The 144,179-nt window shown below is 45.3% G+C and overlaps 1 protein-coding gene and 1 long non-coding RNA gene across 2 annotated transcripts in view; both read left to right on the top strand.

Moving 5' to 3' along the window:
- Positions 1–62,416: 62,416 nt before the first annotated feature.
- Positions 62,417–124,456, top strand: TCAIM (T cell activation inhibitor, mitochondrial). The gene is made up of 11 exons (XM_040433396.1): positions 62,417–62,600; positions 64,598–64,667; positions 66,670–66,805; positions 68,451–68,604; positions 79,536–79,782; positions 82,997–83,119; positions 84,251–84,348; positions 85,294–85,385; positions 87,751–87,983; positions 101,095–101,226; positions 124,097–124,456. The coding sequence occupies exons 2-11, from the start codon at positions 64,609–64,611 to the stop codon at positions 124,320–124,322; spliced, it is 1,500 nt and encodes a 499-aa protein (XP_040289330.1). The 5' UTR covers positions 62,417–62,600; positions 64,598–64,608; the 3' UTR covers positions 124,323–124,456.
- Positions 124,457–126,935: 2,479 nt separating this feature from the next.
- The window catches only part of LOC121002090, a 432,454-nt gene continuing 415,210 nt past the window's right edge, over positions 126,936–144,179 (top strand). The window contains exon 1 of the long non-coding RNA XR_005779216.1: positions 126,936–127,021. This is a non-coding gene — a long non-coding RNA (uncharacterized LOC121002090). The remainder of the gene's footprint in view (positions 127,022–144,179) is intronic.

Below are 144,179 nucleotides of genomic sequence, written 5' to 3'. Positions count from 1 at the left end.
TCCTTCTCAGGCGGAGTTTTTGCACAGCCACTTAATCCTTGGCTACTTCTGTATAGCGCCGGTCTCAGACGGGGAATGGGCTTAGACCTAGCCTTTTCTTCTCCTGTCTTTTCCTCCTCTGGTTCATGATTCATAGCCACCCCGCATGCCTTGGTAGTTCCTACGTTGCTACCTTCCCTCATCTGCATTTGCACGGGGTATTCGTTTGGTGGCCTTCCATTCCAGGCACGATCCGGTCCCGACTGGTGGGCTGTGACGCCCTCCACATCCCTCCTTCTACAGGGACTCTTCCATTGGTCCTGGTGTGCTAACGGTATCTACACGAAAGCTTCCCACCTTTCTCTCCAGAGCCAGAGTTCCGGAAGCATGCGACGTGGATGCCCTGATTTCTCCTTGGTGGGAGTTCTCCCTCCTTTTCTTCCCCTCCTTCCCAGGGTTCTACGGAAACCCAAGCTGGAGGACATTCCGACAAATCCTAGTCGCTCCGAATTGACCCCGTCGCGCGTAGTACGCCGACATCGTTCTCCTTATAGGAGACGTCCCTTGGTCACTGCCGCTCAGGGACGACCTTCACAGGGTCAGGTCCTATATCAGCATTTAGGGTCTTTGATGGCGTGGCTATTGAAACCACCATTTTGACGTGGAGAGGGTTTTCGGCGGATGTCATCTGCACTATGATTCAGGCCATGAAGCCTGCTTCGCCCAGGATCTCTTAGGACCTGGAGGTCCTTCCTGGGCTTCTGTGAAAGGCGGGACATCCCCTCTGGGGCGAAACCAACCTCGCCACTGGGTTTTGGAGAGGCCTGTTTATCAGCCTCTTGCCTCAGGATTATGGCCCATACTAACTTTTAAACCCCTGAACCGATTCAAGTGAATTTTGGATAGGTTTGTCCCCAAGTTAATACTGTTTAAATTGATGTAAGTTATATGTATGGCCAATGTAAACTCACAAAGTTGTAACAATTTATAATAAGTGTAACTTGTCAGCTTGGGAGGAAAATGCTGGGTGTGTTTCTATTGTGCCATTTTCCCATTGTGTGTTTAAATGGTGATGTCTGTCCTGTTGTCTGCACATGTGTATTGGTGACTTCTCTTTGTCTTGAGAGATAATTGGATTACGCCTTGGGTGTCTCCAGGGCAGAGAGGAGGAAACCATGATGCATTGTGGGGATGTATTGTCTCTGTGTATCCTACAGTGCTGCATATCTGTCCTATGTCACAAGTCTTCATTCTGGTCCCCTAGGGGCGTGTACACCAGATGGGCTTGGTTGTTTTATACCTCCCTGTGGGCGGACCTGTAATTGCAACAACTGTAATAAAAACCAGGCTGGGTGTGCCAGCACCTCAGACCACTGCTTGACCCTCAACACGGAGCCTTGTCTCGTTATTGGGGGGATCCGCTGTATGCTGTTAGAGACTGATTGCCAGGAGTGTAAGCTGATTCCTGTTAGTCTGCTAGCAGCTATTCGTGAGGTTCCAGTTTGGAGTGCTACTTTGTATCCAGTTCGGGACATTGGTGTTCTGCAGTAGCTGGGCCTGTCTCTCAGAAAGGGGCACATCGCCTAAACGGATTTTAACCCCTTGTCTGCTGAAACGGTCCGTTACACCCTCACTCCATTTTTTCTCTCCCCGCGATCCTATCCTTTCTACTATCAGGGTTGGACCTGGTTTAGCCCTTAGTCCTTGATGGGTCAGGTGTCGGCGCTTCTATCCTGGGGCGGCTTCCAGTGTACTCCTTCAGGGAGTGGCACATATGGTTCCTCCGTACCGTCCTTACCGCCTTGGGATCCGAATATAGTTTTCTGAGCGTTCCTGTCTTCTCCCTTTGAGCCCTTGCGGGAGATCTCACTCTGGCTCCTGTCCTACAAGGTAGTCTTTTCTTGTGGCTATCACATCCATCAGACGGGCGTCCGAGTTGGGGGCGCTCTCTTGCAGAAAGCCCTTCCTGGTTCTTCACAAGGATAAGGCGGTTCTCCGGCTCATTCCTGGTCCCGAAGGTGGTATCTGACTTCCATATCTATGAAGAAATTGTCCTTCCTTCACTGTTTCTCCCCTTCACACCCCTACGGAAGGTAGTTACATTATTGGATGTTGTCTGAGCTCCGATCATTATTTGGCAGCCTCCAGTCTCTTCCGGCGTACGGACCCCCTTTTTGTCTTCCGAAGGGTCCTCGCTAGGGATTGGCAGCCTCCAAGGTGGCGATTGCACGTTGGATTCGGTCTGCAACTGCTGAAGCATACCCCACCCGGAGCAGGGTTCCGCCCTTCGGTGTCACGGCTCACTCCACAGAGCGGTGGGCGCTTCTTGGGCTCGGAGGAATCGCGCTTCGGCTGCTCAGTTGTGTAAGGCGGCTACTTGGTCCTCCTTATACACGTTCACAAAAATTTACCAGGTGCATACTTATGCATCGGCGGTCGCTGCCTTGGGCGGGCGTGGTCTTGAGGGCGACAATTCTTAGATGCCAGCAGGGATGCTTGCTTCCATGGGTCTGTGGTTTCCATCCCTGTGGACTGCTTTTGGACGTCCCACGGTTCCTGTGTCCCCCAATGAATATGGGCGAGAAAAGGAGATTTTTGTATAACTTACCAGTAAAATCTCTTTCTCGCTCTTCATTGGGGGACACAGCATCCACCCAGTATTGTTGTTCGACCACAGTTATAGCTGTTGCTGGTTAGAACCCCGTTGGGTCTTTTGGCATGGTTGGTGTTCCATGTTTTTTCTTTGGTTTGCTTGCTTCTCCTACTGCTTGTACACAAACTGAAGCTCTCTCTCCAGGCTGGAGGGGGTATAGCTGCCAGGGGAGGAGCTAACAGCTTTTACTAGTGTCAACGCCTCCTAGAGGACATAGCTATACCCACGGTTCCTGTGTCCCCCAATGAAGAGCGAGAAAGAGATTTTACTGGTAAGTTATACAAAAATCTCCTTTTTCTGACTGGATTAAATAATTTTTGCTGTCATTTGTTTATGCTGTGCAATTTTTACTGAATATTTGTGGTGTACTACTACCTATGAGCTGATCAAATAATTAATCTGGTTATACAGTATCTGCTGCTAATTACCGCGACCGGCATCTAAAGGGTGAAAAACCTGGAACTTGCGCTACTGGGCTTCTTACCAGCATCCTCTGTGGCCAATGAGGATGGCGGTAATTGATTTCAATACACTGGAGGAGGCTTAGGGCATTGAAGCTGCAATTCTTATTTTGGCCACCAGGTGGCAGGCCAACATAAGAAATCTCGAGCAATAACTGGATTTTTAAAATCCATAATTGTTCAGAATAAAAAAAAATTGGATTTTGTACGCTAAAATACAAGTTTCAAAGTCATTACAAACATTTTTTTTTTTTTTAAAGTTTAAAAAAATATATAAAAAATGTTAAAAATATAAAAGTTTAAATCTTCCCCCCCCCCCCCTTCCGTATAATAAAAAATATACATACATAAATAACAAAAAAAATATAAACCTCATGGGTAGCACGGAAAAAAGGGTAAAAATGGCCAGTTTGCCATTTTTTCATTGCTTCTCTTACCCCAAAAAAATTGAATAATAGGTGACCAAAAAAACACTCACACTCCAAAATGGTATCAATAAAAACTACAGATTGTCCTGCAAAAAATAAGCCCCCACATAGCTCAGTAGATATTGCTATAAAAAAATAACCAAAAAGCAGACTGGAACTACTGGGACTGCTTTGCATATGCTGTTGTCAGTGCTTGGATCTCTAATCCCACATACGGTACTCTGTGTCTTTAAAAATCCATATACAATGTGTAGTAGAGCATAACACAGCACTCACCCGTGAGTAAAAATCTTCTTGCTTTATTGCTTTCTGTGGATTACATAAACATGGACATGAACATCTAGGCTACGGCCGTTTCGTGCATACCTCCACTTCGTCTGGCCTTCAAGGGTATGCACGAAACGGCCGTCACCTAGATGTTTATGTCCATCTTTATGTAACCCGCAGAAAGCAATAAAGGAAGAAGATTTTTACTCTCGGGTGAGTGCTGTGTTATGCTCTACTACACATATAACTATAAAAAAAAAAGTTATGGGGGTAAGAATGTTTTTTCAAAGTTTTAAATACATTTTTTTACACTATTTAGACATAAAAAAAAAACATAAAATGGTAGAGGATGGGAATGGAAATCTAAAAAAGTTATGGCTCAAGGAATATAGGGAAGAAAAATGAAAATGAAAAAAAACCTCTGGTATCCTAAGGGTTAATACACTTTATTTACCCAAAAATTGTTCCTAAAAAACCTACAACTAATCCTGCAAAATAAAAAAATTAAGTTATGGCTGCTAGAATACAAAGGGGGAAAATATTATTGGTCCTTAAGGCTAAAATTAATTTCGTCACTAAGCGGTTAAAATGCAATAGTGTCCCTTGAGTAGTTCTGCCAAAAAGATTTACTGCAGACACATTAAAAATCTACAATAAAAAAAAACTTTTAGGGAGGGTTTTTCCAATTTTAACGTGACTGTTAAGAGGTTAATGTGACTGGTGAGGCTTACTGTTCATTTTCCATTCATACACACATCTACAGTACATATGCTTGCACTTTGATATATAGAGTCACTTACCCTCATATGTCCCAGTGCCTTACCAAACTTAATGTTTCTCAGACAGAAAAAAAAACATTTTACTGCAACTGATATCTCGCTCTGCAATGCCTTAACTTCTCTCCTGTATTTGCTTTAGAGTCTGACTGGATAATTAACACTTCCATGTGGCCGTGTAACATGATGGATGTTTTGCACCGCCACAACTTGATGTGTTTATTGGTATGTGAAGCGCTGTCTAAGAGCATGTTCACCTTGTGCTTCGATGTTCTCCAAAATCTGCCTGGATTCCAGGAGTCTCAAAGTAATTCTATAATTATTCTAACTGTATTGTATTTACCATGAATTGGTGTAATAAGTAGTCCCACGTACACTCAAGGAATTATTTGATATGCGGAATTGGTGCTTTATTGTACAAAATAAATGTCCATTGGGACAGAAGTGAACTGAATCATTCCAGCCTGCTGTACAAATGGCCAAGACTAGTGGGAATGATAGCTCATATTACCTTATATCCATCAGTTGACTTACATGCGACATTTTCAGACGTTTCGGTTGGACCTGTTTCAATGGATTGCTGTAAGCACAGCACCTCCTAGTTCTTGGAGTGCATTGTCCTTGCCTTGAATATTACCATGAACTGGTGGGCTACAAGGCAACCTGAAATTTCCATGATATGGCACCTATCATCTGCTCTGTGCTTATGCTTTTAAAGGGCATCTGTCAGCAGATTTGTTCCTATGAAACTGGCTGATCTACTACATGTGCGCTTCAGAGCTGAAGGCATTGTGTTCATAAGGGTGTGCAAATGGGGCCTGTAAAAAAATCCGAGGTAAAATGACAGATATATAGATCTCATATTCTCCTAGACTTACAGTATCAATAGCTGATTATATAGCAGTGGCTAATTGATCTATTAAGCAAATGCACATGGTGCCTCTCGATGCCAGTGCGTCTGAAGACTAGGTGAGAAACTCCACATTATCAGGGGAAGCCCCATTTAGCACTGGCCTGCTAATTGAAAACCATTTGGACATCCTAATGAAGACCTGGGAGGGGGGATACTTAAAATGCACAGCCACCCTAGACATGTTGGCTGCTAGTCCAGTGGGTGGTCTAACCCATTCAGTAGATGAATGAAATAATATCAGAAGCCATAACTCCGACCTCATGGCACCCACAGCCTCAGAACCCTAATAGTGTTCAGCCTGAGATGGGCTTCGGGCAGAGTCTATGCGCGCCATACTGGACAGGAGGCATTTCTCGGTATTCGGGATCTGGCCTTCTGGAAATCATAACTCAATCATTTTTGGTGTCTGTATGACCGGGACGAAGCGACTCAGATTATGGGATCATACCTGTACCCGTAGTCCCTGTCATACAGCGAGGAATCGCCATGATTCATATTTCCACCTCAGACAGTCTTCTGGGAAGGTGGGGCAGAAACCTGAATAATATCAGACGTCCCAGAAGGCCGGACTGAAAGGAGGGAGGTTCCCTCACAGCCCACCCCTCGGCTGAGGGGGGATAAAAATGGGTGTTTGGGAACAGGTAGTTGTCAGCCATTTTGGGGATCCACATAGTTTGGAGTGACTGCCCATATCTTCAGCTGTCCCCACAGCCGGAATTTAACTGCTGCATCTCAGTAAGCCAATATTCTGTATTGTATCCCTTTTATTTTCTGTTTCATTGCATTGTTATTGTATGTATATTTTGTTTTATCTTTTCTGACACTTTCCTTTTGTATTGCACTGCACTATTGTGTATTAAATTTAAACATTAATAAGTCCCTTCCTTGTGGTCGTATAGAACTTGCTCTTTCGGAGGGAATAACGTTACCAGTAGTGTTTCAGAGGATTTTAGGTCCCATATAGATAACCTGTGTTACTGTGTTAAATTTGGGTTGAGAGAATATCTGAGTATAGGCCTTATAGTATAGGTGGTGGCAGCTATTGTGATAGAAAATATTGGGGTGTTAGAATCTAGGGGAGTAAGTTAGCATAATTCCGTCATCTAGAATAGGTGGGTGGGAATTTCTGTGGTAACTTGATGAGCTCACTAGTATAATTCACCCCAGTGACGTGACCTATTGAGTAGGGATCGTGGCAGGGCCTAAGACTTCAGTCTTTGAGACGGTGGGGGGGGGGGGGGTTTATTGTTAGTGCAATAAGTGTATCTATACAAGTTTTCTACTTGTTTTTTGCAGATGATGTCAATGTCTCGCAGTATGCTATGCTCTTTAATAAGGTCCTGAATACCTGTGTTGCAAACCGTAGTATTGGCATATCTGAATCCATTGTAGACTTCATGATTGTTAAGAAGATTGCAATAGACTACTTAAATCTCCAGGTATTAATAACCACCCTAGGACGCAGTAGTCTTTGGAATAAGGCTAGGGACTATTATAAAAGTAAGTATTCAGTTGTGTCTTCTCATTGTATGTTGGATGCATTCTTATTATACATGTGTGTAAGGAAATAACATAGAAATATGAAGTGCTGTCCTTTCTGCTACTGGAGTAAAAAAAAATATTGGAGTGAAGCCTAAGATCACTAACATGGTCGCAGTAAGGAGATTAGACGCCATTAGAGTTGAGCGAACACGGGTTCGGGTTCGAGAAGTTCGGCCGAACTTCCCGGAAATGTTCGGGATCCGAACCCGATCCGAACTTCGTCCCGAACCCGAACCCCATTGAAGTCAATGGGGACCCGAACTTTTGGGCACTAAAAAGGCTGTAAAACAGCCCAGGAAAGAGCTAGAGGGCTGCAAAAGGCAGCAACATGTAGGTAAATCCCCTTCAAACAAATGTGGATAGGGAAATGAATTAAAATAAAAATTAAAAAAATAAAAATTAACCAATATCAATTGGACAGAGGTCCCATAGCAGAGAATCTGGCTTCACGTCAGCAGAGAATCAGTCTCTTCATGCCATAGCAAAGAATCTGGCTTCATGTCAGCAGAGAATCAGTCTCTTCATGCCATAGCAGAGAATCTGGCTTCATGTCAGCGCAGAATCAGTCTTCATGTCATAGCAGAGAATCGGGCTTCACGTCACCCACCACTGGAACAGGCCACTGTCACACATTTAGGCCCCGGCACCCAGGCAGAGGAGAGAGGTCCCGTAACAGAGAATCTGGCCTTATGTCAGCGCAGAATCTGTATTCATGTCATAGCAGAGAATCAGGCTTCACGTCACCCACCACTGGAACAGGCCACTGTCACACATTTAGGCCCAGGCACCCAGACAGAGGAGAGCGGTCCCGTAACAGAGAATCTGGCCTTATGTCAGCACAGAATCAGTCTTCATGTCATAGCAGAGAATCAGGCATCACGTCACCCACCACTGGAACAGGCCACTGTCACACATTTAGGCCCAGGCACCCAGGCAGAGGAGAGAGGTCCCGTAACAGAGAATCTGGCCTTATGTCAGCACAGAATCTGTCTTAATGTCATAGCAGAGAATCAGGCTTCACGTCACCCACCACTGGAACAGGCCACTGTCACACCTTTAGGCCCAGGCAGAGGAGAGAGGTCCCGTAACAGAGAATCTGGCCTTATGTCAGCGCAGAATCTGTATTCATGTCATAGCAGAGAATCAGGCTTCACGTCACCCACCACTGGAACAGGCCACTGTCACACATTTAGGCCCAGGCAGAGGAGAGAGGTCCCGTAACAGAGAATCTGGCCTTATGTCAGCGCAGAATCTGTATTCATGTCATAGCAGAGAATCAGGCTTCACGTCACCCACCACTGGAACAGGCCACTGTCACACATTTAGGCCCCGGCACCCAGACAGAGGAGAGGTTCATTCAACTTTGGGTTGCCCCACAATATAATGGTAAAATGAAATTAAAAATAGTATTGAATGAGGAAGTGCCCTGGAGTAGAATAATATATTGTTAAGGGGAGGTAGTTAATATCTAATCTGCACAAGGGATGGACAGGTCCTGTGGGATCCATGCCTGGTTCATTTTTATGAACGTCAGCTTGTCCACATTGGCTGTAGACAGGCGGCTGCGTTTGTCTGTAATGACGCCCCCTGCCGTGCTGAATACACGTTCAGACAAAACGCTGGCCGCCGGGCAGGCCAGCACCTCCAAGGCATAAAAGGCTAGCTCTGGCCACGTGGACAATTTGGAGACCCAGAAGTTGAAAGGGGCCGAACCATCAGTCAGTACGTGGAGGGGTGTGCACAGGTACTGTTCCACCATGTTAGTGAAATGTTGCCTCCTGCTAACACGTTCCGTATCAGGAGGTGGTGCAGTTAGCTGTGGCGTGGTGACAAAACTTTTCCACATCTCTGCCATGCTAACCCTGCCCTCAGAGGAGCTGGCCGTGACACAGCTGCGTTGGCGACCTCTTGCTCCTCCTCTGCCTTCGCCTTGGGCTTCCACTGGTTCCCTTGTGACATTTGGGAATGCTCTCAGTAGCGCGTCTACCAACGTGCGCTTGTACTCGCGCATCTTCCTATCACGCTCCAGTGTAGGAAGTAAGGTGGGCACATTGTCTTTGTACCGGGGATCCAGCAGGGTGGCAACCCAGTAGTCTGCACACGTTAAAATGTGGGCAACTCTGCTGTCGTTGCGCAGGCACTGCAGCATGTAGTCGCTCATGTGTGCCAGGCTGCCCAGAGGTAAGGACAAGCTGTCCTCTGTGGGAGGCGTATCGTCATCGTCCTGTGTTTCCCCCCAGCCACGCACCAGTGATGGGCCCGAGCTGCTTTGGGTGCCACCCCGCTGTGAACATGCTTCATCCTCATCCTCCTCCACCTCCTCCTCATCCTCGTCCTCCAGTAGTGGGCCCTGTCTGGCCACATTTGTACCTGGCCTCTGGTGTTGCAAAAAACCTCCCTCTGAGTCACTTTGAAGAGACTGGCCTGAAAGTGCTAAAAATGACCCCTCTTCCTCCTGGGCCACCTCCTCTTCCATCATCGCCCTAAGTGTTTTCTCAAGGAGACATAGAAGTGGTATTGTAACGCTGATAACGGCGTCATCGCCACTGGCCATGTTGGTGGAGTACTCGAAACAGCGCAACAGGGCACACAGGTCTCGCATGGAGGCCCAGTCATTGGTGGTGAAGTGGTGCTGTTCCGCAGTGCGACTGACCCGTGCGTGCAGCAGCTGAAACTCCACTATGGCCTGCTGCTGCTCGCACAGTCTGTCCAGCATGTGCAAGGTGGAGTTCCACCTGGTGGGCACATCGCATATGAGGCGGTGAGCGGGTAGGCCGAAGTTACGCTGTAGCGCAGACAGGCGTGCAGCAGCAGGGTGTGAACGCCGGAAGCGCGAACAGACCGCCCGCACTTTATGCAGCAGCTCTGACATGTCGGGGTAGTTGCGAATGAACTTCTGCACCACCAAATTCAGCACATGCGCCAGGCAAGGGATGTGCGTCAAACCGGCTAGTCCCAGAGCTGCAACGAGATTTCGCCCATTATCGCACACCACCAGGCCGGGCTTGAGGCTCACCGGCAGCAACCACTCGTCGGTCTGTTGTTCTATACCCCGCCACAACTCCTGTGCGGTGTGGGGCCTGTCCCCCAAACATATGAGTTTCAGAACGGCCTGCTGACGTTTACCCCGGGCTGTGCTGAAGTTGGTGGTGAAGGTGTGTGGCTGACTGGATGAGCAGGTGGAAGAAGAGGAGGAGGAAGCTGAGTAGGAGGAGGAGGAGACAGGAGGCAAAGAATGTTGCCCTGCGATCCTTGGCGGCCGAAGGACGTGCGCCAAATAGCTCTCCGCCTGGGGCCCAGCCGCCACTACATTTACCCAGTGTGCAGTTAGGGAGATATAGCGTCCATGGCCATGCTTACTGGTCCACGTATCTGTGGTTAGGTGGACCTTGCCACAGATGGCGTTGCGCAGTGCACACTTGATTTTATCGGACACTTGTTTGTGCAGGGAAGGCACGGCTCTCTTAGAGAAGTAGTGGCGGCTGGGAACAACATACTGTGGGACAGCAAGTGACATGAGCTGTTTGAAGCTGTGTGTGTCCACCAGCCTAAATGACAGCATTTCATAGGCCAGTAGTTTAGAAATGCTGGCATTCAGGGCCAGGGATCGAGGGTGGCTAGATGGGAATTTACGCTTTCTCTCAAATGTTTGTGAGATGGAGAGCTGAACGCTGCCGTGTGACATGGTTGAGATGCTTGGTGACGCAGGTGGTGGTGTTGGTGGTACATCCCATGTTTGCTGGGCGGCAGGTGCCAACGTTCCTCCAGAGGAAGAGGCCGAGGCGGCAGCAGCAGAAGAGGCCGAGGCGGCGGCAGCAGCAGAAGAGGCCGAGGCGGCAGCAGCAGAAGAGGTAGCAGGGGGAGCCTGAGTGACTTCCTTGTTTTTAAGGTGTTTACTCCACTGCAGTTCATGCTTTGCATGCAGGTGCCTGGTCATGCAGGTTGTGCTAAGGTTCAGAACGTTAATGCCTCGCTTCAGGCTCTGATGGCACAGCGTGCAAACCACTCGGGTCTTGTCGTCAGCACATTGTTTGAAGAAGTGCCATGCCAGGGAACTCCTTGAAGCTGCCTTTGGGGTGCTCGGTCCCAGATGGCGGCGGTCAGTAGCAGGCGGAGTCTCTTGGTGGCGGGTGTTCTGATTTTGCCCACTGCTCCCTCTTTTGCTACGCTGTTGGCTCGGTCTCACCACTGCCTCTTCCTCCGAACTCTGAAAGTCAGTGGCACGACCTTCATTCCATGTGGGGTCTAGGACCACATCGTCCCCTGCATCGTCTTCCACCCAGTCTTGACCCCTGACCTCCTGTTCAGTCTGCACACTGCAGAAAGACGCAGCAGTTGGCACCTGTGTTTCGTCATCATCAGAGACGTGCTGAGGTGGTATTCCCATGTCCTCATCAGGAAAAATAAGTGGTTGTGCGTTAGTGCATTCTATCTCTTCCACCCCTGGGGAAGGGCTAGGTGGATGCCCTTGGGAAACCCTGGCAGCAGAGTCTTCAAACAGCATAAGAGACTGCTGCATAACTTGAGGCTCAGACAGTTTCCCTGATATGCATGGGGGTGATGTGACAGACCGATGGGCTTGGTTTTCATGCGCCATCTGTGCGCTTTCTGCAGAAGACTGGGTGGGAGATAATGTGAACGTGCTGGATCCACTGTCGGCCACCCAATTGACTAATGCCTGTACCTGCTCAGGCCTTACCATCCTTAGAACGGCATTGGGCCCCACCAAATATCGCTGTAAATTCTGCTGGCTACTGGGACCTGAGGTAGTTGGTTCACTAGGACGTGTGGCTGTGGCAGAATGGCCACGTCCTCTCCCAGCACCAGAGGGTCCACTAACACCATGTCCACGTCCGCGTCCCTTATTAGATGTTTTCCTCATTGTTCCCGTTCACCACAATTTTCAGAATGGCAAATTTGGGAATGCTTTTTCAACCCAGAACAAAAAGTCTGCTTTGACGGTCACTACAAATAACTTGACCAGCTAAAACTGTGCAGATTTGGTTGAATAGAGATGTGAGACCTGTTTTTTTTTGCGCTGTGTGACAGTTATAGGTTTAATCACAGAATAACACTTCTATCAGCACGCTAGCGTGTGTCTTAGGTTTTTCTGAATGACACTATCAATACCTTCAATGTAAGATTTTCTTTTTGGGATAGATTTCAAGTAGGCCTGAAATACCAGAAACTAGTTATTTTGAGAATGGCAAATTTGGGAATGCTTTTTCAACCCAGAACAAAAAGTCTGCTTTGACGGTCACTACAAATAACTTGACCAGCTAAAACTGTGCAGATTTGGTTGAATAGAAATGTCAGGTCTATTTTTTAGGCGCTGGGTGACAGGCTCAACTTGCCCCTGATGTAATATATGGCCAAAAAATAACCAGACTGTTGATGGTTAAATGCACTTCGGTGACACAGGCTCAGCCTGCAGCTGATGTAGTATATGGCCAAAAAATAACCAGACTGTTGATGGTTAAATGCACTTCGGTGACACAGGCTCAGCCTGCAGCTGATGTAGGATATAGCACAAAATAACCACACTATCGATGGTTAAATACACTTGGTGATAGCTCGTTCTGGCGCACCACAAGTCACAAAATGGCAGCCGATCACCCCAGAAAAAAAGTGATCTAAAAACGCTCTGGGCAGCCTCAAAAAAGTGAGCAAGTCGATATTATCACTTCAATGATCCACAGCTGCAGATCGATCACAGAATGAAGTCTTTTGGAGGAGTCAATCTGCCTAATCTCGCCCTAACGTCGCAGCTGCAACCTCTCCCTATACTGATCATAGCAGAGTGACGTGCGGCGCTACGTGACTCCAGCTTAAATAGAGGCTGGGTCACATGGTGCACTGGCCAATCACAGCCATGCCAATAGTAGGCAAGGCTGTGATGGCCTCTTGGGGCAAGTAGTATGACGCTTGTTGATTGGCTGCTTTGCAGCCTTTCAAAAAGCGCCAAGAAAGCACCGAACCCGGACTTTTACGAAAATGTTCGGGTCCGTGTCACGGACACCCCAAAATTCGGTACGAACCCGAACTATACAGTTCGGGTTCGCTCATCCCTAGACGCCATACTACATAACAACCATCTACAACCCCACCACACTCCATCCCTGCAATTCCTCTGAACTAAATCCTAATATCTGTTTAGGAGGGCATTTCCCATTTGTTATAGCCATATTCTAGGTGTGCACCATGTAAGGTCTGATTACTCTTGTGGATGACGGGTATATCACCTGATTGGGTCCTTTTATACGCAGCATTATCAGTCTCTTTACAGCCTTTACTACCATGTCTAGATCACGTGACTGAGTTTCCACTCACTATATTAATATTCATAGTCTGGGCTATTTTCCTATTTCTTAGTAATCACGTGATCTTTCTTATGGTGCTGGATTGGACCTTTTTTATTTTAAGGGAGTCTGTCAGCTCCTAAATCACTGGTAAAGTATGCAATACACCTTGTAGGGGACATGCACAGAATCACAAGCATACCTTTCTTTTCAAATCTGCGCTTGAAATCCAGGGAAAATTCACTTATTTTAATATATTAGGATGCCAGTGCACCACACCTCTCAGTATTGCGCCCTAGCACCTCACTTTCATGATTCTGGAGGCAGCATCCCTGCCGGCTCAAAAATGTTGATCATGCACCCACAGATCTAAGTTCAGCACATGGGCAGAACAACCCTTGCTCCAGTCGTGTCTGAAACACATAAGCGGCAGTAAGTACATTTCTGTAGATGTACTATTGGATTATGTGGTTGTTACAGTAAAGCATGGGATTTCCTTTATCCTGAGCACTGGATTAATTGTTGATTAAAGGGGTTGTCCGGCCTTGGGGCCAACAACCTGCATCATCCGGACCTTTGGCCTTAACCATAAAAAAGCAGGCTCACCTGCCTGCGGCCCACACTTCTTTGCCCATGGAACCAGGAGGCGGCTGGGTCACGTGACTGCTGCAGCCAATCACAGGCCTCAGCAATCACATCCATCCACTTGAAGGGTACTTCACAGCTGTGATGTAACGTTCAAGGTGATTTGACCGCTGAGGCCTGTGATTGGCCCCAGCGGTCAGAGGGCTATACCACTTCCTGCTTCTGCAGCAGCAGGACCTTGGACATGTGAGTCTGCTTTTTTATGTTCAGGCGCAAAGGTCCAGATGATAGGGGTGGTCATCTCCAAATCCAGGCAACCCCTTTAATTGCATGTAATTGATTTAGATGGGATTATTCGGGGTATTCAGAGTATTTTAGCTTCAGCAACTTAATGAAAATGTATACAGTTTCCAATATGTGCCTGTACTTTCTGTATCAATTCTTGATGGTTTTCAAGATTCCGTAATAAGGTTCATTGTTTTCTTTCAGTGACTAAAAGTCTGTCCTATCCATACATGAACACCATTAAGTGACCAGGACAGATATTTATGGGCGTAAACAATCTAGGTCCCTATTGAATGCCTGCAAGCAGAGATCTTGAAAACCATGAGGAACTCATACAGGAAATAACTTTTTTCTATACAGAGAATAACACTATTGTATATCATCGTATTTGTATGCAGCATTGGAAACTAAACATGCCAGATCCTGCACCAAAAACCATGTCAATGGTCCTGGATCAATTTTTTTAGGACACAAAAAACTGGATCCGGCGTCCATTGACTTACAATGGTTTTAGTGCCAAACCTGACATGTTCAGTTTCCCATGGTGCTCACAAAAACGCTGCTTGCAGTGGTTTCTTCATTTTCGATAGAATACAACCGGATCCGTTCTGAATGGATGCAGCCGGTTGTATTATAATAACAGAAGCGTTTCGCTGTAGTTTTGAGATCCCATGCCGGATCTTAAAACCAGACAGCAAAAACGCATATGTGAAAGTAGCATTATCCTGTTGTGTACCTACAGTATTTAATTGAGAACTATTGCGAGGACTGTCTGCCCTTAATTGTTTATAGACGCTGCAGAATTGTTCTAACATGCAGGGTGCAAGTAGTTACTAAAACAGACAGAGGTGGCAGCTTCTCTTTAAATATTTCACTGGAATTGTTTCATTTTGTTTAGGTGCCATGACATTGGGATTTTACCCACTTTTTGAAGGAAAAACGAATCCAAATATTCTGTACATTCCCTCCTTTATGTCAGAAGTAGAAATGCTAATGACCATCGAACAGTTTATGGTATTAAATGCTAGCAGCATTCGGTTGCAAGGCGGATGCGACCAAAGTCCTCAGATTGTCCTGAAAAGGTTAGTAGGAATCTTAATTACCAAATTGCTTCATATCTGCTAGACATCACATTACTCCAGATCATATCTTGACTGTTGTAATACTCAAAATTAACTTTTCGTTTTAATGCAGTTACACCAGAAATCTGGCTTGGTTTTATTCATAAATATATCTTTTTGTGTTTTAAATGGGTAACCTTTTTTTTTATTTTCAGTCTCTCCAAGTACCCCATCTATTAAAAAAAAAGCTTATTTTAAGGTCATTGAATTTAACCCCTTAGTGACCACCAATATGCCTTTTCACAGTGGTCACAACAAGGCTTTAGATATAGGTAAAGACCACACTGGCCAACGTTTCGGTCCACCAGGACCTTGTTCACGGCCTTAGTGGTGTGGATTATCTCCAAATCCACACCACTAAGGCCGTGAACAAGGTCCTGGTGGACGGAAGCGTTGACCAGTGTTATAACATTTAATCTTGGGATGGACAATAAAATGAACTCTTTCTGATTACTCAAATACGAGTGCCGTGGTCTTTACCTATATCTATATTAAATATTACCACTGAGCACCGGAATCTATACAAAAAATGGAGTGCCATCCACTATATATTATTACAACAAGGCTTTAGGCTGGGCTGCAGTAAAAAAAAAAAGCTTTCGTGCAGCGGAGGGCAGGGCTGTAACATTAGAGCCGCGCTCCTGCTTGAACAGACCTCAGGAGTGATGATCTGGGCTGTTTAACCCCTGAAATGCCGCTGGCAATAGCATTCGCGGCCTGTAAGCAGTTACAAGAGCCAACTCCTTCTGTCTCCCATCAGCACCCCGCAAATGAGATTGTGGGGTGCCGAAGTCCGTGCAGGCAGGCCAAGGCCTAGTAAAGGCCCCAGGCCTCCCTCTAGTGTATCCCAGCCACGAGCATGTTCAATCTGGGAAACACGCTGCATGTGATGGCTGCATTTCCCAAACTGAACATTATTCCTATAACCCACAGTCACAGCACATAATGCTGTGTGTACAGCACAGTAGACCTTCGGTCAGGAAGGAACTCATGATGCTATGAGTTCAGGTTAGAGGAGCAGTGTTCAGGAAATGCAGCCATCACACAGAGTGTTTCCTGGACTGAACACACTTGTGTGAAATTAGTCTAATGCACTGAATGCTGATATAATACACTGCAATATTACAGTCAGTATTTCTTTGGCAGAGCCTACTCGGCTGCCCTAGATGGTGGGCCTGGAGGCCATGGTTAGGCCTTTGACTGACATAGCAACCCATCTGCACCCTGTGTTTGCGCTGATGGAAAGGGGGGATGTGATAGCGCGGTCAGTCATTCTTGCAAACCACTTAGATGTCATAGCTGCTGTTGACCACACCATGTAAAGGCTTAAACAGTCGGGATCAGCATGGCCTCTGAACTCTGCACTAAGACAATGCATTTGAGTTGTTGTTTTTTTGTACAGTTTACACTAAAATATTATCTGCTATTTAACATACAGCGCTTATTAACCAGAGACACTAACACCATGCATGTCAGCTTGTAAAACTGCCATGAAAACAGGTGTGCTTGGCTAGGGTTTAGAGACATTTAGTGAAAAACCAGAAATAAGGAAGTAACATCTCTCCTCTTCGCAGACGCTGGCAATATGTGATATATACCTTTCTTGCGATAGCCCCTTTAAACATTTTGTACTTTTTTAAAGTCTCAATAGGGTACGTGAACTTCTAAGGCTAACTTCACACGAGCATGTCCAACCCATTAGACATGCCCCATGTGATGGCTCATTTACTGGACTGAATACTGCTCCTCTAGCCCGAAGTCACAGCACACATTGCAGTGTGTACAGCACTGTAGACCTTCAATCAAACAGGAACTTAAGCATCATACGTCACTATGATGCTGTGATTTCCGGTTATTGGCGCAGTGTTTGGCCCAGGAAATGCAACAATCGGACGAAGCGTGTTTCCCATATTGAAAACACTCGTCTGAAATTAATCTAATACATGGATTGCTGATACAATAAACTGTAATTCTTCTGTCAGTACCGTATTTCTCTGGCAGGGCCAGGAGACCCGTACCATTAGCCGTATTTCTCTGACATTGCTCCTCTGACCTGAACCCACATCATTATTATGACTTATAATCACAGCATTATGTGAGTACAGTATAGCAGACCCAAGGTTAGATAGGAACTCACAGCATCATAAGTCATTATGATGGTGTGCGTTCAGGAAATGTGGCTGTCACATGGAGCACGTCTCCAGGACTAAAAACGCTTGTGTGAAATGAACCTAAAGTGCACGACCCGATAGTATGGCTAGCCACATGCGACCAAGCTATGACAGCCATTGGCTACTGCTGGTGGACATGGATTGGTGGCATGCAGGTGGGACTTTTGACTCTGTTCTTGACCAGTTGATTATGGTTATTGGCTCCATGACAAGTCATATGGCTGACTAAAGGTATAAGTGTGGAGCACAGTCAGCTCAGCTTATGAGTGCGAACCTAGTTGCACGTAAGAGTTCAGTAAAATATTTTTATATTGGGCCTGCTTTTTTTCCATTGTAGCAAGGTAGATATTTTTTTTTTTTAATTCTTCCATTTATTTTCTTTATAGAATGGAACAGGACAATCCCAAGAGCAAAGACAGCTATCATGCTTCAGCAGAAAGGTTATTTGAGGCGAGCAGGTTATCGAACCCCAGACTTTTCATAAAGCACATGACAGTCAATAACAAGAACGAAGAAGTATACACTCTCGACAGCAAGTCTGCTCTTAAATGGCTGAATGAAAATATGAAGTGGGCCGGTAGTGTTTGGTATTTTCATTAGTGGCGATCTAGAAGTATGTCGTACTAAAGTATAAATATTATGTGTATATAATTATTTCACAGCAGTTAAATAATCATTGTTAAATAATAAAGGAAATAAAACAAAACCATAGAAAGTTCCTCTTTATATGTTTAATTTGGGTTTTTAGTAGCCTTTTATTTGTTGTGGTTGTGACTGGTTCATACGTTATAAGAGATATCTTAGAAAAAGCCACGTTTGAATAAATCTGAAGATATTTGAAGAATGTTGTTTGTGTTCTGCTTTCTATTCATGGTATATCTTAATAAACAATTATTTGGCAAGTGTGCCAGTATAGATATTAGAGTGTCGTGTATTTCCTGGGGAGATGTATTCACTATTACATTCAGCAGACATACAACTTCCTGGATCATCGACCCTTCTCCAGATAATATTATTACCCTCCAGAAATACATCCAGGCCCTTCTTGAACTCTTTTAGTGAACTCTAATTCTAAATTCTAATCTAAATAACTTTAATTTTGATAATGTTTCTGGGCACTGTAGTCCACCCATCCCAGTTATTACATTAGTTGCCCTCCTCTGAACCCACTCATGCTCTGCAATCTCTTTTATGAAACCGGACTTGAAAAACCAAAAGACCAAAGAAATTAAGTTGCACTATGAAAACTTAACTTTTAATATATCATTGAAAACAATCCTATAGGTAATTAGAGCAACACAGTTCAGAGTACCAGCCGGTACCTCTACACAATACTTTTCTGGGACATTTAGACAGATGGGAGGTAGGGCAATTGGGAAGGGGGGGGTAGAAACTATGTCTGGCTACATTTCACTGCAAAATATTGTGTATAGGTCTGGACTGTGTTGGTCTTACCTATAAAATTGTTTTCTTTATTGATATATTGAAAGTTAAAGGGGTTACCCCGTGACTAATGTAAAAAAATCAAAGACCAGACATCATACAGTACATAACAATCTATTTGTAACAAAGCCAGAACCAGCCCTGTACCTCACATGGATCCAGAGATCTTCCCATTCATTGGTTTGCTAGATTTACACCAAGATGGCAGCTCAAGGGGAGCGTCCTTAATGCTGCAGCTCAGGGGGCGTGACCTATTTGCTGCAGTTCTCGCCCTATCACAGCTCAGGAGGCAGTTGAAGGATGAAACTGAGTATCTGCGGCCATTTTAGCTATTCAGACAGAGATCAAGAAAATAAACAGCAAGTGGTACTATACAGAGACATTTTATCGAATACCTCGGTGGCTCTATTAAATTTAGAATTACATACAATTACAAAAGTATTCAGATCCAGGTGCTGGTTTGAAAACTAAAATATGTTTCATGGGACAAACCCTATAAGGTAAAGTGTTTTTTTTTTTTTTTTTTTTGTAAAATGTCCCTTTAGGAATGCCTTGCTGAGCACAGGTACTGTATACAGATAGTTTTGTGTACCGTACTTATTATGGAACTTATCCATCATTAGTCTTTTTTTTTATTTTTTCCTAGTATAGTTATGAACTATTCTCTTCACTCTCTGAAACTGAGGGGGAGCTTTATTAAGACTGGCATTTCATACACTGGTCTTAATCTAAAGTAATCAGCACAATGCACCAGATTTATTAAGAGGCACAGCTATAGGTTGTCCGTGCACCAGAGAAGCAAATTATGTATGATTACTGCAGCCTAGATGCATAACTTTACGTTTGTCAACATTACAATTCATCTGCTACGTTTTTGCCAATGCTGCCAGCTTATCTAGGTTTTTCTATAATATTTGATAATCAAGCTGGGTTTTAAGTGCCCTATGCAGTTTTGTGTCAACTGCAAAAACTGACACTTTATTCTCAATCCCATCCATAAAATCATTGAGAAAGAGAATTGGTCTAACACTGATCCTTGTGGTACCCCGCTGCTGACTTTAGACCATTTGAGTATTCACCATTTACTACCACTGTTTTCTGCCCGGTAGACAACTGTTTACCCATCTGCATAAATTGTCCACTAGTCCCTGCATTTGTAGCTTCAGCGCAGGGCTCTTATGTGGCCCTGGATCCAATTCTTCTGCAAAATCCAGATATATCACATCTTCCGCATGAACAGCATCCAGGTTAGGTACAACCTGTTTTGCAATTGAACAAAAAAATTGTATAGTTTAAGGAACCATAAGTGTAAGAACATCCATCGTAGCACACATGACATAGCATAGCACATAGAGATCACAAGGTAAAAGTTCTGTGTGAGAAGAAATAAAAAGCTCACCCCCACTGATCAGCTGTTTGAAGCAACCGTAGCGCTTGTAGGAGCGCTGTGTTCTACTTAATGTTTAAATGCTCGCTGTCGAGATCGCAGTGTAACTACAACTCCGCTCTCCCCATTCACTTTAATGGGACGGCTCCTATCTACTCAAGTGAATAGAAAGGATCTGTACCATTGAGGTAAATGGGGAAGGTGGGGTTGTAATTACACCTGCTTGCTGTTGACATCACAGCAGTTAAAGAGAAAACGCAGCTCTCATACCAGCACTGCGTTCTCTTCAAACAGCTGATCGGCAGGGGTGCTGCTAGTCAGCCCCTGCCGATCCGATACTGATGACATAGGATTTTCTGGTTTATAATGCGATCACAGACTGAACTCCGACTGAGAAGTGATCTGAAGAACTACAAGCCTCAAATGGACTTTGGGTGGCGTTTGGTGCCCGGAGAACTATAAGGCAGGGTTCACAAATGACTGAAAATCAAGCGGGGAAAAAAACAGTAAGGCTACTTTCACACCTGCGTTAGGTGCGGATCCGTCTGGTATCTGCACAGACGGATCCGCACCTATAATGCAAACGCTTAGATTCGTTCAGAACGGATCCGTTTGCATTACCATGAACAAAAAAAAAATATATTTTTTTTTTTGTTCATGATAATGCAAACGGATCCGTTTTGACTTTACATTGAAAGTCAATGGGGGACGGATCCGTTTGAAAATTGAGCCATACTGTGTCAACTTCAAACGGATCCGTCCCCATTGACTTACATTGTAAGTCTGGACGGATCCGTTTGCCTCCGCACGGTCAGGCGGACACCCGAACGCTGCAAGCTGCGTTCAGGTGTCCGCCTGCTGAGCGGAGCAGAGGACAAACGGTGCCAGACTGATGCATTCTGAGCGGATCCGCATCCACTCAGAATGCATTAGGGCTGGACGGATCCGTTCGGGGCCGCTTGTGAGAGCCTTCAAACGGAACTCACAAGCGGAGCCCCGAACGCTAGTGTGAAAGTAGCCTAACAAAGCTGCATGTATTACATTTTTATTGATACCATTTTGGGGTATGTATGACTTTTTGATCACTGTTCATAACATTTTTTTCGGGAGGTGAAGTGATGAAAAACCAGTTAATCTTCTGTTTTTTCCATTACGACATTCACTGTAAATAGTTTTTAAACATTCATATTGTTTTAAATTTTTTATATCTTTTAAAAGTTTTTTTAGGCCCCCAAGTGGACCCCAAATTGCATTCATTTGATTGCAGTTTGTATAAAATAATGGAATTTTATCTATTACCGTATACAAAGATATATTACAATTCAGTGCTGCCACATGCTGGCCTGAATTGTAATATACAAGTAATAAGCCTAGAAGCCTAACACAGGCTCTGACTCATTACTTTCATGGAACGCCATCCCCAATCTCCGCCTGGGGAAGGCATTCCTGCTCGGGAAGTGCACGCTTATGGGTTTTCAGCCTCTCAGATGCCTTGGTCACATTGGACCATGGCATCTGAGGGGTTGAATGTTTGCAATCGGCATTACCGCTAATTGCGGACACTAGCCCTGGGTGTTTGCGGTGTATAACATCAGGAACCCAGTTGCTATGGTGCTCGCTTTGCTCCAGAGCGGGTGCGATCTTTAAAGACCTGACATCCGTCGTGCATGTTCAGTGGATGACGGGAAGGGGTTAAAGGGCATCTGTCAGTAGATTTGTACCTATGAAACTGGCTGACCTGTTACATGTGCGCTTGGCAGCTGAAGGCATCTGTGTTGGTCCCATGGTCATATGTGCCCGCATTGCCAAGAAAAATGACGTATTAATATATGCAAATGAGCCTCTAGGCTCACCTTTATGCAACTGCTGCGCCCTTTGCACTTTGATTGACAGGGCCAGGCAGTGAAAACATTATTACACTTGTCCCTGATTTCACCTAAAGTCAATCAAAGTGGATAGGGCGTGGCAGGGAACGGCTGCTGGAGTCTGGGGTACTGCAAATGGAGTGGCCTGCATTTTCTCCAGACCTGAATCCCATTGAAAACCCATGGGATCAGCTGAGGCCCATTGGTTCCTCGTCCAGCATAGATTCTGTATGCAAGATGATGACGCCTGTGCCTGGTGGTGTGGTCAGGTACCCTTGCAGGTCATCTGACATGCAGACCACGCTGATGTAAACAGTTTAAAAGGGTCTGACGTGACACTTGGGTGACTCTCACCTCCCTTAAATGTGCCTGGAGTTGTGTGGCATTCATGATCCGGTTCCGCAGGGCATTGTTCACAATGAAGCTCTCATCAGTGTGGGATGTGGCCAAAGGACGTCCACTTCTATGCCTTTCTGTGACTCTTTCAGTCTCTCTGTTGCAACCTGCTGGTGACACTCTAAGCTCAGTGGCCACTTCCGTCTCAGAACATCCTGCTTGAAGCCTCACAATGGTGAGGTATTGTTGATCAATTGTTAGGTGTCATCTTGGTCTCATGATGTCCTAATATGAACAGCATGATGAAGAGGACTGTTTAAATACCAATTCTAATTTAACCAGGAAATTTATTGGGCGATTCATGGATCAAACACCTGTTGTGAATTTTGCCGTTAAGTTCCTTGTTAGAGAACAGCAACTTGTGAAAAAAGTACTGAAACATAACAGTTGGACGTGTGCATTCAAAAGTTTCTAGAAGTTCACCTGTAAAGCTTAGAGTGCATTTTAGGTTCATCCTGAAAATTCACGCCCAAGCCAAATATCCCTTTTTGTGAGTAGTGTATATACACATATATATTGTGTGTGTATGTATATGTATATATATATATATATATATATACACTCCCCTAAAGAATTATTAGGAACACCATACTAATACGGTGTTGGACCCCCTTTTGCATTCAGAACTGCCTTAATTCTACGTGGCATTGATTCAACAAGGTGCTGATAGCCTTCTTTAGAAATGTTGGCCCATATTGATAGGATAGCATCTTGCAGTTGATGGAGATTTGAGGGATGCACATCCAGGGCACGAAGCTCCCGTTCCACCACATCCCAAAGATGCTCTATTGGGTTGAGATCTGGTGACTGTGGGGGCCATTTTAGTACAGTGAACTCATTGTCATGTTCAAGAAACCAATTTGAAATGATTCGAGCTTTGTGACATGGTGCATTATCCTGCTGGAAGTAGCCATCAGAGGATGGATACATGTTCTCATTCTGTTTACGCCAAATTCGGACTCTACCATTTGAATGTCTCAACAGAAATCGAGACTCATCAGACCAGGCAACATTTTTCCAGTCTTCAACAGTCCAATTTTAGTGAGCTCGTGCAAATTGTAGCCTCTTTTTCCTTTTTGTAGTGGAGATGAGTGGTACCCGGTGGGGTCTTCTGCTGTTGTAGCCCATCCGCCTCAAGGTTGTGCGTGTTGTGGCTTCAAAAATGATTTGCTGCATACCTCGGTTGTAACGAGTGGTTATTTCAGTCAACGTTGCTCTTCTATCAGCTTGAATCAGTCGGTCCATTCTCCTCTGACCTCTAGCATCCACAAGGCATTTTTGCCCACAGGACTGCCGCATACTGGATGTTTTTCCCTTTTCACACCATTCTTTGTAAACCCTAGAAATGGTTGTGCGTGAAAATCCCAGTAACTGAGCAGATTGTGAAATACTCAGACCGGCCCGTCTGGCACCAACAACCATGCCACGCTCAAAATTGCTTAAATCACCTTTCCCATTCTGACATTCAGTTTGGAGTTCAGGAGATTGTCTTGACCAGGACCACCCCCCTAAATGCATTGAAGCAACTGCCATGTGATTGGTTGACTAGATAATTGCATTAATGAGAAATAGAACGGGTGCTCCTAATAATTCTTTAGGTGAGTGTGTATATATGTATATATGTATATATATATATATATATATATATATATATATATATATATATATATAAATGCTCTACCAAAATGTGAACCAAGTCTATGTTGAAGGAGTGCCTAGGAGCCTTCCTAATATCTGTGTGCAGAATGTGTCCTATGGGACTATAGCTTTATGTACCATTTGTGACACTGAACGCAGAGGGGCCCAGACGTGGCTTTCGCATGGGCCTTTGCTGTCAGCGTATGTCCTTTCCTTACTATGTCTAAGTTTTGAATTTTGAGCGTTTAGCACATTTTTTGCTTAGTTTTTACAAAGGCCCATAAAACCTGTGCGCATATAACATCATCTTGGTCAGCACATGATTATGATTTTAAATGTTGTCCTTGACATTAGTGTGCTAAATTCAGTATATTACACAGGCAGTCTTTGTCTTTGATTTGACAGGCAGTATTCAGATTTTTTACTTTCAGTAAGGCAGACATGCAGGGATAGCCCAGATCCTGCACCTCTCCACACATGAGTTCACATACATCAGGGATCCTGGCAGGTGTATCCGCACATCATTGAACATGATGTTGACCTCCGGATAAAGCTTAGAAAGCTTTCTATGACGAGAGTAATTTTTTTTTCTTGCTTATTCACCTTGTCAGAGCTTACTGAAGTCCCTATACAGGACTATGACACTTATTTAACCAATTGTTCTGCCTATCTGGAGAAATTCAGAAAAGAGCAAGAATTGATTAAGCGGCGTAAATGGCTGCGAGATGAGGAGGACTACAAACGGGGAAATGTGTACACATGGCAAGAACAGAGAAATCAGAGACGACAACCTAACTATGGTAACACCACCAATATCAGGAACAACAGCAGTAACTCTACCCAGAGAATGAAAGCAGCTACAGAAGTGGGATCCATGCAAATGGAACAGCGGCGTGATGATCGTTTTTTAGGCCCCACTCCAGATCCAAAAGGACCAGACGTGGGGGACAAAGACAATACAGATGGAGAAAAAGATCAGCGCACAGCAAAGAATCGGCCCACGAGGAAGAGAAATCATCAGTGGTGGTAAATATATCGTCTCAAGTCTTAACAGTTGCACAGACGGAACTTTTGGCTAAGGGCCTATCATACTGTCCTTCAGTTGGTATTGACTGGTTTCAGCTTGAGGTCGACTTACAAAAATTTTTTAGGAATATTAAGTTGAAGGTCTGGTTTTCTGAGAAGCAGTCAATTGTAAATACTGATGCACGAGGTTGTGAACTCTCCCTTCACAGTGTTGGATTACACGTGAAGAGCGACTTCACGCCACAGATTAGAAGTCCAGCTATTGACACGTACATTAATGCAGTGAAGGTGGAGATGGAAGGGTTAAAGGATTCTTTACAAACCAGTGGTCTCAAACACCCGAACATGACATCTGCTGAGATACGGGCCCTGGGTGAGCTGTGCAACGACGGCTCCCTCACAGTGAAACCCGCTGATAAGGGGGGAGCCGTCGTTGTAATGGACACCGCATGGTATATCTCTGAGATACAGAGACAACTGGGTGATGTTCTGGTTTACAAACGGTTGAATCATGACCACAAGTTTGAAGTGATTAAAGTCATCACCAGGGTACTTGATGGAGCCAAACTAGGAGGTCTGATTGATGAGTCTTTGTACAATTTTTTATTGGTTACACATCCCAAGACACCATTAATGTACGTGCTACCAAAGATTCATAAGAGCATGTGTAACCCCCCGGGGAGACCCATAGTTTCCGGGAGGGAGTCTGTACTCTCCAATTTGGCGATCTTTCTGGACAGGATTCTTCGGCGGTTTGCCTGTTCAGCTAGATCGTACATACAGGACACCGGCGATTTCCTAGACAGAATAGCTGGAGTGGAAGTGACACCCATGACTATACTAGCATCTTTTGATGTGGTCAGCCTCTACACCTCTATCAATCATGATAGGGGTGTGGAGGCTGTCAGGAAATGTCTGATCTCAACACATTATACTGATGAATGTAAGGAGTTCATAACTGACCTGCTCGGTGTAGTGCTCAGATACAATTATTTTGCTTTCCAAAATGGCTACTACCTCCAATTACGCGAAACCGCAATGGGGTCAAATATGGCACCAACTTATGCCAACATTTTCATGTCAGACCTGGAGGCCGGGCACGTCTATGTGTCCCACCACTTCAGCCATGTGCTGGGGTGGTGGAGATACATAGATGACGTGTTCGTCATCTGGGAGGGCACTGAGGGTGAATTGACCCAGTTCCATGAATTTTTGAACAACATGGATCCTGAAATCCGGTTCACTCTGACGCACTCCACCGAGCAGGTCCAGTTTCTGGACACTATGGTGAGGAAACAAGACAAGAGGCTGGTAACTGACTTGTACATTAAACCAACGGATTGCAATAAGCTCTTGAGATTTGAGAGCTGCCATCCGCGGCCTATGGTCAAGTCTTTGCCACGGAGCCAGTTCCTCCGTATCCAGCGCATTGTAAAAGATCCTATTGTAAAAAACAAAAGACTGTCTGAGATGGCCGAGAAATTTCTAAATAGAGGGTATCCCAAGAGATTAATACAGAAACATCTGGATGATCTGAAACCTAGGAACCCTAAGAGAGTGACTGAACAAGCCAGAATACCATTCATTTCCACCTACACTGAAGGAAGTGTTCAAGTAGCAAGGGTTATTAGGAAACACTGGCCTATACTGAGTAGCAATTTTGGCCATGTGAAAGAATTCTCTACACCCCCCCTGATGTCTTACAGGAGAGCTGACAGTTTGAGGGACAAATTGGTTAGAGCAGAGGTGGCAGGTGATAAAACCGCAGTTCAGACATACATGGGTCGAAAAAAATTTGGAAGCTATCCATGTTTGAACTGTGTAAACTGCAACTATATGTTGAAGGGAGAAACATTTACACACCCAGTGACCAATGGAGTGTTTGAGATCAGGCATTTCTTGACCTGTGATAGTTCATTCGTGGTCTATTTATTGACATGCCCCTGTGGTCTCCTATATGTTGGGGAGACTACTTGTGATGTGAAGACGCGAATGAACTATCACAGGTACTCCATCCGTCAGAAACGGAGAGATCTCCCGGTGTCCAAACACTTTGTAGAGGCTGGACACAGGGAAAAGGATCTCAAGTTCAGGGTGATAGATTTTATTCCCCCACTTAAAAGGGGAGGTAACAGGGAGAAAAAGTTGAAACAACGTGAGATCATGTGGATACACAAATTGCGTACACTTAGACCTGATGGTCTTAATGCTGAATGCAGATGGGAGTTATGTGGATAGGTAATGTGTTATTTGCTCATCAGATGTGGAGGTGATATTATTCGTTGAGTCGAATGGGGAGGATATACAACAGTGCTATTTGTAATCATTTGTATGATAAATACACTCATATATCTTTGGTTTATTTATAGATGGAAGTTTTGAAGAATACAATGAACCTTTGTCTCATGATTGGACTACTCCGTATATGGACCACCCCGGCGCGCTGACATAATGGTGACCAGTGGCTTATGCTGAGGAGGGGCGCTGATGACAAGTCACGCGTAGCACGTTAGGACAACCCGACCTGCATCAATTTTTACTAGAAGGGTACTAGATGCCAACTTGGACCGGGAATCTATAAGCTAGAAGTTGGCTGTATATATACCAAGTTTTAAGTGCATGGAGATGGGATGGATCCCTCCCATTGCAACTGCACAGATTTTTCACTCTGGATATGCACATTAACCTAAGGGGCGCACTGCGTCAGGTCAGTGTATGGATGCTGTAGTGGCCGCCACTCCTGGGTTCATTTGCACATCAATATGCAGGTTGGCTAGGTAATTATGCGCTCATGACTGCCTCGATGTCCCTCTCTTTTTGTTTTGTATTGATTTCCACTGTGTCACCATGGCTACAGGCACGCCCCCTCGACGCCCCGGCAGTGTGTCCGGTCATGTGTCTTTTCTTTCCCTCCCCCCGCCGCCGCTATGTTCACTGTGCGCTCCACTGGGCGAAGTTGCGTTCCAGGGTGCGTGCGTGATGACGCGACGACGTGGGGAGGTGGACGGAGGGACGCTGATGCCAACGCGCCGGGCTGATCAATGACGGTTAGTCCCAAAAAGTTTTTAAAGTTTAATATGATGCAGCTGCATCGAGTATTTGATTTTAACCCTTAATGGATGGAGCACTTTTTTTACTCACATATGTGTAATTAGAAGCTGTACACGAGGGATATTGATACGGCACATTGGAACACTATTTATGATATATATAGAACCTATTAAGTAGGTACTTAACTATTGAATATGTTACCACTTTTGTATAAAGATTTTTGACATGTAGAATATGTTTACACAAATAGTCATGTGAGATGTGACGTCTTTGGGATCATGTGATTTTATTGTCCACATGTGGTTTCACTAATTGCACCAATTTGTATTGGATTGTGGGTATATGAACCCCACAGTGTAGCACTGTTGTAGCTTGACAAAGGCCTCATTGAGAAGGCAGAAACGTAGCTGGAATAAAGTTTGGGGTCGTCACCCTATCACCTAACAACTGGAAGTGCTGCCTCTTCATTCTTTGAATATATATATATATATATATATATATATATATATAAATGCTCTACCAAAATGTGAACCAAGTCTATGTTGAAGGAGTGCCTAGGAGCCTTCCTAATATCTGTGTGCAGAATGTGTCCTATGGGACTATAGCTTTATGTACCATTTGTGACACTGAACGCAGAGGGGCCCAGACGTGGCTTTCGCATGGGCCTTTGCTGTCAGCGTATGTCCTTTCCTTACTATGTCTAAGTTTTGAATTTTGAGCGTTTAGCACATTTTTTGCTTAGTTTTTACAAAGGCCCATAAAACCTGTGCGCATATAACATCATCTTGGTCAGCACATGATTATGATTTTAACTGTTGTCCTTGACATTAGTGTGCTAAATTCAGTATATTACACAGGCAGTCTTTGTCTTTGATTTGACAGGCAGTATTCAGATTTTTTACTTTCAGTAAGGCAGACATGCAGGGATAGCCCAGATCCTGCACCTCTCCACACATGAGTTCACATACATCAGGGATCCTGGCAGGTGTATCCGCACATCATTGAACATGATGTTGACCTCCGGATAAAGCTTAGAAAGCTTTCTATGACAAGAGTAATTTTTTTTTCTTGCTTATTCACCTTGTCAGAGCTTACTGAAGCCCAAGGCATATTTACCTCTGCTGATTTCAGAATGAAGGCAATCGCTAGAAAAGACGCCTGATCAAAACAGAATTCCAAGTCATCAGTCAAAAATATAAAAAGAAACCAAAGGTTTTGCATAATGCTGAAAGGGGTTCTTGGGATAGGTCATCAATATGAGATCGGCGGGGGTCTGATTCCTGGCACTTAGGAGTGCTGTGGTCTCCTCGCAGCTTACCAAGTATAGCGCCGTCCATTTGTGCATGGTATTGCAGCTCATTCACTTGAATGGGACTGAGGTGTGCCTAGATTATGTGACCAATGAACGTGACGTCACATGGCCTAGGAAGAGGCCAAAGCACTTATGACTCCCGGAGCACAGGCAATATTTAATTCCTTGAATAATGATATCCATTACCTAGATATCCATTTACTGAAGAAAGCCAAAGAAGTCATTATTACAGATTATTCCTGAATCCATTTTCTTGATATCATTAAAGCTTTAGTCCACATTTGTTTGAACATGCACTGTAGACCATACCACAGATTTCCCACTTTCCCCAATTGCCAACCTGCACCCAGGTATCAGCTGTATTATACAGACAACACTTGATGTGTATGGAGCAGGCCCTGCCCATGAACCTGCTCTATACTTCCCTTGTACTCGTTAAGCCGTTTTTTTAAACAGGGATTTAAGAACACCTACACAAGGCATCACATAGTGTTCCAGGTTCTCCTCTATTCCTTGAAACAATTTCATGGTTATAAATTGCATATTATGGGGCACGTTTATTAAGACCAATGTTCTAGACGCCGGTCTCAATAAAGCCCTAAGCTGGCGGTGGTTCTGCCGAAGTTATGAAGAGGCACCGACCTCTTCATAACTTCGGCAGATCCTCTGCCAGTTTTAAGTGTAAGACTGCTTCCTTGCTGTCTTACGTTTAGACCTTTTTCTACGTCTGAAACAGAAAATGGTAAATGAGTCCCCTTCCCCACCCATGCCATACCCACTTATTTAGACCTGGCATGAGCGGGCAAAGTCGCAGACAGCAACTAGCTGTTGCGCCGAAATCTGGGCCTAAAATACGCCTAATATAGGCATATTTCAACTTAATAAATGACCACCTATGTGCCTTATATCTGTGTGTGATTATATCCTTAAAGGGATAAAAACTGTTCTTCTAACCTGTGGAAGAAAGATGGTTTAGGTTATTATGCACCCAAGGGGTGCAGTATACTGCAAACTACAAAGAAAATATATTTCTGTGTAATGTATGCATTTACTCTATTTCCTGTATGCACATGATAATAGCAGGACATATTCATAGCCACCACTACATTGGGCTGTTGCCACCCTCTATATACAGTTGCAAGAAAAAGTATGTGAACCCTTTGGAATGATATGGATTTCTGCACAAATTGGTCATAAAATGTGATCTGATCTTCATCTAAGTCACAACAATACAGGGAGTGCAGAATTATTAGGCAAGTTGTATTTTTGAGGATTAATTTTATTATTGAACAACAACCATGTTCTCAATGAACCCAAAAAACTCATTAATATCAAAGCTGAATATTTTTGGAAGTAGTTTTTAGTTTGTTTTTAGTTTTAGCTATTTTAGGGGGATATCTGTGTGTGCAGGTGACTATTACTGTGCATAATTATTAGGCAACTTAACAAAAACAAATATATACCCATTTCAATTATTTATTTTTACCAGTGAAACCAATATAACATCTCAACATTCACAAATATAAATTTCTGACATTCAAAAACAAAACAAAAACAAATCAGTGACCAATATAGCCACCTTTCTTTGCAAGGACACTCAAAAGCCTGCCATCCATGGATTCTGTCAGTGTTTTGATCTGTTCACCATCAACATTGCGTGCAGCAGCAACCACAGCCTCCCAGACACTGTTCAGAGAGGTGTACTGTTTTCCCTCCTTGTAAATCTCACATTTGATGATGGACCACAGGTTCTCAATGGGGTTCAGACCAGGTGAACAAGGAGGCCATGTCATTAGATTTTCTTCTTTTATACCCTTTCTTGCCAGCCATGCTGTGGAGTACTTGGACACGTGTGATGGAGCATTGTCCTGCATGAAAATCATGTTTTTCTTGAAGGATGCAGACTTCTTCCTGTACCACTGCTTGAAGAAGGTGTCTTCCAGAAACTGGCAGTAGGACTGGGAGTTGAGCTTGACTCCATCCTCAACCCGAAAAGGCCCCACAAGCTCATCTTTGATGATACCAGCCCAAACCAGTACTCCACCTCCACCTTGCTGGCGTCTGAGTCGGACTGGAGCTCTCTGCCCTTTACCAATCCAGCCACGGGCCCATCCATCTGGCCCATCAAGACTCACTCTCATTTCATCAGTCCATAAAATCAGTCTTGAGATATTTCTTGGCCCAGTCTTGACGTTTCAGCTTGTGTGTCTTGTTCAGTGGTGGTCGTCTTTCAGCCTTTCTTACCTTGGCCATGTCTCTGAGTATTGCACACCTTGTGCTTTTGGGCACTCCAGTGATGTTGCAGCTCTGAAATATGGCCAAACTGGTGGCAAGTGGCATCTTGGCAGCTGCACGCTTGAGTTTTCTCAGTTCATGGGCAGTTATTTTGCGCCTTGGTTTTTCCACACGCTTCTTGCGACCCTGTTGACTATTTTGAATGAAACGCTTGATTGTTCGATGATCACGCTTCAGAAGCTTTGCAATTTTAAGAGTGCTGCATCCCTCTGCAAGATATCTCACTATTTTTCGACTTTTCTGAGCCTGTCAAGTCCTTCTTTTGACCCATTTTGCCAAAGGAAAGGAAGTTGCCTAATAATTATGCACACCTAATATAGGGTGTTGATGTCATTAGACCACACCCCTTCTCATTACAGAGATGCACATCACCTAATATGCTTAATTGGTAGTAGGCTTTCGAGCCTATACAGCTTGGAGTAAGACAACATGCATAAAGAGGATGATGTGGTCAAAATACTCATTTGCCTAATAATTCTGCACGCAGTGTAGACAATCACAGTCTGCTTAAACTAATAACACACAAAGAATTAAATGTTACCATGTTTTTATTGAACACACCATGTAAACATTCACAGTGCAGGTGGAAAAAGTATGTGAACCCTTGGATTTAACCTGTTTAGGTTATAGGGCGTACCGGTACGCCCTAATGTCTCGGTCCTTAAGGACACAGGACGTACCGGTACGTCCGATGTATTTCCGATCACCGCCGCTCGCTACTCAAATCATTGAGCAGGCACCTTGGGTAAATACACAGGGGGGACCCGTGACCCAATTCAGACCTGCGGTTTGCGGCTTTTACCTATTGCGGCGGTGCCATCGGGTCCCCATAGTGCTGTAGGGGGGACCCGATGGCATGGAAGGCAGTGCGATGCCTTCCTTAGGCATCTGCGCTGCCTTCCGGTGACGAGCCTGTGAGATCCAGCCCCCTGGAAGCTGTAATATTCACTGTATTAGGCCTCATGCACATGACCGTATTTTTTCACGGTCCGCAAAACGGGGTTCCGTTGGTCCGTGATCCGTGCCCGTTTTTTCGTCCGTGGGTCTTCCTTGATTTTTGGAGGATCCACGGACACGAAAAAAAAGTCGTGCGGAGCCAAACGGATCCGTCCTGAATTACAATGCAAGTCAATGGGGACGGATCCGTTTGACGTTGACACAATGGTGCAATTTCAAACGGATCCGTCCCCCATTGACTTTCAATGTAAAGTCAGGAGTTAATATACCAAAGGATCGGAGTTTTCTCCAATCCAATGGTATATTTTAACTTGAAGCGTCCCCATCACCATGGGAACGCCTCTATGTTAGAATATACCATCGGATTTGAGTTACATCGTGAAACTCAGATCCGACAGTATATTCTAACACAGAGGCGTTCCCATAGTGATAGGGACGCTTCTAGTTAGAATATACTACGAACTGTGTACATGACTGCCCCCTGCTGCCTGGCAGCACCCGATCTTTTACAGGGGGCTGTGATCAGCACAATTAACCCTTCAGGTGCCGCACCTGAAGGGGTTAATTGTGCGTATCATAGCCCGCTGTAAGAGATCAGGGGCTGCCAGGCAGCAGGGGGCAGACCCCCCTCCCTCCCCAGTTTGAATATCATTGGTGGCCAGTGTGTGGCCCCCCCGCCCCCTCCCCTCTATTGTAATATCATTGGTGGCCAGTGTGCGGCCTCCGTGGCCCCCCCCTCCCTCCCTTTATAGTAATATCATTGGTGGCCAGTGTGCGGCCTCCCCCCCCTCCCTCCCCCTCCATCTATTTTAATATCATTGGTGGCCAGTGTGTGGCCCCCCGCCCCCCCCCCCCTCTATTGTAATATCATTGGTGGCCAGTGTGCGGCCTCCGTCCCCCCCCACCCTCTATTGTAATATCATTGGTGGCCAGTGTGCGGCCTTCCCCCCGGCCCCCCCTCTATTGTATTAATATTATTGGTGGCCAGTGTGCGGCCTCCCCTCTCCCCCCCCCCTCCCCCCGATCATTGGTGGCAGCGGAGAGTTCCGATCGGAGTCCCTGTTTAATCGCTGGGGCTCCGATCGGTAACCATGGCAACCAGGACGCTACTGCAGGCCTGGTTGCCATGGTTACTTAGCAATATTACAATATTAGAAGCATCATACTTACCTGCTGCGCTGTCTGTGACCGGCCGGGAGCTCCTCCTACTGGTAAGTGACAGGTCTGTGCGGCGCATTGCTTAATGATCTGTCACTTACCAGTAGGAGGAGCTCCCGGCCGGTCACAGACAGCGCAGCAGGTAAGTATGATGCTTCTATCTCCGCTGCCACCAATGATCGGGGGGGGGGGGGAGAGGGGAGGCCGCACACTGGCCACCAATGATATTAATACAATAGAGGGGGGGCCGGGGGGGTCGCACACTGGCCACCAATGATATTACAATAGAGGGAGGGGGGGCCGCACGCTGGCCACCAATGATATTACAATAAAGGGAGGGAGGGGGGCTGACGGAGGCCGCACACTGGCCACCAATGATATTACAATAGAGGGAGGGGGGGGGGGGGGCGGTGGGGGCCGCACACTGGCCACCAATGATGTTACAATAAAGGGAGGGAGGGGGGGCGGTGGGGGCCGCACACTGGCCACCAATGATATTCAAACTGGGGAGGGAGGGGGGGTCTGCTGCCTGGCAGCCCCTGATCTATTATAGGGGGCTATGATATGCACAATTAACCCCTCAGGTGCAGCACCTGAAGGGTTAATTGTGCTGATCACAGCCCCCTGTAAAAAAATCAGGTGCTGCCAGGCAGCAGGGGGCAGTCATGTACACAGTTCGTAGTATATTCTAACTAGAAGCGTCCCCATCACTATGGGAACGCCTCTGTGTTAGAATATACTGTCGAATATGAGTTTTCACGAAGTGAAAACTCATCTCTGAAAAATCTTTTATGCAGACGGATCTTCGGATCCGTCTGTATGAAAGTAACCTACGGCCACAGATCACGGACGCGGATGACAATCTTGTGTGCATTCGTGTTCTTTAACGGACCCATTGACTTGAATGGGTCCGTGAACCGTTGTCTGTCAAAAAAATAGGACAGGTCATATTTTTTTGACGGACAGGAAACACGGATCACGGATGCGGCTGCAAAACGGTGCATTTTCCGATTTTTCCACAGACCCATTGAAAGTCAATGGGTCCGCGAAAAAAAACGGCACAACGGCCACGGTGGTCGTGTGCATGAGGCCTAATTGTATCTACCTGCAACATTGTTGCTCTGACTGAGCCTGTTTGTGGATACTAGCGTTGCTGGAAGATTGATTGTATTTGACAATCATCAATAAATGCGCAGTACAAGCTTATGTGACATCTATGCAGTCTAGTGTGGGCTCACACTATCAATCATTACCTCCAGCAATGTATTGTGTATCTATTTGCACTATCTTTTTGATAGAGTTTGCAAATAGACACCTAGAGGATTAGTTCACTTTACTGATACATTTACAAGTAGTGTGCAGCACGAAGCTGTGCGACATCTAGGCAGTCACACGTGAATAAGTGTATATTACATATCCACACCTCTAGCTTGACCTACAGCACATTATGATTTTGGCATATACACCCTTTACTATTTTAAATGGAAACAACTAATAAAACTTTTTTGTTTTTCAGTTTTTAACGTCCTTAGACATATTCGTTTGAATAGGACTTCACACTTTTTGGTGTTTTTTTTTTTACTTTATTTTTTTTTTTACTTTTTATTTAACCCCTTAAGGACACAGCCATATTTCACCTTAACCACTTCCCGCAACTGTAACGCCGAAAGGCGTCATTGCGGCGGCTCCCCCAGGCTACGCTAACGCCGATTGGCGTCATCTCACGTGAGCCGAGATTTGTGCGCGGCAGCGGCGATCGTTCGCTGGCAGGCTGGAAATGCGATTTTTTTAACCCCTAACAGGTATATTAGACGCTGTTTTGATAACAGCGTCTAATATACCTGCGACCTGGTCCTCTGGTGGTCCCCTTTGTTTGGATCGACCACCAGAGGACACAGGTAGCTCTGTAAAGTAGCACCAAACACCACTACACTACACTACACCCCCCCCTGTCACTTATTAACCCCTTATGAACCCCTGATCACCCCATATAGACTCCCTGATCACCCCCCTGTCATTGATCACCCCCCTGTCATTGATCACCCCCCTGTAAGGCTCTATTCAGATGTCCATATGATTTTTACGGATCCACTGATGGATCGGATCCGCAAAACGCATACGGACGTCTGAATGGAGCCTTACAGGTGGGTGATCAATGACGGGGGTGATCACCCCATATAGACTCCCTGATCATCCCCCTGTCATTGATCACCCCCCTGTAAGGCTGCATTCAGATGTCCGTATGATTTTTACGGATCCACTGATACATGGATCGGATCCGCAAAACACATACGGACATCTGAATGGAGCCTTACAGGGGGGTGATCACCCCATATAGACTCCCTGATCATCCCCCTGTCATTGATCACCCCCCGGTCATTGATCACCCCCCTGTAAGGCTGCATTCAGATGTCCGTATGATTTTTACGGATCCACTGATACATGGATCGGATCCGCAAAACACATACGGACATCTGAATGGAGCCTTACAGGGGGGTGATCACCCCATATAGACTCCCTGATCATCCCCCTGTCATTGATCACCCCCCTGTCATTGATCACCCCCCTGTAAGGCTGCATTCAGATGTCCGTATGATTTTTACGGATCCACTGATACATGGATCGGATCCGCAAAACACATACGGACATCTGAATAGAGCCTTACAGGGGGGTGATCACCCCATATAGACTCCCTGATCACCCCCCTGTCATTGATCACCCCCCTGTCATTGATCACCCCCCCCCCCCCGTAAGGCTCCATTCAGAAAAAAAATTTGGCCCAAGTTAGCGGAATTTATTTTTTTTTTCTTACAAAGTCTCATATTCCACTAACTTGTGTCAAAAAATAAAATCTCACATTAACTCACCATACCCCTCACGGAATCCAAATGTGTAAAAATTTTTTAGACATTTATATTCCAGACTTCTTCTCACGTTTTAGGGCCCCTAGAATGCCAGGGCACTATAAATACCCCACATGTGACCCCATTTCGGAAAGAAGACACCCCAAGGTATTCCGTGAGGGGCATATTGAGTCCATGAAAGATTGAAATTTTTGTCCCAAGTTAGCAGAAAGGGAGACTTTGTGAGAAAAAAAATATATATATCAATTTCCGCTAACTTGTGCCAAAAAAAAAAAATTCGATGAACTCGCCATGCCCCTCATTGAATACCTTGGGGTGTCTTCTTTCCAAAATGGGGTCACATGTGGGGTATTTATACTGCCCTGGAATTCTAGGGGCCCTAAAGCGTGAGAAGAAGTCTGGGATCCAAATGTCTAAAAATGCCTTCATAAAATTAATGTGGGCCCCTTTGCGCATCTAGGCTGCAAAAAAGTGTCACACATGTGGTATCGACGTACTCAGGAGAAGTTGGGCAATGTGTTTTGGGGTGTCATTTTACATATACCCATGCTGGGTGAGATAAATATCTTGGTCAAATGCCAACTTTGTATAAAAAATGGGAAAAGTTGTCTTTTGCCGAGATATTTCTCTCACCCAGCATGAGTATATGTAAAAAGACACCCCAAAACACATTGTCCAACTTCTCCTGAATACGGAGATACCACATGTGTGACACTTTTTTGCAGCATAGGAGGGCAAAGGGGCCCACATTCCAAAGAGCACCTTTAGGATTTCACAGGTTATTTACCTACTTACCACACATTAGGGCCCCTGGAAAATGCCAGGGCAGTATAACTACCCCACAAGTGACCCCATTTTGGAAAGAAGACACTCCAAGGTATTCCGTGAGGGGCATGGCGAGTTCCTAGAATTTTATATTTTTTGTCACAAGTTAGCAAAAAATGATGATTTTTTTTATTTATTTTTTTCCTTACAAAGTCTCATATTCCACTAACTTGTGACAAAAAATAAAAAATTCCATGAACTCACTATGCCCATCACGAAATACCTTGGGGTGTCTTCTTTCCAAAATGGGGTCACTTGTGGGGTAGTTATACTGCCCTGGCATTTTAGGGGCCGAATGCGTGAGAAGTGGTTTGAAATCAAAATCTGTAAAAAATGGCCGGTGAAATCCGAAAGGTGCTCTTTGGAATGTGGGCCCCTTTGCCCACCTAGGCTGCAAAAAAGTGTCACACATGTGGTATTGCCGTACTCAGGAGAAGTTGGGCAATGTGTTTTGGGGTGTCATTTTACATATACCCATGCTGGGTGAGAGAAATATCTTGGCAAAAGACAACTTTTCCAATTTTTTTATACAAAGTTGGCATTTGACCAAGATATTTATCTCACCCAGCATGGGTATATGTAAAATGACACCCCAAAACACATTGCCCAACTTCTCCTGAGTACGGAGATACCACATGTGTGACACTTTTTTGCAGCCTAGGTGGGCAAAGGGGCCCACATTCCAAAGAGCACCTTTAGGCCCCTTTCACACGAGCGAGTATTCCGCGCGGATGCGATGCGGGAGGTGAACGCATTGCACCCGCACTGAATACTGACCCATTCATTTCTATGGGGCTGTGCACACGAACGGTGATTTTCACGCATCACTTGTGCGTTGTGTGAAAATCGCAGCATGCTCCTCTTTGTGCGTTTTTCAAGCAACGCAGGCCCCATAGAAGTGAATGGGGTTGCGTGAAAATCGCAAGCATCCGCAAGCAAGTGCGGATGCGGTGCGATTTTCACGCATGGTTGCTAGGTGACAGTCTATAAACTGTATTATTTTCCCTTATAACATGGTTATAAGGGAAAATAATAGCATTCTGAATACAGAATGCATAGTAGGTGATCAATTGAGGGTTAAAAAAAATAAAAAAATTAACTCACCTTCTCCTCTTGTTCGCGTAGCTCCCGGTCTATTCTTTACTTCTCAAAAGATGAACTATCGGCTAAAGGACCTTTGATGACGTCACTCCGGTCATCACATGGTACGTCACATGATCTTTTACCATGGTGATTCACCATGGTAAAAGATCATGTGACGTACCATGTGATGACCGGAGTGACATCATCAAAGGTCCTTTACCCAGGTCCTAAAGAAAAGAATACAGAAGCAGATGCCGGCTGCGCTATCAAGTGGACTAAGGTGAGTTAAACTTTTTTTATTTTTTTTTAACCCCTCCAGCGCTGTTTTACTATGCATTCTGTATTCAAAATGCTATTATTTTCCCTTATAACCATGTTATAAGGGAAAATAATATGATCTACAGAACATTGATCCCAAGCCCGAACTTTTGTGAAGAAGTTCGGGTACCAAACATGCGCGATTTTTCTCACGCGCGTGCAAAACGCATTACAATGTTTTGCACACGCGCGGAAAAATCGCGGGTGTTCCCGCAACGCACCCGCACATTTTCCTGCAACGCCCGTGTGAAAGAGGCCTTAGGATTTCACAGGTCATTTACCTACTTACCACACATTAGGGCCCCTGGAAAATGCCAGGGCAGTATAACTACCCCACAAGTGACCCCATTTTGGAAAGAAGACACTCCAAGGTATTCTGTGAGGGGCATGGCGAGTTCCTAGAATTTTATATTTTTTGTCACAAGTTAGCGGAAAATGATGATTTTTTTTTTTTTTTTTTTTTACCTTACAAAGTCTCATATTCCACTAACTTGTGACAAAAAATAAAAACTTCCATGAACTCACTATGGCCATCACGAAATACCTTGGGGTGTCTTCTTTCCAAAATGGGGTCACTTGTGGGCTAGTTATACTGCCCTGGCATTTTAGGGGCCGAATGCGTGAGAAGTGGTTTGAAAATCAAAATCTGTAAAAAATGGCCGGTGAAATCCAAAAAGGTGCTCTTTGGAATGTGGGCCCCTTTGGCCACCTAGGCTGCAAAAAAGTGTCACACATGTGGTATCGCTGTACTCAGGAGAAGTTGGGCAATGTGTTTTGGGGTGTCATTTTACATATACCCATGCTGGGTGAGAGAAATATCTTGGCAAAAGACAACTTTTGCCATTTTTTTATACAAAGTTGGCATTTGACAAAGATATTTATCTCACCCAGCATGGGTATATGTAAAATGACACCCCAAAACACATTGCCCAACTTCTCCTGAGTACGGAGATACCACATGTGTGACACTTTTTTGCAGCCTAGGTGGGCAAAGGGGCCCACATTCCAAAGAGCACCTTCAGGATTTCACAGGGCATTTTTTTACACATTTTGATTTCAAACTACTTACCACACATTTGGGCTCCTAGAATGCCAGGGCAGTATAACTACCCCACAAGGGACCCCATTTTGGAAAGAAGACACCCCAAGGTATTCGCTGATGGGCATAGTGAGTTCATAGAAGTTTTTATTTTTTGTCACAAATTAGTGGAATATGAGACTTTGTAAGAAAAAAAAAAAAAAAAATCATCATTTTCCGCTAACTTGTGACAAAAAATAAAAAGTTCTATGAACTCACTATGCCCATCAGCGAATACCTTAGGGTGTCTACTTTCCGAAATGGGGTCATTTGTGGGGGTTTTGTACTGTCTGGCCATTGTAGAACCTCAGGAAACATGACAGGTACTCAGAAAGTCAGAGCTGCTTCAAAAAGTGGAAATTCACATTTTTGTACCATAATTTGTAAACGCTATAACTTTTACCCAAACCATTTTTTTTTTTACCCAAACATTTTTTTTTATCAAAGACATGTAGAACAATAAATTTTGAGCAAAATTTATATATGGATGTCGTTTTTTTTGCAAAATTTTACAACTGAAAGTGAAAAATGTCATTTTTTTGCAAAAAAATTGTTAAATTTCGATTAATAACAAAAAAAGTAAAAATGTCAGCAGCAATGAAATACCACCAAATGAAAGCTCTATTAGTGAGAAGAAAAGGAGGTAAAATTCATTTGGGTGGTAAATTGCATGACCGAGCAATAAACCGCTAAAGTTGTGAAGTGCCGATTTGTAAAAAAGGGCCTGGTCACTAGGGGGGTATAAACCTGTGGTCCTTAAGTGGTTAAAGAGGACCTTTCACCTGGAAAAACATTGTGAACTAAGTATGCTGACATGGAGAGCGGCGCCCAGGGATCTCACTGCACTTACTATTATCCCTGGGCGCCGCCCAGGCTGTGAGCTGTGCGCTTTTCTCCCAGGCTGTGAGCTGTGTGCTGCGATTGGCCAGCGCTACAGCCTAGGAGAAGGAGACGCCCACAGGACAAGGGCAGACACCGCCTACTATAACTTACTGAGCGAAGATACCGGAGGGCATAACGGGAGAACGGAGCGGCGCCCAGAGATAATAGTAAGTGCAGTGAGATCCCTGGGCGCCGCTCTCGATGTCAGCATACTTAGTTCACAATGTTTTTCCAGGTGAAAGGTCCTCTTTAAGGACCAGGCCATTTTTTGCAAATCTGACCAGTGTCACTTTAAGTGGTGATAACTTTAAAACGCTTTGACTTAGGCTACTTTCACACTAGCGTCGGGGCTCCGCTTGTGAGCTCCATTTGAAGGGGCTCACAAGCGGCCCCGAACTCATCCGTCCAGCCCTAATGCATTCTGAGTGGACGCGGATCCGCTCAGAATGCATCAGTCTGGCAGCGTTCAGCCTCCGCTCCGCTCAGCAGGCGGACACCTGAACGCTGCTTGCAGCGTTCGGGTGTCCGCCTGGCCGTGCGGAGGCAAGCGGATCCGTCCAGACTTACAATGTAAGTCAATGGGGACGGATCCATTTGAAGATGACACAATATGGCTCAATTTTCAAACGGATCCGTCCCCATTGACTTTCAATGTAAAGTCTGGACGGAACCGTCTGAACTACTTTCACACTTAGAATTTTTTTCAAACTATAATGCAGACGGATCCGTTCTGAACGGATACAAACGTCTGCATTATAGGAGCGGATCCGCTCTGAATGCTAGTGTGAAAGTAGCCTTATCCAGGCCATTCTGAGATTGTTTTTTCCTCACATATTGTACTTCATGACACTGGTAAAATGAAGTAAAAAAAAAATCATTTTTATTTATAAAAAAAATACCAAATTTACCCAAAAATTTTTAAAAATTCAGGATTTTCCTAAGTCATGACGTAAAGTCATGATTTTATGAAAGACACGGAGGCGAGTATTTGCTCAACTCTTTCTTTACTGAGAATATTAGCAGCAAAGACAACTGAAGAAAAAAACATCAGTGTAACCATGGTAATAACTCCACCCCCATAGCCCCTATATAAGGCGCATCACTAGACGGACACCTCCTCTTTCTTTGTGGACTTCAACCGTCGAGAACCTGGAACCTGGAACGGTCAACAACAGCCAGAACTTTGGCTGCGGAAAAACAAAACTGGACTGCTGCACGGTGAGCACCTGGAGACAGCTGACAGAAGGCGATCAACCTAAAGGGAAAAACGAGATATCATGGTAATATGGAATTAACAATCTGGATCCGGACAACTATACACGGACCAATCACCTACTTGTTGTCAAAACAATAAATAAATAAATATACAAATAAATAACATCAAAAAAGTTAGAGACAAACGATAGTCAAGTGACACCACAGACCAGTCGGGTGGGCAATTAAAAGCAACGGATGGGAAATACTCGCCTCCGTGTCTTTTATAAAATCATGACTTTTATATCAAGACACGGAGGCTCATATTTGCTAGTTTAAAGGTGAGGAACAGGTCTAAAATAGAATTCCCGAAAGGTAGCGACTCGGGACCAATCCGTCAATTTCAAAACATCCTCCAAACGAGCACCAGCCACGGACATAGAGGTAGCCGCTGCCCCGCGCACCGAATGCGCGGTAAATATGGACGTGTCAATACCAGATAGGAACAAGATCCACTTAACCCAACGGGATAGAGTGACGCTGGTAATCGGAGAAAAGGGGCGACGGAAGGAAATGAACAGCTGAGGAGCATTCCCAGCGCGGAAAGACAGCGTGCGAGCTTCATACTCCCGCAAGCAAGCCACCGGACATAACTGAAGAGACGAAGGAAAAGACGGATAAGAAACATAACCCCCTCTGGAGTAAAATAGCGTGCGTCAATATCCAGAGCCCAGACGTCAGAGACACGTTTGCACGAGATTAAGCAAAGAAGGGTCACTAACTTGGCCGAGAGCTGCCGTAGAGACAACATAGAGTTGGAAGGCCAACCCTCCAGAAATCTGAGAACTGTTGCAACGTCCCAAGTGGAAGAGAAACAAGGTCTTGGAGGACGTGCTAACCGGCAGCCGCGCAACAATCTGCACACTAAAGGATGTTGGCCGGCGGGAGAACCGTCAAAACCCGAATGCCTGGAAGAGATAGCAGAACGGTACACATTCAGAGTACGGTAAGCCTTCCCTGCCTCAAAAAGAGATGTGAGGAACTGAAGGACGTCCGTTACAGGGGCCTGTACGGGATCCAAGTCCCGTGAATCGCACCAACGACCCCAGACGTCCCATGCAGCATGATAGGCTTGTCTAGTGCCTGGAGCCCATGCAGACTCCAATAGCTGTCTAGTCGCTGCCGAAAAACTCGAGGAGTCCCAGGAACCCCTGAAATTCGACATGCGAGAAGATGAAGCGATTCGTCTAGAAGTAGAGGGTGTGGGCGACCATAAGGGTAGGGCACTATCAATACTAACTGTGCCTGTTGGTGACAAACGTGAGCGAGCACCCGCGGGATGAGTGCGAATGGAGGGAAAGCGTAGAGAAGAGAGCCGCCCCAGGGTTGGAGGAAAGCATCCACCGCTTCTGCCTCCGGGTCCGGACGCCAACTGAAGAATCTGGGGAGTTGCGCGTTCAAACGCGACGCGAATAAATCGATGGATAACGGGCCCCAAAGAGATAAAATATCTTGGAAAACCGTCGAATCCAACTTCCAGTCGCTAGAATCTGAAAGACAACGAGAACTCCAGTCAGCCAAAGTGTTGTGGAGTCCTGGTAGGTATTCGGCCACCACCGATATTCCCCTGGATAGGCAAAACTCCCAAAAGTCTTTGGCTAGAGAAGACAGGACCTTGGAACGCGTCCCTCCCAGGCAGTTCACATAACAGACAGCCGAAACATTGTCCATCCGTAAGCGAACACACGCTCGAACCGAGCCCTGTGCAAAGCTGCAGATCGCAAAGGATCCCGCTAAGCGCTCGAGAGCATTGATATGTAGATGCTATTCGTCCGGGGACCACGCTCCTCCCGTGGATACCCCCTGACAATGGGCTCCCCATCCCATGAGGCTGGCATCCGACTCGATGACTAGGTCTGGAAAATGGCTCGGCCGTTCCACACAGCCAAATTGTGGATCCACCACACCAGTTCGTGTCTGGTTTCTGTATCTAAGACTAGAGTGTCCGAGTATGAGGCTCCCGCCCTGAGGTGAGCAATCTTGAGCCTCTGAAGAGCTCAATAGTGGAGAGGAGCTGAGAAAATCGCCTGAATGGACGAAGTGAGAAGTCCGATTAGGCGAGCTAGCTGACGGAGAGAAACCTGTGGGAGGGCGAGAGAGTGACGAATCTCCTTGCGGATCGCCATGACTTTGGCCGCAGGTAAGCTGAGCGTTTGATTCCCAGAATCTATGGTAAGACCTAGGAAATCTATGGAAGTGGCCGGTATGAGGCAAGATTTCTCCAGGTTGAGAATAAATCCTAAGCCTTGAAGAAGGTCTTTGGTCATCTTCAGGTGACCAAGTAAAAGGGGCGGATCCTGGGCCATAATCAGGATGTCGTCCAAATAAATGATCAGACGAATTCCCCTCCCTCTGAGCCAGGCCACCACCGGTTTCATGAGTTTTGTAAAACACCATGGGGCGGATGACAGACCAAACGGGAGGCAGGTAAAGCGTCAGATGTGGTCCCTCCAAAGAAACTGAAGAAGATTTCGGGATGCTGGAGCCACTGGGACTGTGAGATATGCATCCTTCAGATCTAATTTGACGAACCAGTCTCCTGGTTGAAGCATATCCCTTAACAGATGGATGCCCTCCATCTTGAAATGTCTGTAACGAACGAAGACATTCAAGTGTTTGAAGTTTATGACTGGGCGGAATTGGCCACCCTTTTTCTGCACCAGGAAGATACTGCTCAGTATTCCTGTGTGAGGATCGGGGGATAACTCGATCGCCTCTTTCTGGAAGAGGGATGTAAGTTCCGCATCCAAGAGGGTCTGGATCCGGTTTGAGCAAGAAAACCCCGGAATGAGAGGAAGGTCCCTTGGGGTGAACACCAATTCGATGGTGAACCCCTGAACTGTGGAGAGGACCCACTGATCTGAGGTGATCCTTGACCACGCACGGGAAAAGAGACGGAGTCTTCCCCCAACCCGTTGTGAAATCGGATACGACACACAGAGATGACTTACCATACGGGCGTCTAGATCCTGGAGCGCCTCGGAATCCTCTGGAGCGGGAAAAACCTCTGCGTGATGGAAAGAAGGTTGGTTGGTATCTGGGGTCCTGTAGGGACTGGCGATAGTTAAAGGAGCCTCTGCCCGTGCCTCTTGGCTGAAAATTGGAGCGGCCGGACAGTCGGCCCCTGAGACTGCTGGCCCTAGAGGAAAAACGTGGCTGGAAAACACGACGCATAGAGCTCTGCGCCTTATCAAGGGCCGTAAAGGCCCCAACACATTTCCCCAATTCTTTAATGAAAGGATCTCCGAAAAGGAGGCCCTGCGCTTCCTTGCCAGATTCAGATAGGGACAAATTAGCTAACTTGGGCTCTATCTTCATCAATATGGCTTTCCTTCTCTCAATGGCAATGGATGTATTTACATTGCCCACCATACATATGGCCCTTTGGGCCCAGCCACTGAGATCCTCCGGGTCGACCTGCGTGCCAGCCACCCTAGCGGCCTCGGCTAAATCAAAGATTTTTGCAAGCGGGCCGGTCACATCAGGAAGTTTATCTTGGCACGCTTTTAATGCAGAATCAAGCCCCTTGCGTGGGTTGAAACCAGATTTTGCCATGAATTGGACCACCTTAGGATCCACGCTAGGGGTTTCACATATCCTGTTAGGGATAAGGGGACGAGGGCATTCCGCCCGCAGCTTGCTGCGAGCCTCTTTGGACAGAGGCGTGCGGATCCTAGCTTCTAGATACTGAGTCACGTGGGTGGCGGGGAGCCACTCAGAGGACCGTGGGTGATGTAACTGGTCAGGGTTGAAAAGGGGGTCCCCCATGGGGTCTATGATTGCGTCCTTGACATCTACCTGTGGCTCAGAAATGACACCCGTTGTCTGAGACGGGTCTTCCATGGCAGGGTCAACTGCAATATCAATTAAATCATCCCCTGAATGATTGGACCAATTCTCAATAGCCTCCTCAACAGACTCTGCGTCTGAATCAGATACCGGATCCGGTAGTGCCCGGGCGGTTTTCCATGATCGTGCCCTTTCTGCCGGGCACTCTTTTACGCGACTTATTCGCGCAGTCAATGGATGGGCCAGAGCCATCATTCAGGAGTGTTCTGGAGGCAGGAGGGGGCATATCAGAAACAGGGTGAGCCCTAAGGGCCTGTGAGATTGACTGTGTCAGAGAAGCTGACATGGTCCCCATTGCAGCAACAATAGCATCTGAAATAGATTGCTGCAAGTTTGTAGCCTGAACTACAGGAGCAGAAGCCTCATTAACTCTGTGAGGAGTGGTGGGAGCTACCTGACCTGTGTGTCTGTCCTGGACAGAAACGGCCAGAGAAGCAGGAACAGTGGACATGACGAACTTTAATCTGAAGGAGTGAGTCACCCCAACAGAAACCGAATATTGGAGAAGAGGGAGACAGCGGTAAGGAACGTGCGGCGCTGGGGAGATACAGTAGGTAACGGTTGAAGGAAGGCACTGAAAAGACCGGGAACTAGAGGGGGAGTGGCTAGAAACGAGTCTCCACCTCCCTAGTGTGAGGGCCAATGAGCGGTGAGTCAAGATGATGACGTCCGCAAATCCCGCAAGGAGCCGCGAGATCTCGGCGCCAAGAAATACTAAGCAAAGATGGCGCCTGAGAATCTCGTACCGCGCGAAGCCCGGGAATAAGCGGGAAGAAGGTAAGGAGAGCTGGTGCTTATCTGTGTGGAGCAGCAAAGAAAGAGAAGGTGTCCGTCTAGTGATGCGCCTTATATAGGGGCTATGGGGGTGGAGTTATTACCATGGTTAGGGTCCATTCACACGTCCGTTTTTTCTTTCCTGATCTGTTCCGTTTTTTGCTGAACAGATCTGGACCAGATCTGGACCCATTCATTTTCAATGGGTCCTGGAAAAAAACGGACAGCACAATGTGTGCTGTCCGTTTCCGTTGTTCCGTTCCGCATGTCCGTTTAAATATAAAACATGTCCTATTCTTTTCCTGAAAAAACGGATCCTGGTACAATACAAAGTCAATAGATCCGCAAAAAACGGATGACATACGGATGTCATTCCGTATGTCATCCGTTTTATACGGAATCCGTTCCTGGAAATTACATTTTAATTTTTATTTTATTTTTTTTATTTATTTTTTTTAAAGAAATCCAAACAACTTTATTTGCTTATTGAAATTTATACATGTTTCCGTTTTTTGCGGATCCGCAAAAAACGGATGACATACGGAAACATTTTCAGGAACAACGGATCCGCAAAAAACGGACAGAAAATCGGATTATAGAAAAATACTGACGTGTGAATGTAGCCTTAGGCCTCATGCACACGACCGTTGTGTGCATCCGCGGCCGTTGTTCCGTTTTCCGTTTTTTTTCGCGGACCCATTGACTTTCAATGGGTCCGTGGAAAAATCGGAAAATGCACCGTTTGGCTTCCGCGTCCGTGATCCGTTTTTCCAGTCCGTGAAAAAAATATGACCTGTCCTATTTTTTTCACTGACAACGGTTCACGGACCCATTCAAGTCAATGGGTTCGTGAAAAATCACGGATGCACACAAGATAGTCATCCGTGTCCGTGATCCGTGTCCGTGATCCGTGTCCGTTTTTCCTATCATTTTCAATGCAAACTTGACTTAGTTTTTTTTTTCACTTTTCATGTCCGTGGATCCTCTAAAAATCAAGGAAGACCCACGGAAGAAAAAACGGTCACGGATCACGGAACAACGGAAATCCGTTTTGCGGACCGCAAAAAAAACCGGTCGTGTGCATGAGGCCTTACACTGATGTTTTTTTCTTCAGTTGTCTTTGCTGCTAATATTCTCAGTAAAGAAAGAGTTGAGCAAATATGAGCCTCCGTGTCTTGATATAAAATTGCAAATTTCCAAGTTTCAATTTCTCTACTTCTATAATACATAGTAATACCTCCAAAAATAGTTATTACTTTACATTCCCCATATGTATACTTCATGTTTGGATCATTTTGGGAATGATATTTTATTTTTTGGGGATGTTACAAGGCTTAGAAGTTTAGAAGCAAATCTTAAAATTTTCAAAAATCAAGTTTTTAGGGACCAGTTCAGGTCTGAAGTCACTTTGCGAGGCTTACATAATGGAAACCACCCAAAAATAACCCCATTCTAGAAACTACACCCCTCAAGGTATTCAAAACTGATTTTACTAACTTTGTTAACCCTTTAGGTGTTCCACAAGAATTCATGGAAAATAGAGATACAATTTCAAAATTTCACTTTTTTGGCAGATTTTCCATTTTAATAATTTTTTTCCAGTTACAAAGCAAGGGTTAACAGCCAAACCAAACTCAATATTTATGGCCCTGATTCTGTAGTTTACAGAAACACCCCATATGTGGTCGTAAACCGCTGTACGGGCACACGGCAGGGCGCAGAAGGAAAGGAATGCCATACGGTTTTTGGAAGGCAGGTTTTGCTGGACTGTTTTTTTTTACACCATGTCCCATTTGAAGCCCCCCCTGATGCACCCCTAGAGTAGAAACTCCAAAAAAGTGACCCCATTTTAGAAACTACGGGATAGGGTGGCAGTATTGTTGGTACTAGTTTAGGGTACATATGATTTTTGGTTGCTCTATATTACACTTTTTGTGAGGCAAGGTAACAAGAAATAGCTGTTTTGGCACCGTTTTTATTTTTTGTCATTTACAACATTCATCTGACAGGTTAGATCATGTGATATTTTTATAGACCAGGTTGTCACGGATGCGGCGATACCTGATATGTATACTTTTTTTTTTATTTATGTAAGTTTTACACAATGATTTCTTTTTTTAAACAAAAAAAATTATGTTTTAGTGTTTCCATAGTCTGAGAGCCATAATTTTTTCAGTTTTTAGGCAATTACCTTGGGTAATTTTTGATTTTTGGGGATGAGATGACGGTTTTATTGGCACTATTTTGGGGTGCGTGTGACTTTTTGATCGCTTGCTATTACACTTTTTGTGATGTAAGGTGAGGAAAAATGGTTTATTTAGCACAGTTTTTATTTTTTACGGTGTTCATCTGAGGGGTTAGGTCATGTGATATTTTTATAGAGCCGGTCGATACGGACGCGGCGATACCTAATATGTATACTTTTTTTTATTTATGTAAGTTTTACACAATAACAGCTTTTTTAACCACCTCAGCCCCCAGTGCTTAAACACCCTGAAAGACCAGGCCACTTTTTACACTTCTGACCTACCCTACTTTCACCGTTTATTGCTCGGTCATGCAACTTACCACCCAAATGAATTTTACCTCCTTTTCTTCTCACTAATAGAGCTTTCATTTGGTGGTATTTCATTGCTGCTGACATTTTTACTTTTTTTGTTATTAATCGAAATTTAACAATTTTTTTGCAAAAAAATGACATTTTTCACTTTCAGTTGTAAAATTTTGCAAAAAAAACGACATCCATATATAAATTTTTCGCTAAATTTATTGTTCTACATGTCTTTGATTAAAAAAAAATGTTTGGGTAAAAAATAAAAATGGTTTGGGTAAAAGTTATAGCGTTTACAAACTATGGTACAAAAATGTGAATTTCCGCTTTTTGAAGCAGCTCTGACTATCTGAGCACCTGTCATGTTTCCTGAGGTTCTACAATGGCCAGACAGTACAAACACCCCACAAATGACCCCATTTCGGAAAGTAGACACCCTAAGGTATTCACTCATGGGCATAGTGAGTTCATAGAACTTTTTATTTTTTGTCACAAGTTAGTGGAAAATGATGATTTTTTTTTTTTTTCTTACAAAGTCTCATATTCCACTAACTTGTGACAAAAAATAAAAACTTCCATGAACTCACTATGCCCATCAGCGAATACCTTGGGGTGTCTTCTTTCCAAAATGGGGTCACTTGTGGGGTAGTTATACTGCCCTAGCATTCTAGGGGCCCAAATGTGTGGTAAGGAGTTTGAAATCAAATTCTGTAAAAAATGGCTGGTGAAATCCGAAAGGTGCTCTTTGGAATGTGGGCCCCTTTGCCCACCTAGGCTGCAAAAAAGTGTCACACATGTGGTATCTCCGTATTCAGGAGAAGTTGGGGAATGTGTTTTGGAGTGTCATTTTACATATACCCATGCTGGGTGAGAGATATATCTTGGCAAAAGACAACTTTTCCCATTTTTTTATACAAAGTTGGCATTTGACCAAGATATTTCTCTCACCCAGCATGGGTATATGTAAAATGACACCCCAAAACACATTCCCCAACTTCTCCTGAATACGGAGATACCACATGTGTGACACTTTTTTGCAGCCTAGGTGGGCAAAGGGGCCCACATTCCAAAGAGAACCTTTCGGATTTCACAGGCCATTTTTTACAGAATTTGATTTCAAACTCCTTACCACACATTTGGGCCCCTAGAAAGCCAGGGCAGTATAACTACCCCACAAGTGACCCCATTTTGGAAAGAAGACACCCCAAGGTATTCACTGATGGGCATAGTGAGTTCATGGAAGTTTTTATTTTTTGTCACAAGTTAGTGGAATATGAGACTTTGTAAGAAAAAAAAAAAAAAAAAAAAAAAAATCATCATTTTCCACTAACTTGTGACAAAAAAAAAAAAAATTCTAGGAACTCGCTATGCCCATCAGCGAATACCTTGGGGTGTCTTCTTTCCAAAATGGGGTCACTTGTGGGGTAGTTATACTGCCCTGGCATTTTCCAGGGGCCCAAATATGTGGTAAGTAGGTAAATGACCTGTGAAATCCGAAAGGTGCTCTTTGGAATGTGGGCCCCTTTGCCCACCTAGTGTTGCGATCCTACAGGCTCACCTGAGTCAGAGGACAGCTGGCTGGAGGTGGGAGCCCAGTGGCAAGGACCGCAGGCAGGTTGTAGTTGCAAGAAGTCAGGCAGAGGCGTAATCGGTTGGCAGGCGGTGGGTCAGGGCAGGCGGCAGTAAGCGTAGTCAGACAATCCGGATCGGGAACGGTGGTAGCAGTTCAGTTGGTAGGGACAAGCAGAAGAGTAGTCGGGGACAATTCCAAGGTCGGCAGCAGTCAAGTTGGTAGCAGTAGCAACAGAGGAACAGCGGTAGATGCAGCAGGATCAAGTCCAGAAGAACAATAACCAGCAGGGATCTGGTGCAAGAGGCTGGGCTTATAAAGAGGAAGTAGCAGGTGGAAGGAATCACAGAGATTAACAAGGCAAGGCTGGAACAAGGTAGATCAAAGAGTTCAGTAGAAGGAAATGTCCAGAAGGGTTGGTAGTCTAGTGGCTAGAGCTACTGCCTGGGACATGGCTGGTCACTGGTTCGAATCCTGACACCTAGGCTGCAAAAAAGTGTCACACATGTGGTATCTCCGTATTTAGGAGAAGTTGGGGAATGTGTTTTGGGGTGTCATTTTACATATACCCATGCTGGGTGAGAGAAATATCTTGGCAAAAGACAACTTTTCCCATTTTTTTATACAAAGTTGGCATTTGACCAAGATATTTATCTCACCCAGCATGGGTATATGCAAAATGACACCCCAAAACACATTCCCCAACTTCTCCTGAATACGGAGATACCACATGTGTGACACTTTTTTGCAGCCTAGGTGGGCAAAGGGGCCCAAATTCCTTTTAGAAGGGCATTTTTAGACATTTGGATACCAGACTTCTTCTCACGCTTTGGGGCCCCTAAAATGCCAGGGCAGTATAAATACCCCACATGTGACCCCATTTTGGAAAGAAGACACCCCAAGGTATTCAATGAGAGGCATGGCGAGTTCATAGAAAAAAAAAAATTTTGGCACAAGTTAGCGGAAATTGATTTTTTTGATTTTTTTCTCACAAAGTCTCCCTTTCCGCTAACTTGGGACAAAAATTTCAATCTTTCATGGACTCAATATGCCCCTCAGCGAATACCTTGGGGTGTCTTCTTTCCAAAATGGTGTTATTTGTGGGGTGTTTGTACTGCCCTGGCATTTGAGGGTCTCCGCAATCATTACATGTATGCCCAGCATTAGGAGTTTCTGCTATTCTCCTTATATTGAGCATACGGGTAATGAGATTTTTTTTTTCCATTCAGCCTCTGGGCTGAAAGAAAAAAATGAACGGCACAGATTTCTTCATTCGCATCGATCAATGTGGATGAAAAAATCTCTGCCAAAAAAAGAAAAAGGAGGGGAAAGGCGTCTGTCAGGACATAGGAGCTCCGCCCAACATCCATACCCACTTAGCTTGTATGCCCTGGCAAACCAGATTTCTCCATTCACATCAATCGATGTGGATGAATAAATCATTGCCGGGATTTTTTTTTTTATATATATATACAAAGTGTTTGCCAAAGTATTTGAACACCGCCACCTCCTCAGCTCATATGCCTCGGCAAACGTATCTTTTACTGCAGAGGAGAAATCTCGTCTTGCAGCGCCGCATACACCGACTTGCGTGTAATCTGACAGCAGCACAATGCTTCTGTCCGAATGCACATCAGTGCTGCAGCTAGTCGATCGGTTGGTCCACCTGGAAGGTAAAAAAAAAAAAAAAAAAAAACAGGCCGCAACACAATAATTTTATTAACTTTGGAAGAGAACATCTAAACTTTAACTTTTTGAACTGAACATTAACCTTTTTTTGCTTACTGGTGTTTTTTTTTTTTGTTTTTTTTTACCTTTATAGAACCTCTCCTTCCCCATGGGACAATGTGCAAAGCGCAAATCGCCCAAAGATGTGGCGAAGTGCGTTATGCACTTTATCCCAGGTGAAAGGAGAGGTTTGCAGCAGCTGTGAGTGAATGGGCCCTAATAGCCCTGTGTGCCTGTCCTGGTGAGATGTGATCCCTATGCTAGGTGTACCTGTGTGTGGTACTTCCGGAAACACTCTCCATAGCATAGGGCAGGGTGGTCAGGACAGTCAGGACAGAAATAGCGGGTGTCACGCCTTATTCCACTCCTGCTACAGACACGACATTTTTTTCGGGGTGGCGGTTGGGTTGAGGTACCAGCAACGACACTGGGGAAATGTCGCTCGTGTAGACGGCTAACTACACTGGTGGATGGGGCCACGGAACCTCCTGGATAAAGGAGGTTCTCGATGATCTCTTCCTGGAATTTGAGGAAGGATCCTGTTCTCCCAGCCTTACTGTAGAGAACAAAACTATTATATGCAGCCAATTGAATTAAATATACAGACACCTTCTTATACCAGCGTCTGGTTCTGCGGGAAACTAAATAGGGAGCCAACATCTGGTCATTGAAGTCCACCCCTCCCATGAGCGCATTATAGTCGTGGACTGAGAGGGGCTTTTCAATGACACGGGTTGCCCTTTCAATTTGGATTGTCGTGTCTGCGTGAATGGAGGAGAGCATGTAAACGTCACGCTTGTCTCTCCATTTCACCGCGAGCAGTTCTTCGTTACACAAGGCAGCCCTCTCCCCCCTTGCAAGACGGGTGGTTACAAGCCGTTGGGGGAAGCCCACGCAACTAGTTCGCGCGGTGCCACAGGCGCAAATCCGTTCTAGAAACAAATGCCTAAAGAGGGCCACACTTGTGTAAAAATTGTCCACATAAAGATGGTACCCCTTGCCGAATAAGGGTGACACCAAGTCCCAGACTGTCTTCCCACTGCTCCCCAGGTAGTCAGGGCAACCGACCGGCTCCAGGGTCTGATCTTTTCCCTCATAGATCCGAAATTTGTGGGTATAGCCTGTGGCCCTTTCACAGAGCTTATACAATTTGACCCCATACCGGGCACGCTTGCTTGGGATGTATTGTTTGAAGCCAAGGCGCCCGGTAAAATGTATTAGGGACTCGTCTACACAGATGTTTTGCTCGGGGGTATACAAATCTGCAAATTTCTGGTTGAAATGGTCTATGAGGGGCCGAATTTTGTGGAGCCGGTCAAAAGCTGGGTGGCCTCTGGGACGGGAGGTGGTGTTGTCGCTAAAATGCAGGAAACGCAGGATGGTCTCAAATCGTGTCCTGGACATAGCAGCAGAGAACATGGGCATGTGATGAATTGGGTTTGTGGACCAATATGACCGCAATTCATGCTTTTTAGTTAGACCCATGTTGAGGAGAAGGCCCAGAAAAATTTTAAGTTCAGAAACTTGGACTGGTTTCCACCGGAAAGACTGGGCATAAGAGCTTCCCGGGTTGGCGGATATAAATTGTGTGGCATACCGGTTTGTCTCTGCCACGACTAAGTCCAAGAGCTCCGCAGTCAAGAACAGCTCAAAAAATCCCAGGGCCGAACCGATTTGAGCCGTCTCAAACCGAACTCCAGACTGGGCGGTGAAAGGGGGAACTACAGGTGCGGCTGAAGTTGGTGACTGCCAATCAGGGTTTGCCAGCACCTCAGGGATTCTAGGGGCTCTACAGGCCTGTCTGCGCGGTGGCTGCGACGGGGTAGCTACTGCACGTGCCACCGTACCAGCTTCAACTGCCCTTCTGGTGCTCGCCACGTCACCATGTTGTACGGCAGTGCTGGTACTAGGTCCAGGAAGGGCTGCGCTGCTGGTATATGCCTCACCACGTGATCCGGCAGCGACTGCCCCACTCTGCTGCTCTTGAAACGGATCCTGCACAACCTGTGGTCTAGCGACACGGGGCCGGGTACGCCTGGTGCTGCCAGGGACCTCCACCTCCTCGTCCGAACTTTGGGTCAGAGAGCCACTGCTTTCTACAGGTTCATATTCTGACCCGCTAGATTCGTCAGATGAGGGTTCCCATTCCTCATCCGACTGGGTCAGAATCCTGTAGGCCTCTTCAGAAGAATACCCCCTGTTTGCCATTTGGACTACTAAATTTAGGGGTATTCCCTGAGACTACCCAAGAAAAAAAGCAAGTCTGTCTTACAAAGGGGAGGCTAGCGAAGTACCGGAGGCCGCTGCGGTTGATAAAAAATATCAAAACTGATTTTTTTATCGCCGCAGTGCGTGTAAAGTGAATGTGCAGTGATCAAAAAACAAATTTTTTTTTGTCACTGCGGTGGGGCGGGCTTGGGTGAACGCACGTGTGGGCGACCGATCAGGCCTGATCGGGCAAACACTGCGTTTTGGGTGGAGGGCGAACTAAAGTGACACTAATACTATTATAGATCTGACCGTGATCAGTTTTGATCACTTACAGATACTATAAAAGTACAAATGCTGATTAGCGATACGCTAATCAGCGAATAAGTGACTGCGGTGCGGTGGGCTGGGCGCTGACGCTAAACTACCTAACCAAGGGGCCTAAACTATCCCTAAAACCTAACAGCCAATACTAGTGGAAAAAAAAAAGTGACAGTTTACACTGATCACTTTTTGTCTTTCACTAAGTGATTGACAGGGGGCGATCAAGGGGTTAATTAGGATGATGGGGGTGATGGAGGGTGATCTGGGGCTAAGGTGTAGTGTTGGTGGGTACTCACAGTGATCTCTGCTCCTCTGCTGGATCCAACCGACAAAAAGGACCAGCAGAGGAGCAGAGAAGCCATATAACAGATCATATTTACTAATATGATCTGTTATCTGGCTTCTGATTTGATTTTTTGAAAATCGCCAGCCTGCCAGCCAATGATCGTGGCTGGCAGGCTGGTGACAAAATACTTCTTTAACTTTTGCCGGCCCGCGATGCGCATGCGCGGGCCGGCAATGCACGAAATCTCGCGTCTCGCGAGAGGACGCACCGGCGCGTCCACCCAGAACAACAGGACCGCCGCAAAGACGCAATCCTGCGTACGGCGGTCCTGAGGAGGTTAAAACAAAAAAAATGATGTTTTAGTGTCTCCATATTCTAAGCCATAGTTTTTGTTTTTTTTGGGTGATTGTTTTAGGTAGGGGCTCATTTTTTGCGGGATGAGGTGACGGTTACATTGGTACTATTTTGGTGGGCAAACGCCTTTTTGATCACTTGCTGTTGTACTTTTTGTGATGTAAGGTGACAAAAAAAATGGTTTATTTAGCACAGTTTTATTTTTATTTTTTTTACGGTGTTCATCTGAGGGGTTAGGTCATGTGATATGTTTATAGAGCCGGTCGATACGGACGCAGCGATACCTAATATGTAATTTTTTTTACTTTATTTGGGGAAAATGATGTTTTTGTTTATTTTTACTTGAAACTTTATATTTTTTTGGGGGAAAACTTTATTTTTTTTTCCACTATATTTTTTGTCCCACTTTGGGACTTGAACTTTTGGGGGTCTAATCCTTTACAATGCATTCCAATACTTCTGTATTGGAATGCATTGGCTGTAAGAGTAATACAGTGAGTATTACTCATACAGCTTCCGGCCTGTGAGATCCAGGGGGCTGGATCTCACAGGCTCGTCACCAGAAGGCAGCGCGATGCCTTCCTTAGGCATCGCGCTGCCTTCCATGCCATCGGGTCCCCCCCACAGCCGCATGGGGACCCGATGGCACCGCCGATCGCCACCACAATACGCAGGTAAAGCCGCAAACCGCAGGTCTGAATTGACCTGCGGTTTGCGGTGATCGCCGACACGGGGGGGTCACCTTGGCGCATTTAGCCAAGGTGCCTGCTCAAGGGCGGCGGACATCGGAAATACACATGACGTACCGGTACGTCATGTGTCCTTAAGTACCAGGACAACATGCCGTACCGGTACGTCATAAGTCCTTATGAGGTTAATAACTATTCCCCCCTTTGGGGCTAGAACCTGGGATCTTTTCATCCCTTGTCTTATTCACCCTGATAGAGCTCTATTAGGTTGAATAGGACTTCACACTCTCCCTGCTGCCCTGTGCGTAGTACACACCGCAGCAGGGAGCTTACCATGGCAGCCAGGGCTTCAGTAACTTCATGGTAACTGATAAGAGCTTCGCGATTACACTGCTGGGGCTCTGATCAGAACTGCCACTGCACCACCAATGAAGAGGGGGGAGGGGACCCTGTGGCCACTGCCACTAATAAATAAAATACTGGGTGATTGGGGGGGCGCACTGCGCCACCAATGACTTTAATACTGGGGAGAGAAGAGTGCACTGTGCCACCAATGAGTTTAATACTGGGGGGGGGGCGTACTGCGCCACCAATAAAAATAAGTAACGATTAATACAGTTACAGGAGGCAGGTGCCGATGGCAAAATCACATAGCCGGCACCCGACCTCTATGACACCTGAGGGGTTAACTGCCACTGATAGCAGCTCCCTGTCATAGAGGTCGGGTGATGGCTATGTGATTCTGCCGTCGGCACCCACCTCCTGTATCTGTATTAAACGTTAGTTAGAAGTTTTACAAAAAAAAATTAAAGTTTTAAAGGGCTTCTGTCACCCCACTAAACCGTTTTTTTTTTTTTGTTTAATAATAATCCCTACACTGCGATCTCTGCATACATAAGTAAAATAATAATTTTCGTTCAGTAGAATTTGATAAAACGCTATTTTTATAATATGTAAATTACCTTGCTACCAGCAAGTAGGGCGGCTACTTGCTGGTAGCAGCCGCATCCTCCGATCGTAATGACGCCCCCTCCGCATTGTGATTGACAGGGCCAGGGAACGGAATCGTTCTCTGCTGGCCCTGCCTGTTTTCATTCAATATCTGGCGCCTGCGCCACGGCCGTACCTATCTTCAATCTGCACAGGCGCACTGAGAGGCGGCCACTCACTCGGCCGCTCCATCCTCAATGCGCCTGCGCCGATGAAGTCACATCTACACCCGGCGCAGGCGCATTGAGGAGCGAGCGGCCGAGTGAGTGGCCGCCTCTCAGTGCGCCTGCGCAGATTGAAGATTCCGTTCCCTGGCCCTGTCAATCACAATGCGGAGGGGGCGTCATTACGATCGGAGGATGCGGCTGCTACCAGCTGGTAGCAAGGTAATTTACATATTATAAAAATAGCGTTTTATCAAATTCTACTGAACGAAAATTATTATTTTACTTATGTATGCAGAGATCGCAGTGTAGGGATTATTATTAAACAAAAAAAAAAAAAACGGTTTAGTGGGCTGACAGAAGCCCTTTAAGTAAAAAAATAAAGCGTCCTTTTCCCAAAAATAATTTTTTTTATGAAAAATAGGGAAAAAAATAAAAGTATACATATTAGGTATTGTCACATCCGTATCGACCGGCTCTATAAAAATATCACATGAGCTAACACCTCAGGTGAACACCATAAAAATTTATTTTTTTAAAAACTGTGCTTTTTTTGTCACCTTGCATCACTGAAAGTGCAATACCAAGCGATTAAAAAGGCGTATGCCCCCCAAAATAGTACCAATCAAACCGTCACCTCATCCTGCAAAAAATGAGCTCCTACCTAAGACAATCGCCCAAAAAAATAAAAAAAAGCTATGGCTCTCAGACTATGGAGACACTAAAACATGATTTTTTTTTTGTTTCAAAAATGCTTTTATTGTGTTAAATGTAAAAAAATAAAAATAGTATACATATTAGGTATTGCCATGTCCGTAACAATCTGCTCTATAAAAATAACACATGACCTAACCCCTGAGGTGAACACCGTAAAAAAGATAAAATAAAAACGGCGTCAAAACAACAGACGCAAACTAAGACTCAACCACACACTTTACCGTTTCCTTTCCCTTCTTTTGATCCTCTCCTCCCTTCAATATCCTCTTTCTTTACCTTTGTCTTTTTTCTGGAAGCATAGATAAATATTCCAGTTTTTGCTATATGTGGAATGTATAGAATTACTGTTATTGGCTCAACAAGTCATACAAATATGCTATGTGACATCAGACACCAAGAATTTGTTCTTAAGCTTGTACACCAGTTTATTGAAAGCTTTGTTCCTAATTACAATCCTGCTTAATAAAATGAGAGTTAGGCCTCATGCATACGACCGTGCCGTTTTTTGTGGTCCGCAAACCGCGAATCCGCAAAAAAAGGAAGCCGCCCCGTGTGCCTTCCGCAATTTGCGGAACGGGTGGCCCATTGTAGACATGCCTATTCTTGTCCGCAAAAAGGACAGGAATAGGATATGCTATATTTTTGCTATATGCTATACGGAACAGAGCAACGGATGCGGACAGCACACGAAGTGCTGTCCGCATCTTTTGCGGCCCCATTGAAGTGAATGGGTCCGCACCCGAGCCGCAAAAACGGCGGCTCAGATGCGGACCACAAAAATGGTCGTGTGCATGAGGCCTAAACATAACTATTTTAGGAGGTATCACTATCTGTTTTAAAAGCAGAGAAATTGAAATTTTGAAAATTGATAATTTTTCCACATTTTTGGTAAATTTGGTATTTTTTTATAAATAAAAATGAAATATTTTGACTCAAATTTACCACTGTCATGAAGTACAATGTGTGACCAGAAAACATTCTCAAATTGGCCTGGATAAGTAAAAGCGTTTTAAAGTTATCACCACATAAAGTGACACATGTCAGATTTGCTAAAAATGGTCTGGTCCTTAAAGGGAACCTGTCACCTAGAAAATGCATATTAAACCGCCAGCAGTACCTTATTGCGCCTGTAGCATGATTATAAAGGTGTCTGTGTCTTTTCTGTGCAATGCGGCAAAAGCCTGTAAAAAGACTTTTATTCAACTGGCCACGCTATGTAAACGATAGTCTTGAAGTCAAGGGGGCAGCGGCTTTCTTACCTGGTCAAGCGCGCCCCGCCCCTTTTACCTCCCCATAGCGTTTGATTGATAGGATTTCTTTCACTACTGGACGATTAAAGGTAGTCTTGCGCGTGCACTGTGTCCCTGCAATACCGGCACCTGCGCACTGTTCCATTCCACTATGAGGTATTGTTCAAAAGCTCAATGCTCAGGCACTCGCACACGAGAGCCCGCGCATGCGCGAGACCACATTCAAGCAACTGGCAGTGAAGAAATCGGGCATCCTATCAATCAAACGCTATGGGGAGGTAAAGGGGGTGGGGTGCGCTTGACTTTAGGTAAGAAAGCCGCTGCCCCCTTGACTTCAAGACTATCGTTTACATAGCGTGGCCCGTTGAATAAGCCTTTTTACAGGCTTTTGCCACATTGCACAGAAAAGACACAGACACCTTTATAATCATGCTACAGGCTGCAATAAGGTCCTGCTGGCGGTTTAATATGCATTTTCTAGGTGACATGTTCCCTTTAAGGTGAAAACTGGCAGGGTTCTGAACGGGTTAAGCATAAATAATGGTAAATCTGGCCACATCCTCAACACTCTGAAGTGCTGAATGCGGCACAAAATTGCCTGTGCGACAAAATATTGTCAAACAGGCGTTTAAAATGTCGCAAAAACAGCACTTAAGACTTTTTTTATGCCAAAAATAGGCACAGCGGTGTTCATAAATGACCCCTAATGTTTTTGGGGGGCTGATTTTTTAAAATTTTGGTGCTTTTTTTGACGTCCGTGAAAAAAAATCAGTCCGTGTTTCATCTGTAAAGATGTCCGTGAAGGATCCGTGTGTCCGTGTTTTGCCCTCCGCATGTCATCCGTATTCCACAGATACTGTTCTGCTGAAAAATAAGCATTAATAAGGAAGGTGCACTACTGTGGATGCAAACAACCAAATCTGACTAAACCCTCAAACTGGTGTTAAAATTGAGAATTTAGGGTACTTTCACACTTGTGGCAGAGGATTCCGGCAGGCAATCCGGACGCAAATGGATGCATTTGTGAGACAGATCCGTCTCACAAATGCGTTGCAATACCGGTTCCGTCTTTCCGGTTGTCATCTGGAAAAAACGTTTTGCCGGAACACTTGGGGCCAGATCCGGCATTAATGAATTTCAATGGAAATTAATGCCGGATCCGGCAAGTGTTCAGAATTTTTGTCCGAAGAGAAAACTGCAGCATGCTGCGGTATTTTCTCCGGCCAAAAAACGTAAGAGGGACTGAACTGAAGACATCCTGATGCATCCTGAACGGATTGCTCTCCATTCAGAATGCATTAGGATAAAACTGATCAGTTCTTTTCCGGTATTGAGCCCCTATGATGGAACTCAATACCGGAAAAGATAAACGCTAGTGTGAAAGTACCCCTAGCCAATATATCCTTATATTAAAGACATATCTGAGTCCGAGCACCGCACCAATGTATCTCAAGTAGCTCGGGACCTAACGCTAACCTACCTGTGCCATATGGGCAATACCAGGAGCCACTGGGCAAATTACAGGAGCGTATGGTCCGGCTCACAGCAAACTACCAGTTACCTCCAGCATGCAGCCATGCTTGCAATCGGAGGAAGGAGGAGGCTGGGAGATCATCTGATATTAGTGGTCAGTGAAAAAACGGACCAAACATGGATGCAATTCTGTGCCATCCGCGTTGTGTCTGTGTTTTTTCACAGACCCATAGACTATAATGGGCCTGTTTGGTCACATCATGGACCAAAGTAAAAAAAATAAAATAAAATACTGATATGTAAACAGCCACATTAAAATCAATGAGTACGTGTGTTGTCCATGGAAAATGTGGACAGAACACGTCAGTGAAAAACGTCAATGTGAAGGAGGCCTCAGGGGTGCTGTTGATATGGTGTTTTTTCAGGTGTTTTCCCATAGGTCTCACTATAGAACATTTCACTTTAAAAAAAAGACTTCACAAAAACGCATGATAAAAGCTAGTGAAAAACATGCCAAATAAACGCAAAAAAAAAAAGCATAAACTCCTCTAAAAATCTTTCCTACCAGAATTTGCGCCTTCACTAATAAGGCCCCTTTCACGCGAGCGAGTTTTCCCGCGCGGTTGCAATGTGTGAACGTCTATCACCCGCACTGAATCCTGACCCATTCATTTCAATGGGTCTGTGCACATGAGCATCATTTGAGAATGGCAACATGTTCCATATTCACGCAGCCCCAGCCCCATAGAAGTGAATGGGGCTCCAGTGAAAAACGCATTGGGATGGGCGCAATGTGTTTTTCACTGATAGTTGCTAGGAGATGTTGTTTTGTAATTCTTCAGGGTTTTCTTTTTCAAGCGTGTAAAAAAACCGCATCAAAACTTATTTCACCCGCGCGGTAAAAAACGGAAACACTGAACACGACTGCAGACAAAACTGACTGAACTTGCTTGCGAAAGGATGCAAGGTTTGTGTGAAAGAGGACTACTGCTGCATGCCACCCAGCGGCTGAGGGAAGCTGGGTGCAGGCTTCTGGAGGTAGCCTTCCCCTGTGAGGTGACATGTCTGCTACTTTCCTCCTCAGAGAAATAGGACAGGAGAGCCTCTGTGGTGACACAGCTTGTGGGCTGTAACTTGCACTTCCCAAGTGGGTCACTAGGGGGCGCGGTGCAGCGTGCGGCTGACTACAGGCCTGCGCTGTCCGTCACACAGCGCCACCTCCTTGTGTGAAGGGCAGGTTGCGGCCCACCGCGCCTTGCGGTTTTGGGAGCACAAATAACGCTCCTCTGTGGTGCAGAATAAACGCGTCCAATGCGCACCGAGGAGAACCTGTTATGTCTGCCATGCGTGAAGCACGTAAGGTGAGCGCACTCACAGGCTGGAGAGGGAGGGATTTCACTGACAGGGGAGGAGGACCACCAAAGCATACAGCCGTCTGCCCCAGAAACCTAAGGGGGCTCGCATGTGTCCCCTCCCAGCGCGCGGGGACTGACACTGGGTGACTGGGAGAGCACCTAGGTGCAGGCTCTGCACGGGTCACACAGCAGTGCCCTCCAACCTGGGAATCTCCAGCTGTTGCAAAACTACAACTCCCATCATACCCTGACAATCTGTGATGGGATTTGTAGTTTTGCCACAGGTATAGACTGTCACCTACTGTTTATCCAGAAAGACATCAGATTCTCGGAACTGGAGTACTACTGACACTGCGCAATACTGAAGGTGGCCCCCGAGGGCCCCAGTACTGATTACAGGGACTGCACAGGAGGCCACTATTTCTTAGATATAGACTAGGACTATCGCCATCAATGTATGTATTTCACATCGATGAAGAAGAAGTGGGGTACGCTGTGCCCTCATTAATGTGTTCGTCTGGACAGCCCCTGGTCCTACCCCGCATCAGGGCTGGACCATCTCATACACTGGTGGCATATCTATGGATGTGCCACCAATGTCAGATTGGTGCAGGTCCCTCCTATCTCTAGAACGGAGCCCACAAAGTGAACGAAGGCATACCGCACAATCTCCATTCACTTCTATGGGAATGCCGAAAATAACTGAGCATTGGCTCGGCTATTTCCAGAACTCCCATAGCGGCGGCCGCGCTTGCACGGTGAGCTCACTATTCATTTGGGAGTTCTGGAAATAGCCAAGTGCGCTCGCTTTGGTATTTCCCATAGAAGCCAATGGAGGGCATGCCGTGCATGCACAGTGCACTCTCCTTCACCTTCTAGAAATAGGTGCAAGTCCCAGAGGTGGGACCCGCATCTGTCATTGGTGGCATATCCTAGCAATATGCCACCAATATGTAATAGAGGGTAGATCCCCACCCAGTAACCCCCTGTATGATCTGCTGCCAAGGGTGTCTCCCGCTCTAGTATACATCACACAATGTATTTTAGGGTCACTGTGTAGAACAGCCACCCCCCTCCAACTGGTCCCTGCACCTTCCCATAGGAGTAACAGCAGGGTCAGAAAAGCCAGACCAATAGTGATGAGGGGGGTGACCTGATGAAAAATCGATATGCATATTTGTAACATTAAACCATTTAAAGGGGTTCTCCAGAAATACTGAGTTTTTAGCAAGTGCCCACAGCCTGGCTCTCCAAACAGAGTATTGTTACTTACCTGCTCCCCGTTGCTCCAGTCCCCCGCGTGGCCTCCACTGTGTCCATATTCTGGTCCCTGGCTTGTTTTCCTCCGCCACTGCATGGTCACATGCTCTGCTGCAGCCAATGACTGGCTTCAGTGGTGACGTGCTGCTTGAGTCTGAGTGGAGCATGTGACCATGTCCATAAAGTGCCGGAAGAAAACGAGCCAGGGACCAGAACATGGACACAGTGGAGGCAGTGCGGGGGACTGGAGCTGCAGGGAGCAGGTAAATAGGAATCTTCTGTTTAGAGAGCCAGGCTCAGTATTCCCGGAGAACCCCTCTAAGGCTGTGTTCACACATGCATTGAACGTTCCGGTCTTCTGATCTGTCAGAAGGGAAACCTAAAAGATCAATTCTAATCCCTATTTGTTTTAATGGACATGAGATGTGCTCAGTTTGTGTCAGTTCTGTCAGACAGAGCACAAGCGATGCTCATAATAAAGCAGATCGGTCATTTATCATTTTCCTGTTCTTCTGTAGGAGCAGAAGACTGGAAAGCTCAACGCATGTGTGAACACAGCCCTAAATGTAATGTTTAGTTTTTTTTATCCTTCAAAAAGAAGTGAGCCTAAAGGGAGAGGTATACCACAATTTAAAGCTTCATACTTTTATTTTTTTGGATCCTGCCTAATTTTTGCTTTTAGGAATAAAACCTGCATCAAAGTGTGAACTGTGCCTTATAATTTATGTATCTTTCTGTTTTAGGCTCTCATTTGATGTCTACTGGGTTCCACGCCAAGACTGACATGTTTGCCAGCTGCAGCGCTGCAAAGAGGTAGGCTGACCTCAGTCGTTCACATTTCATACAGCCTTGTCACATGAAGTGTCACATGCTGCCCCGAAGGCAACTCCAGGAATCAATAATCACAATCTCAGTATTTGTCAGGATGATTTTTGCCATTGAGGCTTCATCCCGAGTGTTCATCAGAAGTACCATATTTGAAGGGTTAAATGAGCACAGCATGATGCAGTATTTTTCCCATCGAATAGATGGACACCAAGATGGAACATTAAACCATTTAAAGGGGTTCTCTGGAAATACTGAGTTTTTAGCACGTGCCCACAGCCTGCCTCTCTAAGCAGAAGTCTTCCGCACTGCCTCCATTGTGGCATTATAAGTCAGTGGCGGCCGTCGGGTACAGTTGGTGTCCTTCCTAGGATGGATCCAACACTAATTTTAGTGGTTCTGCTTCTATGACAGTGTGAAAAGAGCTTTACTTTTCAGTCTTTGTAAACTTGCACTTAACAGACTGCTTTTATCAAGTACAAGCATTACTAATCATGCCACCAGTAACTGGGATCTTAAAGCGGCTCTGTCACCAAAGCAGCCTTATTAAACCAGGCACATAGCCTGGTAGGGGTGATCCTGCAGTTTAAAGGGGTTATCCAACATTATACAACAGCCCCCCCCCCCCCATGTGCCGGGCACCTCAGAGGGAATATACTTACCCCGTGTCACGGATGTAGTAGGGGAGAACACCAAAAGACAACAAGAAGGAAGGGAAAATACACTAGGCCTCACCACTAGGGAAGAAAAAGGGTCACCACCTATAAAACCCTGCTCCTGGCCCTAACTCCTATCCGTATGGGCACCTCTCGATGGTACAGATGCCCATATACAGGAACCTAGAAAACCCTGGTGGCCCTCGGATGCCCTAATGGTAATCACAGGGCAGAGACAACCCGCTCCTTCCCCGGTGAAGGAACCAGCGTCTCGCTGAGGCCTAGTAAACAACAAAGGTGGGGGGAATACAAAATACAACAAGCGGAACACTTAACTTCTGAGGCTAATGGATGATGGATGAACAGGACTTCAACTAGAACCACACTCCAGCTCTTCTAAAAACCAAATGAAGCTATCCAGAGCAAGGAGTGATGGGTAAAGTCAGACTAAATAGGGGGAGGTAAAGGTCACATGATCCACACCTGAACAGGAGGTGTGGACATACCAGCAACACACAGACAAAGTGAAACCAAAACCAAAAGAGGCTGTCAGATCACTAATGTGCAGATAATCTTTCAGACCTTCTAAAACCTGTCACCGGTGTGACACCCCGCTCCCTGTGCCGCTCCTGGTCCCCGCACCGCCGCTGCGGCTTCTCCCTGTACACGGATGAAGACATCCGGTGTCAGGGGGGAGCAGCCAATGGAAGGCAGGGACGGGGATGAGCCTACCTAGAGTCACCCGCGATGCTAGGGAGGCTCGTCCCCGCCTACCATTGACTGCTCCCCCCGACACCGGACGTTTTCATCTGTGTACAGGGAGAAGCAGTAGCGGTGGTTGATAAAATCGTACTTTTATTCCTGTGCTGGCAGGCAATTTTAAGCACCAGGAGTCGGCTTTTTCAGTACAAGCACCGCTATGCGATGCCTACTGAACCCCCCTTTCATGATTGACAGCGCTAGAGTACGACTTGGGTCTAGTGCTGTCAATCAAGCAGACATCCCCTTTAATAGATCCTAAGAGTTTCCTAAGTTTAATTTGCAAGATAGATTCTTACTGGCTAGTCGTTTTGCTGGCAAAGCCTGCTGAACACTTTAGGGCAGAGCCAGCAGCACCTTCTTGAGAGCCTACAACCTCTGTTCCATACCTCTACTCATAAGGAGCTCCATGGGCTTAATAGTTACTCCTGTGCATTGGCCATAGAGGACTGCTGGTAAATGGTTGCCCGGTCCACTTTTATCCACTTTCCCATCTTTTTTTCTATTTACTGGTGATTTGTGTGTTTATTTTATCTAGCGATTATGTAATCAGTATGTGTTATTCATTTCTGTAGGCTTTGTTGGTGCAAGCTTCTTTATATTCATCTGGTCCAAACCAGGTCCCTGTCTGGGGCTGATGCTGTCAATGCTTTAAGACCATTCTATTTTGCTGTGCACCCTGATTTCTTTGGACAGCACCCAAGAGAGAGAGTAAGTATTATTTTTTCCACACAGTTATAAAGTTTTTGTCTGCCATCTTATCATCTGAAGACCTGCTTTTCCATATGTCTTTTTTTTTAATCTAAAATGTGAATTGAATCTCTGGAAGAGGAAATGTTCAGGGATGTTTCCTTATTTTTAATGCAGATCCTTTAGGCTCCTTTCAGAAGAGCGAGTTCCACACTATGGACTCGCAGCGTGAGTATAAGGCACCTCCCGTCCTGACCTCCCAGCGCTGCCGGGGTCACATAGCATTATATTGATTTATGATGCTATGTTACCCTCACAGTTAACACTAAAAGCATTATGTCACTGTTATCCAATACATTCTGGACCTCTAAAGGCTACATAGCATTAAAATCAGTATAATGCTATGCAACCCAGTAAGTGCTGGGATGTCAGGACAGGAGCTGCTGAATACTCACGCTGAAAGTCCGATGCGTGGAACTCGCTCGTCTGAAAGGAGCCTTAGAGTCATTGGAAAAAGTGTACTTTCTTCAATTCTGTATTAGTTATTAAGGCCTAAATAACAATCCTGTGCTCCTCACCAACTTATATGAAATAAAAAAAAACAGCTTTCAGTATGTAGTAATTGTTTTCAAAAAGTGAACCAATATTCAGAAACCAGATGGAAACAAAACAAGCGCACTCATATTTCATTAACATGAAATATGACAACAGTAACATGAAGTTAAAGGAGTTGTTCAGCCAATAAACCCAATGCTCTTCAAATGTGCCCCATTAAAAAAGAAAAACACTCACCTGCCGTGCCCATGCTTCATTCCCAGCCTCCACGTTTGGTCTTATGACCTCTGCAGTCAATCAACAGCCTCGTGTGGTTGAAGTGCCATTCAAGCATGTGACTGTTGAGGTCCGTGACTGCAGAGGCCTGTAAAAAAACATTTTATTTACATAGAATACTCACATGTAGAATGTTAATATCTTTATTTTTATTTTTTTATGGAAGTGTCCCATTTAGCTTAAGTAATCACACATTGTATCTCAAGAATATTCTGATACAAAGTGAAAGTCATCCTTGTCTCAATGACTGCAAGTTTTGCCTGGTTCTGTTGCTACAAAACAAGCCCAAACCGTCCACCGTCCTGCCCACAGTTGCTGTCTGGTGATACACCGTGTTTGGTTTCCTTGTGTGGTTTTGGTGCAGTGCATGATAACCAAACACCTCCACCTTGGTCTTCAGTCCAAAGAAGCTTTGTCCAGATGCACTTATGCAAACCATAGATGCTCTACCATCATGTTTTTGGAGGTGCCTTCTCCAAGCCACCCTTTCATGGAAGCCTTACATGTTATTTACAGTAGCTCTGTGTAATCCTTTTTCCATACAATGGTTTGCTACAAAACCAAGGCAGTTACCTGTAGATATTGTAAGCAGTGTCATGTCTGTGACTGTCCCATACACCTGAATGGGGATTATAAAAATCCATGGACACACCATTCAGATGCATGGAAAGGATTTCCAGTCATTTCTGGCATGTGTGAACATACCCTGAAATACACCAGCATATTCCAGCTGGAATAAGCTTAGCAAGACCTAAGGTAGCAGGAAAGTACATTACATAAGTGTAGCATAATTCACATATAATGGGACATTTTTCCTCCCATTTATGATTTCTAGGAGATCAATGAAAACTCACTAAAGAGGTTGAATGGATATCTGGAAAATCTTCAAAAACCAGGTCTTAGGAAACACAAACCTGCTCAGCTTACATTTTATGTTCGAGAAACGGTACAGAACTCTGAGAGTGATCACGACTCAACACGGGATCCAGGTAAATGAATTGTCATGGAATATCTGAGGCCGAATGCAGTGTGGTAGTGAACCCTATCAGTGCGGCTAATGATTGACAAACAGTCTTCAGAGCCAGTACCCAGGAGCAAATGTAGCTAAAAACTGGTAATATACCACCCTGCCTGATTTATGTACAGAATATCATTGAAAAGTTAATTTTTTTTGTATCATATAGCTTCATTACACACAGATTGATCTATTTCATGCGTTTATTTATTTTAATGTGGATAATTATGGCTTACAGCTAATGAAAATCCAAAAGTTAATATGTCAGAAAATTAGAATATTATATAAGACCAATCATCTGCATTTTTGGGTCTAGTGTCTCTCCTCATCCTCTTGACAATATCCCATAGATTATCTATGGGGTTTAGGTCAGGCGAGTTTGCTGGCCAATTACACACAGTGACACCGTCGTTATTAAACCAGGTATTGGTATACTTTTGTCAGTGTGGGCAGGAGAGGGAAGCACAAAGCTTGCCAGCAGAAGGAAGTGCTCTAAAATTCCCTGGTAGACGGCTGCGCTGACTTTGACCTTGATATAATACCAAGACCAACACCAGCAGATGACATGGCTATACAAACCATCACTGATGATGGAAACTTAACATTGGGCCTCAAGCAATTTGGATTATGTGCCTCTCCACTCTCCAGACTCTGGGACCTTGATTTCCAAATGAAATGCAAAATTTACTTTCATCTGAAAATAGGACTTTGGACCACTGAGCAACAGTCCAGTCCTTTTCTCATCCGTATCATTGGGGGACACAGGCTTGACCATGGGTATAGCTGTTGCCACTAGGAGGCGGACACTAAGCACAAAGGTGTGAGCTCCTCCCTTCAGCTATACCCTTCCTACAGAGACTAAGCTAAATCAGTTTTAGCTTAGTGTCTGTAGGAGGCAGACCTCCCCGCTTTGCAGGTCTGCAAATTTTTTTTTTCCATATTTTTTTTTTTTCTTTTCTTCTAGCATGATTTCAGGCAGCCATAGCTGCCTGCACTCCTACCCAGGGGACGGGAGACCAGTGGGGTCCCCAAGCCAGCTTCTCCTTCCCGGTATCCAGAAGTCAAAGAGGACCAGAGGTTCCTAAAGCCTCTGCATCCCGCCAGCCTTCGGATCACCACGGCGGCCCACTGCAAGTCCCCTCGGTTTCGGTGTAGCAGCCCTCCCCAAGGGGCCCCACACTGAAGGTGGTGATCCGGCTGGAGCCAGGGGAGCAGAAGACGCTGGACGCATGAGTATTTCTGGCCCCCAGAATGTTCCCCTCCTCCCTCCCCTCCTCAGGATACCTGGAGTGATTTCCCCCACGGAGGCCTTGTCTTCTCTATGCGCCTTTCTCCTGTCGGGCGTAGGTTGGGCTAGAGAAGCCTCCTCTCCTCAGGGCTTTTCCTCCTTCTCGGCATTCCCGGTCCTGTGCTCCGCCGGGCCCGCTACTAATTGTCTTCTCTGCGGCCTACTCCCACATCGGCTTCCCGCGGGTTCTTCTCTCCCGGTCAGCATCTCCGTTCAGCCAGGGCAATAGCAACAGCTCCGTTATCCCGCAAGTGGGGGTGGAGGGGCGGAGACCTCTTTAGCAGGGGCAGCAGAAGGGTCGGGCCTGCACTTCTCCGCGGTTTCCCCGGGGACCGACTCCATTTTGGGGACGGGTCATGAAGTTTTCCCGCTTCCCCTCCTTCAGCTGTATCATGGCGCGAATCTTGGTGTCTTTTCTGCCTCCGCCCACCTCCTGTTTCAAATGCTCCTCGGCGGGACTCTGGCTCAAGGCACCTCCGGACATGTTGCATTGAGGGACACAGCCCGGGTAAGCTCTGTCTCCCCTTCCTACAGAGTTCAACCTACCCCCCTCATCCTCCTACCTGTCACTACAGGGTACTTATTATGTCCGAGCCCAGGCCCCAGGCCCCAAAGCAGGAGGTCATTATGCTTGTGCTTCTTGTCGCTTAAAATTTCCATCCGGTCAGTTAGATCCCCTCTGCTCCACCGCCAAGTGGCTCTGCCCCTGACCCAGTCGCCCCTACTGTCCAGCCTATGGTAGAGCCGGAGTCGGCGCGCTCCCTGTCAAAGATGGTACAGGACGTCTCCCATACCAACAAAGCCATTGTGAAAATACTGGGGTGTTTGTCCACAAGGCCGTCCTCTGACCAGTCTGACTCTGGGGATCCTGGGGCTCATTCCCATCGTGGCCGTCCCACTAAACGGGCCATACCATCCTCCCCCACAAGGGTGTCTGCGTCTCACTCCGACGTGTCCTCTTTGCAAGAGGCATGTTCCGAGGAGAGATTTTCAGATGAGGATTTTGTCTCTTCTGAGGGTCAGTCTTCAAAGCTGTCCTCTATGGTGGACAATCTCATTACAGCCGTTAGAGACTTTATAGGTTAAGGACCCCGCACCCTCATCGGCTGGCTCGTCCAAATGTTTCCCCAACCACCAGGATTTTGATTCCTTTTTTTCCAAGGAGTGGAATTTTCCTGATAGACGTTGTGCCTTGCCAAAACGCTTAGACGTCCTTTATCCATTTTCGGAGGATTTAACTAAGAAGTGCTCATCCTCATCTATAGTTGACCCGCCAGTATCCCGCTTGGCAAAGCATACCACTTTGCCGATGGCGGATGGGGCTTCTTTCTCTGATATCAGGGATAAAAAAATTGGAATCTTTTGCAAAATCTTTCTTGGAAGCAGTGGGCACAGCACTGCGACCGTTTTTTGCCTCTACATGGGTGAGCAAAGCTATGGGTGAGTGGGCAAATAATCTACGTCAGGGTCTCTCCTCGGGGGAACTTTCCGATATTGCCCTGCAGCTCTCCCATGCCAGTGCGTATATTGAGATTGTGAAGCCTCTCTAGACGCAGCCCCCTCGTCAGCCTTTTTGGTGGCTATTTGCTGTACCCTATGGCTCTCCTGCTGGGTGGCAGATAATGCTTCAAAGCGGACCCTGACGGCCCACCCCTTTACCGGCAGCGGACTTTTTGGCAAACGCCTGGACGAGATCATTTCTGATGTTACAGGTGGTAATAGCACTCATTTACCACAGAACAGGGTTCGTTTCAACAAGTCAAAAAAGTGTAAACCTCTTTTTGTCCCTTTCAGAGTTTTTCCAGCCCCAAGCGGCCGACCAACAAGTCTGCCCCAGATCAGAAGCACAAACCTTCCTTCAAACCTCGCCCTTACTGGCGTCCCCGTCAACAGGGCTCCAAGTCCTATAACCCCCAAGACTTCCTCTGCATGACGTGCAGCTTCCAGCGCCCTCCGATCGGGTGGACGGCCGGCTTCATTTGTTTCATCATGTTTGGCTGGCTCACGTCTCGGATGCCTGGGTGAGAGAGGTCATCGCAGAGGGTTACAAGCTGGAATTTAGGTCCTCCCCTCCGTCACTATTTTTTTGGTCGTCTCCTCCGACCTCTTCCTCTGCCGTAAATTCCTTTATTCAGGCTATTCACACACTTCTGCGGCAGCGAGTGATCGTCATGGTTCCTGCGCAAGACCGTTTTCGCGGGTTCTACTCCAATCTCTTTGTGGTCCCCAAAATGGAGGGGACGTTCCGTCCCGTTCTGTTCCTCAAGGCAGTCAACCTCTTCCTTTGGCTCCGCCGCTTCCAGATGGAGTCCCTGAGAATGGTCATTGCGTTCATGGAACCGGGGGACTACCTGTCCTCGATAGACATCAAGGACGCATGTTCCAATCTGCGTCAGTCACCAAAAATTTCTCCGGTTCCCAGTGGGTTCCTTTCACTACCAGTTTGTGGCCCTCCCGTTCGACCTGGCCACAGCTCCCAGAGTCTTTACGAAGGTTCTGGCAGCGGTCAGGGCCCTGCTTCAGGCCAGAGGTATAGTGGCGATCCCTTACTTAGACGATATCCTGATAAAGGGTCCGTCATTCCGGGCAACAACGGACAGCCTGCTCATAGTCCTGGACACCCTGGAACACTTCGGATGGATCCTGAACAGGCAGAAGTCATGTCTTTATCCATCTCAGCAGCTAACCTTTCTGGGCATGTTACTCAACACCTTTCAGGTCAAGGTAATCTTGCCCCCGGAGAAGCTATCCACTCTCCGTCTTCAGATTCTCCCCTTGTTGCGAACCCGTCCTCTTCCTATTCGTCACTGCATGCAGGTTCTGGGTCACATGGTCTCTGCCTTTGAAGCAGTTCCCTTTGCTCAGTTCCATACCAGGACTCTTCAGCGAGCCATTCTAACCAATTAGGACCGTTCCCCAGCCTCCCTGGATCGGCCCATATGTCTCTCTGCCCCGACCCGCCGGGCCTTGAGGTGGTGGTTGGTTTCCCCCATGCTGACGTCGGGCTGCTCTTTTCTTCCTCTCCGTTGGACGGTGCTGACAACGGAAGCAAGCCTCCAGGGTTGGGGGGGGGGGGAGGAGTGTTGGGAAATCTATCCATTCAAGGTGTGTGGTCACGCGAGGAGCACTCCCTACCAATCAACATTTTGGAATTGAGAGCAATTCGTCTCTTTCTGCTTCATTGGACCGACCATCTCCGGGGACATCCGGTTCAAGTTCAGCCCGACAACTCCACGGCTGTGGCGTACCTTAGTCACCAGGGCGGAGCCCGGCAGCCATGGCGAAAACAGTTCTGATTCTCAGCTGGGCAGAGAGCCATGTTCCGGCGCTGTCGGCAGTTCACATCCCCAGTGTTTCGGCGCTGCCGGCAGTTCACATCCCCGGCGTAAACAACTGGATCGCTGACTTCCTCAGCAGAGAGCATCTCGATCCTGGCAAATGGGCTCTTCATCCACAAGTTTTTCTAGCCATCTGCAAGCGATGGGGTCGGCCAGAAGTGGATCTCATGGCCTCCCGCTTCAACCACAACTTTGTTGCGCTTTCCAGGGATCCCATGGCCCTGGCGTACGACTCCCTAGTGATTCTGTGGAGTCAGTTTACGTTTCCTTATGTGTTCCCTCCTCTTCCCCTCATTCCGCGTCTCCTCCGGAAGATCAGGTCTGAGGGTCTGTACGTCATTCTTGTGGCCTCCGATTGGCCACGGCAAGTGTGGCACGCATCTCTAGTCACCCTCCTCACAGACGAACCCTGGCGTCTTCCTTTTCGGGAGGACCTCTTGTCGCAGGGACCGATCTTCCACCCGAATTTAGGGTCTCTACATTTAACGGCATGGCTGTTGAAGCCGCTCCAGACCATGATTCGTGCCAGAAAGCCGTCGTCTTCCCGAATCTACCACCGGACTTGGAAGTCCTACTTTAGTTGGTGTGAGCATCACCAGCTGTCTCCCATTCATTTCTCTTTTGCTGCGACTCTTGTCTTTCCTGCAGTTGGGTATGGACTTAGGGCTGGCTCTCAGCTCCCTCAAAGGGCAAGTTTCGGCTCTTTCCATTCTTTTTCAGCGGAACTTGGCTTCGCTTTCGGCGGTTCAGACCTTTTTGCAGGGAGTTGCGCAAGCTGCGCCCCCTTTCCGCCCTCCGTGGAATCCTTGGGATCTTAATCTAGTGCTCAGCGCTCTCCAGTCTTCACCATTTGAGACTTTGCAGCAGGTGTCGCTTCGCTTCCTGTCCTACAAGGTGGCCTTTTTGGTGGCAATCACTTCCATCTGTAGTGTGTCAGAACTCACGGCCCTTTCCCATCGGTTGCCTTTCCTGATCCTCCATCAGGACAAAGTAGTCCTTCGCCCTGTTCAGTCCTTCCTTCCGAAAGTTGTGTCGGCATTCCATCTCAATGAAGAGATCATTCTTCCTTAATTTTGTCCTGACCCGTCTCATCAGTCGCTCCACACTCTGGATTTGGTACGAGCCGTTCGCATCTATCTGTCCCAGACGTCATCTTTCCGGCGGACAGATTCCCTGTTTGTCAGAGGGGCTGGCTGTGTCAAAAATTTCTATTTCCTGATTAATTTGTTTGGCCATTGTGGAAGCGTACCGCATCAGTGACCGGGCCTCACCCTTCCGGGTTTCTGCTCGGGCAGTGGGGGCCTGTTGGGAAGTGCATCATGGGGCTTCAGCCTTCAGGTATGCAAGGCATCTACCTGGTCATCTTTGCACACCTTTTCCAAATTTTACAGAGTACACACCCTTGCGTCTTCTGACGCTTCTCTGGGGCGTAGAGTTTTGCAGACAGCGGTTCTCTGATTGACCGGAGGGTTCTTGTTTATGCCCACCCTTGGGACTGCTCTGTAAAGTCCCATGGTGAAGCCTGTGTCCCCCACAGAGAAAACTAGATTTTTGTGTGAATTGTAGAATAAATGGAGTGACACTGCACTGACGATGTAAGTCCCTTTGTTTTGGAGAATACGTCACCAGAGTACTTGGCAGAGATATATGCGGCATTTACTGCTAACAGTGGTGCTCAGCCCAACATGTAACAAGTTGTTACTTATTGCGATATATTTGTACAAAAAGAAAACAAGGGCGGCACTCACCGGTATTTGCAGAAGTGGTTTCTTTATTCCATTTCGATATGAGGTAGGGAGCAGACTACATATATGCGTGCATCAGCAGGATAAGGCGACGGCCGTTTCGCACCTCAGTGCTTCATCTGGCCTATAATCAGGTGATAGATTTCACCTGCTTTTAAAAGCCCTGCTGTGACGGGCTTCTCTCTGCGCCGCCCAGGCACGGCGCTCACCTGTGCGTCACAGAGAGAGGATCGCGTCACTGTGTGAAAGATACATTACATTAAAAATAATACAAATCAGTCATGCAAACAATACACTATGAGCAAAGGCACTTACAAAAAGATCCCCATATCGATCTAACATTGAGACCTAACAGACCCATTGCGCCTGCTCGCAAGATCCACTTGCTCTCTCTCCTGAGTAATTCCTTATGCCTATCTCCCCCTTGTGGCAGACTGCGTATGACCTCTATTCCTGCAAAGCTAAGTGTCTGATGGCTTCCTTCATGTTCCTGTCTCATGTGTTCGATCAGGCGTGTGCAGCCCTTGCCAGTAGTGAGTGAGTTGATATGTTCTCTAATCCTTTCTTGAAGGTATCTAATTGTTTTCCCTATGTAGAACCTGCCACATTTACATTTCAGCAAGTACACAACATATTTGCTTTTGCAAGTAATAAGAGTGTTAACCCTATGCTGGATCCCTCCAAAAAACAGGGTATCCCATTGCGGATTTAATTTACAGCATGAGCAATGACCGCATCTGCGGTTGCTCTTGGGGCCCCAGTTTTGGAACCATGTTTTTTTTTTTTTTCCCTGGAATCTACTTCGGACCAATTTGTCCTTCAAGGTATGGCATTTTCTGAAGGCAACAAATGGTGCGATATTTTTTATCCCTGTCAGGGATTCATCTCTTTCAAGTATGTTCCAATTATTTTTAATGACCTTTTTTATATGGGGGGGCCATTGGTCCAAACTTGAAAGAGAAAACAAATGGGTTGGGATTTTGTTTATCCTTTTTTTCTTCTTCCTGACCAGTCAAGGTCACTTTGGGATTTTTTGGGGATCTTGTGAGTGCAGCCTTTCTCATGGCTTCATTGAGTAATTTTAAAGGATAGCCCCTTGCTAAGAGCCTATTTTTTAGGTCCAAAGCTTGTCTGTCATAATCTTCCTCAAGTTTATTAATACGTTTGAGTCTAACAAACTGACCATAAGGTACGGCTCTTTTAACACTGGGGGCATGATAGCTAGAATAGTGCAGCAGTGAGTTGGTGGCCGTGGGTTTACGGTATCCCTCAGTCACCAACTCACCTTGTCTCACAGAGATGTCAACATCTAAAAATTCGAGGTGTAAACCTCCGAACTTGTATGTGAATAGCATATTCATATCATTTGATGTATTCAGGTGTTGTACAAAGTGGCTGAAATCAACTTCTGTGCCTGTCCACACTATGAACACATCATCAATGTATCTTAGATACGTGTGCATAAAAGGTAGGAAGGGATTGGAGAGCGCATGGATAAACTTGTCCTCAAAATTTGTTAGGTACAGATTTGCAAAAGTGCATGCGACCGGTGTGCCCATGGCTGTGCCAAACTTCTGCCTGTACCACGTGTCCCCGAATCTAAAGGCATTGTTTTTGAGGATAAGCTCCAAAGCATCATGAATAAAGTTGGAGAAGGTCATACTTTTGCCGGTGTTGGCCAAGATGTCAGTCACCACCTCAATGCCTCTATCTTGGGGGATACGCGTGTACAGGTTTTCGACATCCAATGACACGAGTTGGAAACCCTCCTGCCACTGTATAGCATTCAGTGCCAACAGGAAATCCGATGTGTCCTTCAGGTAAGAAGGGGCAAACCTGACCATAGGTCTGAGCAACCAGTCTACATAGCGTGACAAGTCACTGATCCAACCCCAGACACTATGGGCCTGCCAGGGGGCTGGGTCAGTGACTTGTATACTTTAGGTACAAAGTACCATGAGGGTTTTGAGGGAAACAATGGCAACAATTTTTCTGCAGTCTTCCGTAACAGAATGTTCAGCTCAAAATATTTATGGAGTAATCTCCGTAACAGGCCCTGTACATAATGTGTAGGGTCCGTCTGTAATATCTCATATACTTCTTTATTGTGAAGTTGTCGATGAGCTTCTGTCACAATTAGGACCACATTGCCTCCCTTGCAGGCGCAATGGGTCCGTTAGGTCACAATGATAAGATCGATATGGGGATATTTTTGTAAGTGCCTTTGCTCATAGTGTATTGTTTGCATGACTGATTTGTATTATTTTTAATGTAATGTATCTTTCACACAGTGACGCGATCCTCTCTCTGTGACGCACAGGTGAGCGCCGTGCCTGGGTGGCTCAGAGAGAAGCCTGTCACAGCAGGGCTTTTAAAAGCAGGTGAAATCTATCACCTGATTATAGGCCAGATGAAGCACTGAGGTGCGAAACGGCCGTCTCCTTATCCTGCTGATGCACGCATATATGTAGTCTGCTCCCTACCTCATATCGAAATGGAATAAAGAAACCACTTCTGCAAATATCGGTGAGTGCCGCCCTTGTTTTCTTTTTGTACAAACTAGATTTTTGTACCTACCGTAAAATCTGTTTCTCTTCCGTTCATTAGGGGACACAACTCCCACCCGTTCTCTCTTTTACGGGCCTCTTCTGGCCTGTGTTGTTCTGGGTTTGCACATTGTTTGGTTTTCCTATTTTTTCTTTCTTCTCCTACTGCTTTTGCACTAACTGATTTAGCTTAGTCCCTGTAGGAAGGGTATAGCTGAAGGGGAACAGCTTACACCTTTGTGCTTAGTGTCCGCCTTCTAGTTGCAACAGCTATACCCATGGTCAAGCCTGTGTCCCCCAATGAACAGAAGAGAAACAGATTTTACTGTAAGTACAAAAATCTAGTTTTTCTCCTTAGCCCAGGTAAGACACTTCTGACGTCTCTGGGTCATGCGTGACACAAGGAATGCAACAGTTGTAGCTCAAGTCCTGAATATGTCTGTATGTGCTGGCTCTTGAAGCACTAACTCCAGTCACAGTCCACTCCTTGTGATTCTCTCCTAAATTCTTGAATGGCCTTTTCTTGACAGTCCTTTTAAGGCTGTGGCTATCCCTGTTGCTTGTGCACCTTTTTCTACCACACTTTTCCTTCCACCCAACTTTCCATTAATATGCTTGGCTACAGCACTCTGTGAGCAGCCAGCTTCTTTAGCAATGACCTTTTGTGGCTTACCCTCTTAGTGGAGGAGGTCAGTGACTGTCTTCTGGACAACTGTCAAGTCAGCAGTCTTCCCCATGATAGTGTAGCCTACTAAACCAGACTGGGGGACCATTTAAAGCCTTAGGAAACCTTTGCAGGTGTTTTGTGTTGATTAGCTGATTAGAGTGTGACACCCTCAGTCTACAATATTGAACTTTTTCACAATATAAATATTTTCTGAGATACTGACTATTGGGTTTTCATTAGCTGTATGCCATAATCATCGACAATAAAATAAATAACCGTTTCACACAACTCTGTGTGTAATGAATCTATAGAATATATGTTTTTCACTTTTTGAATTGAATGACCATATTTTTTTCTTTATAAGATGCACTTTTTTCCCCCCAAAAGTGTGTGTGGGGGGGGGGGAAATGGCCCTGCGTCTTATAAAGTTAATACTAATGAGCGCTTCTATTATGTACCGGAGAATCGGGAAGCGGTGAAGGCTCTGTACTCACCGCTTCCTGGTCCTCGGCTGTCGGCTGTGCTGTGGCTGCGCACAGGGAGAGGGCGCTATGTGACCTGACTCTATGCGCGTTGAGTCACAGCACATCCGCAGCAGGAAGAAGACAGCGCGCTTGAGGTGAGGAGCGGCGACATCCAGGAGCAAGAGAGGTAAGTGTTTTTTATTTTATTTTATTTGATCTGTGGCATAGGGGCTAATAAATGGCACTGGGGGCTCATAATGGGGGCTAAAAATGGCACTTGGGCAAATAAATGGGACTGGGGGCTAATAAATGGCACTGGGGCTGATAAATGGCATGGGAGCTAATAAATGGTACTGGGGCTGACAAATGGCATGGGGGCTCATAATGGAGGCTGATAAATGGCATGGGGGCTGATAAATGGCATGGGGACTAATAAATGGCATGGGGAGGCTGATCTGAGGCATGGGGGCTGATCTGAGGTCTTACTGGGGTCTTATTAACATTGGAGGTCTGATCGAGGGTCTTATTAACATTGGGGTCTGATTGGGGCTGTCAGATGAGGTCTGATTGGGGCTGTGAGCTGAGGTCTGATTAACATTGGGTGTCTGATTGCTGGCCTGATCTAAGGTCTAATGAAAAATAGTTTTTTCTTATTGTCCTCCTCTAAAACCTGGGTGCATCTTATAAAGCGAAAAATACGGTACTAAAATAAATGAAATTTTCGATATTCTAATTTATTCAGATTCGCTAGTATTGTAATGGTTGTACATTATTCATAGAATGTGTTGGCAGATAAGAACCATTTGGCCCATCTAGTCTGCCCAATAATTATTATGGTATCATATTTACATTTACAGGCTTTCGATCAGTTAGCTTTACTTTAGATTCCAGGGACCTTTTGAGCACCGTCCTGGGCATTCTAAATTCCTGCAGCTTGTCCACTGACCATGTACAAAGCTCAGCAGATAGTATGGCCTCTACAAAGACAGCCACATCATCATTCTACAGGCCCATTAAATGGGACAAGACATTTTATTCCTTCACTGGATACAAGAACCCTGAAGAGGAGCTGAAGCAAGCACAGAAAACGGAAATAACCATTATGTAAGTAGCACCCAAATCAGCAGTTTGGTTAGCTGGAAACCTTTTGATGACTCTTCTGTTATATATTAGAATAAGGCCTCTTTCACACTACCGTTTTTTTTTTCCGTTTTGCGGTCCGTTTTTTGCTGTCCGTATACGGTCCGTATACGGAACCATTCATTTCAATGGTTCCGCAAAAAAACGGAATGTGTTCCGTATGCATTCCGTTTCCGTTTTTCCGTTCCATTGAAAGATAGAACATGTCCTATATTTGGCCGCAAATCACGTTCCGTGGCTCCATTAAAGTCAATGGGTCCGCAAAAAAAACGGAACACATACGGAAATGCATCCGTATGTCTTCCGTATCCGTTCCGTTTTTTGCGGAACCATCTATTGAAAATGTTATGCCCAGCCCAATTTTTCCTATGAAATTACTGTATACTGTATATGCCATACAGAAAAACGGAACGGAAAAACGGAACCGAAACGGAAACACAACGGAAACAAAAAACGGAAAAACGGATCCGTGAAAAACGGAACGCAAAACACTGAAATGGACATACTGTAGTGTGAAAGAGGCCTCACAGATATAGATGCTTCTGTTATACTGATTACGTCCTTACCTGAGCAGGAGTAAATGGCTGATATTGGAGACCAGCAGGAGCAGTTTTCAGGTTCTCACTGTCTAATATCCCTCTGGCAATGATGATCTTTGCATCTGTAGTGATCATCTGAATGTCTACCTTTTATTAAGTGATGGCCTATCCTTAGTATAGGCCATCACAACCTGATCTTCACCCCCAGCAATCAGGTGTTTGGCTATAGCCCTGGCGCCAGAAGCAGACAACTACATCTACTCACTGCTCCCATTGACTTCTTAAGGATATCCCATCACTTAATAAAAGGTGGATAATCCTTTTAAGATCAATGCAAATCTGTTACTTCAGTCTGAAAAGATAACCAGTAAGTATTCTGTCATATTTGGGTACATCCACACCCGCTGTGGCAATTCCTGCAGCAAAATTTTCACATTATATCTGCATCATGCTTGCTTTTCCACTACATGTGAATGTGGTTTACAAGACCCCACCCACATGTATTATACTGTTAATTGCTTTCCAGAATCCAGACAGTAAATCTGCCATTATTTCACAATATCTGAACTAAACCTTTCAATCATTAAATAAAATGGAAGCTGAAACACTTTTATACAGTCTCCACTGTCCACTGTAAAGTTCTGTAATAGGACACTTACATTGCACCAAAGAGCATTGTCATAGATTTATGATTATTGGTAAAGCATTGTGATATTGAATTAATATCCAATCTTTATTTTGATAGACAGCAAATCCGTTTCATCCATACTTAAAGAAGCCCTGTCCCCACTAAATGCAGTGGACAGCATGTTATAGAGCAGGAGGAGCCGAGCAGATTTATCCAGTAAAACGTGTAGTTTATACATTTATATCGCTGCTCCTTCTGTTCTCAGTTGTACATGGGGGCTGTCTTATCGGTGACTGATGGCATTCTCAGTGTATATAGCTGTACACCAGGGTGGTCTTAAGTTCAGAAAAAGCAGAGCATTAAATGTATAAATTACATGTTTTAGTGAATCTTTTCCTGCAAAACTATATATCAATCTACTCCGCTCATCCTGCTCTATAACTCCTCATTTTGTGGCGACAGGTTCCCGTTAACTTGGATATCCATTCCATTAGGAATGTGTGCAGTTGTTTTTTTTTTTTTTAAACTAATGCAGTTTGCCATATCGGCTCACAAAAATGACTGCCGACCTAGTAACTATTAAACCTGAAGGCTGCCACTCCATACTAATCCTTCTCAATCTATTCACTGCTTCTGATACTATGGATCGAACGCACTCTATTCCTTCAGATTCTCTCCTTACCAGACATCTAAGGTCCAGCTGTTTCTTGTATCTGTTCCAGTCTGTCTGACATGACATTTAGGGGGTCATTTATTAAGACCTGCGTTTTAGATGCTGGTGGATCCACTGAAGTTATGAAGAGGTGTCTGCCTCTATGTAACGTTGACGTATCCACTGCCGATCTAAATGTAAGAGTGCTTCCTTCTTGGCTTGAATTTAGACCATTTTCTACACCTAAAATAGGCACAGAAAATGAATGAGACGAGCGTGCCAGCCCTTGCCCACTCACGCCATGCCCACCTTTTTAGACCTGGCATGAGCGGGGAAAAGTCGCAGATTATGGCGCAAATAACCTGTGTGCCGAAATATGCCTAATATAGGCGTATTTCTGATAGTAATTTGGGGTCTCCCCATATATGCAACCCACATCGTGCTAATAGTAACCTCTTGTCCACAACTCTAATCACCTCCTCACACTCTTATATATAAGACTTTTCTCATGTCTTCCCTCCCTCATTTTCTGCAACCATCCAAACATTAAAGGGGTTATGCTATAAAGGAATAAAAAAAATCAGACATTATGTACAGTGTCCATATTAGGATGTTCTCAGATGTCATAGTAAAATATCATAGTAATATACTCAGGGGTCAGGGAGAGTATTTTGTCTTATGATACGTCACTCCGACATCTGAGGATGTCCTAATATATCATGTAAAGCGCTATGGAAGTTGATAGCACAATATAAATGAGTAAGGCCTCGTGCACACGACCGTTGTGTGTTTTTCGGTCCGTAAATTGCGGATCCGCAAAACACGGAAGGCGTCCGTGTGCATTCCGCAATTTGCGGAACGGCACGGACAGCCATTGATATAACTGCTTATTCTTGTCCGCAAAACAGACAAGAATATGACAGGTTATATTTATTTTGCGGACCACGAAACGGAGCAACGGATGCGGCAGGAGGGCTGTCCGCATCTTTTGCGGCCCCACTGAAGTGAATGGGTCCGTATCGGCTGGGATGCGGACCAAAACAGCGGTCGTGTGCATGAAGCCTAAGAGTAAGGTTATTATTATTATTATAGCTTGTACATGTCCATTCTACTCTTTCGTCATGCATTCGCTCACCTGCTTGCTGTGCTGAGGACATGTCATCTATTGATGTGTGCAGAGCCTTTTCTCCACTTTCTGACATTTTCTTCCTCTTGTAGTTGGAAGCTCAATTACAGCAGCCATTTGTACTGCTACTGAACTATCCTATTGTCACAGTCACTTACTTGCATAGTTCCCAGTGATGTAAGGCCTGCTATAGAATTGGTTTTCTTAATTGTTTTATATATTTTTTATACTAGTTCCTGGATACTAAGTAACCAAGAAGTGGCGCAGAAAAAGCTGAGCAATAGTATTCCTCTAAGGGAAGAACTGGAACGCTTGAAAACAGAGCTGTCCGACCAGCTTCAACTTTCTGGTATCCGGTAAATTCCCACATAAGGAAGCATGAGCTTAGATCACAATTCTTCATAGGTAGAGGCCTATAAAACCTACTACGCAGAATTTGTGTGACAGTTTAAAAAAAAACTGCTATAGATAGGGTTCAGTTATACCACTGCAAAAAAACCAGTGCTACATTTTCAATTACTTCAATGGAACTGAACTGCAATACCAGACACAACCCATGAACAGCGGTGGTGCTCTTTCTTCTGCTGTGGTTTTATAATCGTATACAGACTTCCTGAGTAAGGCTACTTTCATACCTGCATTTTGCCATTCTCGTTTTGAGATCAGGCAAAGGATCTCAAAACCGGGCCAAAAACGGTTCTGTTTTGGGCCAATTCATTCTGAATGGAGTATGCTCCACGCAGGATGCCTTCCGTTACGTCAGCATTCTGTTTTGTAACCGGACCCAAAACTGCTGCAAGCTGCGAAACAGAACAAACCAGTTACGGCACTAAAAACCACGTAAGTCAATGGTGACAGATCCAGTTTGTTCCCTGAAAAAACTAATCCGTCACCAATGTATTTAGTGACGGGTCCGCTTTGTTCCCTTTTGATTTAACACATCCTAACAGAACGGATGCATACTAATGTGTAAATCAAAACGGAACCTCTGCTGGATCTCAAATCCGGAAACAAAACTGCAGATATGAAACTAGCCTAAGAATTGGCGTAGGGACTGGTAGAGGACTTTATTTTCTCGAGCCAAGTTTTTCAGTAATAAGAACTGTGTTTCACAAATCCTCCCAGAGGGCAAACACTTGCTACACATTCCTAGTCATGTGTGTCTCTGACCTCAAGGGTACAATAAGTAATGCACAGCTAATTTTATGAATGACCATTTCAGGATTTTTAAGTAATTGTTAATATATAACTAAAAAAAAGACCAATGACTAAACTTCAGTTACTCATTTATGTCCTCTTACTTGTATGGCGCCATCATAATCCACAGCACTGTGCAGAGTTATCACTCCCTGACCTAAATCCTAGGTCTAAAACCAGTCTAAATTCCCAGGACCATACACAGAAGCATACACATATACACTAAGGGCAATTTTATAGGATTCCAAATGGACAGGTTTTTAAAAGTCCACTCTTGCCTCATTTTTTAGATGGCAGAGAAGCTGGGGTATAGCTCATCGCTGCGGCCAGCTGCACAGTTTAGGACGTCTTATGAAACATAATTCTGAGTCTCTGAAGATGGCAAAAGGTAAATCCCTCTCCCTTCTGCCTTCTTGTAATATTATCACATTTTCATGCCTTACATATTTTTTCCTACCCATGAAACAATTCTATAAATTCTTCTTTAGACTGTTAATAAAATTCTGGATGTCATAATTCTTTTAATGGGTTTTTGATCTAACGTGTCTAACAACTCCCAGCGCTGTGCAGATAACTAAAACATTTGTTAGAGCATGCCATTTGTTCCCTGGATAGAGGATCGGTGCCACAGATAAAGAAGTTTAAACTGATATGCCATTGAGCGCCAAGTGCACAGTGGGCAGTACCTAGCAGTGGACGTGACTATGCTATCATCTCTAAACTAAGGACTGTTTGTCTCTCTAGCCCATGATTGACATCTTCTTCTGGCGTCTCACAACCCTGCAGTAAAATCTCATGCAGGCTCTGTGTTAACCCCAGACCAGGCATGTGCCATACACTACCTTCTGCCATCCACCATTATCGACCCCTCCCTTCCAGGCTATAGTCCTGCGCCTAACGCCTTTCTAGGTGTACCTCACACGTTGATGGTGCATGTGCAGCACAATGAATTATAGTGGTGGACCCAGAAGGTAATGTACTGTCTGGGGTTTTAGAAGATTTCAGCCTGTAACAAGGGGAAGGAGCAGGGCTTGGTTTAGTGATGATGGCATGGGCACTTGCCATTTTAGGGACTGCCCACTGTGCACTTTGTGATTAATTTGCATACTGCTACAAATTCCTTATTTTGTGGCACTGAACCTCCACCCAGAGAATAAAAGGGTTGCTCTAACAACTGTTTCAATCATCTGCACAGAGCTCAAGAGTAGTCTCTCAAAGGGACAAACACAGGTCTAATACTCCTGTGGTTAAGCACCTATATTTGCTTAAAAAAATAGTCTTCTTTTTATCCTTTAGAAATGTGTTATGTACTAAACTTAGTTTTCCTTCCTAGGACACACAGTCATATTCACAGACCAGACGGGCATGAGTGCAGCTGGACACGTCATGTTGGGGACAATGGACGTTCATCATCACTGGACCAAGGTGATACTGAAAATGATTGCTCCATCTGTTTTGCGACACTTAAAAGAATTGCTGTAGTAAGACTTGTCTGCCTCACAGTAGTATTTACTAGTATAGTGTTAGGCCCCTTTCACACGAGCGAGTATTCCGCGCGGATGCGATGCGGGAGGCTAACGCATTGCACCCGCACTGAATACCGACCCATTCATTTCTATGGGGCTGTGCACACGAGCGGTGATTTTCACGCATCACTTTTGCGTTGCGTGAAAATCGCAGCATGCTCCTCTTTGTGCGTTTTTCACGTAACGCAGGCCCCATAGAAATGAATGGGGTTGCGTGAAAATCGCAAGCAAGTGCGGAAGTGGTGCAATTTTCACGCACGGTTGCTAGGAGACGATCGGGATGGAGACCCGATCATTATTATTTTCCCTTATAACATGGTTATAAGGGAAAATAATAGCATTCTGAATACAGAATGCATAGTAAAACAGCGCTGGAGGGGTTAAAAAAAAATAAAAAATCATTTAACTCACCTTAATCCACTTGAACGCGTAGCCCGGCATCTCCTTCTGTCCCCTTTACTGACTAGGACCTGTGGTGAGCATTAATTATAGTTCAAGGACCTGGGATGACGTCACTCCGGTCATCACATGGTACGTCACATGATCTTTTACCATGGTGATTCACCATGGTAAAAGATCATGTGACGTACCATGTGATGACCGGAGTGACGTCATCACAGGTCCTTGAACTATAGTTAATGCTCACCACCGGTCCTATACAGTAAAAGAGACAGACGGAGATGCCGGGCTACGCGATCAAGTGGATTAAGGTGAGTTAAATGTTTTTGTTTTGTTTTTTAACCCCTCCAGCGCTGTTTTACTATGCATTCTGTATTCAGAATGCTATTATTTTCCCTTATAACCATGTTATAAGGGAAAATAATACTATTTACAGAACACCGATCCCAAGCCCGAACTTCTGTGAAGAAGTTCGGGTTTGGGTACCAAACACGCGCGATTACAATGTTTTGGGTACCAAAAACGCATTACAGTGTTTTGCACTCGCGCGGAAAAATCGCGGGTGTTCCCGCAACGCACCCGCACATTTTCCCGCAACGCCCGTGTGAAAGAGGCCTTAGTCTTACAGCATCATACAAGATCCAAGTTGTATGCCGCATTAATATGGTATAAATAAAAATCTATGGGCCCAATACTAGGTGTTCAAATTTATACAGATGCTTTTTTTCCCATGGATAAAAAAAAAAAAAAAGTTCAATGAAGTGCCATATTACAGAGGTAATGAGGGGAGAATAGAGCCTATGGCACTGGTGTCAGTAAGGAGGCAATAGAGCTGACAGATCCTCTGTAAATAAATCATGTTGAAATGAATGGTCCTGAGCTAGAAAAAGCTGCCACTACATTTCCACCGTACAGTCGGGCAGTGAAAATGATTGCTTTGTCCAAACCTTTTGATCAGACCTGTGCTGCATGCTCCTTGTATTTCTGTGTATGCCAACACTGATCTAAGCAGCCTGACTGCCTCATCCACCCCTGTGTGTTCTGATATAGTCCCCAAATAATCAGTTTAATGGCTCTACCTTCCTGTGCAGGATGAAAGGAAAACTGCTTCACATAGCTTTAGAGAAAATCAGTCTGGCAAGTGGAGAACGGCTGCATGTGATCTGCTGCTGAAATCTTTTAGTGCTTGATTTATAAGCATATTGTGGGCTGGAGCTTAGTTTTATGGCATACAGGAGACTTCAGCAATCAGGTTCCGTCTGTGCTCATACATTTAGTAGTCATGTCTTCCTCTTCTGCGTAGACAGTTATGGTTTCATTTCATGGATGCCTTGGAAAAATAATGTTTGTTCATAAGAAAATTCTTGAAGTGGATTGTTTGCCTGTGTACCTGCTACAGGCACTGCTCATTGGATTCATCGACATAAGTCTCTTCTCTTGGGAAATGATCAATTTGGTTAGATAACTAGAATGACGGTTCCTGAAAGCGTCATAAAAATTGACATCTGTTTCTAAGCAATGTATTGTCTGAAGTTCCTGAACCAGAAGAAGCATCTCATACATTACTGACTTGCACGCGTTTTTATGCGAAGTTCATTTGAATGGGAGCTGAGATGCAGTCCGCAGATACGGCTATTACATGTTAAGTGGAGACTTCTGCTTCCAATTCTGTCCACTGTTTAGTCCCCGGCGCCAACGGCTCCCAAAAACATCTGATCGGTGGGAGTGCCAGATGTTGGACCTCCACCGCCATTATCACAGATTATTACTATTATTATATATTTATATTATTATAAAATGTTTATTACCTTTCACTGTGCAGGATTTTCAAATAACATTTTTTTTTACTTTTTTTTTTTATCAAGCTTTTTGAAAGGTTACCCAGCTTCTGTGTACTTCAAGGAAAGTTGCTGCAGCTACAGGATAGGATAAGCCATCTCCTTGGGGGCATTGAAATAGTGCACATTGAGGAACTGCAGCCATTGTTGACAATGGAGGAGCATTACTCTGTCCTTCATGCATTCTGCAAAAAGCTGCTAAACCGGAGAGTACCCATTCACCCACGCAGTTTACGTGGACTGCAGATGACGCTGGAATAGTAAGTGATGGAGGATGTAATATGTCGTTTATTTTTACATTTATTTTCTCTGTTTCTTGCACGTCTCTGTTACTGATGGGGAAGACAAGCCCCTACCAAACAAACAAGACAGACAACATAATGGGGCCCAATATGAGTCCCCAAAGGATAGGTCACTCGTGCAGAGCTGGCCCACAATAAACACAAAAAATAGATCTTTGGCCAATGCCGTAGATCTTAATTATGCCATACGGCACGATGCAGGATAGATCTTACCGGTATGCCAATCAGGACAGTTATAGTCCAAAAGACAGGAGGTGGAGGAGCTTCTTGTGTTCTGAAGAGCGTCCTCTTGTTGGTGACAACTGGGTTCCAAGGGGCTGCAGGGAAAGTCTATCCCTGTTTATGCCCTACTTGGCCTGTAGATCCCTATGGTGTCAACCTAACACGAGGTCCTGTCCCCGCAAGGGGTGGCCACGTCCGGAACCTAACCCTATTACGTCACCCTAGATAGCCCTAAAGGAGCAATGAGCTGGTCCTGATGGTAATGGGGGTAACCAGGGTGGGAGGGAAGAAATGGGTGTGGATGATATATATATCGGAGTCCCTACGAGTTTCGTTATCTCAGGAATATATCAAAAATATGGAAGATACCTCCACTTTATTAAAGAAGGGAGACCCCTTAACTCTTCAGGGGACAGGGGTCATAAGTGGAGGATATTGTCTCCACTCCTATCACCGTGTAGTCATATGTCTAGATCAAAGGGAGGGGACGGGCCTGTGGGTTATACAGGCCTAACTAGGCCGGTGTGGTCAAGGTCAGCCCAGGTATCTGTGAATTGCAAAGTGACAGAAAAAAATCTGTTCAAGTACTCAGCATGACGAGCATAGTGAATGTATCATACATTTGGTTAGTTTTACTCACAGTTATACTCGTGGAGTGTGTGTAACATGTACCAAAACAAGCAACGCTCCCAGCCCGATTTGATGATCTAGATGGGAAGGAGGGATGACAAAGGAAAACCCTGTGGGTTGCGCAGACCTGATAGGACTAATGAAGTCCAAATAAGCCCAAATACCTATAGTACAAACAATAAATCAATGATTCAATCTGTACTTAGCAGCAACCCTCATAGAGATGGCATAAAGAAGATTAATTTACTTACAGCTTATGAATATGGGGCGCGTGTAGCGAATCCCATACAGAGCGGCAGTCCAGGTTAACTTGCCGCCTGTGTGTCAGCGTCTGGCGGCGTTACTATGGGCGCCAAACAGTTTAAATGGGAGAGGCGGGCTGGCTGTGCGCCTGCGTGCAGAGTGCGGCCGGCGTCATGTGACTATGCGTATGTCAGATGACGCGGCGGTCCGCCTCCACCCCAGCGCATGCGCAGTCGTCAAAGAAGGCAGCCCGGCTGCCGTACGGTTAAAGTGACGCGAGACCAGGCAAAATAGCCTGGGAGCGTCATACAAGCCTGGCGCGGCATAGGCTGTGAGGTAAGGTTTAGCGGCGGTGGGGGGAGTGGCTTAATAGATGCGGCCGGCTCATACCCCTGCGCCTATGCTCATATGGGTGACAGTGAATCACCGAGAGCATGGGACCTCAAGGAGGGGCATTAAGTGGCAGGTAGCCCCCCTGGACAAAGACAAGGTGTGATTGCCCAATGAAAGCAATTACATGATAGTACAATAAATAACAATAACTCATACAGAGCTGTGGAATATGTTGTCATCTAGATCACCAAAATAGCATATGAGTGGGGTAATAAACATATGCCTGGCTAAAGCAACATATGGATGAGCCCAGATGTGATGTGGTGGCCATTGAGACATCAAGACCATGTAAGCCTCCAAATAATTAAAATCATAAGACGACGTGTATGTCCCATGGTAGAGTTGTGCTATTAGCAATGTATAGCATGATCACAGGGCAAGGTGGCCCCTATTATATGAAGTAAGGTCCTAAAGTATACAGAGATGGCCTCAATCACACCTGGAGCAATACACTGCGTGCAGAATTATTAGGCAAATGAGTATTTTGACCACATCATCCTCTTTATGCATGTTGTCTTACTCCAAGCTGTATAGGCTCGAAAGCCTACTACCAATTAAGCATATTAGGTGATGTGCATCTCTGTAATGAGAAGGGGTGTGGTCTAATGACATCAACACCCTATATCAGGTGTGCATAATTATTAGGCAACTTCCTTTCCTTTGGCAAAATGGGTCAAAAGAAGGACTTGACAGGCTCAGAAAAGTCAAAAATAGTGAGATATCTTGCAGAGGGATGCAGCACTCTTAAAATTGCAAAGCTTCTGAAGCGTGATCAACGAACAATCAAGCGTTTTATTCAAAATAGTCAACAGGGTCGCAAGAAGCGTGTGGAAAAACCAAGGCACAAAATAACTGCCCATGAACTGAGAAAAGTCAAGCGTGCAGCTGCCAAGATGCCATTTGCCACCAGTTTGGCCATATTTCAGAGCTGCAACATCACTGGAGTGCCCAAAAGCACAAGGTGTGCAATACTTAGAGACATGGCCAAGGTAAGAAAGGCTGAAAGACGACCACCACTGAACAAGACACACAAGCTGAAACGTCAAGACTGGGCCAAGAAATATCTCAAGACTGATTTTTCTAAGGTTTTATGGACTGATGAAATGAGAGTGAGTCTTGATGGGCCAGATGGATGGGCCCGTGGCTGGATTGGTAAAGGGCAGAGAGCTCCAGTCCGACTCAGACGCCAGCAAGGTGGAGGTGGAGTACTGGTTTGGGCTGGTATCATCAAAGATGAGCTTGTGGGGCCTTTTCGGGTTGAGGATGGAGTCAAGCTCAACTCCCAGTCCTACTGCCAGTTTCTGGAAGACACCTTCTTCAAGCAGTGGTACAGGAAGAAGTCTGCATCCTTCAAGAAAAACATGATTTTCATGCAGGACAATGCTCCATCACACGCGTCCAAGTACTCCACAGCGTGGCTGGCAAGAAAGGGTATAAAAGAAGAAAATCTAATGACATGGCCTCCTTGTTCACCTGATCTGAACCCCATTGAGAACCTGTGGTCCATCATCAAATGTGAGATTTACAAGGAGGGAAAACAGTACACCTCTCTGAACAGTGTCTGGGAGGCTGTGGTTGCTGCTGCACGCAATGTTGATGGTGAACAGATCAAAACACTGACAGAATCCATAGATGGCAGGCTTTTGAGTGTCCTTGCAAAGAAAGGTGGCTATATTGGTCACTGATTTGTTTTTGTTTTGTTTTTGAATGTCAGAAATGTATATTTGTGAATGTTGAGATGTTATATTGGTTTCACTGGTAAAAATAAATAATTAAAATGGGTATATATTTGTTTTTTGTTAAGTTGCCTAATAATTATGCACAGTAATAGTCACCTGCACACACAGATATCCCCCTAAAATAGCTAAAACTAAAAACAAACTAAAAACTACTTCCAAAAATATTCAGCTTTGATATTAATGAGTTTTTTGGGTTCATTGAGAACATGGTTGTTGTTCAATAATAAAATTAATCCTCAAAAATACAACTTGCCTAATAATTCTGCACTCCCTGTATAAAAGTAGTACAGATGGTAGAAGTCAGAAGACACAACGCGGTCCAACATACGTATTACTTGCAAGTGCTGAGTGGACCATTATGTATGAACTGGGGAATTTCTCACAAGAAACAACCGAATTGTAACTGGTCATTAAGACCAAGGGGGTTGGTGGTCTTCAATCGGAAGATCCACCAACACTCCCTCTGGAGAATCCTCTTGTCCCAGTCCCCTCCGCGTGGTGGCTTCCTAACCACCTCCAGTCCCATAAAACTGATCCCTGATGAGCGTCCATCATGGGCAGCATGGATGTGTCTGGCCACTGGGGTGTCTCTTTTATTGCGTATGTCGCCCAGATGCTCGCCCATGCGTACCCGTAGCTCCCTACGGGTCTTGCCGACATATCTAATGCCGCACTCGCAGGTGAGGAGGTAAACCACGCCTGCGGTGCGGCAATTGATGAAATCTCGTATGTGATGGTCGGGATCCGCAGGGCCAACTGCGACAACTTTGCCCTGGGTAACATATTTACAAAAACTGCATCTGCCGCATTTGAAACAGCCATTCACTGGTTGATCCAGCCAAGTCCTCTTTTTTGGAGGATTGTAGTGGCTGTGTACGAATTGATCCCTCAAATTGGTCCCTCTCCTGTAAGTCACTGATGGATAAGGACTTATAACAGTAGTCAGATCTGGATCCATCAGGAGAGTGTCCCAATTACGTGCTAGGATCTCCTTAATCTGTCTAGCCGCCGAATCGAATGTACCAATAATGCGTAATTTATTTGGTTGTGGGCCAGTTTTGGGACCACCCTTGGGATGTAGGAGTGTGGTACGTGTCTCCTGCCTGGCCCTTTGATATGCCTTTCTTAGTGTATTGTCCGGATAACCCCGTGCCAGGAAACGCTGTCTGAGCTCATTTGCCTGCCGTAAAAATTCATTGGGATCCGAACAATTGCGCCTGAGTCTCAGATATTGACCCACAGGGATCCCACGTTTCAATGGGACAGGATGACAACTGTCCCACCGAAGGAGTGAATTTGTGGATGTCTCCTTGCGGAAGATAGTGGTCTGTAGACCTCCCGTGGTGTCTCTTGAGATACAGATGTCCAAAAAGGGCAGGTTATTATGTACAATCACCGAAGTGAATCGGAGATTGATAGTGTTGATGTTAAGCTCATCCACCAACCTCTTGAACTCGTCCTCTGACCCGCTCCACAGGATGAAAATATCATCTATGAAGCGGGCCCAGAGGACGATGTACTCCATATACCAATTAGGTGTGTCACCAAAGACTGTGGTCTCTTCCCACCAGCCCAGGAGAGAGTTAGCGTAAGACGGTGCCCCTGAGCTGGTGGTATATACGACCGTCGAAGAGAAAGCAGTTGCTGGTCAAAACAAAGCTCAAGAGTTGTAGAACCAATTCGTTATGAGCAGCAAACTGAAGTCCCCTCGCTTTCAGGAAGTATGCTGTGGCAGCCAGGCCTTTGTCATGGGGGATTGAGGAGTACAATGCCTCGACGTCAATCGACCCTAGGAACCAATTGGGTTCAAGATTAATATTCTCCAGCTTAATGACCAGTTACAATTCGGTTGTTTCTTGTGAGAAATTCCCCGGTTCATACATAATGGTCCACTCAGCACTTGCAAGTAATACGTATGTTGGACCGCGTTGTGTCTTCTGACTTCTACCATCTGTACTACTTTTATATTGCTCCAGGTGTGATTGAGGCCATCTCTGTATACTTTAGGAACTTACTTCATATAATAGGGGCCACCTTGCCCTGTGATCATGCTATACATTGCTAATAGCACGACTCTACCATGGGACATACACGTCGTCTTATGATTTTAATTATTTGGAGGCTTACATGGTCTTGATGTCTCAATGGCCACCACATCACATCTGGGCTCATCCATATGTTGCTTTAGCCAGGCATATGTTTATTACCCCATTCATATGCTATTTTGGCGACCTAGATGACAACATATTCCACAGCTCTGTATGAGTTATTGTTATTTATTGTACTATCATGTAATTGCTTTCATTGGGCAATCACACCTTGTCTTTGTCCAGGGGGGCTACCTGCCACTTAATGCCCCTCCTTGAGGTCCCATGCTCTCGGTGATTCACTGTCACCCATATGAGCTTAGGCGCAGGGGTATGAGCCGGCCGCATCTATTAAGCCACTCCCCCCACCGCCGCTAAACCTTACCTCACAGCCTATGCCGCGCCAGGCTTGTATGACGCTTCCAGGCTATTTTGCCTGGTCTCGCGTCACTTTAACCGCACGGCGGCCGGGCTGCCTTCTTTGACGACTGCGCATGCGCTGGGGTGGAGGCGGACCGCCGCGTCATCTGACATACGCATAGTCACATGACGCCGGCCGCACTCCGCACGCAGGCGCACAGCCAGCCCGCCTCTCCCATTTAAACTGTTTGGCGCCCATAGTAACGCCGCCAGACGCTGACACACAGGCGGCCTGCTCTGTATGGGATTCGCTACACGCGCCCCATATTCATAAGCTGTAAGTAAATGAATCTTCTTTATGCCATCTCTATGAGGGTTGCTGCTAAGTACAGATTGAATCATTGATTTATTGTTTGTACTATAGGTATTTGGGCTTATTTGGACTTCATTAGTCCTATCAGGTCTGCGCAACCCACAGAATTTTCCTTTGTCATCCCTCCTTCCCATCTAGATCATCAAATCGGGCTGGGAGCGTTGCTTGTTTTGGTACATGTTACACACGCTCCACGAGTATAACTGTGAGTAAAACTAACCAAATGTATGATACATTCACTATGCTCGTCATGCTGAGTACTTGAACAGATTTTTTTCTGTCACTTTGCAATTCACAGATACCTGGGCTGACCTTGACCACACCGGCCTAGTTAGGCCTGTATAACCCACAGGCCCGTCCCCTCCCTTTGATCTAGACATATGACTACACGGTGATAGGAGTGGAGACAATATCCTCCACTTATGACCCCTGTCCCCTGAAGAGTTAAGGGGTCTCCCTTCTTTAATAAAGTGGAGGTATCTTCCATATTTTTGATATATTCCCGAGATAACGAAACGCGTAGGGACTCCGATATATATATCATCCACACCCATTTCTTCCCTCCCACCCTGGTTACCCCCATTACCATCAGGACCAGCTCATTGCTCCTTTAGGGCTATCTAGGGTGACGTAATAGGGTTAGGTTCTGGACGTGGCCACCCCTTGCGGGGACAGGACCTCGTGTTAGGTTGACACCATAGGGATCTACAGGCCAAGTAGGGCATAAACAGGGATAGACTTTCCCTGCAGCCCCTTGGAACCCAGTTGTCACCAACAAGAGGACGCTCTTCAGAACACAAGAAGCTCCTCCACCTCCTGTCTTTTGGACTATAACTGTCCTGATTGGCATACCGGTAAGATCTATCCTGCATCGTGCCGTATGGCATAATTAAGATCTACGGCATTGGCCAAAGATCTATTTTTTGTGTTTATTGTGGGCCAGCTCTGCACGAGTGACCTATCCTTTGGGGACTCATATTGGGCCCCATTATGTTGTCTGTCTTGTTTGTTTGGTAGGGGCTTGTCTTCCCCATCAGGGATCTTAATTAATTCTAATAAACCTTAGTTTTTATATCACGTTACTGCCCCTTTTTTCTCCTTCATATTCTCTGTCTCAGAGCAGTACATTACGGAGAGTGCCCCGGCACTTTCTCCCCCCAGGGACCACTTATTTTTTCGTTACGTCTCTGTTACTGAATGCAGGAAAGAGAGGAGAACAGGACCATAGTAAACTTACTGTTAGAGCTAATCGCTGGCAGTCCTGTTCTCCTCTCACTTCCCTGAATAGAGAAAAAGGCGCAGAACTGCCATCACGGTTCGGTAGCAGTTCTGCTCCCAGTCACATAGGCAGGGAACACAGGCACAGATCATAGTAAGATAAGAGGTAAACTGAGAATGTTCTACGTTCAGTAGATGCTTAAGACGGACTCATCTTAGCAATGCTCAGTTAGTCTTCCTTTACAGCATGTTTCTCGCCCATATTCATTGGGGGACACAGGAACCGTGGGTATAGCTATGTTCTCTAGGAGGCGTTGACACTAGATAAAGCTGTTAGCTCCTCCCCTGGCAGCTATACCCCCTCCAGCCTGGAGAGAGAGCTTCCGTTTTTTCTAGTGTCAATAGGAGGCAAGACCTCCCTTTTTTCCTCTTTTTCAGGTGGCAAACAGTGGTCGCCTAGCCTCCCTGTTCTCCCGGGGGAGCACGCCAGCGTTGGCCCGCCACGCTGCCTCCTCCCCCACAAGAAGACAAGGGGACCAGGGCAGCCTTGCTCCCCTGCATCCCGCCAGCTGAAAGGTCACCCATCCAAGTCTCTCTTCCAGCTTCCTGCCACTATGGTGCCAGTAGTTGAAGGGGTGACCCTGCTGGAGAAGAGGAAGGGTTAAGATGGCGGCTGGACAGATAAGTGATGCCTGCTCCAGGCCGTCGTGTCGTTTCCAAGGCTTGGGATCATCCAGACATGCGTTTTTCCGCCCCAAAATAGCTGGTCATCCTAAATTCTTTCACAGCGGATTGCGTTTCCACATGTACATCCCCTCCTAAGGTGGACCCACCAGTGACACGGCTAGCCAAAAATACGGCTATTCCTTTAGCCGATGGATCCTCCCTTCAGTCCGCAGAAGTTCGTCGGATGGAATCTTTGACGAAGTCCCTCTTTGCAGCTACGGGGTCAGCCCTTAGGCCCGTGTTCGCCTCCGCGTGGGTGGCAAAGGCGATCTCTGAGTGGGGCAGTCAGCTGGACCTGGACTTGGTATCCGAGGTCCCTGCTCAGGATCTCCGATCCTTGGCGCAGCTTATCATCCAGGCGGGGAAGTTCCTCTGCGAGGCGTCCTTGGACGCTGGCGCCCTCATCACGCACTCTTCGGCGCTTGCGGTCACCTTACACCGCGAGCTTTGGCTGAAGGTGTGGGCAGCGGAAGCGACTTCCAAGCGTTCTTTAGTCGGACTCCCCTTTGCCGACACCCGTCTCTTTGGTTGTCGGCTAAGCAGTCCTCAGCCTGAAGGTGTGCCCCCACCCAACAGGGTGGGGGGCCGCCTCCTCCTCTTCCAGGACGTCTAGCGGGCCCACGTTGTATCCTCGGGATACGTGATCGAGTTCCTGTCTCTTGCCCCAGACAGTTTTTTTCAATCCCCTCCTCCACAGGACCCCGAGGGGACGGCCACCTTCTCCCAGGCCATTCAATCTCTCCTGGACCAGGGAATCCCCTCCCCTGTTCCCCCAGCAGAGAGTTTCAAGGAATTCTATTCGAACCTTTTCGTGGTCCCCAAAAAGGAGGGCTCTGTGCGCCCAATCCTGGACCTCAAACTACTGAACAAGTTCCTCCGTCTCCAGCGGTTTCGGATGGAATCCCTTCGTTCCGTAATTGCTTCTCTGGAGCAGGGGGAATTCCTTTCGGCCGTAGATATCCAGGACGCATACCTCCACGTTCCCATCACGCGGAGTCACCAGCGCTTCCTGAGGTTTGCATAAGGAGACTATCATTACCAGTTTGTCGCTCTCCCGTTCGGGCTGGCTTCCTTATGCCTTATCTGGACGAGATCCTCATCAACGCTCCCTCTTTTGCTCAGGCGTTGAGCATCGTACGGATCACGCTGGAAGCCCTTGCACGTTTCGGGTGGCTGGTCAATCTGCAGAAGTCATCTCTGACCCCCTCCAGACAACAGGTCTTTCTGGGTATGCTTCTGGACACGGAAGCGGCACAGGTTCGCCTTCCCCCGGACAAGCGATTGGCCTTACACCGCTCGGTGAGGGTTCTTCTCGACTGCAGACTTCCGTCCATTCGACTCACTCTGCATGAGGACATTAGGGAAGGCGATCCCTTTTGCCCAGTTCCACTCTCGCACGTTCCAGAGAGCAATCCTGTCCTCCTGGGACAAATCTTCCGAGAGCCTGGACTATCCCATCCACATCTCTCCTTAGATGAGGTCGTCCCTTTGTTGGTGGCTGTCGGTTCCAGTTCTGGGAAGGTTTTTCCTTCTGATATCCTGGACGGTTGTTACCACCCACGCCATTCTGCTGGGTTGGGGAGGAGTGTTCCCTCCCAGGACAGTCTGAGGCACATGGTCTCGGTCGGAGTCCAAGCTCCCAATCAATGTCCTGGAGCTCAGGGCGATTCTTCTATCCCTCCGGCATTGGACCCACCTCCTGAAGGGTCGCCCCGTCAGAGTCCAGTCGGACAACGCCGCGGTGGTGGCGTACATCAACCGCCAGTGGGCAACACGCAGCCTCACGGCGATGCAGGAATCTGCCAAGATCTTGCGGTGGGCGGAGGCCCGTGTACTGGCAATTTCAGCAATCTAAATCCCGGGTGTGGAGAACTGGACTGCGGACTTCCTCAGCAGGACCACGATAGATCCGGGCGAGTGGTCCCTCCACCCGGAGGTATTCGAGGCGATCTGTCTACGTTGGGGTCGCCCCCACGTGGACTTGATGGCCTAAAGACTTTATCGGAAACTTCCCACCTTCCTCTCCTGAGCAAGGGATCCGTAAGCTTGCGGCGTGGACGCCCTGATCTCCCCTTGGCAAGGGTTCTCCCTCCTTTACGTGTTTCCCCCCTTCCCCCTTATACCCAGGGTTCTACGGAAAATCAGGATGGAGGGCATTCCGACGATCCTAGTCGCCCCAGATTGGCCCCGTCGCGCGTGGTACGCTGACCTCGTTCTCCTTCTAGGAGACGTTCCTTGGTCACTACCTCTCCCTTCTTTCGCAGGGACCGGTCTTCCATCAGCATTTATGGTCTCTTCGATGACGGGTGGCCATTTGAAACCGCCATTCTAACGCACAGAGGGTATTCGTCGGATGTCATCCGCACTATGATTCAGGCCAGGAAGCCTGCGTCGTCCAGGATCTATTACAGGACCTGGAGGTCCTTCCTGGGTTTCTGTGAAAGCTGAAATATTCCACCACTTTGTTTTTCTCTCCCCACGGTCCTGTCCTTTCTTCAATCAGGGTTGGACCTTGGTCTAGCCCTTAGTTCTCTGAAGGGTCAGGTGTCGGCGCTTTCTATCCTTTTCCAGCGCCCTCTGGCCCCCCTGGGGCCTGGAAGGACCTTTCTTCAGGGAGTGGCACATACGGTTCCTCCATACCGTCCTCCTTTACCATCTTGGGATCTGAATTTAGTCCTCTCAGCGCTCCAGACTTCCCCCTTTGAGCCCTTGCGGGAGACTTCTCTACGGCTCCTGTCTTGGAAGGTAGTTTTCCTTGTAGCTATCACTTCCATCAGACGGGTGTCCGAGTTGGTGGCGCTCTCCTGCAGAGAACCCTTCCTGGTTATTCATAAGGACAAAGTGGTTCTCCGGCCCGTCCCTTCCTTTCTTCCGAAGGTGGTCTCTGACTTCCATATTAACGAGGAAATTGTCGTTTCCTCACTGTGTACATCTCCTTCACACCCTAAGTAAAAGGAGTTACACCATTTGGACGTTGTTAGAGCTCTGAAGATCTATTTAGCAGCCTCCGGTCCCTTCCGCTGTACGGACTCCCTTTTTGTCATTCCAGAGGGTCCTCGCAAGGGATTGGCGGCCTCCAAGGTGGCACGTTGGATTCGGGCTGCAATTGTGGAGGCTTACCTCGCCCGGGGCAGGGTTCCTCCCTTAGGTGTCACGGCTCCCTCCACCACAGCGGTGGGCGCATCTTTGGCTCGGAGGAATTGCACTTCGGCTGCACGGTTGTGTAAATCGGCTACTTGGTCCTCCTTACACACACTCACCAAATTTTACCAGGTGCACACTTATGCATCGGCGGACACTGCCTTGGGCCGCATGGTCTTGCAGGCGGCAGTTTCTTAGATGCCTGCAGGGACACTTGCTTCCATGGGTCTGTGGTTTTTTACCTCCCTGTGGACTGCTTTTGGACGTCCCACGGTTCCTGTGTCCCCCAATGAATATGGGCGAGAAAAGGAGATTTTTGTATAACTTACCAGTAAAATCTCTTTCTCGCACTTCATTGGGGGACACGGCACCCACCTAGTATTGTTATTCAACCACAGTTGTGGCAGTTGCTGCTTTGAACCCCGTTGGGTCTTTTGGCATGTTGGTGTTCCATGTTTTTCCTTTGGTTAGCTTGCTTCTCCTACTGCTTGTGCACAAACTGAAGCTCTCTCTCCAGGCTGGAGGGGGTATAGCTGCCAGGGGAGGAGCTAACAGCTTTATCTAGTGTCAACGCCTTCTAAAGGACATAAAATATTGAATTCTGCAGCACTTCCGAGAAAAAACGTGAGTTTATTCACCAAAGATACAGCAACGTTTCAATCCTCTCAATGGGATCTTTCTCAAGCAATAGTGAGGGACTAGAGGACATAGCTATACCCACGGTTCCTGTGTCCCTTAATGAAGAGCGAGAAAGAGATTTTACTGGTAAGTTATACAAAAATCTCCTTTTTTTCTAGTAAAAATAAACACTTTCCTTAATAAAGTATATTACAAAAATGGTTAAGATCCCTGTCCCTACACAATATTAAAGGGGTTGTGTCACAAAGCATATTCTACAGTTTTTTTTTTCAAACCAGCACCTGGATCTGAACACCTTTATAATTGCATGTCATTAGAATTTTAGTATAGCCAGTGAGCTATTCAATAAAATGTATCTGTATAGCGCCACCTGCTGCTTGTTCTTTTCCTTATTTTTCTGTCTGTCTCACAAAATTGATGAGAGATAACAGTGCATGAACCTGGCCCTGTCAATCAAGAAGAAATTGGAGGGGCTGGCAAAGGAAGCAGGAGGCAAGGGTGCACAGAGTGGCTCGAGCCTGCCCTTAGTGTACTTAACTGCTCATTTACATGTAGATTAAAAGTACTTTTTCTCCAGAATGAAGTAACCGATTACATTTCCAGCTGCTAAATTACAATGTCAGAAGCACATGACTAGTGAAGAAAATCAGGAAATCTAAATGGACAGTACTTCTAGTACTCAAGATGTGAGGGTGTGTGCCCCTAAGACTCCATTCAGACGTCCGTAGTGCATTGCGGATCCGCAATACACGTGGCCGGCACCCCCATAGAAATGCCTATTCTTGTCCGCAATTACAGACAAGAATAGGATATGCTTTTTTTTTTCCAGAGTTGTGGCCAGGAACATTGGGGGCGCGCGTTCCGGAAATGCGGATGCGGACCGCACACTGTGTGCGTGCTGTCCGCATCTCTTCCGGCCCTATAGAGAATGAATTGGTCCGCACACGTTCCGCATAATTGCGGAACAGATGCGGACCGATTCTACGGACGTGTGAATGGACCCTCAACTCACCCCTAAACTCACTCCAACTCACCCCTAAAGATGGAAAATCGAAAACAAAGTATAGAGGCGGCACTCCAAATATCTTGTATAAGGTGGTTCTCCTTTAATCCAGATGCAATGTTTCGGTTGTCATTGTCTTTATCAAGCTTGATATAGGCTATGTCAGCTAAAACGTTTCATCTAGAATAAAGGAGAATCACTTTATACAAGATATTTGGAGCACCGCCTTACTTAGTAGTGAAGACGTTCTGGATGCTGTTCTAAAACATATTCTTTTTACTTTCCATAAAAACAGTGATCATTTTGTGCCACGTTTACATGAGATGGGACATTTCATCATACCAACCGTGTGTGACCCTCCATCTCTACAGTGGTTTCTTCTGGCTCATACTCAACAAGCAAGAGAAAAGTTAAAAAGGAAAGAAGAGTAAGTTATGATATTTTATATATAAGTGATTGTTTTTCTTTAACCCCTTCTACCACAGGCCTGTTTTCACCTTCCTGCCCAGGCCATTTTTTGCAAATCTGTGGTAATAACTTTGAACCGCTTTTACTTATTCAAACCATTCTGAGATTGTTTTCTCGTGACACATTGTACTTCATGACAGTGGTAAATTTGAGTAGATATACCGTGTTTTTCACTTTATAAGACACATTTTTTTCTCCCCAAAAGTGGGGGGGAAATTGCAGTGCGTCTTATAAAGCGATGGTGTCATTTTTACATGGCTGACACTGATGTATCGCGGGCCGGTATGCTGCACAAAGCGGCCGGCGATACATCAGTTACAGTTATGCGGGGTGGGAGGAGGGGCTGGAGGCTGGCAACTCGCGGCGGGGCCCGGTGCAGTCACTGGATTACACCAGGCCCCACGCACAGCAGTCTCTTTGTATGTAAAGTCTATTTCTTTAATGCTGAAGCAATCGCTCTCCTTTGATAAACTAGCCAAATCGCCTGAAACAGTACTCACTCTATGAATGCAGCGGTCCGGCCGGCGCGTGACGTCAGTCAGTCGCGCTCCTGCTTCATTAATTGGGAGGAGCGTGACTGACTGAGTGATGTCACGCGCCGGCCGGACCGCTGCATTTATAGTGAATACTGTTTCAGACGATTAGGCTAGTTTATCAAAGGAAAGCGATTGCTTCAGCAGAGTGTAATGGGACACATATTAATAAAGTAATGCTATGAAACATAGGGCCTTGAGGGGGACCAGCATAAGATGCTATATGTGTGTCATACACACATATAGCATCTTATGGTGGTCCCCCTTATGGCCCTATGTGTCACAGCACACATCCCCCATAACAGTGCATCATCCACAGATCCCCATAACAGTGTGTCATCCACAGATCCCCATAACAGTGTGTTAGCCACAGATCCCCATACCAGTGTGTCATCCACAGGTCCCCCATAACAGTGCGTCAGCCACAGGTCCCCCATAACAGTGCGTCAGCCACAGGTCCCCCATAACAGTGCGTCAGCCACAGGTCCCCCATAACCGTGCGTCAGCCACAGGTCCCCCATAACAGTGCGTCAGCCACAGGTCCCCCATAACAGTACTTCAGCCATAGGTCCCCCATAACAGTGCGTCAGCCACAGATCCCCCATAACATTGTCATCCCCAGACCACCATTACTTCAAAATCCACCAAAAGCACACCTTTTGGTTCAAAATATTTTTTTTCTTATTTTACTCCTCAAAAACCTAAGTGCGTCTTATAATCAGGTGCATCTTATAAAGCGAAAAATACGGTATTTCATCTTTATTTATTTAAAAAATCCCAAATTTACCCAAATTTTTCTAAATTTGAATTTATCTACTTTTAAGACAGATAGTAATCTAGAATAATAAAATCCCTGTGTCCGTGTGTGTATCACCAGTTTTGCACTGGGCATGCGTGGTGTCCAATCAGGACACAGCGCTCCACACAACTTTCCCCGCCGTCTGCTCCTCTTTCGACTTAGGAGATGCAGAACGCGCAGCAACCCCCCCCCCCCCCCATCCCCTTTCAGGATGGCAGAGTGTTAGCTATAATGTCCAGCTAACACTCTGCTTGAAACGGCCGTTTAACCCCTCCCATGCCATGGTCCTTAGGGACCGCTGTATGGAGGGGCTAACCATCGGGCTGCTGCTCTGCCCTGGCTAATGCCCCCCCCCCCCCCTTCAAGATGGCAGAGCGCGCAGCACCCTTTCCCCCACACACACACACACACCCTTTCAGGATGGCAGAGCGGCAACGGGCGGAGTGTTAGCTGTAATGTAAGGCTACTTTCAAACTCGCGTTTGGTGCGGATCCATCTTGTATCTGCACAGACGGATCCGCACCAATAATGTAAACGCTTGTAACCGTTCATAACGGATCCGTCTTGACTTACATTGAAAGTCAATAGGGGACGGATCTGTTTTCAATTGCACCATATTGTGTCAGTGAAAAATGGATCTGTCCCCATTGACTTACATTGTAAGTCAAGACGGATCCGTTTGGCTCCGCATCGTCAGGCGGACACCTAAACGCTTCAAGCTGAATTTTAGTGACCGTCTAAAAAAACGGAGACCAAACGCAGCCAAACTGATGCATTCTGAACGGATGCTTATCCATTCAGAATGCATTGGAGCTTAACTGATCCGTTTTGGGACGCTTGTGAGAGCCCTGAAACGGATCTCACAAGCAGACCCAGAAACGCCAGTGTGAAAGTAGCTTAACACTCTGCTTGAAACGGTTTAACCCCTTCCATGCAGTGGTCCCTCCCACCCCCATCGGGCTGCTGCACTGTGGCAGCGTGCCGGTGGTTTCCATGGCAACCGGACGCCTTAACAGGCATCCGGCTTGCCGTGGTATATCTAAGCCTGATCAGGCTTAGTGTGAGTTAAATACACTATGTAGTGTACTGCAGTGTATTGTAAGCCATCAGACCCCCTGGATCTTCAAGAACCAAGTGGGTCTGGGTCCAAAAAATGTAAAAAAAAAAAAGTGAAAAATGTAAAAAATAAATAAATAAATAAAATAAAACCTTCCTATATCTACACATAATTGGTTAAAAATTTAAAAAATAAAAAACACTAAACATGTTTGGTATCGCCGCGTCCGTAAGGACCTGATCTATAAAAGGATCATGTTACTTTTACCGCATGGTGAACACCATAAAAAAAAAGAAAAGAAAAACTATGATGGAATTGCAATTTTGCCCACCGCACTTCCCAAAAAATTGTATAAAAAGTGATCAAAAAGTCATATGTATCCAAAATTAGCACCAATTAAACCGTGAGCTCATCCCACAAAAAATAAGCCCCTACATAAGCCAATCGTCCAAAAAAAATAAAAAATATGGCTTTCAGAAAATGAAGACACAAAAACGATTTTTTTTCAAACATGATTTTATTAAATAAAATAAAGTTAACAAAAATGCACATATTAGGTATCATCATGTCCATAATGACCTGCTCTATAAAAATAGCATGTGATCCAACCCATCTGGTGAACACCATAAAAAAATAAAAATAAAAAATGTGCCAAAAAATCTATTTTTTATCACCTTACATCACAAAAAGTGTAATACCAAGCAATCAAAAAGTCACATGTGCCCCATAATGGTACCAATCAAATCGTCATCTCATCCTGCAAAAAATTAGACCCTACCTAAGACAATCGACCCCAAAAAAATAATCTAAAATACTTTTATTGTGTAAACTAGTATTAAAAAATGCACATATTAGGCATCGCTATGTCCGTAACAATCTGCTCTATAAAAATAGTATGTGATCCAACCCTACTGGTGAACGCCATAAAAAAATAAAATAAAAAATGTGCCAAAAATGCCTTTTTTTTTTTATCACCTTACATCACAAAAAGTGTAATATCAAGGCCAGCAGTCTCAGCCACAGCCACCAGTCAGTGCCAGCAGTCTCAGCCACAGACACCAGTCAGTACCAGCAGTCTCAGCCACAGCCGCCAGTCTCGGCCACCAGTCAGTGTGGTCAAGTTCCCTTGCCATTTATTATAGACTGTTGCTACTAATGTTTATGCACTACTGCTGTAGCGCCCGTTATAGTAACGGGCTTAATGTCTAGTACCTCATAAAATAGTTGTCAACATTCCCCATATGTCTACTTTATGTTCGCATCATTTTGTAAATGTCATCTTATTTTTTTAGGACGTTAGAAGGCTTAAAATTTTAGAAGCAATTTCTCACATTTTCAAGAAAATTTCAAGAACCATTTTTTTAAACACAAGTTCAGTTATAAAGTGATTTTGAGGGGCTTTCGTAATATAAACCACCCATAAATCCATAAATGACCCCAGTTTAGAAACTAAAAACCTCAAATTATTCAAAACTGATGTTACAAACTTTGTTAACCCTTGAGGTGTTCCACCAGAATTAACCCCTTCTACCCCAGGCCAGTTTTCACCTTCCTCCCAAGGCCATTTTTTGCAAATCTGACATGTGTCACTTTATGTGGTAATAACTTTGGAATGCTTTTACTTATCCAAGCCATTCTGAGAATGTTTTCTCGTGACACATTGTACTTCATGACAGTCATAAATTTGAGTCAATATAGTTCACCTTTATTTATGAAAAAATCCCAAATTTACCAAAAATGTTGAAAAATTTGCAATTTTAAAAATTTGTATTTCTCTGCTTTTAAAACAGAAAGTGATACCTCATAAAATATCTATTACTTAACATTCCCCATATGTCTACTTTGTGTTTGCATCATTTAATTTTTGTAAATGTCATTTTATTTTTTGGGGACGTTAGAAGGCTTAGAATTTTAGAAGCAATTCTAAAAGAATTTAAGAAAATTTCCAAAACCCACTTTTTAAGGACCAGTTCACGTCTGAACCCCCCATAAATGACCCCATTGTAGAAACAACACCCCTCAAGTTACTCAAAACTGATTTTACAAACTTTGTTAGGCTACTTTCACACTACCGTTCAGAGCTGGTCCATCTGATGTCTGCTCAGACGGATCCGCTCCTATAATGCAGACGTTTGGATCCGTTCAGAACGGATCCGTCTGCATTATAGTTGAAAAAAAATTCTAAGTGTGAAAGTAGCCTGAACGGATCTGTCCAGACTTTACATTGAAAGTCAATGGGGGACGGATCCGTTTGAAGATTGAGCCATATGGTGTCATCTTCAAACGGATCCATCCCCATTGACTTACATTGTAAGTCTGGACGGATCCGCTTGCCTCCGCACGGCCAGGCGGACACCCGAACGCTGCAAGCAGCATTCAGGTGTCCGCTTGCTGAGCGGAGGCTGAACGCTGCCAGACTGATGCATTCTGAGCGGATCTGCGTCCACTGAGAATGCATTAAGGCAGTACGGATGCGTTCGGGGCCGCTTGTGAGCCCCTTCAAACGGAGCTCACAAGCGGAGCCCCGAACGCTAGTGTGAAAGTAGCCTTAACCCTTTAGGTGTTCCAGAAGAATTAAAGGAAAATGGAGATAAAATGTCTAAATTTCACTTTTTGGGCAGATTTTCCATTTTAATAAAAAAAATTCTCTAACACATCAAGGGTTAACAGCCAAACAAAACTCAACATTTATTACCCTGATTCTGAGGTTTACAGAAACACCCCACATGTGGTCGTAAACTGATGTAAGAGCACATGGCAGGGCGCAGAAGGACTGCCGAATGGTTTTTGGAAGGCAGATTTTGCTGGACTGGTTTTAAGACACCATGTCCCATTTGAAGCCCCCCTGATGCACCCCTACAGTAGAAACTCCCAAAAGTGACCCCATTTTAGAAACTAGGGGATAAGGTGACAGTTTTATTCGTACTATTTTGGGGTACATATGATTTTTAATCGCTCTATATTACGTTTTTTTTGTGAGACAAGGTAACCCAAAAATGGCTGTTTTGGCACTGTTTTTATTTTTTACAACATTCATCTGACAGGTTAGATCACGCGCTATTTTTATAGAGCAGGTTGTTACGGATACGGTGATTGTTTGTTTGTTTCAGTTTTACGTAATAAAGCATTTTTGAAAATAAAATGTTTTCATGTCCCCATTTTCTGAATGCCATTTTATTTTTATTTTAATGCCAATCGTCTTGTGCAGGGGCTCATTTTTTGCAGGAAGAGTTGACGTTTTTATTGGTACCATTTTTGGGTACATATGATTTTTTGATCATTCATTATTACACTTTATGAGGCAAGGTGACCAAAAAAATTGGTTGTTTTGGCACAATTTTTATTTATTTATTTTTACAGCGTTCACCTGGGAGGTTAGGTCATGTGATATTTTTTTTTTTTACTCTTTCAAGTTTTATTAAATTTTTCCATATCATACAAAGTAAATCCAGCAATCATTAAAGATGTCACGTACATAAGTCGATATCAGATATAGCGGTTAACACAGACATCAGTATTAGAAAATTAGGTTATACATAAACACAACAGTAATATAGTAAGTTCACTAGAACCAAAACTTAGCGTAGGTCATCTGCACTATCCAAATGCAAAATATAAGCAGTAATCTAACGTCAATGTACAGATATGTCATGTCAGGGATATCGCTGCATGTTCACCACCTCCCTTGTTGCCAATGAAAATATCTATTACTCACTATAAGGCTTCTGAAAGAATTGTAGAGGCGTACCCAGAGGAGACCCAAATCTCCCATCTCTTAAGCATTTGTAGCCGCTCTATATAGTACTCCGCGTAAATACATTCATGCTGCATATATTGATTCACTAGGGGAATCAGGTCTGCTATCTTAGGTGTAATCGGCTGTTTCCACAGGGTAGCAATTAGTTTCCTGGCTGCTGTTAAAATCCCCATTATGACCGATCTGTGACTGCACGGTAGTTCCCCTATTCCAATGGATAGCACAGCTAAGGCAGGGTTAAGGGGGATCTGAAAACCTGCTTCTGAAGAAAGAAGATTAAAGACTTCCTCCCAAAACGGGTGGATAGTAGTACATGCCCACCACATATGCAATAAGGTACCCTTTATCCCACATGCCCTCCAACAATTCGGGTTGTAAGTAGGGTCTGTATGAGCTATGCAGGCTGGGGGTAAGGTACCACCTAAGCTGGATTTTCCTATTTTGTTCAATGTGGTTAATACATTTGGAGGTAGCTATCATCCAGTGGAAAGCATCCTTCCAATCTTCAATTGTCCAGGAGAGCCCCATCTCCTCCTCCCATTTTTCCATAAAATTCAATTTAGTATCAGAAACTGGACCTAGAGCCTGGTATGAAATCGAGAGTCCTTTCCCCTGACACTTGTGAGTAGTAAAATAATTACTAAAGGGGGTGCGACTGGGCCAATGTGGACTCTGATTTCTTCAACATGTGTCTAATTTGGAGATATTGGTAGAAGCAGGAATTAGATATATCATAAGTCTGGTGTAGGTTTTCAAATGTTTTAATGCTAGAACTGTCATACAATTGTTCTAGATACAGTATGCCAGCCTGTTCCCATTTGCTCAATGAGAGGTCCGGAATTCCGTAGGAGAGTGACACCAGCAGGATCTCAGACCTCACAGGAGAAAATAGTTTCCCTGCCATTAAACAATAACGCCAGGCCCACACTGCGGCTCGCATTGTTAAGAGGGGAGGGGAAAGTCGAGGCGTGCCCAGAGAAAAAGCAGCCAGATATCCTGGCAGAGATCCCCTTTTTCGCAAAGGTGGATTCTAACTCAGTCCATCTCTGCGGTTATACTGGGGCCCACCATTCTTTAATTTGCTCAATGAGGTTTGCCATATAGTATCGAGTCAGATCTGGGACTCCTAGACCTCCGTTTTTTAAGTTGGGGTACAGAGCACGTCGGTCTACTCTAGGGGGTTTATTGCCCCATATAAATTTCATGAGGTCTGCTTGAAGTAAAGACAATATTTTAGAGGGCAAAACAAGAGGTATACATCTAAGTTTATAAAGGATTTTAGGCAATACCATCATTTTGACTACGTTGATACTGGCTATCCAGGACAGAACGTGTTGAGAATATCCAGTATAGTCTGTTAATAATTCTGCTATTAGGGAGATGAAATTATTTGACACCAAGTTGTGTAGCCGGGGCGTTAACGTGATACCTAAGTATGTTATACCATCTGTTGCCCACTGAAACAGAGCCATCTCTAAGAGTGTCCGTTTAAGGGAGTCCCCGATTGCAAAAGGGAGTACATGCGATTTAGTGATATTTAATTTATATAAGGAGGCTTTCGAGTATTCCTGCAGTACTGTTATGACAAGTGGAAGAGAGATTTCCGGCTGTGTGAGCGACAATATAACATAACATCGTCTGCATATAAGCCAATTTTATGCAATATATCTCCTATTTGTATACCGGTAATCCTTGATTCTGCATGGATTTTCTCCGCCAGGGGAAACACCAAGGGCGATAAAGGGCAGCCTTGTCTGGTCCCGTTCGTTATATCGAAACTCTTGGAATAAAAACCTGAAGCCGGGACCCGGCCTGACGGGGATGAATAACGATTTAGGATAGCGTACAGAATAGGCCCGTCGAACCAGAAGCGGGTCAAAACTTCCGTCAAAAACCCCCAGTGCACCCTATCGGAAGCTTTCTCTGCATCTAGAGAGACAAAGATCGTGGGTGCACCAGAGGTTTCTGACAGCTGCAGTAAATCAATCATTTTGCAAGTTCCATCACGACACTGTCGACCCGGGATGAAACCAACCTGGTCTAGGGATATCAGAGCAGGCAGGAGAGGCTGTATTCTTAAGGCCAGTAGTTTTGAAAATAACTTCAAATCATTATTCAATAGAGAAATCGGGCGATAGTTCGACGGGCTATCCTGCGGCTTCCCTGGCTTAGGGATTGTTATAACCGCACTCAACATTTCTTTGGGAATGCTATTGGGGATTAAGAACGCATTAAAGGGTTTCTATCACTTCGTATCACATATTTAGGTGTCAGACACTAGCGATCCGCTAGTGTCTGCTCTAACAAACCATCCTAATATGATAGGTTTTGGGGCAGCCGTTTTGCTAAAATAAGAACTTATATCTATATGCTAATGAGCCTCTAGGTGCTATGGGGGCGTCATTAGCACCTAGAGGCTCCGTCTACCTTCATAAACTGCCGCCGCCCAGCGCGTCCCTCCAGCCCGCTCATCTCCTGCTGAATGCGATCCTCTCCGTGCGCGTCTCTGTTCGGCGCATGCGCAGTGAATGTCTGACCGCTTCCCTGCTCAGACATCTCCACTGCGCCTGTTACTCGGAGCACTATGATGTCATCGGCGCAGGCGCAGTGGAGATGTCTGAGCAGGGAAGCGGTCAGACATTCACTGCGCATGCACCGAACAGAGACGCGCACGGAGAGGATCGCATTCAGCAGGAGATGGGCGGGCTGGAGGGACGCGCTGAGCGGCAGCAGTTTATGAAGGTAGACGGAGCCTCTAGGTGCTAATGACGCCCCCATAGCACCTAGAGGCTCATTAGCATATAGATATAAGTTGTTATTTTAGCAAAACGGCTGCCCCAAAACCTATCATATTAGGCTGGTTTGTTAGAGCAGACACTAGCGGATCGCTAGTGTCTGACACCTAAATATGTGATACGAAGTGATAGAAACCCTTTAAAGAGCCTAGTGAGGTATGGGAGTAATTGCACTCTGAAGGTTTTGTAGTAGTCCCCAGAGAAGCCATCAGGGCCCGGAGCTTTATGTAGTTTTAGAGTCTTTATGGCGGACTCTACCTCTAGTTCCGAAAATGGGATATTAAGTGAGCTCAGATCCTGAGGAGTAACCCTGGGGAGAGATATAGAGTCAAGAAAGTTCGATATAATTTGTGGGGTGGATTGTGGAGTGGTCGTATCAGTTTGTAAGTTATAGAGGGAGCTATAATAGTCCGCAAATGCATCCGCAATGTCAATGGGGTTCTTAATCAACTCACCATTACTTTGCTTCATGGAAGCGATTCGGGAAGAAACCTCCCTACTTTTCAGTCTGCGTGCCAACATAGCTCCAGCCCTATACCCCAGGTGATATAATTTTGCTTTCGAGCGGGTGAGGGCCTTTTCATATTTGCAAAGTAGAAGAGAGCGAAGTTGAAAGCGTAAATCTGTTAACTGGGCAGACAGTGCGGCCGTGGGGGTTGTTTTGTATTGTGTTTCCGCAGCCGTTATCCGGGTTAAAATGTCCAGCATTTGTTTTTCCCTCAGTTTTTTAACTCTAGAAGCAGTCTGTATGAAAAGTCCTCTCATAAAACTTTTATGGGCGCACCACAATGCGGAAATGGCAATATCAGGAGTGTCATTGAGCGTAAAATATTCATCCAGTGCTTTAGAGAATTGACTGTGTCGTTCCTCACTTCTCAACAGAAAAGAGTTAAGACGCCACAGTGGTGGCCTGGGGTTAGGGTAGTTATCCACTAGGTGTAAGGAAATCGGGGCGTCGTCAGACCACGTGATAGTGACAATCGCAGTGTATGTAGCTTTATGTAGAAGGTGTATGTAGCTTTATAAGAAAATAATCTATTCTAGTCAGGGAGGTATGAACCTGAGACGCAAAGGTGTAATCTCTTTCCGTCGCATGATGATACCGCCAAATGTCATGTAAGGGAGTGGTTTTTAGTAGCTTACCCAATTCAGGCCGGTATCTCATCGTTGTCCTGGAGCAATCCAGTGAGGCCTCAATGGGAAGATTAAAATCTCCACCCAGGATAATGGAGCCCCTGGCAGAATTCAACAGTTTCTTAAAGAAGCGTGTGAGAAAAGAAATTTGATGAGAGTTAGGTACATATACATTAGCTATGGTATAATCAAGGTGGTTGATGGAGCATAGGAGGATTTTCAATTGAAATTGAACCGAGCATCTAATCCCTATAAGGGTACCGGCTTTTTTAACCTCCGAGGATGCAAAGAACAGATGGGGATAGTGCTTATTAGAGCATCTGCTAGTATCCTTGGCCAGTAAATGTGTCTCTTGCACCATCAGAATATCACATTTGTCCCTATTTGCGTCATTCCACAGCGCAGAGCGCTTATAAGGGGAGTTTAAGCCCCTCACATTCAGAGACATTAAGCGTAACACCATCGCGAGTGTTTGGGGGTGGGTAGAGGCAGGAGGTCACCTATGGGGAAGTGGTGAACAGCAGCCGACACAACAGTACTAGGATCACAATAATACTTCAACAGATGACAAAGTAAATCAAGAACTAAAACTAGACGGATAACTTTGTGATGATTAAAAAGCCACCGGTAAGCGCCCATAGTGTACATTGGTGCAAAGGTAAAAAGAGGTAAAAGGCAGAACCCTGAAAGGGTCACCTTCATAATAAGAGAAGAGAAAAGAAACATGGAGGATGTAAAGAATAAATACGAGAGAGAACATAGGTCACAGACCTGGAAGGTCAGGTATCTACGCCTCCACCCCTCAACTATATCTGAGAGAAAAACATTTAGGAAATCAGAAGAGGAAGTATTGAGGGGACAGACAGGGAAAGATAGAAGAGCAAGACCTTCTTTCTGTGAACAAATGAAACGTTCCACACTGTGAAACAGATGGTAGTCGCCAGATCTTCAGGTTATAACGTCAGCCGTAGTCGTGGGGAACACATGCTTGCCCCGCTTCTTATTGCCCCTCCCAGGTTTGCCAGTTTGGGCCGTAGACCACGGGGCCGGCAAAACCGGGAATGCCTGGAGATTTTGGACACTGCACCAATCTTCAATCGAGACCATGTGGTCCCCGAGAGCTGATAAGAGTTCCGTAAGGTCCTCGTGTAGCGGTATCACAAACTTTTTCCCGGCTACTGTGGTGGAGAGACCGAACGGAAACATCCAATGGTACAGTATTTTCTTTCCCCTCAATAAATCCGTGAGAGGTTTCAATTGTTTCCTTTTGTAAAGAGTCATGGGGGCAAGATCTTGGAACAGGATGAGACGATGGTCTTCAAAGGACCAAGTAGGGTTCTCCCTGGCTTTCCGCAAGATGTCCTCTTTAACTCTGAAGTCTAGAAATTTGCAAATGACATCTCTGGGGGGGTCAGCAGGGCCAGGTCGTGGTCTCAGGGCTCTGTGTGCTGTCTCTATTTTGATAGAAATGGGGTATCGGTCGCTGAGCAGGACAATAGCGATCTGTTTTACATAGAAACATAGAAACATAGAATGTGTCGGCAGATAAGAACCATTTGGCCCATCTAGTCTGCCCAATATATCTGAATACTATGGATAGCCCCTGGCCCTATCTTATATGAAGGATAGCCATATGCCTATCCCATGCACGCTTAAACCCCTTCACTGTATTTGCAGCTACCACTTCTGCAGGAAGGCTATTCCATGCATCCACTACTCTCTCAGTAAAGTAATACTTCCTTATATTACTTTTAAACCTTTGCCCCTCTAATTTAAAACTGTGTCCTCTTGTGGTAGTTTTTCTTCTTTTAAATATGCTCTCCTCCTTTACCGAGTTGATTCCCTTTATGTATTTAAAAGTTTCTATCATATCCCCTCTGTCTCTTCTTTCTTCCAAGCTATACATGTTAAGGTCCTTTAACCTTTCCTGGTAAGTTTTATCCTGCAAACCATGTACTAGTTTAGTAGCTCTTCTCTGAACTCTCTCTAGAGTATCTATATCCTTCTGGAGATATGGCCTCCAGTACTGCGCACAATACTCCAAGTGAGGTCTCACCAGTGTTCTGTACAGCGGCATAAGCACTTCACTCTTTCTACTGCTTATACCTCTCCCTATACATCCAAGCATTCTGCTGGCATTTCGTGCTGCTCTATTACATTGGCTTCCCACCTTTAAGTCTTCTGAAATAATTACTCCTAAATCCCTTTCCTCAGATACTGAGGTCAGGACTGTGTCAAATATTCTATATTCTGCCCTTGGGTTTTTACGCCCCAGGTGCATTATCTTGCACTTATCCACATTAAATTTCAGTTGCCAGAGTTCTGACCATTCTTCTAGTTTTCCTAAATCCTTTTCCATTTGGCGTTTCCCTCCAGGAACATCAACCCTGTTACATATCTTTGTGTCATCAGCAAAAAGACACACCTTCCCATCGAGGCCTTTTGCAATATCACTTATGAAGATATTAAACAAAATTGGTCCCAGTACAGATCCCTGTGGAACCCCACTGGTAACATGACCTTGTTTTGAATGTTCTCCATTGACTACAACCCTCTGTTGTCTGTCACTCAGCCACTGCCTAATCCATTCAACAATATGGGAGTCCATGCTCAATGACTGCAGTTTATTGATAAGTCTTCTATGTGGGACAGTGTCAAAAGCCTTACTAAGCCTTTTACTGTGGAGAGTAGTGATTCTGAGGCATGCTATTCAGGTAGGCTACGGATTCGCAGGTTGTTGTGCCTATTGCGATTGTCCTGGTCTTCTATATGGGTGTAAAGTTGATTCAGATGATCTTGGCAGGTCTGGAAATGGGCGGCCACTTCCCTAGATTGGTTACATAGCTCTGCTGTAGTTTCCTCCAAACCATCTACGTGGTTCCCAATATGGCGTAAGTCTTGTTTGATTTCCTGCAAATTCTGTGCCAAGGGCGATAGCGCATTAGTGAGGGTTTGCTGAAAAAAGTCTCTTGATAGAGGAAGATCAGCTGACGCTTCAGTTAATGATTCGCCTTGCAGCGTGATGTCGGTGGCCATGGGAGTAGCTACATGGATAGCAGATTCTGCACCTGTAGACGGCTTGGTGATAAATCTTTCCATATTACCACGGCTGGGAGCGTTTTTCTGAGGAATAACAGGGTCTTTCGCCGCAGGCTGACCGTATTTGACTATTTCAAAACAGAGAAAGTATGCCCCTGATTAAAAAGCAGATGGCCTTACAATGTTACATTAGGTATGAGTATCAAGGTGCCCATTCAGGTTGAGATCTTATTCAGAGATCCATAAACATTGAGCCCTAGGCTCTGACAGATAGTAGGAGAGATCCAGGAAGAGACCCCCTTCAAGGAAGGAGGGACTTTTAAAACATTAGGACACAGTCCTCTTATGCAGGTTAGTGGAGGTAGAGTGCACAATGAAGCAGTAAAGTTGCGAGTTATATCTGGACTCACATGCTGGTTGGGGAATATGGATTCCTCTACAGGGGGACAGATGCAGGTGGGGATGCAGCTCAGCAGCACTGCCGCGGACACAGTCGGCTTCCTGGATGGCTGGTCTGTTCAGCAGACAGTATGGATCCCTAGCAGGTCAGTCCAGTGTACCCAGGGTCCCGTGATCTCACTGGGTGCCGTACTGCGGCTCGACAGCAACACAGTGAAGGACTGCACGGTCTGCAAAGATGGCGCCCGTCCCAGCGGTAGTCCGCGCAAAAGCCGAGGGAGCCGGCCAGCCGAGTATCTCCCCAGGGACTTCGCGTCTTTCTCTCCCCGCGGTCCCAGGCTATGTCTCCTCCGACTGTTCTCCCCGATCTTTCGCCGACCAGAGGCAGCGCCAGAACGCTGGGCGCACTCCGAGATGTCTTCACTGGTGACCGGTAGGTTGTTCCACTGTAGGGAGTCAGGTTTTTTTGGGGATCAAAGAAGCAGTGCTTGTGTTTTACGGTGTTCAGCAGTACTCTCTGACGGAGCTGCACCGAAGCACGTCTGCCTCGGACCGCCGGAAGTCACGTTCCCCCAGGTCATGTGATATTTTTATAGAGCAGGTCATTACGGACATGGCAATACCTAATATGTATACTTTTTTTTAATTATTTATCTACGTTTTACACAATAATAGCATTTTTGAAACCAAAAAAATGATGTTTTAGTGTCTCCATAGTCTGAGAGCCATAGCTTTTTTTTATTTTTTGAACGATTGCCTTAGGTAGGGGCTCATTTTTTGTGGGATTAGATGACGGTTTGATTGGTTCTAATTAGGGGTGCACCGAAATGAAAATTCTGGTCCGAAACCGAAACCGAAAATTCAGGATGCCCTTGACCGAAAACCGAAACCGAAACCGAAACTGCCTTTTTGCCCAAATACTTTTAAAATACTTTTTTTTTAATGATTTTATTAATAATTCTTTTTCATGAATGAAATTCATCTGTGGGTGGCGCTGTTATGGAGAGGGGGATCTGTGGGTGGCGCTGTTATGGAGAGGGGGATCTGTGGGTGGCTCTGTTATGGAGAGGGGGATCTGTGGGTGGCGCTGTTATGGAGAGGGGGATCTGTGGGTGGCGCCGTTATGGAGAGGGGGATCTGTGGGTGGCGCCGTTATGGAGAGGGGGATCTGTGGGTGGCGCCGTTATGGAGAGGGGGATCTGTGGGTGGCGCCGTTATGGAGAGGGGGATCTGTGGGTGGCGCCGTTATGGAGAGGGGGATCTGTGGGTGGCGCCGTTATGGAGAGGGGGATCTGTGGGTGGCGCTGTTATGGAGAGGGGGATCTGTGGGTGGCGCTGTTATGGAGAGGGGGATCTGTGGGTGGCGCTGTTATGGAGAGGGGGATCTGTGGGTGGCGCTGTTATGGAGAGGGGGATCTGTGGGTGGCGCTGTTATGGAGAGGGGGATCTGTGGGTGGCGCTGTTATGGAGAGGGGGATCTGTGGGTGGCGCTGTTATGGAGAGGGGGATCTGTGGGTGGCGCTGTTATGGAGAGGGGGATCTGTGCACTGTTATGGGCATAACAGTGCACAGATCCCTTTCCCCATAACAGTGCACAGATCCCTTTCCCCATAACAGTGCACAGATCCCCCCTCCCCATAGCAGTGCACAGATCCCCCCTCCCCATAGCAGTGCACAGATCCCCCCCTCCCCATAGCAGTGCACAGATCCCCCCTCCCCATAGCAGTTCCATAGACCGATCCCCCCTACCCATAACAGCCCCGGCCCTGCTGCTCACAGCATCTTTATTTTACCTTACAATCGTGAGGCTCCAGTAACTAACAACTCTGCAGGCAGAGCGGAGGGCGGCGTAACGTCACTTACTCACGTGACGCACCTGCTCCGCCCACTTTATGAATGAAGGAGGCGGAGCAGGCGCGTCACGTGAGTAAGTGACGTTACGCCGGCCTCCGCTCTGCCTGCAGAGTTGTTAGTTACTGGAGCCTCACGATTGTAAGGTAAAATAAAGATGCAGTGACAAAGTAAACCGCCCGCCCGCAGATGGTGGGTGACAAATCCCACACCCCATATTTTCGGCCGATATGTAACAATATCGGCCGAAGTGGATTAGGTGCATTTTCGGCCGATATTTTCGGCTGCCGAAATTTCGGTGCACCCCTAGTTCTAATTGGAGGGACCCATACGCCTTTTTGATCGCTTTGTGTTGCACTTTAAATGATGTTAGGTGACAAAAAAAGGGCTTTTTTGGCACTTTGTTATTTTTTTTACGATGTTCAGCTGAGGAGTTAGGTCATGTGAAATTTTTATAAAGCTGGTTGTTACGGACACGGCGATATCTAACATATCGACTTTTTTTATTTTTTATTTCACTTTAACACAATAATAGCATTTTTGAAGCAAAAAAAAATCGTATTTTAGTGTCTCCATTGTCTGAAAGTCATATTTTTTTTATTTTTTGGGTTATTGTCTTATGTACGGTCTCATTTTTTGTGGGATGAGGTGATGGTTTGATTGGTCATATTTTGGGGGGCATACGCCTTTTTGATCACCCCCCTGTCATTGATCACCCCCCTGTCATTGATCACCCCCCTGTAAGGCTCCATTCAGATGTCCGTATGTGTTTTGCGGATCCGATCCATGTATCCGTGGATCCGTAAAAAACATACGGACGTCTGAATGGAGCCTTACAGGGGGGGGGGGTGATCAATGACAGGGGGGTGATCACCCCATATAGACTCCCTGATCACCCCCCTGTCATTGATCACCCCCCTGTAAGGCTCCATTCAGATGTCCGTATGTGTTTTGCGGATCCGATCCATGTATCCGTGGATCCGTAAAAAACATACGGACGTCTGAATGGAGCCTTACAGGGGGGTGATCAATGACAAGGGGGGGATCACCCCATATAGACTCCCTGATCACCCCCCTGTCATTGATCACCCCCCTGTAAGGCTCCATTCAGACATTTTTTTGGCCCAAGTTAGCGGAAATTTTTTATTTTATTTTTTTCTTACAAAGTCTCATATTCCACTAACTTGTGTCAAAAAATAAAATCTCACATGAAGTCACCATACCCCTCACGGAATCCAAATGCGTAAATTTTTTTAGACATTTATATTCCAGACTTCTTCTCACGCTTTAGGGCCCTAAAATGCCAGGGGAGTATAAATACCCCACATGTGACCCCATTTCGAAAAGAAGACACCCCAAGGTATTCCGTGAGGGGCATATTGAGTCCATGAAAGATTGAAATTTTTGTCCCAAGTTAGCGGAAAGGAAGACTTTGTGAGAAAAAAAAAAATCAATTTCCGCTAACTTGTGGCAAAAAAAAAAAAATTCTATGAACTCGCCATGCCCCTCATTGAATACCTTGGGGTGTCTTCTTTCCAAAATGGGGTCACATGTGGGGTATTTATACTGCCCTGGCATTTTAGGGGCCCAAAAGCGTGAGAAGAAGTCTGGGATCCAAATGTCTAAAAATTCCCTCCTAAAAGGAATGTGGGCCCCTTTGCCCATCTAGGCTGCAAAAAAGTGTCACACATCTGGTATCGCCGTACTCAGGAGAAGTTGGGCAATGTGTTTTGGGGTGTCATTTTACATATACCCATGCTGGGTGAGAGAAATATCTCGGTCAAATGCCAACTTTGTATAAAAAAATGGGAAAAGTTGTCTTTTGCCGAGATATTTATCTCACCCAGCATGGGTATATGTAAAATGACACCCCAAAACACATTGCCCAACTTCTCCTGAGTACGGCGATACCAGATGTGTGACACTTTTTTGCAGCCTAGGTGGACAAAGGGGCCCACATTCCAAAGAGCACCTTTCGGATTTCACCGGCCATTTTTTACAGATTTTGATTTAAAAACTACTTCTCACGCATTCGGGCCCCTAAAATGCCAGGGCAGTATAACTACCCCACAAGTGACCCCATTTTGGAAAGAAGACACCCCCAGGTATTTCGTGATGGGCATAGTGAGTTCATGGAAGTTTTTATTTTTTGTCACAAGTTAGTGGAATATGAGACTTTGTAAGAAAAAAAAGAAAAAATCATCATTTTCCGCTAACTTGTGACAAAAAATAAAAAATTCTAGGAACTCGCCATGCCCCTCACGGAATACCTTGGGGTGTCTTCTTTCCAGAATGGGGTCACTTGTGGGGTAGTTATACTGCCCTGGCATTCTAGGGGCCCAAATGCATGCGAAGTAGTTTGAAATCAAAATGTGCAAAAAATGGCCGGTGAAATCCTAAAGGTGCTCTTTGGAATGTGGGCCCCTTTGCCCACCTAGGCTGCAAAAAAGTGTCACACATGTGGTATTGCCGTACTCAGAAGAAGTTGGGGAATGTGTTTTGGGGTGTCATTTTACATATACCCATGCTGGGTGAGATAAATATCTTGGTCAAATGCCAACTTTGTATTAAAAAAAAATGGGAAAAGTTGTCTTTTGCCGAGATATTTCTCTCACCCAGCATGGGTATATGTAAAAAGACACCCCAAAACACATTGCCCAACTTCTTCTGAGTACGGCGATACCAGATGTGTGACACTTTTTTGCAGCAAAGGGGCCCACATTCCAAAGAGCACCTTTAGGATTTCACAGGCCATTTTTTACAGATTTTGATTTCAAACTACTTAGCACACATAAGGGCCCCTAGAATGCCAGGGCAGTATAACTACCCCACAAGTGACCCCATTTTGGAAAGAAGACACCCCAAGGTATTTCGTGATGGGCATAGTGAGTTCATGGAAGTTTTTATTTTTTGTCACAAGTTAGTGGAATATGAGACTTTGTAAGAAACAAAAAAAAAAAAAAAAAAATCATCATTTTCCGCTAACTTGTGACAAAAAATAAAAAGTTCTATGAACTCACTATGCCCATCAGCGAATACCTTAGGGTGTCTACTTTCCGAAATGGGGTCATTTGTGGGGTTTTTCTACTGTCTGGGCATTGTAGAACCTCAGGAAACATGACAGGTGCTCAGAAAGTCAGAGCTGCTTCAAAAAGCGGAAATTCACATTTTTGTACCATAGTTTGTAAACGCTATAGCTTTTACCCAAACCATTTTTTTTTTACCCAAACATTTTTTTTTTATCAAAGACATGTAGAACAATAAATTTAGAGAAAAATTTAAATATGGATGTCGTTTTTTTTGCAAAATTTTACAACTGAAAGTGAAAAATGTCATTTTTTTGCAAAAAAATCAGTAAATTTCGATTAATAACCAAAAAAGTAAAAATGTCAGCAGCAATGAAATACCACCAAATGAAAGCTCTATTAGTGAGAAGAAAAGGAGGTAAAATTCATTTGGGTGGTAAGTTGCATGACCGAGCAATAAACCGCTAAAGTTGTGGAGTGCCGATTTGTAAAAAAGGGCCTGGTCACTAGTGGGGTATAAACCTGTGGTCCTTAAGTGGTTAATCTTTTGGACGATTGTCTTAGGTAGTGTCTCATTTTTTGCGGGATGAGGTGACGGTTTGATTGGTACCATTTTCGGGGGCATACACTTTTTTGATCACTTGGTGTTGCACTTTTTGTGATGTAAGGTGACAAAAATAATTTTATTTTAAATCGTTTTTATTTTATTTTATCGGACGGGGTGGATCATGTGATATATTTTTAGAGCCTGTCGTTATGGACGCGCCGATACCTAATATATGTGTGTTTTCTTTTTTTTATATAAAATGAGGGGAAAGGGGCGTTTTTTTCTTTTTTTTACTTGAAACGTAATTTTTTTTATTAAAAACTTTTTTTTTTTTTTTTACTTAAAAAAATATATCTTTTTAACTTTATTTCTGTCCCACTCTGGGACTTTACTTATGGGGGTCTGATCCCCTCTGCAGTACATTACAATACATCTGTATTGTAATGCATTGCCTGTTAGTGTATTACACTGAGTAATACACTAACAGGTTGCCTAGGAGACCAAGCCTGAGGCTGGATCTCCTGGGCACATGTAGAAGGCAGGTCCCGATGCCGTGCAGGGCATTGGGCAGCCTCTGCATGGCATCGGGCTGCCTTCTCACCCATGGGGTCCCTGCCACAGCAGCGCAGGGACTCGATGGGCTCCCTCACCCATCTCAAATCCCTTCTATGTCGTGGTCAGCGCTGATTGCGACATTGTACAGCGATGCCGGCAGATACAGCAGGGACCCGGATATCAGGGACTGCCGGACCCCTGCAGTGATCGGGCGTGCACCGCTCCGGTGCCCGCCCGATCACCATGACGTAATAGTACGTCAAAATGCGGGAACGCACCTGCCGCCATGACGTACTATTACGTCATATGTCGGGAAGGGGTTAAAGGAAAATGGAGGTGAAATTTCAAAATATAAAATTTCTTTTGCTGATTTTTTTATGTTAATAAATTTTTTGTTGCAACATAGCAAGGGGAAACGGCAAAATAAACCTCAATATGTAATACCCTGATCCTGATTTACAGAAATACCCATATGTGGTGGTAAACTGCTGTAAGGGCACATGGCAGGGCGCAGAAGAAAAGGAGCATCATATGGTTTTTGGATGGTAGATTTTGCTAGAATGGATTTTGGGCACTATTTTGTATTTGGGAACTAACCCCTCAAAGAATTTATTAAGGGTATACCTAAGCAGCGTTTTATGAAATTTAGAAACATTTGTCTGTGAGAATGAAAAGTTTCATTTCTTCCAATAAAATGTTGCTTTAGCCCCAAATTTTTCATTTTCACAGGGGGTAACAGGAGAAAAAACAACCCATAATTTGTTACCCATTTTCTCCTGAATACAGCAACACCCCATATGTGGTGGTAAACTGCTGTAGGGGCACATGGCAGGACTCAGAAGGGAAGGAGCACCATATGGCTTTTGCAGTGCAGATTTTGATGGATTGGTTTACGGGTGCAATTGGTTTTTATTTTTTGGACGATTAAATTGTGTGGTGGTTCCTTTTTGTGGGATAAGGTGACGTTTTCATTGGTACCATTTTCGTTATTACGCAAGGCGAGGTGACCAAAAATGGCTGTTTTTAGAAATCAGGTTGGTTAGTGATAGCAGCTGAAAGTAAAAGCAGGTTTCAGCTGCTTTCACAGCCAGACAGATTTCTCCTGATATAGCATTGTGCGGACCGGATTTTTGCAGTTCCATAGAAATGAAAGTGTCCAAAAATGCAGATCTAGTGCAGAACAAAAATATAGTCATGTGCCCGAAGCCCAACTTTAGTTTTCTAGAGTTGAGTGAAAACTAGACAGCAGTCGGAAAAAAGAGACTTGCTAAAATATATATTGCTTCCATTATCATAACCTGCCACAAGCAGATAAGTAATAATATGTATTTGCACTCATGTGCAAATAAATTTGTTTAAAAGAAACTACATTTTACAATTCTGATAACTGTGTGAAGTGATCTCCATCTACACAGGACTGTTGTAAAACGGGACTTGTAAGAAGTAGGGATCGACCGATTATCGGAAATACCAATATTATCGGCCGATATTCAGGATTTTGTACATTATCGGTATCGGCATCTAACCTTGCCGATATACCGATAATGCGTATAAAGCAAATACTAGTTAGCGTTTCCATTATGGAAGCGTGCACTAGTATGCATCGGGTGCTGGGAGCGGGGAAGAAGCGCAGCAAGCGCTTCCGATACTCACCCTCCCTGGTCTTCTTTGATGGGCCCGTACTGCACTGTCCTGACCCCGTACAGCATCAGGACATAGTGCGCGCTTTATGACCTGATGCTGCACGCTGTCAGGTGACAGTGCAATGCGGGCTGGAGAACACAGGGGAGCGATACGCCGGACCCGGAGATGAAGAGGAGACGCGGCGCAGGAGAGGTGAGGTCTTTTTTATTTTATTCATCTGAGGTCTGATAGGGGTTAATAAAGGTCTGATCTGAGGTCTGATAGGGGTTAATAATGGTCTGATCTGAGGTCTGATAGGGGATAATAAAGGTCTAATAGGGGTTAATACAGGTCTGAAAAAGGTTAATAAAGTCAGTGATGGTGTAGAAATTGGCATTTGGCACTAGTATTATAAATGTAAATTAGAAATTGACTACTAAGGGCTTTATTAATTTATAAATACATTTATAATATACTAGTGCCAAATGCAAATTTCCACCACCTCAGTGACTACCAACTAATATAATATATATTATGAGATATAAAATATCGGTATAAATTATCGGCTATCGGCCTGAAAGTTCACAGATTATCGTTATCGGTATCAGCTCTAAAAAATCAATATCGGTCGATCCCTAGTAAGAAGAGCTGTCAATCACACTGCAGTCAATCCAGTTTCAAACGCCCACATTATAAACATTAGGAACAAATACATTTTTCCCAGAGGAGCATTGCATGGGCTATAAAACTCCTTACTCCTACTACGCACTCTACACATGGAGAAATAATACCCCCTGGATCTGCGAGAAAGGCCTCTCACCCAGCTAAAGCCAGTTTTCTCTACTCTGCACTTATGAGGGGAAATCAACCCAAAACAGCTGTCTGCGGAGGAAGCTCTGGCTTGGCTTTAAATGGCTTCTCTCACTTTAACAAATAGCTTTTATTATGTAGACAAATTTAATGCAAGGCACTTACTAATGTATTTTTATCTATACACCACAAAAACGAGTAAACTAAATTCCCATGGATTTAAAATATAATGTTTATTCAAATGACAAAAATAAAATGACGACATTTTCATACAAAGTATATAATGGTTACCAACATATGTGGAGATATCTAATAAACAGCACCACCTAAATCTCAATTATCTATTAATTGTTTATAAGCGGTAAGAAAGCACTGCATGAGGGATAAGACCAGTGCAAACTGAAGTGATACATAGGGAAATACATCCTCACTAATAAATATGAACCTGCATTAGTCTAAATACATTCCCAGATTTAGTGACCGCTATGTGACTTGCTGAAGCGACACAACCCCTTTCATCGTAAATGTCTCAAGGGCTGTTTAAAAGATTGAACATTGACTTATAGGATAGCCACCTTCCAACAGGTTGCACAGAGGAACTGCTGTCTTTTATTTCTTTTTCTTTTCTTTTTTTTTTGCAAAGAGAGCAAATTTGCATACCGGAAGCACTGCATGGCCTTTAAGACCCTTACACCTGCTAAACACTCTCCACAAGGAGAAATGACACCAGAAATAGCAATCTTTCATCATAGTACAACATTTCTCATTTTTATTATACTCCTGAACAATCCCTCCAAATGGCTTTGTGAATTCTGCGTCGTTTTTTTTTGTCTTTTGTACAATGAGCTGGCTGTTTCAATTCTCACTAAATGTTATTTATTTATTTTTTCTCAAATTTAATCAGGTTGAAAATTGAAGAACAAGAGTTAACCAAAGCATGCAAAGCCAGTGCATCACTAAGTAGACTGTATAAGGAGCCCAGCATATCCTGTGAGCAGATGATCAACTGTTGTCAACGGCTGATTGAGGAACCATTGCCCAACTTGATGGGGATGCATCTGTGTGTCTCTCATTACTACTCTGTGTTGCAAGATGGAGACTTATGTATTCCCTGGAACTGGAAGAGCTGAAACATAGCACATTATATGCTTGGCAACAGCAATATGACTGTTTCTATATATTTCTACAAAGTTAAAATATATAAGAACAGGTACCCTGGATTCAAGTCTGGGCAGATACGTTAATTAAAATATATTTATTTTTATTTTAACGGTGGTCACACTTTGTCTCAAGTCCTGCAGTTCCTCTCACGCTTTATACTACAGCATTTGGAGCACTAAATGTTGGTCGAACAGTTGGTTCTGTGCAGTGATGGCCGGTTGACTATTTTTGATAGCAAATTTGGTTTACTTTTCTAGGAAACTTTTCCGCAAACTGAAGTATAATTCTGTAAGTTTTGAGATGATTTCAGGCTAGCTGTCATATAACAGTCACGAATCAAGCATTAAAGGGCTTTTCCTTCTTAAGAACATTTATCACCTATCCGGAGGATAGGCTATAAATATATAATTGCTGGGGGCCCCACCAGTCCCTAGAATGTGAACCCCAAGTGATCATACAGTTATCACCTATCCTGTGGGTAGGTAATTAATGCTGTTAATGGAAACCCCATTTTAATAATCACACATGAAATACTTTTTTCCTACTCTTTCACAAAGGGATAAGCATACACCCCCATGAATGACAGGTGTGTGAGTGAACCTGTGCAGCCTCCATTATGTATCATTTGGGCTGGTTTCATTCTGGAGTGAACTAGTGTTTTCACCTTGTACTGGTAAGCATTGACCTTTTTCAGTGATGTATTGTACTCTGCCACTGGAAATCAAAGCAAGTAAAGGTGTATCCCAGCAAATAGGACTAATTAACATAACCTCAGTCGGTGTGAGAAACGCTGGCCGTGTGTCGGCTGCCTCTCCAGCAGACCACAATTACCCTGACCCAAACTGACTGCATCATAGTGATTTATGATATGGTCAGTTCCCATCTGATCACAAGTCTATTGTACTGTGCAGACATGATGGTGTGAGTACACTGCAATAGCCCCGCGATCGTATTGAGAGTGGCTGTATCATAAATCACTATGTTGCAGTCAGTTCAAGGGAGCTGCGGTTTGTTAGGAAGATGTAGTTAAGACACGGTTCATGTTTCGCGGACCGATCGTGGTCACATGAATCAGACCTTAGTGTGGTTTGTGTGGCTTGGCTACACATGTGTAATAGTGCTCTTAGTTGTTGAAGTATGTGGCATCACTATGCATAGATGCAAGGAGCTTTTTTGAGGTGTTCAGAGGCAGAGGTGTAGCTAGGTTTTCCAGCATCCGGGGCAAGGATTCAGAACAGTGCCCACCCCCCCTGCCATCCAACTTTATTAGATCAGAAAAGGGACAATATACTACACCATAGGGATCGACCGATATTGATTTTTTTAGAGCCAATACCGATAACCTGTGAACTTTCAGGCCAATAACTTATACCGATATTCTATGCATTTTCCTTTTTGATGTTACGGCATTCACCACATAGGAGATTTTTTTAAAATATTTTTTAATAGTTTGGACTTTTTGGACGTGGCAATATGTGATATGTTTATTTATTGTTTATATATTTTATATGTAAAATTGGGAAAGGGGATGATTTATACTTGATATTTTGGTGTTTTTTTTGTTTGTTTTTTTAATAACTATTTCCCCCCTTAGGGGCTAGAACTTGGGATCTTTTCATCCCTTGTCCTATTCACCCTAATAGAGCTCTATTAGGGTGAATAGGACTTCACACTCTCCCTGCTGCCCTGTGCATAGTACACACAGCAGCAGGGAGATTACCATGGCAGCCAGGGCTTCAGTAGCGTCCTGGCTGCAATGGTAACCGATCGGAGCCCCAGGATTACACTGCTGGGGCTCCGATCAGAAGCTGCCACTGCACCACCAATGAAGAGGAGAGGAGGGGACCCTGGGGGGTGGGGAGGGCGCACTGCGCCACCAATGTTTTTAATACTGGGGGGTGGAGGGGAGGGCGCACTGCGCCACCAATGATTTTAATACTGGGGAGTACACACTGCGCCACCAATGATAATTAACATTTAATACAGGAGGCGGGTGTGTCGGCGCAGAATCGCATGGCCGGCGCCCTGCCTCTGACAGGGAGCTGCGATCAGCGGCAGCAGTTAACCCCTCAGGTGCGGAACCTGAGGGGTTAACTGCTGCCGATCGCAGCTTCCTGTCATATAGGCTGGGCACCGCCCGTATTTGTAATAGACGTTAATTATCATTGGTGGCGCAGTGCGCCCGCCCCTCCTCCTCCCGTCTCTCCTCATTGGCAGCGCGGCACTGGGGGAGGGAGAGAGTAATCCTCTTTCTGCCCTGTGCTGCTGAGGGAACATGAGTGCGCTGACAGCATCGCGCTCATGTTCTGTGATAGCGCGCTGGACGCATTATCGGCAAGGTTAGATGCCGATACTGATAACTTTAAAAATCATGAATATCGGCCGATAATATCGGTAACTCCGATAATCGGTCGATCCCTACTACACCACTCCTCTAACTCCGCTCAGTGCATAGGTATACTCTACCCAATCCCACCCAGTCCCCTTAGGGTTATAGGTGAATAGCTTAAACCATAACTTTTATGGTTCAATATCTTTTTATTGAGATATAAGATACGTAGTAGCATAAATCGAAAGAATGCTTCATGAGAATGACAACTTCGACATGTATGAGGAGTAAATCCTCCAAGGTAAACAAATTACAAAGCATGTAACAATAATTAGACCAGTTTTCTGAAATCTACATAAGTGGTCTCAAGGCTGATATTGTCACTGTAGAAAACCTAAGAGACCAAGAATGTACTTGAGAGAAAAAACTTAGAAAAAAAAGAAAAAGGGGAGGGGGGGTGAGAGTGGATAGACATGAACAAAGGGGAAAAAAGTGTGGGGGGGGGGGAAGCTAGAGCTTCAACCAGCTATTGTTACAAGGCACCAGACGATACATTGCCTGTAGTTAACCAACCCGAGAATGCTGTTGAGGAGCGAAACTGATACCAAGGTTCCCAAACCCGCAAAAAGGCCGGAAGTATATTACGGTCAGTAGCTCCCAGTTCCTCCATGTGAACCAGGAAATCAAGCGCCGTGACCCAATGGACTCTCTGTAAACTCTCGGTCGATCTCCATCTGCGGGGAATGATTTGTTTCATGGCCAGGACAAACAATCTTAATGAGCCCTTTTTAACTTGGGAGATTCGGCCAGGGAAAATTGACAAAAGAGCTATAGCAGTAGATGCTTGTGCATTAGATCTGTAAATGTGATTATGGAGAGAAAAGACTTCACGCCAGAGGGGGGCAACTCCCGGACAGTCCCACCAGATGTGAGACAATGTACCCACATCTGAAGAACATCTCCAGCACGTGTCTGATACTGAAGGATAGAACTGATGTAGTTTAACCGGGGTCCTATACCATCTGGTGAGAACCTTATGATTAAGTTCTTGTAGGTTGCAGGAAACCGTCAGAGCATGTGAAAAAAGTAAGGACCTCTTCCACTGTTCAACGATAAACACGCATCCCAATTCCGCTTCCCAATAAATCATGAATTTAAGTTTGGTGTGGGAGGGGTCAGCGGCGGTAACTCCAGGCTCCTCGGTGTTCAGCATGGCATATACCGTAGAAATAACATGTCTAGGCGAGATGTTCGCAACACACATTTTCTCAAAGTCTGTTAGCGGAGGGCATGACTGCAATCCAGGTATCAGCGAATTGACAAAACTGCAAAGTTGTAGATAAAGAAACCACTGTCCCGGGCCAGGGATAATGTGTGAGAGGTCGCTCAAGGGTAATATACCCTTTTGATTGCATACGTCTTTTAAACATATTGAGAGCTCACACTTAGGTCTGAGGACTGGTATTTGTTTAAGGGGATTTAATATATATAAAAGACTAGGCAAAATGTCCATCTTGATGGCATTGATTTTACCAAACCATGATATGTAAAGTGGTGACCCTTTTTGAAGGTCCGCTTCTATAGATCTAATCATGGGTTGGTAATTCAATTTAAAAAGGTGAGAGAGATTTGCTGGAATACGAACACCCAGGTGTTTGATAGACTGAGTGGCCACTGGAAGGAAAATTTGTTCTTAAGAGAAGCGGCCTCCCGTTGTGTGAGTGTGATATTCAGTATTTCTGACTTCTGAATATTAACTTTAAAGTTGCTAAGGCGGCCGAAGAGCTCGAATTCTTTGAGAACAGATAGTAGGCCAATTCTCGGGGATGTCAAGTATATAAGCAAATCATCTGCAAAAAGGGATAGTTTATGTTCGGTCTTACCTAGTTTAAATCCTCATATGGAGGAGTTAGCTCTAATGGAGTTTGCAAGGGATTCCATCACTAAAATATATATAAAGGGTGACAAGGGACACCCCTGGCGTGTTCCATTTTGTATCGCACGCAGGCCGAAGGGGAGGAATATTGCGCTAAAATTCTATGTAGCATCTTAGCCCCTAGACCAATATGAATTAGTGTTTTTTCCAAAAACCGCCAATTAACTCTATCAAATGCCTTCTCAGCATCCACTGCGAGAAGGCAAAACATAACTTTTAATAGTATCCTTACAAATATTTTTATGCCTGTTTCAGGAGTAAAAATAGTGGCAAGACCCCTTTTTGCAACAATTTAGGAATGGCGAGGATGTGAATCGGGCCGAAAAATGTACTAACTTTTACGCCTGAAAACAGGTGTAAAAGAGGAGTAAAAACTACTCCAGTTGCTGGCATGTTAGCATGATGTCCGCTGAAACCAGAACAAGGTCCCTGTGGTGTTAGAGCAAAAAGAATAATCACAAAAGGTAGGGATGGAACATGTTCGCTCAACAAGGACAGAAAAAAGCGTACTGCTCTGCTATCTATAAAATTATTTATTAAAAACATACATAAAACACTATAAATAAAAGGCTAGCTACCTGTTTCAGTGGCGGGCCGTCACCTTCATCAGGCTGTAAGGTAAGAAAAAAATACATACATTTAAATAGGGCTAACCACAACAGACGGTAATTAGGCCAATCAAAATACAAAGACATCCAAAATACACGGAGTGGACTCAAATGGATTGAACCAGAAGAAACTACAAAGACATCCAAAATACATGAAGTGGATTCAAATAAATTGGGGGAAAAATAAAAATACTTTTTTTTCAGCGAAAAGCATGATCCAAAATAATCAAAACATAATCAGATCATAATTTAATATAATATAATTTATATGACATCCATTTTATGGGTGTACATTACTATTCTTTACACATAAATAGTGTTCTACTATGTCTAGATCTATTATTGAAGAGAATGTATTTATGCACAGATGTACAGGGCGCATCTCATGCACGTGGATATTTGTGGATATTTGGATCCACACAAATTATATATCTGCATTCACATGAAGCAGTGGCGTAACTACCGGGGAAGCAGCTGCTTCGGGGCCTGGGCTGCCAAGGGGGCCCGGCGCCCCGGCAGCGTGTGTGACAGTTTATTTTCAAGTTAGTTAAATATCGATTCTTGTCTTAATGTTCATCTCAACTTGGCGCCCAGCCAGCCTCGCCCCAACTGCCGTTTGAAGCGCCGCCCAGCTCATCAATATTCACTTCGCTGGGCGGCGCACTAATCCGCACTAATCATATCGCGCCTGCGCACTAATAACCCCTTTTGAGATGTAACAGAGCAGCGCTCTAAAGCGCTGCTATGAACTGTGCCCGGCGCATGCGCATACAGCAGAGGCTGCATCGGCCTCTGAGAATCAGACTGTGCGCAGGCGCGATGCGATCCCGGCCAGTGAAGATGAGCCGAGGCCGATGCCCATAGTATTGTATTGGGCATGCGCCGGATCTTGCGTCGGGGACACTAGTAGCCACCCAGCGAAGTGAATATTGATGAGCTGGGTGGCGCTTCAAACGGCAGTTGTGGCGAGGCTGGCTGGGCGCAAGTTGAGATGAAACGCCGCCCCTTGGGCAGATTGAAGACGATTCAAGCAGGTTATAAAACTTCATTTTACTGTATTTATAATGTGGACAGGGGGGATACTTAGATGATTCTAATACACTTTATAAGACCTGTACTGTCATATATATACCTAAATATGCTTTTTGGGCCTGTCAGTGTCCCTTTAACATGTCAAGTCTGCCATTTTAACCCAATCAGCCTGACATAATGATCTCCAGCCTTGTGCTCGTCAACATTCTCACCTGAGTTAACAAGACGATTACTGAAATGATCTCAGCGGGTCCTTTAATGACAGCAATGAAATGCAGTGGAAAGGTTTTTTTGGGATTAAGTTAATTTTCATGGCAAAGAATGACTATGCAATTCATCTGATCACTCTTCATAACATTCTGGAGTATATGCAAATTGCTATTATAAAAACTTAAGCAGCAACTTTTCCAATTTCCAATATTTATGTAATTCTCAAAACTTTTGGCCACAACTGAATGTACATGGTACATTTTCACATGATCAGTGCAGGATCTTCAGTGGTACTTACTTTTCATGGGGTACATATTATTGCTGAGGCTATACTGCAACTTTGGCTGCAGTAAGCAAGTTGATGTTTATACAGTTGGGTTGCAGCAACTTGCAAGTTACAAGTAATGCTACATACCAATCTTTGGTCGTGCAATTCTTGGCATAGGCAAGATCACTGTATAGCCCCAGCCTAAAAGTTAGGATCCTGCGTTGGCTACATTCACATGTCACACAGCCATTTTCAGAACCACTGAGGTCTGTTGGCCTATTCACGTGGCCATTTTTTTTACGTCCTGTCAAAAATGGTCACAAAATATCGGACATGTTCTATTTAGGCTGTTTTCACACACCAACGGCCCCCATACAACTGAAGCCGACGTTTTAACAGTCACGTGAATGTAGCCTCAGCATTAGGGCTCATGCACACAAACGTATTTTCTTTCCGTGTCGCTTCCATTTTTTTGGCGGACTGTATGCAGAACCATTCATTTCAATGGGTCCACAAAAAAACGGAAGTTACTCAGTGTGCATTCTGTTTTTGTATGTCCGTATGTCCTATTATCGTTTTCATTACGGACAAGGATAGGACTGTTCTATTAGGGGCCAGCTGTTCCGTTCCACAAAATAGGGAGTTTACACGGATGTCATCTGTATTTTTTGCGGACCACACAATACATACAGTCGTGCGCATGAGCCCTTATACAGAAAAAATCTGAATTTGCATGACCTACGTAATATAACCAGACGATGGCACTGCTGAGCCACAGTATAGCTCTATCATGAGACAGCAAGGACATCATTCACGGGTCATAAGGGAGGATGTTTTAGCTCCAGATAAGGTTGATTAGATATATTGTATGCAAAGTGTCAATGAATAAAAGGCAAGGAGCATTTAAGAGTTTATGGATCCCGGCTCCCATCACAGATATTTAGGCAGTGAGGGTAAATACATCTGAAACATTCGGAACTTTCCTGCACAGTATTTCCTCCATGGAATAAAAATAATAACGCTTCCCCGTCAAGGAAAGACTTGAAATATAAAAACTCGACAGCTGTCCCTGTGCTGGACAGATAACAATGAGCATAATGTACAGTATAGATAAAGCAGGATACTGTATTTTTAAAGTTATTACTTTAATGGAATAAAGTGGGGTTGCTGCAGTCACTTGAACTTCATGCTTATGTTCTTTTTTTTCATTCAGTAATGTAATTATCAGACTGTAAGCGATGACGTGGATCTCTTTGGTATAATGACTGTATTGCATGCAATACACACCAGAACTCTGATGAACTGCTGTCCCCTCTGATCTGTAAGCAGGAGGAACGTGGGGGGAGTATATGTGGACACTAATTGTTAACAGTCTCCCAGACGTCTTTACATAGTAAGAGCATATCTATAGATTACTCTAACTAGATCTAAAAAGGAAATTATTTAAAATTCTAAGAAAATGTAGCAGTGTGACTAGCTGCTGTTAATGAGCATTAGTCATGGAAGCATAGAAGCTCATGTCACAGTAGATTTTTATTGTGCGTCCGTAAACCTAATCCCAGCCCCACCACTATAAAATCAACCTCAATATGGTGATCTCTTAAGGTGCCCATACCCCTTGAAACAGTTGTCTGTTTGGCTAACAGCTATCTTCCTCAACTCCCCATGCACATGTGACAGAATGTAAGGACGGCACATGCACCTATTGATTTAAAGGGAACCTGTCATGTGGATATTTGATTATAATCTAACTAATTATATACAATCATTAACTACTAAAAAGTGCCTTAGTATTCACTTTCTGGTGTGACAGATGGTTACCTCATAATATACACACAAAGATGCCACATGCCGCATGCTAATGAGCTGATTTGAGTCCAGCGTGATGTCAGTGAGTCCAGCGTTTATTTAATTCAGAGCTATAGCCACTCCCCTGCCCACCTGCTGCTGATTTATATGGAAAATAACTGTCAATCAGCAGCAGGTAGGCGGGAAGAGTCAGGAGCTCATGAATATTCAGGACTCATCATTATGAGCTGGAGATTTTCAATACAAGATGTTGGCAGATTGACTGGGTCAATTAAAGAAAGTGACCCAGCATTTTGCTAAGAGAATCAGTCACTTATTTATGTTGCCCTTAGTTAGGACACCATAAAACTGGTGACAGGTTACCTTTAAATGTCTCTGTTCACATTTCAGTATTTATTTTACTGACTGTGGGTCAGTAAAAAAATCACGGGGACATGCACTACTTTGATCCGTGATGCGGACCAAGCATGCCCATTGAAGTCTATGGGTCCGTGAAAATAACTGACACAATACGAATGGCAACCGTGTTGCATCCGTTTTTCACTGAAGAAGAATAATAATAGGAGATTCTTTGGAAATCAATTTTCAGCTGACGAACTTCCATGAATTACGGAGGATACACGGATGGTAAAAATGGACACACGGACCAACCAAGGATCCTGCACGGACATCTTCACGGATGAAACACATACGCTTTTTTTTCACAGACGTGACATTGACACGGAAATGTGAACAAAGGCTTTATGTGACTTCAGTGGGTAGAGAGGAGAAAGCCACTGCTAGACTCCTATGCATGGCTGTGGAGTCGGTAGATAAATGGTCCGACTCCTCAGTTTTTGGTACTTCCGACTCCGACTCCCCGACTCCGACTCCTCTGTATTTAATATGCAAATGAATTTTTTACATTCCTTGAAGGAAAGAAAGGCAACATACATGTCATTACCATAGAACTACTGGCTAGGAAGCTGCTGCCTTCTCCTTTGTGTGCTGATCTTCTGCTGAAGATGGGGCAGTGGGAGGATCCAGGAAGGGGCATTTATTGTAAAACATGATTTCCCTAGTAGAATCCCATAGTCATGTTTAAAGTTTAAGCTAACAATCTGAGTTTACAAGTTTTTATAGCCTTAGCTGAATGACAGCAGTTTTTCAAATGGTTTACAGCTTCAGTCTTGAGCTATTGACTATCCATTCCCTTCAGTTATACAAGTGTCTAGTCCTGCAAAAAAACATATTTACTTAATCAGTTATCAGTGAGAGGCTAGGTCAGGGGTCTGCAACCTTTAAGACATAAAGAGCCACTTGGACCCGTTTCCGAAGGGAAAAAAAAAACTGGGAGCCGCAAAACCATTGCAACATTTAAAACAAATATAACACTGCATATATTGTTTCTTACCTTAATGCTATATACAGGATCGTGCAGTCAGCTGTCAATCTGAAGAAAAAAAGGACTTTTTCACTTAACAATGTAAAATATATTATTGCAAATTAATAGTTAATTAAAATATTTAATTTACCTTTACCAGACCCCCCCAAATCATCTGCCAGTAATACCAGACCCCCCAATCATGTGCCAGTAATACCAGACCCCCCTCCAATCATGTGCCAGTAATACCAGACCCCCTCCAATCATGTGCCAGTAATACCAGACCCCCCTCCAATCATGTGCCAGTAATACCAGACACCCCCCAATCATGTGCCAGTAGTAATACCAGACCCCCCCCAATCATGTGCCAGTAATTCCAGGGCCCCCTCAAATTCCCCAATCATGTGCCAGTATAATACCAGGGCCCCCCCATTGTGTGCCAGACTGCCAGTTAAAAAATAAATAAATTAACACTTATACTTACCTCTTTGGAGCGATGCGATGCAGGCCTCTTCCGGCCTGTGTCCCGACTCCAGCGCTGTACGGCTCAGGCGGCGCGATGACGTCATCGCGCCGCCTATGCTGGCCTCTGATAGGCTGCCGGCCTAGTAGGGCCGGCAGCCTATCAGAGGAACAGGAAAGGGACACACCTCCCTGCCCTGCTCCTCCGCACAGCCTTCTGTTTGTATCGCTGTCCTGAGGACGGCGATACAATGGAAGCGCTCATCTCAGTGCCTGCCCAGCCGCCGCCGCACAGTGCCTGCCCCGCCGCCAGAGCCTCGGCAAAGGTTCAAAAGAGCCGCATGCGGCTCCGGAGCCGCGGGTTGCCGACACCTGGGCTAGGTTAACCATGGGCGTGGCGGTCCCTGTAACAGCAGAACACAACACAATGGAAAGTATAAGTATTGCCGCTCCTTAACTGTGCGTTGCGTGCCATATAGTGAAGCATATGAAAAGCATGCTTCTTCATGGTCACTTAACGTGTTCGTTTTGCGGTAACGTGACGCACTGCATGCATTGGCCTTTATTCTTACAGTAGAGAAGTGTTCTGTCCCCACATGAAGGCGAATGAAGGTGTAAATGATAATAACTTTGTGACTGTCCTACCTTCGTATCCAAGCAGTGGAGCAGACCGGACCGGCAGATGCTCAGGTTAGATGGATCCAGACGTAGACATGAGGATGCAATCAAACGTGGGTTTATTTGATCCAGAGCAGTGACATATGGTGATGCAATACAGGAATGCAGTAGATGCTGTCATGTGGATGTCTTTCCTGAGGCTAACTGCTGAGGCAACTGCTGGTCAAAAACTGATGCCTTCACAAGCCAAGGTGTGTGTCTCCAGTCACAAAGGATGCAGCACTGAAAAAGGCTACAGGAAGTGACCAGGCCCAAGGCTGCTAAAACCACGCCCAGAGAAAACTTTATAGACAACGAACGAAGCGTGCAGCATACAAATTCCGGCCAGCAGATGGCAGCAGAGAACAATAGACTTAAACAACATAGGTAAAACAAGAAATAATACAGTGCAGAAATTCAATATGAAAGGAACAGCACACTCCCCGTCTGAAATTCACTTTGGGGATTTCACTATGACGAATGTCCATAAAATATAAACAACCTGTAAAAGAAAAACATGTTAGAATGCAAACATAGTTTAGTCCTGTTTTCCAACTTGGAATGGAGAAGATCTGCGAAGCTAAATACGGTCCTGTTCACCCAGCAGGGACGTTCTCGATGGGTAATATTAAAATGAGTTCGTTGATTGGTCTTGAGAACGTTTTAAGCTCGCCTTTCCTGAAGATCTTCAACTCCACCTTCCGGACCTTGCCATCCTTGCTAGGGAAAACCTTTGAAATTAGTCCGATAGGCCAGTCAATCCTTTCGGTTTGTTGCTCTTTCATCAATACAAGGTCTCCTTCCTTCAAGTTTGGTTTGTTGTGTTGCCATTTTCTTCTTCCTTGAAGAATACTGAGGTACTCCTTTCGCCACCTGTTCCAGAAGTAATCTGCTAGATATTGTACACGTTTCCAGTGTTTTTGGTAGATGTTAGCATGAGTAAATTCTCCACTAGGTGTTAGCGTACTCTCAGTCTTTTGGGTAAGTAGAATAGCCGGAGTCAGTATGGCAGGTGTTTCAGGATCCATAGACACTGGCACAAGGGGTCTTGAGTTGATAATAGCCGAAACTTCGGCAAGAAGGGTGACTAGAGTCTCATGTGTGAGTCTTGACGAGTTTACATCCATCAGCATAGAATTTAAGATGTTGCGTGAGATGCCGATCATTCTCTCCCAGGAGCCCCCCATGTGGGAACTATGAGGAGGATTGAAAATCCAGGTGCAACCTTTTTCCGCCAACTGATCTTGAATGGACTTGGTGTCGATGTTAAGTTCTCTACAAGCTCCGATGAAGTTGCTTCCCTGGTCAGACCTCAATTGTTTTACTGGTCCTCTGATTGCGAAGAACCGTCTTAAGGCATTGATAAGGCTGGATGTGTCCATAGATTCTATCACCTCTATGTGAACTGCTCGCACGCTCATGCAAGTAAATAGTACAGCCCAACGCTTACTGTTTGCGTGACCGCCGCGAGTCCTGCGTGCGGATACCATCCATGGCCCAAAGACATCTAGGCCAACATAGGTGAAAGGCGGCTCTGTACATAGTCTGTCCGCAGGCAAATCGGCCATTTGTTGGTGTAGTTGTTTTCCTCTTGCTTTACGACAGTGCACACATTCATGCAATACTTGGGCCACGCGTTTTTTCATACCTATAATCCAAAGGCCAGCAGACCGTATTTTGCCCTCAGTAATTTGCCTGCCTTGGTGTTCGGCCCTTTCGTGGTAGTGTCGGATTAGCAAGACGGTGATATGATGTTTGCTGGGAATGATGAGAGGATTTTGTGCTGCAATTCCCAGGTGGGCTTGATTCAAACGACCACCAACTCTTAGCAAGCCAAAACTGTCGATAACTGGATTTAAGTTGGCAAGAGGGCTTTTTAAAGGAATCTGCTGTTTGTTGTACAAGCACTTCCATTCTATGTTGAAATTTTCCTGCTGGACGTGACGTAATATGAGGTACTCACTATGAGAGATGTCCTCAGCAGAGAAGGGTTTATGACAGGCATGCCAACCATGACAATCTTTATCTTGGTGAGTATTATGATAACATCTTGCAATGTGCACTAACCTTGCAATAGTTCTGACGAGTCTCATCCAGCTGGAGAAACGTTCAAAGCGCTGACAACCGAAGCTGGCGGTTTGCTTTGTTCCAGTGACTAATGCACTAACTTCAGCGCGGATTTCTGGATCATTATCCGGATCCTGGATGCTGAAAACTTCCTGTACACATTCGTCCGCCTCTTCAAGCAGAAACTCTGGACCTGTAAGCCAAGTAGAGTTAATAAAGGAACCTATAGACATAGGCCTAGTGGCGTGATCTGCTGGATTAAGTTCGGATGGTACGTAGTGCCATTGTTCAGGTTTGGAGGACCTCCTGATTCTCTCTATGCGGTTACTAACGTACACATAGAATCGCTTGGTCCGATTGTGGATGTAACCTAAAACGACCTTACTGTCGGTGTAATACTGGACTTCAGCTATGTCGACACCCAGTTCTTGTTGTATGAAATCCGCAATCTCAACTGCCAACACAGTCCCACAAAGTTCCAGTCTGGGAATAGTATGATCGGGCTTGGGGGCTAACTTAGCCTTACCAAAGACGAATCCAACGTGATTTTGGTTGTTGGGTTCTGTGACTTTCAGATAGGCCACCGCTGCGATGGCCTCCGTGGAGGCGTCCGAGAACACATGGAGTTCTTTCCTTATGCTAGAGGAAAGTGAAGTTTTAATATAGCATCTCGGGATGTGGATCTCATCCAAGGCACACAAAGATCGCTTCCAGGCTTCCCATTTTTGCTCTTTCTCGGAGGGAAGTGGGGTATCCCAATCCTTGACTGTTTCAGAAAACTGTCTCAGTAGAGATTTACCTTGTATGGTAATGGGCGCTACAAATCCCAGCGGATCGAATAGGCTGTTTACTACTGATAGGACTCCTCGCTTTGTGAATGGCTTGTCTGCACAACTTATCTGAAAACCGAAGGAGTCAGCCGAGAGATCCCATCTGAGGCCCAAGCTCCTCTGCACAGGTGGACTGTCCAGTCCCAAGTTAATGTCCTTGAATCCTGGTGCATGATCGCCTGATTCGAAGGCCCTCATAACGGCCAGGCTGTTTGAAGCAATTTTGTGTAGTCTAAGTTTAGCTTGGTACAACATACTTTGAGTCCTTTTGAGCAGATCGATAGCCGCTTCTTCAGTCGGTAGTGATTTGAGTCCATCGTCTACGTAGAAGTCCTTTTCTACAAAGTCTCTGGCGTCTTTACCGTACTCGGATTCTCCCTCTAATGCAGTTCGCCGAAGGCCGTAAGTTGCCACGGCAGGTGAAGGGCTGTTTCCAAATACGTGTACCCTCATTCGATATTCTGCCATCTCTGCGTTGGTGTCGTTATTCTTGTACCACAGAAACCTGAGGAAATTCCGGTGGTCCTCTCTGACTACGAAACAGTGGAACATCTGTTCAATGTCGGCGGTGATGGCAACGAGCTCTTTTCTGAACCTCATCAGCACTCCAACTAGGTTATTCGTCAGATTAGGACCTGTGAGGAGGACATCATTAAGAGATACACCTTGATGTTTGGCACTTGAGTCGAAAACAACCCTAATTTGATTAGGTTTCCGTGGGTGATACACTCCAAATGAAGGCAAGTACCAGCACTCGTCATTCTTCCCTAAGGATGGAGCTAGTTCTGCATGGTTGTTGCGGAATATTTTGTCGATAAAGGCAACGATGTGTTCTCTCATCTCAGGCTTACTGTTCATGGTACGCTGAAGAGAGTTAAATCTAGACAGAGCTTGTTCCCTATTGTTCGGGAGTCTCACCCTGGCAGCTCGGAAGGGTAATGGAGAAACCCAGTGATTGGTTTCGTCTTTAAGGAACTCATTGTCCATTATCTTGATAAATTCTCTGTCCTCTACTGACAAAGCTACTTTATCATCGTCCTTGCTTGTGTGAAAGACTAATCTTCCCAAGTTGTCAGCAAAGGGCGGAATGTCGTCAGGTGGTTGTATGAGGTCTGGAGGCTTCTCTTTCACCTCATAGTGATGAGGGCAAGGCTTAATGCAAGTTGTGCGTCCATCTCCACGCACGTACGTTTTGAATGAGCGGATTTTTGGTTGATCCAAGCATACATTTCCTATGACTACCCATCCCAAGTCCAGTCTCTGGGCATATGGTGCATAGTCGGGACCATTACACTGTTGACGCACCTTGTGTACCCTTAGATTGTCTCTGCCAAGCAGGAGTAGAATCTCGGCGTTGTTGTCCATAGGTGGGATAACGTTGGCTAGGTGCCTTAGGTGTGGATGGTGAAATGCAGCTTCCGGGGTAGGAATTTCATCCCTATGGTTGGGTATTTGATCGCATTCGATCAGCGTCGGTAGAGGTATTTCTGTATTTCCACTGACGGAACAAGCGATGAATCCTTGTGCCCTCCTGCCGCTAGTCTCTATGCGACCCGAGCAGGTGTTTAAGATGTAGGGTTCTGACGGTCCCTTTATTCCAAAGGCTTCAAAGAATTTAGGTCCTGCTAGGGAGCGGTTGCTTTGGTCGTCAATGATGGCATACATTTTTACTGCCTTTTCTGGTAGCCCCTCCGGGTAGACCTTGATTAGGCATATGCGGGCACAACATTTCTCACTCTGGCCCTCCCCACATACGTCCAAGCATGAGCAGGAAACAGCAGTGGCTGTGTTAGCGTGGTTCTGGGGCTCCCCGCCATGACTTGGAGCAGGACTGGTGGTGACGGCAGCAGGTGAATCCCTTGTGAGTGGAGTTGGGTGCATAGCTGAGGCATGTCTATCACTATGACACTCCTCACACTTGATAATGGATTTGCAGTCCTTAGCCATGTGCTCCAATGAAGCGCAGCACTTGAAACATACCCCAAGCTCGGTCAGGACTTTCCTGCGCTCCTGCATTGTTTTGGATCTAAATCCTCTGCATTTGTTCAGTGAGTGTGGTTTTTTATGAATGGGACATTCACGATTGAAGGCCTTGTCTCCTGATGAGGTAGTGTACTGTCTACCAGTGGGTACTGCGGATGATGGTAGGTTAGTCTTTCTAACATTCACGCTGCTCTTAAAGTCTCTGTGTTTATGTACAATACTTTCATACCTTGATGATGGTGTCACTGAGGCTGTAGTATTGAACTCCAGGAAGTCGAGGCTGGGGTCATTCCTCATCTGGGACTGTTCATCGATGAATCTACAGAAATGAATAAATGGGGGAAAGGTGACGTCATGCACTCTTTTGTACCTTGAGACTGATGCCGCCCACTTCTCTTGCAGGCTGTATGGTAGCTTCACGACAATTGGGTTCACCCCATGGGCTGTATCCAGGTAGCACAGCCCGGACAGACGGGGGTCTCTTTTGGCAAGCTCCAGTTCCATGAGCAAATCACTTAAATCCTGAAGCTTATGGACATCCTTGAGACTGATCTTGGGGACGTTCTGCAGTCTCCTGAATAGTGCCTTCTCTATTGCTTCTGCACTGCCAAAGGTGCGTTCGAGTCTCTGCCAGGCTGCAGCGAGACCTGCTTCTGCTTGTCCCACATAGACAGTTCTAAGGCTCTTGATGCGATTTGTGGAGCCTGGGCCCAGCCATTTGATCAAGAGGTCGAGCTCCTGCTCTGCGGTTAGGTTGATGTTGGCGATGGCGGCTTTGAAGGTTGCCTTCCAGGCTCTGTAGCTCTCCGCACGGTCATCAAATTTTGAGAGACTGGTGTTAATTAGCTCTCTGCTCACCATAAACCTGGCAAACTCAGACATATCTGATTTCTCACTGCTTGTTGACATGACAACTTGTGATGCCCCTGGGGCGTATAGGCTGCGTGTCGTGAAAGGGTGAGATGCTTCCGGGTAGAATGATGTTGCTGCAGGGTTGAGCTGTGGTCTAGCCTCTGTAGATTCTGATGACTGCTGCTTGAGCTGTGGAGGTAGGCCAGGAAACACCTGGTAGCCATCTTGCTGTAATAACTGCCCTTGAGAGGGCGCATCTGGGCGACTGTTATTGGATTGCTCGGGTGCTGTGGGTATCGCTGCCACTGCAGGTAGAGCCGACTTGGAGGTTTCAGTGTTGTTGGCTTGGACAGTACTGCACACTGGGGGTGGTGCAGATAACTGTTTCAGTACGTAGTCGCTGGTGCGATCGACTGGATCGTCTATCTCCTCTGGTGGTAAGCAGACTGAATCAAGGCCTTGGCTCAATGCTTGCTCAAGTAGTCTTACTTTTGCTAATGCAATTTCCTCTTCCCTCTCTGATTGAAGGATCTTTATTCGAGCCTCTGCTTCTGCCCTCTTGGCTTCTGCCTCCGCTTCAGCCCTCTTGGCTTCCGCTTCTGCCCTCTTGGCCGCCGTCTGTGCTTCTGCCCTCGCAAGGACTTCTTTTTCGGTGAAGGAACGCCTCACTTTGGATTGCTCTGCATTTATGCGGGCCTCTAGTAATCTGTCGCTCAGGGCGGAGCTTCTAGAGCATGATGATCTGTAGGACCGTGAGGAATGTTTGGATGAATGCGATCTGTGTGATCTAGTTTCTTGCAAATGAGAGATGCGGAGTTCCACTTTATCTTTAGCATCCAGCACCATGGCGTCTCTTTGTCTGTCTATTGATTCTGCCTTGCACAATTCTGACGGGGCTTCTTCAATATTAGAGTCTTTTAGAAAGGTTATATACCTTGTGGACAGTCTCTTGTATCTTTCATGGGCTGCGTTCAGCCGCCCGACGGCAACTTGTAAGCTGGTGGCATCGCCTGAGGAGGACTTAAGTCCTGATATGAGGGAGGAAACTCGTTCCCATAGCTCTTCCAGGTTGTCACATAGCTCATCTTTCCTGGTGTGATAATTTTCCGTGATCTTTATAGTTGGTTTGAGAGAGCGCCTTGGTCGCGTGACTTGGTCTGCTGGAAGTGTGGGTTCTACCTCCAGCTCTTCATAATGATCAGTATCAGGTTGCATTTGCTTTGTTTCATCACTGGGGAACTGTACAAGGTCCTTTTCGGACATTTTGATTTAAGGTGCGCTGTCTCTTTAAGAAAATGAACTTTTGAATTGGGGGCTGAAAATTGCAGTGCGGCTCAGATGAGGCACCCCGATGAGTTTCCCAAAGTGTTTTAAGTGAATAGCGGGGTTTTGGTTTGAGGGAGGCCCCGCGTGTGTGAACAGTCCTTATATCATGCGAGCAAGGGTAAATATAGGATGTAGAAAGTGGCTTGGCGAGTAGTGGAGGACTTCCAGGCGAGAATATATCTACTGCGGACACGCCGTGCTTCCCCTTAGGCTTATGGGACGTGCACTGTTGCTGGGCAGATTTGCTGGGAGTGGGTCTGTTGCAGGGGAGGTTCCTGAGTGTGGCACTGGGCTCTGAGGGTTGAGACGGGTATTTACTGGGGTATAAGGCTTTAAGGCAGTTTTTGACTGTTCTGTCCCCACATGAAGGCGAATGAAGGTGTAAATGATAATAACTTTGTGACTGTCCTACCTTCGTATCCAAGCAGTGGAGCAGACCGGACCGGCAGATGCTCAGGTTAGATGGATCCAGACGTAGACATGAGGATGCAATCAAACGTGGGTTTATTTGATCCAGAGCAGTGACATATGGTGATGCAATACAGGAATGCAGTAGATGCTGTCATGTGGATGTCTTTCCTGAGGCTAACTGCTGAGGCAACTGCTGGTCAAAAACTGATGCCTTCACAAGCCAAGGTGTGTGTCTCCAGTCACAAAGGATGCAGCACTGAAAAAGGCTACAGGAAGTGACCAGGCCCAAGGCTGCTAAAACCACGCCCAGAGAAAACTTTATAGACAACGAACGAAGCGTGCAGCATACAAATTCCGGCCAGCAGATGGCAGCAGAGAACAATAGACTTAAACAACATAGGTAAAACAAGAAATAATACAGTGCAGAAATTCAATATGAAAGGAACAGCACAAGAAGTACCATATTTTTGGCAAAAGTGGGGGAAAAATAGCAGTGTATCTTATGGGGGCGAATGCTGCGACCGTCCAGTTAATAGGCTGAGAGGGAGGAGGGGCTGGGGGCCGGCATCTGTTTCTGTAATGGCAGCAGGGCCCGGTGCAGTCACTGTATTCTACTACACCGGGCCCCGCTCCCTGTAGCATACGGTAATCATATCTAACTTGTGGGTATTGTTAAAGTATTCCAATGATCTTAAATCTAGAGCTGTACTACTTACTACTAACTTCTTGGCAGTCAGGAGGCCGGGTGGGCGCTCGTAGCGTAGCTCACTACGTCACGCGCCTGCTCCGTCCACTTTATGAATGAAGCAGGCACCGGGCCCCGCTGCCATTACAGAAACAGATGCCGGCCCCCATTCACTACACAGGGACACTGTTATGGGGGGGATCTGTGTATGACACATAAGATAAGATGCTATATATGTGTCATCCACAGATGCCCCCACAATGATCCCCCATAACAGTGCCATCCACATATGCCCCCATAACAGTGCCACCCACAGATGCCCCATAACAGTGCCACCCACAGATGCCCCCATAACAGTGCCACCCACAGATGCCCCCATAACAGTGCCACCCACAGATGCCCTCATAACAGTGCCACCCACAGATGCCCCCATAACAGTGCCACCCACAGATGCCCCCATAACAGTGCCATCCACAGATGCACCCATAACAGTGCCATCCACAGATTCCCCCATAATAGTGTCATCCACAGACCACCATTAGTTCAAAACCCACCAAAAGCACACCTTTTTTTTTCAAAATATTTTTTTTTCTTATTTTCCTCCTCAAAAACCTAGGTGTGTCTTATGGGCAGGTGCGTCTTATAGGGCGAAAAATATAACTTTTTGTGAATTGGGACATTTAAACTTGCTTTTTTTTTTAAATCCTCATACATATTAGACCAGATGTATACATCCTCATACATATTAGACCAGGGATCAGCAACCTTAGGCACTGCAGCTGCTGTGAAACTACAATTCCCAGCATGCTCCATTCATTTCTATAGGAGTTCGGTGAGGAGCAGAGTAAGTATGCATGCTGGGAGTTGTAGTTTCACAACAGCTGGAGTGCCGGAGGTTGCCTACCCATTGTATTAGACTGTTGGTCAACCATGCTGAAATTGGCGGGTTCAGGAATGGATGGGGTCACAGTGCGACTCGTTTACTGCAACCACGATAC

Source organism: Bufo bufo, chromosome 5, assembly GCF_905171765.1.
Source record: "Bufo bufo chromosome 5, aBufBuf1.1, whole genome shotgun sequence".
In the NCBI taxonomy this organism is placed as follows: Eukaryota; Metazoa; Chordata; class Amphibia; order Anura; family Bufonidae; genus Bufo; species Bufo bufo.
Note: the sequence above shows the minus strand (reverse complement) of the source record. Positions and strands in the feature narration are given on the sequence as shown.

What these genes read in the sequence shown, in the direction of transcription:
- TCAIM (XM_040433396.1), top strand. Translation starts at nt 64,609, where the DNA reads ATGTCTACTGGGTTCCACGCCAAGACTGACATGTTTGCCAGCTGCAGC. An exon ending in AGCTGCAGCGCTGCAAAGAG is followed by an intron (nt 64,668 to 66,669) that starts GTAGGCTGACCT and finishes TCATTTCTGTAG; the next exon opens with GCTTTGTTGGTGCAAGCTTC. An exon ending in TTCATCATCACTGGACCAAG is followed by an intron (nt 85,386 to 87,750) that starts GTGATACTGAAA and finishes TTTTTTATCAAG; the next exon opens with CTTTTTGAAAGGTTACCCAG.